The 110,374-nt window shown below is 41.0% G+C and overlaps 9 protein-coding genes, 1 long non-coding RNA gene and 2 other non-coding genes across 23 annotated transcripts; 8 read left to right on the forward strand and 4 right to left on the reverse strand.

Annotated features, from left to right (window-relative positions):
- Positions 1-248: 248 nt before the first annotated feature.
- On the reverse strand, positions 249-16,749 carry gata2a (GATA binding protein 2a). Of its 4 annotated transcripts, XM_034687514.1 has the most exons (7): positions 16,740-16,749; positions 13,371-13,454; positions 8,605-9,018; positions 7,331-7,897; positions 4,682-4,839; positions 2,123-2,248; positions 249-1,443 (listed from the first exon to the last, which is right to left on the reverse strand). In XM_034687514.1, the coding sequence occupies exons 3-7, from the start codon at positions 8,831-8,833 to the stop codon at positions 1,147-1,149; spliced, it is 1,377 nt and encodes a 458-aa protein (XP_034543405.1). In that variant the 5' UTR covers positions 8,834-9,018; positions 13,371-13,454; positions 16,740-16,749; the 3' UTR covers positions 249-1,146. The 4 variants fall into 4 exon arrangements, with proteins under 4 accessions (XP_034543405.1, XP_034543485.1, XP_034543320.1 ...); XM_034687594.1 differs by lacking the exons at positions 13,371-13,454; positions 16,740-16,749 and adding an exon at positions 9,268-9,388 and having other exon boundaries at positions 4,682-4,827; XM_034687429.1 differs by lacking the exons at positions 13,371-13,454; positions 16,740-16,749 and adding an exon at positions 9,268-9,388.
- Positions 16,750-23,487: 6,738 nt separating this feature from the next.
- On the reverse strand, positions 23,488-30,984 carry rpn1 (ribophorin I). 2 transcript variants are annotated; one of them, XM_034683314.1, is made up of 11 exons: positions 30,610-30,984; positions 29,890-29,954; positions 27,770-28,076; positions 27,474-27,683; positions 27,193-27,385; positions 26,170-26,269; positions 25,944-26,082; positions 25,114-25,233; positions 24,723-24,968; positions 24,412-24,643; positions 23,488-24,295 (listed from the first exon to the last, which is right to left on the reverse strand). In XM_034683314.1, the coding sequence occupies exons 1-10, from the start codon at positions 30,859-30,861 to the stop codon at positions 24,461-24,463; spliced, it is 1,815 nt and encodes a 604-aa protein (XP_034539205.1). In that variant the 5' UTR covers positions 30,862-30,984; the 3' UTR covers positions 23,488-24,295; positions 24,412-24,460. The 2 variants fall into 2 exon arrangements, with proteins under 2 accessions (XP_034539205.1, XP_034539194.1); XM_034683303.1 differs by having other exon boundaries at positions 23,488-24,643.
- A 4,609-nt stretch (positions 30,985-35,593) lies between these two features.
- LOC117816334 (ras-related protein rab7) lies at positions 35,594-41,946 on the forward strand. Its single transcript, XM_034688578.1, has 6 exons — positions 35,594-35,943; positions 38,104-38,166; positions 38,258-38,384; positions 39,114-39,332; positions 40,138-40,266; positions 40,361-41,946. The coding sequence occupies exons 2-6, from the start codon at positions 38,114-38,116 to the stop codon at positions 40,454-40,456; spliced, it is 624 nt and encodes a 207-aa protein (XP_034544469.1). The 5' UTR covers positions 35,594-35,943; positions 38,104-38,113; the 3' UTR covers positions 40,457-41,946.
- A 46-nt stretch (positions 41,947-41,992) lies between these two features.
- hmces (5-hydroxymethylcytosine binding, ES cell specific) lies at positions 41,993-44,525 on the reverse strand. 2 transcript variants are annotated; one of them, XM_034688472.1, is made up of 8 exons: positions 44,383-44,525; positions 44,009-44,227; positions 43,486-43,629; positions 43,183-43,365; positions 42,705-42,859; positions 42,427-42,619; positions 42,302-42,315; positions 41,993-42,217 (listed from the first exon to the last, which is right to left on the reverse strand). In XM_034688472.1, the coding sequence occupies exons 2-8, from the start codon at positions 44,195-44,197 to the stop codon at positions 42,154-42,156; spliced, it is 942 nt and encodes a 313-aa protein (XP_034544363.1). In that variant the 5' UTR covers positions 44,198-44,227; positions 44,383-44,525; the 3' UTR covers positions 41,993-42,153. The 2 variants fall into 2 exon arrangements, with proteins under 2 accessions (XP_034544363.1, XP_034544287.1); XM_034688396.1 differs by having other exon boundaries at positions 41,993-42,315; positions 44,383-44,521.
- Positions 44,526-45,537: 1,012 nt separating this feature from the next.
- LOC117816117 (tubulin monoglycylase TTLL3-like) lies at positions 45,538-51,696 on the forward strand. Its single transcript, XM_034688279.1, has 15 exons — positions 45,538-45,669; positions 46,281-46,418; positions 47,253-47,360; positions 47,610-47,698; positions 47,802-47,967; positions 48,064-48,119; positions 48,222-48,350; positions 48,444-48,555; positions 48,656-48,760; positions 48,843-49,035; positions 49,136-49,284; positions 49,355-49,598; positions 50,459-50,718; positions 50,845-51,020; positions 51,121-51,696. The coding sequence occupies exons 2-15, from the start codon at positions 46,331-46,333 to the stop codon at positions 51,502-51,504; spliced, it is 2,259 nt and encodes a 752-aa protein (XP_034544170.1). The 5' UTR covers positions 45,538-45,669; positions 46,281-46,330; the 3' UTR covers positions 51,505-51,696.
- Positions 51,697-52,950: 1,254 nt separating this feature from the next.
- LOC117815897 (cytochrome b-c1 complex subunit 1, mitochondrial) lies at positions 52,951-58,640 on the forward strand. The gene is made up of 13 exons (XM_034687916.1): positions 52,951-53,084; positions 54,549-54,689; positions 54,806-54,892; positions 55,457-55,586; positions 55,834-56,032; positions 56,275-56,354; positions 56,468-56,583; positions 56,766-56,909; positions 57,278-57,438; positions 57,556-57,641; positions 57,729-57,817; positions 57,910-57,985; positions 58,088-58,640. The coding sequence occupies exons 1-13, from the start codon at positions 53,022-53,024 to the stop codon at positions 58,150-58,152; spliced, it is 1,437 nt and encodes a 478-aa protein (XP_034543807.1). The 5' UTR covers positions 52,951-53,021; the 3' UTR covers positions 58,153-58,640.
- Positions 58,641-60,326: 1,686 nt separating this feature from the next.
- LOC117818685 lies at positions 60,327-66,188 on the reverse strand. Of its 2 annotated transcripts, XR_004632384.1 has the most exons (5): positions 66,099-66,188; positions 62,141-62,284; positions 61,954-61,997; positions 61,587-61,705; positions 60,327-61,112 (listed from the first exon to the last, which is right to left on the reverse strand). It is a non-coding gene; the product is annotated as an uncharacterized LOC117818685 (long non-coding RNA). The 2 variants fall into 2 exon arrangements; XR_004632383.1 differs by lacking the exon at positions 61,954-61,997 and having other exon boundaries at positions 62,170-62,284.
- Positions 66,189-66,408: 220 nt separating this feature from the next.
- cidec (cell death inducing DFFA like effector c) lies at positions 66,409-72,085 on the forward strand. The gene is made up of 6 exons (XM_034691650.1): positions 66,409-66,630; positions 68,182-68,250; positions 68,608-68,761; positions 69,035-69,184; positions 69,879-70,069; positions 71,680-72,085. The coding sequence occupies exons 1-6, from the start codon at positions 66,593-66,595 to the stop codon at positions 71,858-71,860; spliced, it is 783 nt and encodes a 260-aa protein (XP_034547541.1). The 5' UTR covers positions 66,409-66,592; the 3' UTR covers positions 71,861-72,085.
- A 229-nt stretch (positions 72,086-72,314) lies between these two features.
- LOC117811070 (G-protein coupled receptor 22-like) lies at positions 72,315-91,792 on the forward strand. 6 transcript variants are annotated; one of them, XM_034681103.1, is made up of 3 exons: positions 72,315-74,203; positions 74,729-74,941; positions 88,092-91,792. In XM_034681103.1, exon 3 carries the CDS (start codon positions 88,203-88,205, stop codon positions 89,739-89,741), a length of 1,539 nt encoding a protein of 512 aa, XP_034536994.1. In that variant the 5' UTR covers positions 72,315-74,203; positions 74,729-74,941; positions 88,092-88,202; the 3' UTR covers positions 89,742-91,792. The 6 variants fall into 6 exon arrangements, with proteins under 6 accessions (XP_034536994.1, XP_034537020.1, XP_034537011.1 ...); XM_034681120.1 differs by lacking the exons at positions 72,315-74,203; positions 74,729-74,941 and adding exons at positions 85,061-85,118; positions 85,795-85,876; XM_034681111.1 differs by lacking the exons at positions 72,315-74,203; positions 74,729-74,941 and adding exons at positions 85,076-85,118; positions 85,877-85,939.
- A 1,029-nt stretch (positions 91,793-92,821) lies between these two features.
- On the forward strand, positions 92,822-100,678 carry LOC117818091. Its single transcript, XM_034690962.1, has 12 exons — positions 92,822-93,160; positions 93,909-94,052; positions 94,232-94,312; positions 94,431-94,586; positions 94,723-94,800; positions 94,882-95,178; positions 95,277-95,755; positions 95,849-95,948; positions 96,350-96,577; positions 96,990-97,791; positions 98,225-98,434; positions 98,553-100,678. The coding sequence occupies exons 2-12, from the start codon at positions 93,909-93,911 to the stop codon at positions 100,676-100,678; spliced, it is 4,701 nt and encodes a 1,566-aa protein (XP_034546853.1). The 5' UTR covers positions 92,822-93,160.
- A 1,930-nt stretch (positions 100,679-102,608) lies between these two features.
- Positions 102,609-102,681, forward strand: trnaf-gaa. Its single transcript has one exon. It is a non-coding gene; the product is annotated as a tRNA-Phe (tRNA).
- Positions 102,682-103,138: 457 nt separating this feature from the next.
- trnaf-gaa lies at positions 103,139-103,211 on the forward strand. The gene has a single exon. It is a non-coding gene; the product is annotated as a tRNA-Phe (tRNA).
- Positions 103,212-110,374: the final 7,163 nt, after the last annotated feature.

Here is a 110,374-nt window from a genome sequence, read left to right on the forward strand (position 1 = left end):
TGGGGCCTCAGCTCCACAAAGGGGCCTTCTCTTAACAAGGCACCATCACAGATAGAGGAGGAGCCTGACCAAAGCATTATCACGCTTAAGGGATCACAGAGCTTCCCTTGATACATCTGATATCACTTATGATTTTAATAATCCAGCACTCTTCATTAAAAGAAAAGTTTAGTCTAATGCTTAATGTTTGTGTGAGAAATGTAGGAGTGATAATAAGAGACAGACTTAACTTACAAGGCGGTGACAGATTTGACTTTAGTATTAAACTTTATTTCCTTTACTTTTGTGAGATGGAAAAATGATAAAAACATACAGCTCAGGGACTTTTCATCTAAGATAGGTCAGTGTTTTCTTTACGTAATAACCATGAAATTCAAATCATAACAGTTTCCATGTGTCTTTGACAAAAGCTTAAAGAGTGAAAATAAATTATTGTAGCAATAATTATAACATCAAATATAACAATAATAAAAGCAATTAAGCATTTATAAACACTCTATGCACTGTGTCTTTTTTCCATAAAAGTCCATTATTAAAAACAGGTGAGCATTGTGGTGGCGTACAATCCAGCATGTGAGGAGAGCACTGGTTTGTGGGTACTGTGTTCCACTGGTTCATAACAGCGGTGTAGGGCTGGAGTTGTGAGCCAGTCTTGAGACTTCCAGCACTGAAGAGTTTGTCCGTCTGGACAACAGACAGGAGATGGACAGGGTGCATGTATCTCAGTATATGAAGAGATGGTCATCAGGTGAAACAGCAGTTCTTTTTAAGACCTCTCTTGAGTCTCCTGTTACAGGGCCAAGGAGAGGTGGGTACCAAAGTGACTTAGTAAAAATAAGCAAAAAGAATGACAAGCGTCTCCATTCACTCCATTCCTGCATGCCTCAGTCACCCAAGGGCTAACAAACCCCTCGTCACATTAGCTCTTCACAGAGTCTGCTTAAGTCCTGCTCTGCAGCAGCCCATCAGTGAGGTCAGGCATGACGCGACCCTCAGTCATTCAGTCCAACTGAAGGTCTCTCCCCTCCGACCACTGTACATGATGCAACAAGTCTGCTCTGCTTCTGACGGGATGTGGAGGCCATGTAGTGTTCATAGTGATCTTGCTGCTCCTTTGGGCAGAGGAGTCCTGGTTCTGAAAGGACCTCAGTGAGGCTCAGCCCAGACCGGCGAGCGATTGGAGTGGTGGGGGTGACCAAATGAAGGGTGAATGGGCGTGGGAGTTGGTAGCATGTGTCCCGAGTGGCTGAAGGGGGGCAGATGACCCATGTGGGCCATGTGACTGAGGCCGGGTGCTCCGCCAAAGGTTGAGGCCTTGTCCTGCATGCACTTGGATAGCTCATCGAAGCCGTCCCCTGATCGTTTGTTCCTCTTGGACTTGCTTGACATCTTGCGGTTGCGTGTCTGGATGCCTTCTTTCTTCATGGTCAGGGGTCTGTTGACCTGTGGAGAGCAGCACATTAGCTCAAGGCAACCAGGACAAAAGTTTCACTGACAGTGTGAATAGGTTTTTTTTCTGTTAGCTCCAGCCTGTTTACCAGCTCATAACTTCAAATGTCATCAATCACATGACATATAATGATTTCAATTAATATATACATGCGTTACTTTCATAGTAGGCCAGTATCATGAATGTTTGCAGTATGATATAAATGCTATAAATAATGAGCAGCTGTTTTGCATATGTAGCTCCATTTACAGAGGAGTCAGGGGCGTTTGGAGCCTTTTGTTTAATTCAAAACCAAACAGAACTCAGTGTCGATATGAATACATGGGGATGAGGGCTGGATGGGTCTGAAAGGAGCAGCCTCAGACGAATCCTCATCAGTGTAACCGACGCCGTTACACTGAATGACAGTCCCACCCTGCAGCCTCTCCTGGGAGTAACGCCCCCCATTGAAACAACGATGGATTAATAAAATAAGAAAGGACAGGACGACTGGTGGGATCTGCTCCACAGGGTGAGCAGGCTTTGCTTCTACACCCTCACAGTTTCTCTGCCCCTAAATCGATACAAGCTGTCCGCCCACTTAACCAGTTTACGTTACGACCCCCCCCCCCTTTAGAAAATAAAGAAATAAATAAACGTCTTGAGCGGAGCATTTTTTTTCAAGCTACTTACATTGTGCAGTTTAAAGTAAAGGCCGCAGGCGTTACACACCGGGTCTCCATTCCCGTTGCGCCTCCACAGGGTGGTGGTGGTGGTCTGGCAGTTTGCACAGCAGGTGCCTGCACGTCTAGCAGCGGACTGGAGGGAGAAAGAAAATACATCATGCATAATGAGCCTTTCACACGTTGAGGAGGTCAGCGCGGACATAGGGTAGCACAAAAACACGCTATGCTAAAAAAAATTACGCTCCTTTAGACACACATGAGGCTCATCTTTTCACCGTGCTGTCATTCAAAGCCCATCAGTAATATTTCATAGACAGACTGTGAAGTCTGCCTCAGCATAAAATCAACAGGAGACAGACAGTGATCCTATAATTAAACGGCGGCACGTGAATTTTCGTGAGGTTTCTACTTTGACCACTGAACCACGTGCAGAAAAGCATCAAAAGAAAAAACCCTCCGACTGGAAAAATTACTTTACTTAGTCACTGAATCAATTGAATGTATGAAGAGCGGTACAGCCATGATCAGATTGAATCAGTAGAATCAGTATTGCAACAAGATACGTGCTCTGGAGAATACCCGATTCTCTACATCCCTGTCGTTTATAATCTTATTTATTACACTAAAGAATAAATGCCAGTATTAACATGTTATAATAGCTATAAATCTTGTGTACTTTTTCTTATCCTGATCCGGGTAAGACCCGGTGCCATGCCTGACAACGTGCTCGTGCACCCATTGCAGATCAATTCTTCACACATAATACGAAACATTAGTTTTACATGCAGAAACCCTGCGGCTCTGAGCTCTGCAGGCAGCATCCAGGTTTTTCCTTTGATTAACTCCAGGTGCACTTCTTGCTATTAACGTCGACAGCAACAATAACTGCGGACATATTTACGGTAATATTAGAAGAGGTAAACCTGTTTAAATATTGAAAAAGCTGCGCGTAAGTTCTGAACCACTGGCAAGTAAGAGTGACAAACAAGACGAGAACATAAATCCATTTATTTTCCAATTCCCGCCCCTCGCGCCCCGTCTCTTCACACATAAGCGGCTCCTCCAGTGTTGTGATAATCTCTTTGCAGTATATGTCAGGCCGGCCACAGAGAATGCAGCGCGCGGGTTGAAGGCGGAAACAGCCGGGAGCCTGACTTCCTTATCTGGGCCGGGCAGATATCCGGATAGGAAACAACTGGATGCCCCTTTGAACACAACTCTGAAAAACACTTGAGCTGAAAATGCAAAAGCTACAGGCGCACGGGCCGAGCCAGTGGAAAATCTAATGGACTTTTCATGAGGAGGAACGACGTGGAGGTGGCCAAGGAGACCCACGAAAAAATATATATCAGCAAAAATATTCAAGTAAAAACAGAGTTTGGAGTTTTTTAAAACCTCCAAAACATTTGAGTCATCTCATCACGTTACCTTTCCTCATCCAGGTGTCAACGACTTAGAATCGCATTTAATGAGTATAAAGGGGAGCACAGCCCAATACTTACTGAGCAAAGCATTCTATCACTTTTAAATGACAAATAAAGTTACACAAGCTGTATTGTATTTCTGATGTTAAATCCCCTAATAAATTCCTAACAAACCTACTGAAGCCTTAATTTCTTTTCTTTTCACTGTATTATACATTAATGCACTGTATTTATTAAATCACGTACAGATTATAAACTCAAGAAATGCTGCTTTTAACGATTATCTTTGGTGCCATTAAATTTTTTTAATAGTTGACAATTCTCTGAGAGAACTGCTTTAATTCACATTGTGTGTTTTTCTGAGTCTATTAATTTTGAAAGTGTCAACTGACAAGGCAATTATTTTAGTACAAAAAATTACAATAAGAGCATTATTTCTATTGGACAGTAAAGGACTATTCAGGACCTATATATATGTGTGTGTGTGTATGTGTGTATAAGTCATAACAAAGCTATGGCCAGATTAAAATAACTATTTTGTAGATGAACTAATAGATAGATAGATAGATAGATAGATAGATAGATAGATAGATAGATAGATAGATAGATAGATAGATAGATAGATAGATAGATAGATTGATTGATTGATTGATTGATTGATTGATTGATTGATTGATTGTAATTTGATGTCTATATCGTATTCAATAAATAAATTACTGAAGGCTTTTAAACCCCTTGTATAAATAAATGACTGCAAATAGAAACGTGTACAGCCTCTGCAGGGTTAATGTTAGTACTGGCTTTGCAGCTCGGCAGCAGTGATAGATCCAGGATGAGAATGTTACGTGTCCACGCTGCTTTTCATTTACTCGAGGATGGTGTTAACTAAAGCAGCATGGGCATTGGTATCAGTAACAGTATCAGAAGTACCAGCAATAATGATAGTGGGAACAATGGCAATAGTAGCAGTATTGTAACAGGCCATGGAGGTGGATCATCGGGGGGTGAGAGGGACAAACAATTCCAGGAAGATCATAGGGAAAATATAACTTTCCTGGAATTGTGCGGCCGGCATCTGCTTTGTGCTCATATTTGGGTGCTTTCTCTCAGGGTGAAGGGATAGAGTGAGAAGGGGGACTCACCAGTCTGCGTTTGGGTTTGATGAGCGGTCGGTTCTGGCCGTTCATCTTGTGGTACAGTCCGCAGGCGTTGCACAGGTAGTGACCGGTACCGTCCCGTCGCCACAGGGGGGTGGAGGTGGCACCACAGTTTACACATTCACGGCCCTCTGCATAGAGTTCAAGAGAAGACAAGAAGAAATTTTATATAATTAAAAGTTCACATGCTTTCAGAGGCAACACATAACAGCTGTCCAGTCTCATTTGGAGGCTATACGGTGCTGGGAGACCCTAGACGGCCCTGTAATATGAAGTGGAAATCTGTCTCATGATGGAGACAATGTCTACATCAGTTTGCAGGTGTGCAGGGCTGTCACGGACACAGACACCTCCATGTAAACTGATCTAGAGTTTAGAGAGCAGAGACAGCCAGAACATGTCCAGAGGTGTCCAACAAGAAGAATGAGACACACCATCAAATTAGGACTACATTATTCATCAACGTGGGCACCCATGAGAGGAAACAAAAGTGTTGCTGTGGTATTAAGTGTTGCAGTCTTTATTGAAAATCTTGCATGCCAGTTGGATGCAATTAATAATATAAATATGGTGTTAAATGCAACATCACTCAGATGAATGTTTATACCATTGTAGTATAGCAACTACCCCTCTTAGTAAATACCTGCTCTTTTAGTTTTTCCTGCATGCCTGACTCTCCATTCAGGTTTGACTGACTTCAAACAGCCTGTTGCTAAACCGACCATTTCATTTAATTCAAGTCTCCCTCTCCCTAGAGCATCATCTCATTATTCCTCTTATAATACCAGCGACACCCTGAGTCCCACCCTCACCCTACAAAGGAATCTGACCTGAGCAAAAGGCTATGTGCCTTTGGAAATGCATCTTGCTTCTCTCTGTACCTCCCCACCTTCCTCTTAATTGTTTCGCAAGTCTTGAAACCACATAAGGTGGTTCATTACCACCTCAAATATTCACCAGCAATGACTTGTGCTTATTTTGTCTCATGCAATATTTAGTGTTGAAGTAAGAATAAAAGAAAAGGCTTCATGTGAAAAGATAGAAAAAGAGAGGACAAGGTGTGTGGTTTGATGCTTCTTCTACAGAAAGCTACACCACTGTAAGGTACATGTGCTGACAGCTGAAATGTCATTGTGGCATTTTGTAGAACAGTCAATCACCATTACTGGCACTGGACACGGAATTTGATAGATAAGAGGCTTTTTAATGCTGTAGCTGATATGTTTGTGTTGCTGATTGAGACACGGTCCGGCCAGATTCTTTTAAATGTCACAGTATAACATTTCTCTGCCACAGCAGCTCACATTCACTCAGATGATCAGCCAGCGAGCTACCCCTGATGTGTTCAAAAGCATGAGGACAAATGATGACAATAATGGCAATTACACAACTACATTTGGTGCCACTTAACAATCTAGGTGTCTGTTGTTTTCATATTGTGTCCATCAAAGTACAACAGCTTAATCATTGTAAGGAAATTATGGTTATCAACATTGCCAGACAAAATTGTTTGACACATTAATGTCAGACATAAAGCCTAAATAATTATTCCAATAAAACTAATTTAAGGAACCAGGGGCCTGTCCAGACAATCACATAACAGAGTGTCTTAAAGCAAAAAGTATATAATTTTAATCACTTCACTTAATTCACTTCTTTTTAACAGTGGTCATGATGCACTCAGTCCAATTTCTATTAAATAGACTCACATAAACATGTCCATTGTGGACCTGGTTGCCTGAACTTCGTGTCAGCGCACTGGGCCAAGGCCATGCTTAAAAACACAAACAGCAGGGCTCTGTCGCCTGGGCTTTGTTAGTACTGGGAGAGCTGAGGGAGTGGTGGAGGTCGTGATTTGTTCACTTGGAGGTATACAGGATATGGCAGGAGCCAGGGCGTCGTGACTCTTTCATTTTTAAGTGCAATAAAGGCCACATAAAAAATAAATAAATAACAATCCACACCGCACGAAGAAGAAACCACTTTGTGAAAGTAGGCTACATCTTCTACAAGTCGATGTTAAATTGTTGTCAAGTTTTTTGAAAAGCCTGAGTGTCATTGCTGGTCCAACTTTATTTTTCTAATCACAAACATCGTGATCAGGAGTCATCAATACATTTACATGTAGTCCTGCTCTACTTTAAGTCACAAACGAGAACGTTTGATCATGTGCACAAAGGCCCTGCTGGCCAACGATGTAACAGTTGACCCCGATGTGTCTGATGAGTTTCATCTCAGGTTAAATCCTCTCTTTGGTGAACCCGGTTAAGTGGAGGGGCTCACAAGAATCGAGGAGAGCGATGGGGCAAAGATTAAACTTGTCTGAACAGGTTTGAGAGGAGAAATGTGTGCGTTATTAAAAAGAATGTGAGATCCACTGGAGCAACAAGTTGTGCTCTGAAAAGTTGCATCAAAAGGTATTGTTTGATATTTTAAAGGGGTGACGGTTAAATCTGAAACTTAATACAAATTTTTCTAAACGAAAAGTGTAAAAAGAACTGGCTGTGAATATTTTTGTCAAAAGAAAGAATCATCTGCTGCGGACTGGTTGACAAGCCGTAACTTTTTCATGTTACGGTATCACTTAAATCTATAAACTGACATGACAAAAACGCGAACACGCGTGGGACTCACCTGAGCCTGACCGGGATTTGCTTTTGCACTTGGGCGTGAAGCTGGAGGAAGACCCTCCGAGCAGGCTGCCGGGGTGGAAGAGGCTGCCGCCGTACTCGTGGGGAGGCAGTGAGTAGGCCGGGTATGTTGGAATGGGGTGATGCGTGGCCTGGCTGTTCATCGAGGCCAGGCCGCTGCGGAGCGGACTACAGCTCTCCATTTTCATGCCGTCCGTCAGGGGCACCTGGTACTTGATCGAATCTTTCTCGTCCATCCTGGTGGACGTGGAGGTCGGGGAGGTAGGGCCAGGGTCCGGGGACACGTCCTTTGGAGGGGTAGGGGGGAAACTGTAGAGGTGCGGGCTAGAGTGGGACGCCGGAGTGAGCGAGGCCACTGGAGCCGTACCAGTGCCGCTGCTGCAAGGGTAGCCGGAGCCGGTGGTGTGCAGACCGGGTTTGCTGAAGTGGCTGACCGCCCATGCGTTATGGTGGTGGGCAGCGGACAGGGCTGCTTTCCCGGGGTCCAGCCAAGAAATACCGGGGCTGTGAATGAGGTGTGGTCGGCAAACCTGGTTCCCAGTGAGGCGAGCTGAAACCAATAATAATGAATTTAAAATACGTTATTTTACTCTCTACATACACACACACACACACGTTATTGCTTTTAAGTTTACACTACAAAAACAATTTCTTACCTGTTAAATTCCTCAAATCCGACATTTAGTAGATGTGGTGTAAAAACTGGAGGCTACAATGACCTGATTGTTTTTCACATAATTTACTCAACAATATATATGCTCGAAAAACTTGAAACAAAGATTAGGTGGACAACAGAAAACACACTAAGTATCCGCTCGTCAGGACAGTATCTTTTCATCGGCTGCAGCCTTCGGACTAAAGATTGTTATTAGTAAATTTGCGGTTTTTATTTTATATCCGGGAAGTGCCTCTCTCTCTCTCTCTCCCTGCAAAAATCCCTGCCCCAACACAGAGGGGTTAAATGACATACTTCCCTTTCCCCTCGCTGTCATTTGCTAGAAAATCCTTTTATGTTGCTGATGTGGCCCAGAAAAGTCAAGGCAGACTTTTTACGCATTTGTTGCATGCTGCATGCATTGTCATAGTCTGATAATAAATATTATATATAATTCAAAGCCTTACAATATTTTACATTTATTTTAATAGACACAATAGGCTTATGTGTAATTTTAATCAACATCATTTTAATATTTCTAACGTGAGTTCCTCTCTACGTTATCAGATCAAAGTGTCACTGTAAATAAGAGCGCATCTCACCGTGTGCTTGGCTGTACGTGACCCTGGCCCGGGAGTTGGTGTAGTAGGGGTTTCCTTGAGAGTCCAAGTGGTTCAGAAACATGTCAACCTCGTCCTGGGGCAGTAACGGTGCCATGGGCTCCATGTAGTTGTGGCTCAGAGTGTGATGGTGAGAGTCCGGGTGCTGGCCGTTCAGCACTGCGTGATGGTGCGCCATCCACCGAGACTGATCCGCCGCTGCGACCTCCATGTCTGAGCTCGTCTCCACTGAACACGACTCTGTACGCTGGACTACTCTTGGACTTTATTTGCCTCCAAATTAGCGTTTAAGTGTCTTTAAATTCCTCAGCCTTGGAAGTCTTGACTTTGTTTATTTACTTCAGAAATAGAATCCTCAAACAGCCCGGTCTCCTCCCTTCTCCTCAGTTCTTATACCTGCAATAAGACGAAAACAATTATTGTTTTATAACAGTTATTGCACAAGCCATCCTCTTATTAAATCGCAGCATCCTTTGTTTTTAATCTTATCATATCGGTCGACACGTGATATATACTTTGCACACGTTAGACTCCTGATGTGGAAAGATCGTAACAAAGTATCCCGGGTACAATCCTGTCTCTATCGAAGCAATGCACTACGGCTCCACACGAAAAACATAAAGCACAAATGTTTCCTTTGGATACCTGTTGCAAGTTCGATCAGCTGACGGCAAACAAGGCTGTGATGTGTAAACCTCCTGATCCATGCAGTGCTCAGAGTCATTAATGAGATGTGGCGCAGACTGATGCGGCTGGCGCCAGTAGATTCCCATATCAAGCCACATTGGGCGGGGCCTCATTTTCAGCCAATCACACTCAGCTCTGCCACAATTGGCTCGCTGCATCCCTGCTCTCCGTCTTTCAATTTCCATTTCCCTGCTCCGAAAAACTAAAAGACTTATCAATCAGCGGCGTAATTTCTCGGGGGTCTTTCTCTCGTATGGAGCTCACACTGAATGAGCAATCGGCCCGTGATAATCTGCTTTTTTTAGCAGCAGTTTAAAGCCTAAAGACAGACATCTAACACGGAGGGGAAAATCACGCCGTACAATACGTGGCTTAGAATTAAGTTTATAATACCTTTTATGGAGTAATCTATTGTAAGTCGCCCTCACCTGTGTGACACCATTTTAAAAAAGAAGGATTAAATATATTTATACCGCCAATTTAAAAATTAAAGACGACATGCAAACTGTTTTTTTCTCTTATCAATTTGAGTTGTTGATTTAGCGTTATAACACTGACTATAATTGTAAGTGTTGTTTTTAGCAGACTGCTGTTATGTAAATAAACAGCGTCTTCAGCACCTCTAAAATCAACAGAGGAGGAGTCGATTTATGACCCCGAAATTGCCCCCATTGTTAGGAGCGCCTAATTGTCTTTAATTAGTAGCAGGGCATTCCTCTTGTGAAAACAGAGGTTTTGTCTCGAGGACAGAGCCATCAAACACAGTTTGCATACTAATGGCGCCTCTTTCTCACTTGGTGGTACCAGGGATGGGCGCGAGGCCTCACCTATGAAAACCAGTTGTTTGCAAAGTGTCTATTGACGCCCTCATTCAAAAACCACTATCTAAATTATGGTAGAGATTTACACCGTTTGTATAAGCGTTTCTATATTTATAACTCTTATACATTATCAAATGCTGCCCCAGTGGGTAAAAGCGTGTTTCTGTGAATGTGGACGAACAAGGGATTTATATGATAAGCTCTAAGCCAAAAATAAAACAAAACTATAACAACTATTCTATTCTATTCTATTCTATTCTATTCTATTCTATTCTATTCTATTCCATTCTAAATTGAGGATAAGATGCAGTGCGCGCGTAAAATGATTAGTCCTTGCGCTCAATTTGCGCCATGCCTGGGCACATAGAGACACAGGCCTATGGCGTGTGTGTGTGTATGTGTGCGTGTGTGTGTTTGTGTGACTGACAGGGAATAATTGGAGGGTCCCGGAGCCTAGACTGGTCGCCTCGCTGACGCCTGGACCTGACGTCACAGAATCACGGGGGATTAAGAAGTTGGCGGTGTGTCACGTGAAGCTCCTGATACCTGGACAACTCACGCTTATAACAGTGATGACACGGTATGCACGATACAAGACATTATAGCGCCAATCCTGCTTTGATCCAATGTTAGATCTACCGTGTGTGTGTGTGTGTGTGTGTGTGTGTGTGTGTGTGTGTGTGTGTGTGTGTGTGTGTGTGTGTGTGTGTGTGTGTGTGTGTGTGTGTGTGTGGTCAGTCATCAGTCATTAAATCACTGGCATGTTGCCAGGAGCAGTGAGTTGATGAGCTCAGCCCTTTGAGCTTGTCAACCTCTAAAATCAACAAATTAGTGCATGTGGAGCAGCAGAGGGCTACCTGAATAACTGACATTCCAGTGAAAAGAAGCAGCACAGTCTGCAGGTAGAGTAAATGATATCAAATGATCACTCCTTATTCTCCTAGAAACATATGTTTTAGCACACAATGAATCAATCATCAGTATTGCACTAATTATGTGTCTAAGATATTTCACGCTGCAGAATAATTGCTGTCACACACACTTGAACCTGAACCAACAAGGACTCCCTCTGTTCCAGCATGAATGGATGGACAGTGGTGCTCTGGTTATTGATGCTAGCCCTGAAAGGATTTTTTTTTCCTCCACAGCAACAGTACAGCCTGCGGTGGTCAGCCTGTGTCTGTGCTTCATGTGCTCTGGCTGTGCTCACCATCAGGGCCTGTGAGAGCGGGTCAGGCTCAGGCTGTAGCTGCTGCAGCAAGCCCATTGTTGTTTGCATGTTTGCCAAATGGATTACTCAGCAGGATTTAGCCCTCTGTAATTTATACCTTCATTAATCCCATTTGTATCTGTGCTGGAACAAAAGATGGGAGAGGGTGACAGAGGGTTAGTGAGGAGTGTGTGTGTGTGGTTGTTGGGGGTGTATCTCCTGCTCTCTGTCTTTCTCAAGGACACAGCAGTATTGTTTCAGTAAGGGATGCTACCCTTGACTGGAGAATAGTATCCCTCTCACAACACCTCCTGCACTGGATGAGAACTGAGTGCAACAACTGTAAGACTGTGCAGCCAAAGCGGCTAATGAACAACAAGATTATCATTCCGATCCATGCCGTTATTAAAAGGGATTGGCTTTATCTACCTGTTTGTTCCCATTGGGCATGGTCATCCATCATTATCCAGAGTGGAGGTGTGTGACTCTGTGCATTTGTGTGTGTGCCTGACTCTGTGAATGTCTGTGTATTTTTTTTTTTTGGGGGGGGGGGGGGAAGGTCTGTGTGTATTTTTTTTGGGGGGGTGGGGGTGGGGGGGGGGGGGGGGGGTTGGGGGGGGGGTGGGGGGGGGGGGGGGGGGGGGGGGGGGGGGGGGGGGGGGGGGGGGGGGGGGGGGGGGGGTGAAGAGCCACAGTGGGGCTTGTGAAGATAAGCAGAGCCAGAGAGAGGAGAATGACACAAACCAGCTGATGCATTATTGTCCCCTTTACTCACGGCTAATTAGATCGAGCCAGGGCACTGGGGGCTTTACAGTCACAAGCATCCACACACAAGACCCTCTAACTGCTGGAAGAGGGGCCTGACAGTGGCACTCTCTCTCCCATTTATGAAGTCTGAGCACAAAATAATAACATTTCAGATAAGGCAGTACATTACACATCATGTGTACAAGAGGAGAAGGGAGTACATGATTTATAGGTTTACAGCCTTAAACCCCTTATTAAAGCTCTGGAGGGATTTTAGAAAAAGTTCTGTATGGCACAACGGCATTACACACAAACAGATATAGTGACCGACAGAAACATCTCATTTAGCATCTCCTCATTCATTCATCCATCTTCACATTCATTAATTAACTTTTTTTCACCTACTACAAATCTAGGTGATGCTTACACACTCTGTTCTCATTCACACGGGGCTACACTCCGTTGCTTCACATTATTTGAATCAAAACATCATGCACAGGTAAGAGAGAGAAAGGTTAGTGTATGGACTCCAGCTGCTGCATGCCTGTGCACACTCTGCTCCTCCATTGTGCTGATGTGATTGCTCTCTCTGCTGATAGAAGATTTCTGCCCTGGTCCTTTATGCTTTTTTAAGCGTGACAGTTGAAAGGGCTACTTTTGTCGACACTAATATCATGCTGATGGTATAATACATTTCGTCATCAAGGAATTATTTCCAGGGATAGTCCCCTTGCCAGCGGCAACATACAGAGGGCTAAAATACAATTTAATGGCTTATTGATAGTAATGACATGACCGCATGAGTTCCTCGAAATTTAGAAATGACATTTGGCTGATCATTTGAATATAGACCCTTTCTTAAATTAAGATGTATTATTGATGCAAGCTATAGACAGCTATTATTGAAAACAGCAGAAAGTGAAACTCCACAATATCTGTACAATTTACGTGACTGTTTACTGACATGAGCTCAGTCTTGTGCGGCTAGTTATTATGAAGATAAATAGCCTACAGTGAATAACCGAATGACCTCACACACGAAGGCTTCCAATATATGAAACACAAGATACAGTCTTAAAAAAACATTAAGCCTACAAGTATTAATTCAATAATAGCCTATTCAGAAAATAGTGTTTACCACTATAACGTTTAATTGGATCGATGAGAAAAAAACAATTGTTATCCCTATATTAAGCTTTGGATCATTTGTATTATTTACAATTATACAAAATATTTCCCATTGCATATTTATAATGGTTCAAAACTATCAATAACTCACTGACCTGCTGTTGTATATGAGCGAAGTGACTGCGCTGTCCAAGCCACGCCAGAGAAAGAGGCTGCATCGGATTCAGCTCCTCACTGCGCTTCTCTCCGGAATAACACCGAAAAACAAAAGACCGGTGGAGACAGACGAAACATGCGTGTTTAAGATGCTCTCCAGACAAAAAGGGAAGTACAGTTGATGTCTGTCTCAATACCCTTCAGAGAAAATACAATTTGTCTGAGCTCAGTGCCTCCCCTCTCTTACTCTCTCTTTCTCTGTTTTTCTCTCTCTTGCTCTCTCTCTCTCTCTCTCTCTCTCTCTCTCTCTCTCTCTCTCTCTCTCTCTCTCTCTCTCTCTCTCTCTCTCTCTCTCTCTCTCTCTCTCTCTCTCTGTCCAAACCTGTCTGAAATGAGCAAAACTTGAGCTGCTGTTAGTGAGGCTGCAGCAGCACAGCAACGTAACGGCGCGTCAGCCTGCAGCCTGTTTCCGGGTCCCGTTAAATGGACACAAACTTGCAGCAGCAGTTCTAACAGTAGCCCCCTAACTAGACCCTCACACTGGTTTGTCAGCATTTTATCTTTTTTAGAGAAAGAATCCAGCTCACCTGCAATACCACTCTCATAGATTTTAGATGCTTGGTATTTGTAGGCTAATGAAGAATTGAGTTTTCATTTGTGACGTTGCAGGGCATTTTTATTGTATAACTTTTCCCTTTTTAGTGAAATAATAAATTAATATAAACAAATGCGCCAAGACAAGGACTCCCTAAGGTATTTCAGCGGCAAATGAATGTCATATTATTTAGGCTTGCCATTTTTAATAGGCTATGTCGTAATTATTTGTGTTCGGGTTTAAAAATGAAATAAAATAGTGCTACTCTGACTGCTCCGCTCCTAATTGACTTCCAGAGATTTTACTTCATGACTCCCCCCCCCCCCCCCCCCCCCCCCCCCCGCTCCGCTGCTGCCCCCTGTGTTAACTGTGCTAGAGAAGAAAAATAAGACCCCCCCCCCCCCTCCCTCCCTCTTTCTGCCTTTCTGCTTTATATCCCACACAGCAACAACAACTTTGTAAAACATGCAAAGCCCCTAAAATCTCCTGCACGCGACCTGCGCTCGTGCGCGGCGCCGGAGCCAGGCAGGTGCAAGGGGCGCGAGGACCTCTGCAACTCGGGGCTCGTGCTCCCCAGAGTGAGAACGGACAAAAAGGAGAGAAAGAAAAGAAGAGGAAAAAAAGATATGTGAAGTCTGACTGAATTAATAGCATTTGTTTCAATGTCTAAAATCAGTCAAGCAAAGATGGAAAATGTCGATATTTGACACCTATTGACGTACACAAATATAACTTTGCTCAGAATAAAGAACAACCATAACCTCTTAGTGCATTACCGTATTTCAATAACCTGTATTTTGACTCTATTAAATCAGATAGCTAGCATTTAAGCTTTTAGAAACAAGGGCATTTTATTGTAAAGTTTTGCTGTTTTGATTGTCGGGGAAAAATTGTTTTTCTGGAAAGCAGCGTCAAACTTAAGTTTTGTCTATGGTGTATTACTCCGAGGTAACATATAGGTTTATAACATATTGACTAGGAGTTTCTCAATTACCCTATATTTGTAAGGTATAATTTGTATTTGTAAACATAATAATTGTTGTTTTATTTAATAAAAGGGTAAGAATGTGGTTGACTGAGAATTTATGACACATGGGGTATTTGTCTTTCAGTCAGGTCAAAAGAAGACAGCCCTGTAACTAACTAAAACTTTAAACGTTACATGAACTGTTTTCTTTGAATCCCTGACAGGATGTGATCAGTGAAGCACTTGTACTTGCAGTCCCTATAAATTATGGCATAATAGACTAACTAATATTGGTATGATATTACGTTGAAAATAGAGCGACTATCTCCATCTTTAAACCAAACTCACAACACATAGTGCATGTTTGATTTGTGTGTATTTGAACTTGTTTTGTTAATCAATGTTCTGCATGTTCTGCACGAGACTGCGTATGCGTGTGATTGCGCGTGTGTGGACGCCATTCTCTGCACACCGCATTAGATGCCGGGGCCCTTCTCCCTCTGATTATTACCGGGGGTAATATTTCATCGGCACCACGCAATCTTTGTTCTCTGTGAAGATAATAAATGGCCTAATCGTTATCAGCAAACTGCTGGGGGTGTCAGCACCGACCGAGGCTGGGAGCGGGGTCCAAAGTGCTGCTGAATAAATTGGTGTTCCTTATCTCTCACTCCCAGATTATCGCCGCCTTTTCAAACTTGCACAACAAATACATTCAATGCATCTAATGCATCATTTGTGGAGGGGGGATCCCGCAGGTTGATAGAGACGGATAGGCGGAGGGAATGAGAAATATTTACACGTTTTATACGCTGCTGCTGTGCTGCCAGTGTATGTGCTGTGTTTGCCATTAAAGGGCTTTATTGGCCAGACTTTTGGTACACACACTTTACATATCAATACAAGCTATATTAGACATACATCACTGTCATATGATGCTTATCTGTCTGATTAGTCCCATTACAGCTCCAGGATTTAGACCTTTCTTTTAAGGTAGAAAATTCACATCGCCTTTAAACTGTGAGTTTATTGTTTATTGTGTTTTTTAATGTCGTTATAAGTCTTTTCTTTGTCCATGTAAAGCACGTTAAATTGCCTTTGTGTTCTTAATATGCTTTAGATTCCCTAAAAGTGCCTCACCTTGCCTACAGGAGTGATGACAATAAGTAGTGTTTTTTGCTTACTTATTAAAGTATCATTTCTAAAATTCGAACCAAGTGAAGGCTGGTGAACAGGATAACAGAATAAAATGCAGCAAATGCGATAAGCTCAATTAGCATCTATAACTTCACTCGTGAAAATGAAACGCATCGAAACGTGATCGCATTATCTTCAGTTTCACAACAGACTCAGCACGCACCGTTAGTTTTCTCTGATTTGGTTCCGTCCCGTCAGTGAAGGCCTCCTTCCACCCAGAGCACGCGGGCCTCACTTAGGCCTGTGTTATCTTTTACATCAACTGCTGTGGCATTTGGTTCACAGCAGATTCTGACTTAAACGTAGAACATATAATACGTCTATACTTTATAACTGCAGTCCTGCGCGTGTAGTTTAATTCAACCATTAACAGGCTGCTTGCCTCACACATTTATTGAAATGATCGTGGCTTGAAAATTAAAGATTTCATTCCAGCATAAAAATACTGCTGTCCAAACATGGTGGACTGAATGTTTGTACGGCCATAATGCGGTATTTTTTAGTGACACTTCCAACTAAAAAATTCAACATATAACCACGCAAACACACACACAAACACACTCACGCACGCACGCATGCACAAAAAACACACTCTCCCTCTTTTAATACCGTGGCATCTCCACCGGCCCCGGTGCTCTGATGGTCTCCTAGACAACCGAGATAACGGTGCAGCAGTTTTCCATATCGGTCCCGGAGTCTATTATAGCTCAGGATTAGCTCTCTTTCTGAAAAGGTCAAACACAAAGTCACCAAACCTGCGTCTTTTCCACCTCGCATGGCCCCCGCACGGAGGCACACTTATAAACATGCATGTGCCATTTCGTTTGATGCCATTAAACTAATGGAGCTGCGCTTAAAAAAAAACAGTAATATTTATGTGAGTCTCCTGAGGAGGTACAAGAGCTTTGAATCCGCAGCACTGAAGAGGACAGTCTTACACTGCAGGGGAGAGGCAGAGGAGACAATGTGCTGTTATGTAGCGCCCCCTGGCGAGCCTGTAGCCCTACATCTCTAGCCATTGTGTTTGTGAGTGCTTCGAATGTTTGCATGACAGATCACAGGGATGAGACAAGTGAGACATTTTATTAATCATAAGCCCAGAGAGGGAGCAGGGCTGCTGCACAGCTGGAATGTTCTAGCTGGGATTCCTGGTGGCCGGACAGGAAGTTGGAGGACCTCTGGCAGGAAGTGTGTTCTCAGGGAGGGCCAGCATTGGGTAGAGAGAGAGAGGGTGATGTTTCCTGTTAGTTCTGTCCACATGTTTAGAGGCCTTGCTTAGCCTGTATGCTCCTCTCTCTCTAGGTTTACTTGACCCCCATCATGAGTGCAAACCAGCATGTAAAAGCATTGAGCAGCATGTACCTATCTCACAGCGTTCAATTTTAGGACTGCTATTAGAGGACAGTGGTAAGCCAAGACAGTAGATCATATGTAGAGGACAGGGTTGTGTCACAGGATGCAGATGTCACCACATGAAGTGAGACTTCCTGCCCATCAAAGCAGTTAGTGCCTGTTTAATGGACTCATATTCAGCAACCCACAACAGAAAGCGAGTGCATGTTCATGGAAATAAAGACAGAAAATGCAAGAGGGAGAGATGGTGGTGCAGAGGAGGAGAGAGAGCAAGTGGGGAGGGAGATTGGAGGTATAGATGTGATGGAGCGATATGTGGATTGCAAGAGGAAAAATCTCTTTGTCTCTCCTGAGCTCAGTGGACAATCAAAGTTTCCTATCAGCTCTGGAGTAGGGGAAATTGGCTGCCCTGGGAAGGAGAGGGCCACTCTCACAGCCAATGGGAAGTGCCCCTGTCACTCTCATCAGGTTCAGTGGAGAAAGTAGGAAATGTGTGTGCCTGTGTGTGCGTGTGTGTGCACACACACTCAGAAGAGTGCTTTTTAAACAGAGAACAGCTTTGTTTCACTTGCCTTCATGTGATCAAAGATGATACAAAGTCTAAAGTAGCGTTAGACCTTCATCTGCTGCTTATCCTCTGCACTGAGGGACGTATACAAGGCACGAGGGTGCGTTTTTTGGCAAAACTAGCCTTGAGAGGCATGACCATCAGTGCTTTGATGGAGCGCCATGTGGCAGAGATCAGCGGGTCTTAGTGGGAGCTGTGGACAGTTGCACACAAGGGCAGCAAGGGAAGAGGATTACTGTCTTATTGATATAAATCCATATAGCGAGGGAGGTTGACATCAATATGCACAAAGATATAGACCCAGCCCAGAGGCTTTGAATTAAAAAGTGTGTGATGTAAACATCTGCATGATAGAAGTCAAACATGGACTTTGATGCTAACCTTTTTGGTGCCATCCATCTTTCTTGCTTTCCCTCCTGTGTGCCAGACAAGAATGCATCTCTCCGCACCCAGGGCCCAATCCCCTGTTTGAAGTCTCATCTCCATCTCCGCACTCTCTACCCTGTCCTCTTCTTCCTCTGTCTTTCCGTCCGTTGGACCGTCGTATCTGTCAGCCTTGTCGTCCCCGCCTCCTGCAGCTGCAATGAGGGCCACAGGCGCCCTCATTGTGCTCCGTTTCCTTGGCCTCACGCGTCTGCACCCGGCCTGATCACACCTGCCACCTGCACAGGACGCAAGGCCCCGGGTTTTAGACGGGGGGCTTTCATCCACCTCCTCACCTTGCCTTTCAGAGCCTCTCATCCCGGCACCCTGTCACTGAGGAATGGCCAGTGCAGAGGGCACAGCAGGACACAGAGTGGCTGTTGTGAGGTGAGATGTGTGTTTTAAGCAGAGCCAGAGGAAATCAACACAGGTGAGCTGAGTCTGAGTTTAGATTCGAGTCATATTTCTTCTTGTTGATGACATACTTTTATTTCTGGGCTGCAGGACTGACAGCAGTGAATGAATGTATGTGACATCCGTGGACCTGTGTGTGTGTGTGTGTGTGTGTGTGTGTGTGTGTGTGTGTGTGTGTGTGTGTGTGTGTGTGTGTGTTTGTGCGCGCGTGCATAATAACATGCTGACAGTGAGGGTGGTGGCTCTGTCTCAGTGATTTATGAGAGTGTGCTGTGAAGGGTCTTCTGAGCAGGATATTGTTCCCTGACTGGTGACTTCTGTCTCTCTCTTTGTGTGTGCATGTGTGAGTGTGTGTTTGTGTGTTTTAGAGTGAGAAAGATTAAGAGGGAGAGCACTGCAGGTGAGCCCTCAATGTAATCAATCACTACAACGTCTCAGGACCCTGGACTTGTGGATTACCGCTTCAGCTGATACCTACTTTGACTCAATGTTTTTGCATACTCATTATTTTTGTGAAAGATAAAGAAAGAACACACTGTGCATCATTACTGCTCCTCAGGAAAGGAAGATAATAATCACCTTCATGCCTGAGGGGGGACCATGACAGCTCAACCACATGGCCCAACCAGTCCAACACGCTGCACAGACCCCCTCATCCACCTCAAACACACTCACACACACACAGTTTGCCACATCAGGATACAGTGCTACACATGAATTCCGGTTTTAACAGTATTCTGCTTGAGCTAGGCCAACAGATAAACCGCAGCTCTTCTGCAACCGGTAATGACATCCTGGGCCAGAGCGCAGGGCTGGAACTGGAAAGACTAAAAGGCCAATACACCATACCACACAAGAGGAGAACCTGTCAAGGCTATAACAGTCAAACTGAGGGGAAAATGCATTAATACGAAGATGTATTTCGACAAAGAGCCCTCAGATACAATATTTATCAGTAAAGCAGGTGACAGAGCCTGTGTGTGCTTAAAAATGTGCTTTATTTTAGGTTTAGACTTCCCTTTTTTAGACAGCACACAGTAAGTATTTATCTAGCCTTTATACTGAAGAATACCTAGAAAAGAAAAGCAATGATTTAAAAGTTCTCCTAAGGAGAAGAATAGGCACAATTATCAAATGACCTACTCCAGCATACAGATGATGATCACATGGTAAATCAGAATACGATCAGACCTCTGAAAACAAAGAGTCAACAAGACTGCCTATAGTCAACTATACCAGAAAGTGGGAAGGCAGTGAGATTATATGAAGGTAAAGTTAAGGCCATAATGAGTCTTTACGATATTTGTTGTGTCAAAAGAAAGTTTCTCTGCCACCAGGGTGTGAAATGATAGAAGAAAAAGAAGCCCTCAAAAACGGATTCAAAAACTGCAGTGACGTTGCTTAAGCTTGAGAGGACTGGTTGGTGTGAAAGCTTTAGTTACAACTAATTTAGCAGTTACCCTTAACTGCATAATCAGTTTTGATTTTGCTCTTTAATGCCCAAACACACTGTGCACAATAACTGAACAGCCTTTTTTGTAAAGACTAAACGGCTAAAAAAGGATATAAAACCAAATTTCTGCTGGGGTGCCATTGGCCCCATACACAGAGGCTGTGCTCCCTGTTGCAGTGGTCACTGTTTTTACTCCTGGCCTTGACCATTTGCTGCATGTCTTCCCTCACTCTTCACTCCCCTCATTTCCTGTCTCCCTTTAGCTGTCCTATTAATAAAGGCAAAACTGCCCCAAAATACACAAAAATATTAACTCTCTACAACCCCATGCCCTGATACAGAGGTGGGCAAAGACCCTGATAACTGCTCCATTGTTTCTGTATAAATCAGTTGATCTATTTTTTGTTGCTTTCACACCAAAGTACAGCAAGAGTAATCCATGACACTTAAAATATAGAGGTATACACTGTTGTATTTCTTTCTGTAGTTCTGTGATGTCTTCTTTTGTAAAGCACAATTATTATTTTAATATGAGTGGTTAATAATATATTATGTTTTGTTTAATATCTCCAGGGGCCGTTACTTCAAGAACTGTATTTTTTTTAAAGGATGATATATGAAATAAAAAAGGAAATGACTTCATATGAATTTATCTGGATGGAAAGCTGGGTGAAAGCTCCTGGTAGAGGCGGAAACCGAAATTCAAGGAAAATCAAGGAAAATCACAATAACATGACAAAATCACTGCCAGCTGTACTCTGTTCTCCTGGCCTGCCTGTATATTAGACATACTACTTTAGATATCTTCATATTGGTTATCATGACTTACATATTGTGCAGTCAATCAGAAATATGCCTCAAAACTGCGTGCTCAACTTTGTCCCTGGCTCGTAGCTGTCTAGAAACTACTCTATACTCAAAGCACATTCTTAGATAATTCAAGTGAGGGGTTTTGGAAAATAGTTCTACATACTAAATGTTTAAGGAGCAAGAAAAGTATTGTTCAAGGTTTGTTTACCTAATAGTCTCTTCTTTGCTGTGGCGTGCTGGGGTGGAGGTATCAAGACGGGTGAGGCCAGCAAGCTCAACAAGCTGGTAAAGAAGGCCTGCTCTGTGGTTGGCCTAGAACTGGACAGTCTGGAGTCAGTGGCTGAGAGGAGGTTGATGGACAAACTGCGAGCCATCCTGGACAACCCCTCTCACCCTCTCCATGATGAGCTGTGGCTGATGGGGAGCTCGTTCAGTCAGCGCATCATTCCACCACGGTGCAAGACTGAACGCTTCAGGCGCTCCTTTGTGCCCACTGCCATCAGACTGTTGAACAGATCCATAACATCCCTGCTCTGTCTGTCACACTCCATCATCCCATCCTGAACTCTCTCTTGACTGCTGCTGGCATTATAATGTATAATATACTGTATTATATAATTATCTTGCTATATTATATTTTGTTAAATTACATTACTATTCTAACTACAACCCATGGTCATATTACATACAAATATTCTTCTATTTATTGCTTAATTTGTCATTACCAACCATAATCACACCATGTCAACCTGTCACTACTGAAACATTTTTTAATACTGCCTTTAATTACTGCTATTTAATTTAAATTCCATTTGTAACATTGTATATATCTAAATTGTATTCTAGCTTTATTTATCTATTTTATTTTACTTATTTTTATTTTATTTTATTTTTTTATTTATTTTATGTTATTTTGTTTTATTTTTTGTTTTATTTTTGATTTTGATTTTTGTACTTATTTTAATTTTTTTTATCTTATTTTGTACTTATTGAAACTTCTTTCTTGACTGTACTTGTCTGGGTTGCTGTAACAACTGAATTTCCCCCCCGGGGGATCAATAAAGTAATATCTTATCTTATCTTATCTTAGTCTGACAGTCCCAGCAAATCATTCCTTTTTAAACTCAGGTTGGATAATTTTGAAATCTTCAATTCAGTGTTGGTTCTCTGATAAAGGGCCTGAACATGTCCGTTTGTGCTGTGTCTTGAGTCCAGTCTCAAAACTAATTTCTAAAGACTTGCCTTTTTAGCAGATACATAACATTATTACAGGTGTGCACATGTTAACTCTATTTTTACTCTTTATGCTGTTAACATATTGTGGTTGTTCCTTTATTTCTTATCTTTTGTATTTTTCTTGATTGTGTGTTCTTACTTGATTTTGGTAAGCACTTTACATATAAAAAACAATAATAATAAAAACTCTAAAGAAACATTCATTCATTCTATAACTCCGTCAAACTCTCAACTTTGAAACAACTTTTTCCTCCCTGATGGAATCTTTTAATCACATCAGTCTCAGCCTGTCAGTGACCTGATAGCATCATTTCTGAGTGGAAAGCAGACATGAGCTCACTGGTCTGTTCCACACTAGTGTCGAGGTGAGCGTGTGTGAGCAGCAGCAGTTGGTTTGCTGTGCTCCAGCTGTGAGAAAGAGGCTCTCCAAACTCTCACTGCTCTGAATCTCTTAAGTACAAACATACTAACAAAACTGCCATTGTGTGGCCTTTCAGCAGCACTGAGCATCAGTGCTAACAGACATTGTCTTTGCTTTCCCACTGCTGTGAGTTTTCAGAATGATTATTGTATGGAACATACAATATGTTAACATTATCATTGTGAGGGGAGTGGAGCCTGTTGTTATGGAGCAGGAAATGACCTGCTGCGACCCCTGCTGACCTCAGAGGGAAAGTAGTGACCTCAGACTGACCCTGATGTTTGTCCTGGGCTCGGACTATGATGGAGGCACAACGGCTGTTCTGCCGACTGAGGAGAGGGCGCTAGGCGGAGTTATTCCTAGAAAAGAAATGAAACAATGCACTGGAAATTCCCTCCAAGGTGCCAGTGTTAAAAGTGGCACCAGTGAGGGAGCAGATGAGGATGACATATTTTTTTATCTCTACGTCCCCAGAGTTTCTGTTGGCATTGAATGAGTCTTCATGCAGTCAAGATCATGGCAAGTCGTGGTTCTTGGCACAAGTGCACCCTCTTGTGGTGAACTAAGGGTACTGCGTCTTTCAGATAAACCAGTTCTAATCTGAACAAACATTAAAACTCTGTTACATGTTTTTTTTATCCAGCAGATATGTTTATGTTTTTAAAAAAAGAGTAATCAATCAGTTTCTCAAAACTTTATTCCAAATTTGACAGCTTTTCATATCATTGCCCATTTCACAAACATCTATGTCCTGTCTCCCATGTCTTTCCTCACATACAACCTAATCTCTTAATGTATTCAGTAATCTCATGGTAAAAAAAAAATGACACTTACGAAACAAACAAAAATAATCATAAAAAATGTAGAAAATATGTGATTAACATCAACAAAGAACGTTTGGGATGACACAGAATCACAGCTTCAAATTTGTTCAAATAAAAACAATCAGGGCCGAGTAGAAAACAGTAAGTGCAAAGGGATAAGATTGAGAGACTTTCATCCTTGTGAACTAAAGATGATTGAATCATAGAATACGGCATATGTGAGCAAAGACATGAGTGAAAAAACTTGGGCCCCTCAGCTAATATTTAAAATTAAAAAGAAATTCCCATAACCGTACAAACTGAGGAAGATGGAAAAGAAAAAGTAGAAAATGTCACGTCTGAGCAAGGTATGACAAAGATGTAAGTGTAGCTCAACAAACTGAAAAACAAAACGCCAGAAGCTGTGATGTAGCTGCTGTAGAGCCGGGCACGCAGTGACCTCGAGTTTATCACAAGGCACAAAGGCACAAGTGTTTGGATAAACCCATCACTGACATTAAGAGATGTTAACAGTCCATGTCTGGGTTCATTGTTGATAAAAAAAAAAGTAATAATAATGTGTAAGCATGAGTCACATTGAATTTATTCTCACACGAACAAGTAGCCAGCTATATTTTGTAGCAGGGTGGTGTGTGTGTGTGTGTGTGTGTGTGTGTGTGTGTGTGTGTGTGTGTGTGTGTGTGTGTGTGTGTGTGTGTGTGTGTGTGTGTGTGTGTGTGTGTGTGTGTGTGTGTGTGTGTGTGTGTGTGTGTGTGGGTGTGTGTGTGTGGGTGTGTGTGGGTGTGGGTGTGGGTGTGTGTGTGTGCACTAAGCAGTGGCAGATGTAGTTTAGAGGGCGTCCAGCAAACTGTCGATACGGCTCACGAGCTCCTGTCTCTTGCTGGTCAGAGTTTTCTCACTCTCGATGTAAGCATCCTTCTTCACCTTCCCAGCCACCAGCCGCTCTGCCTCCTGGCAGGAGCGACACACCAGCTCCTTCACCTGGCCATCCAACTTCTGCACTTCACCAACCTGACAGCACGAAGAGGAAGGGAGTTAAGAATTTAATCGATGTCAGTTCTCTCTGTGCTCTCAAAACACTGTAACTCACCTTTTCAGCCAGGTCAGAGCCCTCAGCTTTGAGGCGTGCTTGCAGTGAGCTAATCTCATTGGTTAGAGTGCGGTGGTCGGCTTCCAGAGTCTTCCGCCCGCTGTTTAGAGCCCCCGTGTCCCGCGACTGCTTGTAGCGGTTGACCACCTCATCCATGTGTCGGTACAGCCCCAGGCGCTTGTTGACCAGAGTCAGCACCTGTTCCGTGATGGAGGCCACCTTCATGCGTACCTCAGCGGCAGGATCCTGAACAGAAAAGAAAAATGTAGAAACACATTTAAAACTTGTTTGAATACAAATAAAAAGTACAAGAACTGATTAAGACAGAAACTTGCAGAATGAAGTGGAGCGATCAGAAATCAGGCTGTTTTATGCATACAAGTTGTCGTACCTTGGTGATGGCGAAGTCGAGGCGTACATAGATGATGACAGTAAAGAAAAGGATGTAGAAGGCTCCTACAACCAAGAGAGGCTCCTGCAGCATCAGGATCTTGTTGAAGTTATAATGGACCTGGGAATCACAAAAGAGAATTAATTATTATATATCTGAACAAAGCTTCAACATTTATCAAATCTACTAATCTGCTGACTAACAAATTTCCCTCCCATCACAGGACATAAATATGTGTAACTGTAGTGAAAACTGGATTCTGGTTGGTGAATTGCAGTGCTCTAAGGTCTGATATTTCTCTTTAGCAGACTGCTAATGGAAAGCCAAATGATTATTCTTAACGTGTCCACGCAAGTAAAAACATCATTGATTTAAGTCCATGGTGAAATTTACAATGCAAAGCTTGTTTACCAGTTTATCACAATGAACCAGTATCTCCTTAAACCTAGCATAGGGACTGATGTAAGAACCCTTGTTCTTCTCTTCACTCAAAACACTCTTTTTGAAATTTGTTCTTCTCCCTGAGGATGACTCTCCTGATCCCACTTGAGGCTCTGAACATCAAAGCTCATACTTCTTCTGATACCAGGAAGGGAAATGGGCTTGTTGTCAAAAACAGTGTGTGTATTACTGCTGTAATTTCAGTGGTGATTTTTTTTAAACATTTGATAAGGCTAAAAAAAACCTTACTTGGCTCACTCACATAATAAAAACTCAGTAAAAGTTACATTTCATGGTGTTAAAAGCAATCGTCTGCTAATCTGCTGCTTCATTATGCAGACATGTTCATTAAATAGCATGCCAAAATGTTCCCTCTTTTCACTGCTTACCACAACATCCTGAATGTGATGTTCCACCAGGTTGTTCTTGCTGGCCACCAGCACTGGTCGACCAAAGGTATCCAGATATGTGTAATGCAGCTGGTTTGGCATACGGTCAATTTTGTAAGGTGTGTCCATGTGGATGTTTCTGTTCAGACATGATGGGAAAATGATGAGTGAGGATCAAATCATTCTTCTGCTAAAACTATATTTAGATTTTCTTGCCAACACTGACCTGGCTCCCTCTGGCATGATGATTTTCACAGTCAGGGAGTCGATGACCTGATCATCATACACGTGATCAACTAGTCTCATCTTCAGTGCATACTGGTCACCTAAAGGATATAATGATGACATACATTTAAAACACATCCATGGATTCAGTGAGTGAGAAAGGAGTTTAGTCTCAATTATCTGCCAGTGTTAATTTTGTTAACGAAATTGTGACGATAAATGTTCGTCAACGACTCATTTTTTTATGACGAAAACAAGACTATGACGAGCTAAAGTGCTTCACTGATAATAAAAACTATGACGAAAAAATGTTTTGATTTTGTTGACGAGACGAAAACTTTAGTAGCCGACCGTCAGACATTCAAATCCATTTTTCCCCTGCTGTGCGTCTAATCTTTAAAAGATAAAAGTGATGCGTTCCTGTGACAGGCTGAGTTATTATCTGAGGGGCTCAGTGTTAGCTTGGTCTCTACATGCAGCAGGTGTGCTTTATGAACCAGCTCTCCCCACGTCCATGCACCTGTCTCATCTTCATTGAGGATCAGTGTGCGTTAGTGACAAAGACACAACCGGGGGACGTCTGTTTAATATTTGATGTTTGTTGCTATAACCGTGAGAAGCTCCCGTCTACAGCTTGATTTAATCCAGTTTGGTGATACATCAGACACATTTGGTAAGTTTTGATCAACTCAGAGTAATCAAAGATGCAGATGCATTTCAGAGTGCCGTGAACTGACTGTCTGTCCAGCGCGCCTTTTACTGCAAGTGCAATCAAGGACCGTCGTTAATGTGCAATACAGCCCTTTCAGACTTTTGGTCAACTAAAACTAGACTAAAACTATAAAGGGCTGAAAAGACTAAAATGTGACTAAAACCAACAGGCGTTGTCGTCTTAAGAATAATACTAAATCTAAAATAGCCACCAAAATTAACACTGTTATCTGCCTGTGTTTGTGTTTCAGAGGAAACAAGAATCTGTTTTCAAATAACTGCAGTTAGTTAAAAATACTAGAAATTAACTGACCCAGGGTGTAGAGGTACTCGTAGCTGGGCAGATTGTAGCCAATGATGTAGTGGGTCTTCCAGCCTCCAAACAAGGGGAAGCGAGGCCTGACCTCCACCTCCACTGAGTCATCCAGAACCTGCAGATGGGAGGTGGAGATGTTGCCGATCTCATCTCTGTAGTAGACATCCTGGGCCGAGGCAGGAAGAATAGTCTGTTGAGGGGGAAAGCAAACTTTGTCATAATCATTTTCAAAGCAGTAAAATCAATCAGAAAACAGCTGTTCGTGTATAAAACAACACCTTGAAGGATTTGACAGATGAGATGCCACTGTCTGACTGACGCTGATAATCATAGCGTGAAAAAGGCCCCTTCAGGACAGCTCCGGTGTGCCTCAGGTCAATGGTTTCTTCCACTGCAATGTTTCCCCAGTGAGACACCTCAATGGTCCGAGTGATGCTGCTGATGGTAAGGAAGGGTGTGTTGTTTTCATAATGGATCCTCATTGAATCCTGGACGGTGGAGAACAAACAAAACACAGATTGTTAAATGGAATCTCTTGAAGCATCACTTAATGCTCGTCAGAACTGCGCTGTACCTCGCTGAACGCGGCCACATCCCGGAAGGGTCCGTACTCGATAAACTCATCGTTCTTGCTGGGGTTACCCAGCTTGGTGTAGCTCTCGATGGTCTTGGAGGCCAGGCGAACACGTGTGGTCTGGCTGCGGGTGGGGTATGGGGAGTACATGTAGTGGTTCCCCTGAAAGACCACCAGCTGGCGCTCAGCCTGGGTGATGTGCGAGGGGAAGGGCTTCAGGACATGACTGTAAGTCATCTCCACTTTAGCTTTCAGCTGAGCACCTGGTGCCAGGCTGGAGGGCAGCTGGACTTTGTAGAACTCCCCACTAAACAAGAGCAGGTGAGAGGTGTCAGAGGGAAACAATGGTAAGATACATTTGCACGATAGTGTGAATACTTCTGCATTATATCAGCTTCTACGAGGAGATAAAGTCAATCTTTATTTATCCTATGATAGGGTATTTTCTGTTTACAGCAACAAATAAAAAACAAATTGTGATGCACAAATGAATTAATGAACAGACCATTAATAAAGCGTTACACTTAAACAGAAAAAAATTAAATGTCCACCGTCACAAAAAGATTGCCTCCTTGTTTCAGCACTATTCACCACATGTTTCTGATGTATTGTTCAGATGTTTTTAAAGTACAAGTCAACTTGAATTTTGTCTCCAACATAGTTGTGCTGTATATGTTGATGTTTTCCTGTTGTTATTCTGAGCAACAAAAGCTGAACATTATCTGGCTGTACAGTTATTTCAGCTCAGTCTTCCTCTTCAACAGCTTACTCAGCCTATTTGACCATCTTAACATGCCTTTGTTGGTAATACGCTTACTATTGACATAGGCTGTGTCATTGCGCAATTTAAAACAAAACAAAACAGTAAGAGCCGAAAGCTAACTTCCACGTGTAACAATTTCCACGTGGTTCTTTTGGTTTTCAGATGTAACTACTGAGACTGGAGGAAAGCTCATAAACACTGGCGTTCAGTACAGCAGGGAACTCTGGATGTGAGCTATGCAGAATGCTGCAGGTTCTGAAGTACCTTTGTAAAAAAGTCCCTCTCATGACAGCAGTAGCTCTACGGGTTCATGGGCCTGGGTTCACAGTTTGCACCCCTGTACCACAAGGTAACTCAAAACCTTTCCTGCCATCCTGTTACCAGAGAGGCCCCTGCCCCTCTCTGTGTTTCAACCTGTTGAGTCTCATCCTTCCTTTATGTATGCTTGTGTCCACAGTAAACAGCATGTCACTGTGGCTGTCAAAATCGCTCATTCTTTTTTATGTTGGTTCTACTTTGTGTCAAAGACTGCATACCCTAACAGCTGATTAGCACACTACAGGCGAAGAAACGTGTTGTTTCTGGTGAATAGTGCTAAAACAAAGTGGCTTTCTGAAAAATTGAGGTACCCCTTTAAAGACAGAATGGTTTCGTCCATTTCAACTGTTCATGGAAATTGCTGCCAAAATGACTCAAATACTCATCAATAAGTATTTGCTGTCAACACACGAGTTTTAAAATCTGCCTCATAATGTAACCCATTTGTCTTCATAACAAAAGTCACTAACAGAAATCCCTCTAACAGGATACACACCTTTTAAAAGTTAAACACATTTGAAGCACAGGTGTCACAGCTTAAACACAACCACTCAAAACTGATTACATTTGTGGCTAATGATGCGAGGAAACCAAAATAAGCCAGGATCCTGCACGCCAGGATCCTGCACGCCAGGGTCGATACTGTATGCACTTCAGTTTGATTTTGTGGATTACACTGTAATGTGCTTCTCATTTATATTTGTGTTTACTTTATTTTGACTGTATACAGGAGCTACATTCATTTAACCTACTGTCAACAATAAACATTACTTGTACAGCTTCATGTCCTGAGCATTGTGTTTTCAGTTTTTTGATGTAGTGTGTAATGACTGCTCAGTATTGTTTTTAATTTTGATTGACTCGGGGTATGATCTGACAACATTGTTTGGTTTTGCAGGAAGAGTCAGAGGTTTGGTGAACTTAGTTCGAAAATTTGGTTTTGTGCTTCTAGTGTTGAGAAAAGCGTGGTGGATATCAAGAAATGTGTTTTAGCAATTGAGAAATACTGTAATGACAATGTATGAATCAGATCTCTTACCTCTGGTCCTGAATTGTTGTCTGCTGGAGCTCAAGTGTGCCATCCTCCTCTTCGTCACCCTTCACCTGTGGCAAACAACAGAATGCAAAATTAGTGAGGTATCCAATGTAACGAATACCAGTTTCTTAAAGCAGAAAGTAGTCTTTTTGTTAGGGCTAAACTGAAAGCATTGTTGCCGCAGCATGTTTGGAAGGGGCAGGCCTGCGCAGTCACACACGGAAGTGAACTGTCCAGCGCATACGTGTCATTCAGCCACTGACAGAGCGTGCAGCGCTGCGGAAGTCAATGCTAGTAACCTACACCCGTGGTAATCCAAAATGAATGAATCTTGGTTGAACTATTCTAGCCAACTCTGCTCGGGGCATTCATGTCTGCACCTTGTATCATTCAGTATACCTCTTAAAATAGTAGCAATGCGTGGCTGCAGGGCTGGCTGCCCGTAGGACCACACTGAATCACATCACATAAACCAAGCTAGTGACTGGGGGTTTAAGCATTCAAGTACAGTAATGCAGGGACCTCCTGCTTCAGTATACTATTATTCCATGCAAGAATGCTGCTGTCACTGAAACACTGAACATGGCAGCATTTGAGAGCAGCACGTTTAGGTGCATCAAAGAAACGTGAATCATTCATTGAAGTTGCTAACAGGCTCAAGCTAGCTGACCGGGTTACAGGCAGTGGCGTCGGCTTTGTTTCAGTCACTCGTATTTTACTTACCGAAGCTCCGATGTGTGCCAGGTGCGGGGCCAGGTCAGCCTCCACCGCTAATATGAAGCTATTTACAGCAGAGTGTCCCTGGTTAGACAGCACGATCTCCGCAGTGATCTTAGCCAGATGAGTGCTCAGGTCTACGGTCCTCTTCACCTCCTCGTTCACTAAACCCTCAGCTGAAACTGTGGAGCTGAGAGCAACCAAGAGGAGCACACATGCGGCGAGAAGTGGTGAGTGTCGAGACATGTTGGAGTACATTTAAGAGCTAACACAACAGGATAGAAGTGGAGAGATAGAGAAAATGTAGAGCAGCAGAGAAAGGCCGCCGTGCCGCTCTACATCGGCTAGGATGACGCTTCATTCAACCCGGCGTGATGACGTCACCGCGCGCTCTTTACAACGTGCTATGCGTGAGATGATAGTGGCGTGTAATCTGATACTTTGGATGGTTTTGAGATAATGACAGTTTTTGTCTCAGACTTTGAAAACTCTGAAATGTAAAAACTTAGTGATTATTTTAAATTATATAACATAACATGGAACTTTGTTGGACTGACTGAATTTCCCCGTTGTGGGACGAGTAAAGGACTATCTTAATCAAAATGACTCAGGTGGTGATATCCTGTGGCCTGCTTGTGGCACTGTGTATGATAATGCAGATGAAGAATCATACTCTTCCTTTTTCTCTCCTACTCTGCGCTGTTATTTATCCACTTGTTAATACTTTTGGACAATTGATTGTATTGTCTTGTCCATTTTGTCTCTTGTGGTGTGATTGAATGAGTTGTTTAAGTTGGGTAGTTGTTTATTGTTGTGCATCTAAAATGTCCTTTTCCTTTTTCTGTACCCACCTCATAAATGGAAAAATTCAATAAAAATATTTGACAAAAAAAACAACAAGCTATCACGAATAATTGCCAACCACCCTGTAAAAAACGCAGAAATTAGGGACATAGATGCTCAACAATGCCCACTGTTGGCTGACAGTCCTGATGTGTGTTAACCAAGCAGCAGCCTCTGGTTATTAGAAATGAATCTAATGTGAAAGTGCAAAAGAACTGCAGTTCAGTGTCCCCTTGAGGCTGGATGCAAAAGCTGAGGAATCCTCATTATGTCCCATTTTCAGCAGTAATAAGCATGTTTACAGCCTGGTTAAAAAATAATAATAATAATAATTTAATACATTTCATTGGTAAGAGCTCGCAATTTGCAACTGTAATAAGATCTAAAGGTCTATGCTTTGATCCAGGTTTTCAGCAGTTATGTGTTTCTTAACTTTGTGTTGATTGACTTTGTGGAGGAGACCAGGATCGTTTGTGACACTTTTTACTCTCAAGTGAATTAATCATGATGAAAACATCTTAGAGTGGTCATTCCTAGATTAGACAGAAACTTGATGTCTTTTGTTTTTTAATTAAACAGCAAATTATTAACCACCAAAGACCCTCTGACACACTGTGACAACCAATGGGGTTGGTTGTCATAGTATACAGGGTTTGTTGTCCCTATTTATCAATATTTTACCATAAACAAGTTTAAGAGACAGAAACTTAATTAGTCTCAAAATTAATAAATTCTCTAAACTCTCCTCACTGTCCTTTGCATTTGTTTTCTGTTTGATAAATACCGTTTTAATCAAGTATAATTAAGATATTTAGTGTTGAAAATAAGTGAAGGTTGCAAAATTAAGGATTTATATGTGATTAAACTATTTATTTTGTTGGAGGGTGTGTGAGAGAGAGAATATGTGTGTCTGTATGTTTTATTAAAAGCATTTGAGACCATGTGGACTGTAACATGTTGTTTGCTATGCTGACTGTCTTCCTGAACTAATTGAACTAAAAATAAAGAAATAAGCAAACAAAATACCAGGAGTAACCTGGGTTACTAAGACAGCATTAAAAGTAGCATTCAAGTTTAACTTGCGCAAGTGTGTGACAACCAGCCCCCAGGGTATTGAGATCACCACCATCTCCACCTGAACTCTTGGAAAATATTTTATGCTAGCTACCACATGGCTTTAGCTACTTAGCTGAATTTAGGCTGAAATCAAAGCTATTAGTTTCCACTTTTTAATAACTGTTTGAATGTAAAATGACTGATTACCTTGAAATCTCCCTGAAATTTACTTTCAACCCTAAATATCACAACATGTCTTTTCACCTCAATTTTTAGATAAATAAATAGAAACTGGAGACAGCTAACACCAGTTTCCCCTATTTAGTGCACTGAGCAGTCCCAAGGTTTTTAAGGTCAACTGAACTGAGGGCTGTTCTGCTCTGATATTGTTTAAGGGTCAGCCACAGTGTATATAAACCCCTAAGTATTTGTCATTTAAAAACTAATCGTACTTTTTGAGGACCTGTGCCACTTTAATAGCAATAGTGCATGCTTTACTCCATGCTTATATTTACACAGGAGTCAAAAATATATTGACTGCTAAATATAGAAACAGTAGATGGATAGGACTGCATCTTAAGAGTAGCTAAGGTTTTTAAATTTTTTCAAAAAGCTTGTTCCTCCAGCGATCACAAATGATTAAGAGATCCCATTATTTTTCATTTTTTATAAACATGACTCGGCCATTAGTTATAAAGACTATTTTCATTGAACTAGGATTAATTCTCATTTCACATCATTACAATGAGCCTAAGGTATTTATTGGAATTTTGAAATATACAGATATGTACAAAATAATGTTTTTATGATAATTCAAACACCCTACTATTTTTATCACTTTCAATACAATGATTTTGAATTTATTATTTTTATTTGATCTTAAATGTGTTACTTTTTGGAAATTAATCTATATTTTTATTAACATTCATGATGCAAACCAATTACAAAAACATGTGAAAACTTTATTCAGGCCAAGGGTAGTCCTTTAATTTTTAATTCCTATCAAAATTTAAATAAAAGTAATTTATTTTAACATACTGGAGGTATTTGCAGCTTTTTGGTTCTTTGCATGTTAAAGTAAGGCACTATAATATTTTCAGTGAACACTGAATCAATAAAAAACAGGTTCAGAGGCAGTCCAATTTTATTGTGCACATAGAATTTATCAAGAATCATCAGGAGTGGAATACACAGTGGTGGACAGTAACAAAGTAAAATTTACTTGAGTACGGTACATGAGTACATTTTTTGAGTATCTGTAATTTACTTGAGTATTATTTTTTTGGGGAACTCCCCTTACTTTTACTCTACTACATTCAGAAGACAATTATTGTACTTTTTACTCCACTACATTTCTACCAGTGCTTTGAAGTCAGCTCATGAATTTTCTTCTCTTTTCTGAAATCTGATCCCTAAGACAGTAAACTGTGTTTGTGTAGTTCTGTTTGTCTCAGTTGTTTAGCCATACCTGTATATCATGTGTCACCATAATTTAATGTGGGGAAACACAGAGCAGATTTTACTCAGATCAGGCAGTTCATTTAGAGGTGGTAATGATGGATATAATTCTGCACCTGAGCACCCATGGCCATATCTTCAGTTAGAGGTTTTTGAAAATTAAGAATGATATGTATCGTTTGAAATTTTCACCCTGTTTCACACTCTGCCAAAACATACAAAAATTCACAGTCCAACCTGAAAATGTGTGTTGAGCTACGAAACATTTGTTTCATTCCAGATGAACATTTCAAACTAAGTTGTTGTCGTGTATTTTTTTCTTTATTTTCATTTAAACCTCTCCTCTCACTCTCCTCTAAGTCTCCTCTCACACCCACAGTAATGTGAGTGGCACATCACATCTGCAGATCTGTCTGATCTTGGGTAAGCATTGGGGAGGCCAAACGTGGCCATTGGAAGATAAAGGGATGTAAATCTCCCCATGCACCTGCACAGAGCCACAAATTGTGACTGGGGAAGCACTTGTACCTCCTCACATCTCCAATGGTACATTGGAAAGTCCTTGTCAGCAGTTTTGTAAGGGCAACCTATCTCCCTACCAAGATGCAGAGAGATGGGTCCAATGACTCAGTCACAGTTGTTTTCAATTGGGGTTCATGACTCGGTCACGGTTGTTTTTGATTCAGACTCACCAACATTCGGCACCTATATCTCCCAGTGAGTAGGATGATGTGCCTGTCACGTTGTTGCCCGCGCCATAGGAAGAATTATGGTCATGATGTCCAATGAAAATGTTGTAAAATGAAGATAAGGCATGTCTTTGAGACATTTTGTGCCAAACATTCCCATTACTCTTTCCTATGAAAATCACTGTAACGTCTTTGTTCTTCAGTTGGTCTGCGGCAGAGGATCAACTCATTTTGTTCAGATGCCTGGGTGAATAAAGTTTTTCTTGGATTTAACTTCAGCTGGACTCCTGGAGTGATTTGAACTTAACATTTTTTCTTCAAAGACTCAACACTTAGAACATTTTTGTAGAAGGAGGACTTAGATTGGGACCAGGCAAAGTGTTTTAGAAATTATCCCACATCAGTGTCTGTGCTTGGAGTAACTTAGTTGCAGTTTTTATTCCATAATATAGTTTTAACAGATTTCAGGAAATGTTTACCATATGAACAGGATGTAACTGAATGTACTCCTATATATTCTTGACTGCACTAATGCTTTGTGAAAATACATTTTGAGATTTTTAAAGAAGTACTTTGAATACTTCAGTATTTTTAAAAGGAAGTACTCCAGTACTCTAACTCAAGTCATAATCTGACTGAACAACTTTCACTGTTACTAGTGTAATATTTGACCAGGAGTATCTATACTTTGACTTAAGTAATGAAGCTGAGTGCTTTGTCCACCACTGGTAATACATATTTTTTCACTTGCCTACATAAAAATGTAACATGAAATCAAAAACATGAATTGGTTGATTTATTCAGAAATGCCCACTTATATGGTCTTTATTTTGTATTTTATTTGAACTTCACAGTGAAAAAATAAAGACATATATACTGTTTATTTCTACAGTCAATGATTGTGACTGATCAGTAAACAGGGCGTGTCCAGCGCGTGACGTCAGCCGTCCCCTCTCTCGCTTGTTTTGGAGGAAGCGGACACGGCTCGGCTAGCAGCTAGCACGTTAGCTTGACAGGAAAAGCGAGCGTCAACGGGAACGGGACGAAACTGACCATTGTACTAAATCGTTTATTTATCAGGACAGGAGGAATATATTTGCAGTGGCAGTGTTTATTTTGATAAGCAGAGTTAGCTGCGGAGCTACCTGTGAGCTGTCGACGCGCTGAACGTGTTGTTTTCTTGCGACATTTACAGGTTAGCCTGTTAGCTAGTCTGCGCGTTAGCTAACGCTTCCAAACCGAGGCAGAGGAAAAGTCAACTTTTGATATTTCTCCCCTCAGGATCATCGCCCAGGTTGGTTTATGTCCCCTCTAGTCACTTGTTTTACTTGCCTTATAAGTTAACGATCCAGCTGTCGTTCACCTACTTTGGTAGATTTTAATAAACCTTTCTCAGCTGACTGAATGTTAGCCTACAGAAATGTCACTTTCATGGTAATCTTTGGTAGACCAAGAACCTAAACTATCCAGCTTCAGTTGTTTGAGGATGCTTTATATTTAACTTACTGTTCCCCAATCCTTTTCACGGCTGTTGTTGACCTGACTTTGTGTAATTTGATCATAAATGTGATGGTTGTTCTGCCTTGCTAACCCTTTGAAACTGTGCTTGATGTATCTGTGGCATTGAGTAAAATAGACAGATAGGACTCGCTGTCACTGTTTATTCAGTGAAAATGGGTTTCAACCAAATCGGCCTGCAGGTTGATCATAAGTATGGATTACCCCGGTATGTGTATTGAATCCAACTACACCATTTGCTGCGCTAATCATGCTTGCCAAGTCATGGTTCCGTTAGTCCTGTGTTTTAAAACCATGTGATCAGTCCCTGACACAGTGTCATGGGGTGCAGATTATGAGAGCCGCACCGATAGCTCTTTGCTAGTTTGGCTTCATAAAAGTCCCGATATAAGGTCGATCAGTGGGTTTCAACACTGTGCTTTCACCGTCCGGCGATGTGTGGATAAAACCTGTGATTAATCGTTTTTTCAAAATGCTTTGAACAAGGTCTAACCTGAAGAGAATTATGATTTAGAGCCCATCGGTAACACTGTGTGGACTTTGGTCAGTGCAACTGTATGAGTTGGTTTATTATTACAAAGCACAGTTGGCTAATGGCAGAAATGCTTGGTGATGGTTGAGCAATCTCAGAGATGGTAATGGTTGATTTGGTGAGTTTAGTATAAAATTATCACAATCTAGATAATTGATTTCTCAAATTTACGAGTTCAATTAAGAGAAATTCAGCAATAAATATGTGAGTATGACACACACACACACACACACACACACACACACACACACACACACACACACATATATATATATATAATCTTTTTATTTTAACATTTCAAAAAGCAGGTAGAAATCACAGTGTAATTTCATACAATGGTTTTTGTTTTTTCTAAACATACATGAACAAGAACATCCCTCCCTCCCCCTCTCGCAAACCTGTTGTACAGTGAGACGGACAAGTAGAAACATACATAATATATATATACATAATAACCACAGTGACAGCAACTACAGAAAAAACAAAAACAAACAGTAAAGACCAACAGGTTTAAAATAATAATCATAATAATAATAATAATAATATGAAATAGATAAATTACAATCAGAAATAAATTACGATAACTTAGGTATACATTTTTAAAAAAGTGCAAATAGTAATATTCTGTGCAGAATAGTTGTGCAAACACAAAGAGTTGCTATATATGGCATAAACTACCACCTAAACAGTGGGAGTTGATTGCTCTCGCCTTGGTTGACGGCATGCTTGAATTAGGTTCATGTTGGACAAATTTGCCGGCAGTATGATACATATTTGTGTAAAATTAGGTGAAAGCATCATAGAAATATGTTTTGTGTGTGGGGGAGCATTGGTTGACTGTTAATGTTGAATTCTTACAATGAGTTTGTACAATGAGTGCATGTATATCTCGTATTTAACAATTAATGAAAAAGTATGGAGTTTTAAAGAAAATACAGTGAATAAAATGAATGTGCGACACCCATTTGTGTTCAGTTTTTGATTCGATGTAAAACAAAGCTGGGGAAGACGGTGTATTTTATAAATGATTATTCAACAACATACATATCATAACCAGCTGTCTACAGTGTACTAAAAGACACCAGTTGTTGTGATTTGCTGGTTTTGAGATTTAGATTTCAGGACTTAGGGTAGAATGTGCTTCATGATGATATGCCTTTACTTCTTTTGTTTGTGAAGTGACAGGCAGATGTTATTGCTGTCATTGGTACCACTTGCTCATTTGTCTGGATTGTGTTTAAAGATGCACTCAGACATTCACATCTTCTAGTGGTCTGGTTGGCCCATTTCAAAAGGATTATCAGAAGTGCATGGCGGTATTCCTCTTGTGCAGCAATTCTGGCACCATTGTGCTTTTTATAAGCGTTCTTTCCTCCCCTGTAATCTAATTGTTTGTCTTTACAGCTGTGGCACAATGACGTCAAGGAAGAAAGTACTACTCAAAGTCATCATTCTGGGAGACTCTGGGTGAGTGATTTAGAATGACTGAAGGGGATACCAGAATGTCTTTTTCTGATCATTTGTTCTGAATATTGTCCTGTTGTTTTGTTTTTCTTAGAGTTGGAAAGACCTCATTGATGAACCAGTATGTGAATAAGAAGTTCAGTAACCAGTACAAAGCCACAATAGGTGCTGATTTTCTGACAAAAGAAGTCATGGTGGATGACAGACTTGTCACAATGCAGGTACAGACTACATACCACGCACATATAACACACTATCACGGTCTCTCATAGAAACACTGTCATCATATCTGATACAATCAGCTACTGCATTACAAAAAATCATTGAAGAAAGAAATGCTCATTTTTGTCACTAAAATTGATAAAGTTGATCTGCTGTGGGCTGTAGATGAATTCAAGTATAAAACATTTTTTTACACTCTTGTCCCATTTTTACTCAAAAGTTATACTGTGTTCACTTAAGTGTCATTATCCCGTTGTGTCATCTGTCCATTAAGAAAACATTTGATGCTCTAACTTGAAAAGTAGAAAGCTTTTTCAACATTATTGTCACCTTATACGCTCATTCAATTAATTTCTGAAAACCAGTGAAAAGCTCAGTCACATAACTGTATGTAGTGGTGAGTTGTTTTATTTTGTAAGTTGCAGACTCTTGAAAACGTAAAGGGCTTACAAGTTTTTAATGCTTTTATTGTCACAATGATAATGGTTGACAAAGTGTCCTTCGAGTATGGTACCTTACATATCCAAGATGTTTCTTACATCAACTATCAAACAAACTGTGTCAACGCAGTTAATCAGTGAGATCTGGTTAATGTTAACCATATAAACACTGCAGTTAAGGAATTAGCTTAATCTCTTTATTTACACTAATCTCATTATTTTGTGCCTGTAACCACAGGATGTTGTCTTTTATACTTTCTTCCCCCTCCCCCCTGCTCTGTCACTCAGATTTGGGACACAGCAGGTCAGGAGAGATTCCAGTCCTTAGGCGTTGCGTTCTACCGTGGAGCAGACTGCTGCGTCTTGGTGTTTGATGTGACAGCACCCAACACTTTCAAGACTCTAGACAGCTGGAGGGACGAGTTCTTGATCCAGGCCAGCCCACGAGACCCAGAGAACTTCCCTTTTGTGGTGCTGGGCAACAAGATTGACTTGGAGAACAGGCAGGTGGGTGCAGAGAGTCACTTTTTTTTTTTTTTTTTTTTACCAAGGGTACAAGTATGTGTAGTATTTCTTTAATTTAAAGAACTGTACAGTTGTGGCCTTTTTGGATAGAGCAGGAAACTGAGAGTGGGGAGTGTGGGGCAAAGGGGCTGCAGGTTGGACCATAGCCTCTGTACATGGGGCGCACTCAAGCGGCAACCTCCGGTCTAAAAATATGAGTCCAATGCGAAAGTGCTAAAAACTGCAGTTCATCGAGGATCCGCTTGAGGCTGGCTCCTAAAGTATTGGAAACCACATACACACCAATTCAAAAAAGCTGATCTTTACAGCAGAAATAAACATGTTTACAGCCTGGTACAAATGACGTGTAGTCTGGATAGCTCATTTCTCGATCGGCTCACACTGTAGGGAGGGTACTTTTTTTTTCCAACACGGCAGTTTCAAAAATATTGAGATTACGAGTTTTCCAATGAGAGGCACAGCTGACTTGATTGAGAGGCGGGAACACTGTAGCTGTTGGCTAGGAGGCTCAAAGCCCGCCTCTTTACGTCACAATCGCTCGACAGCAGCAATATTGCTCCCACCGACGATTGGCCTCAAAACAGCTCTTCAGAAGCAGATGGGTGACGTCACGGATACTACGTCCATATTTTGTACAGTCTAAGGGCGCACTACTTAATCACAAGGCAAAACTGGCGACCTATTGATTTTTTGAAGCGTTACAGTAATAGAACAGTTTTTAAAAATAGCTTGGCTTAAGCTGTCAATTTATACTTTCTAAGTATAACCTCAGTTCCTTTTGTTTCAGGTAACAACCAAGCGAGCACAGGCTTGGTGTCAGAGCAAGAACAACATCCCATATTTTGAAACCAGCGCCAAGGAGGCTATCAATGTGGAGCAGGCCTTCCAGACTATTGCACGCAATGCCCTCAAACAGGTAACTGACACCAACATGTGATTCTGGCCGCCAGTCCGACCCCCTTATGGCCTCAGAAATAACATTATAATTCAACTCAATTATCTTGTTTTAGGAGACTGAGGTGGAGTTGTACAACGAGTTCCCTGAGCCGATTAAGTTGGACAGGAACGAGCGAGCCAAGCCGTCAGCGGAGACCTGCAGCTGCTGAGGACTATGAAGATCTTCTGGGGTCATCACTGCCCTCACTACCCTGTCTTGCCTTGTCTATAAATCCCCTTTTCCCATGGCCCACTGTGTTTAATCCCCAATGCCCAACATACAAGCAGCCTCCCACTCATGAGAGTATACTACTACACACACAAACATGCTGCACTCACCTCCCTATGTATACAAAACACACATTTTCTATAAAAGATGAGTCTCTTAGCCCAAAGAACACCTTCAAGGAAACATTAAGGAAATACTTGTACGATGCTCACTACTTCCCAGTGTTTCTCCATGTAAGCTTTCATGGTGGTGGTGGTTTGGGCTAATCTCATTTTCAGTTCCATGTGTATCGCTGCTCCCATATCCAGTTTTGGTTCTAACTGCTTTTACTTGGATACTTTAAGTGGTAAATTGAAACATTATCTCTATACATGTATGTGTTGAGTACAATTTTAAATATTTTTTCTTTTTTTGTTTGAATCAAAGTTTCTTAAGCAATGGTGGTGGTTTTCTTACTTTCACAGCCCACCACTGCTGCATGAATAGAGGAATTACTGCTCCGCCCATTTTACTCATTTGTGTTGTGGCTTAAATTTGGTTTGGTTTCACTCTTACTTGTACAACCTAAAAAAAACTCTGATGCCTGAGAAGGGAGTCAGAGCTGAAGTAGTGAAGGATCAAAATAAGTGAAGGTGCATGCGTGGATCGCATTAATTCGCTGCCTGCTGATTCATGTTGATTGGCACCGAATAGAAAATCAAGATCCATGACAAGTCCATCAGACCAATGTGTAATGATCTCTTTTTTTTGAGCACCTGGCTGTAAATGACAATAACTATAGACATCTCATTTTAGAGCCACAATAAATGCAGCTGTAGCTCAGGTTGGGGGCATCGCTAGGATCCAGACTCAGCTCCCTCATGCTAGTGCTGTTCCTCTTTTTGGGATACCAAGGTTTGTCTTGTAATCAGTTTTTCTTGGTACCACATATGAAATGGGAAGGAACCAAATCAAGACAGCATGTCATTCTACCTGATAGTCCTGGAGGGAGACATTTTTCTCAAGTATAAATATCATTCATAACTGCGTACTATTAGCTAGTACATTTCTTTTTACCGTCAACTATTGCAAGACTTTGTATATTTGCAAACCCCTCAATCATTGTGTGGGAAAGCAAAATGTTCTGTTGTAAATCTCCATATCTGACTATGCCAGTTGTTCGTGTTGGCAAACAATTTAAGTGCTTGACATTTCTTTTAACTGATCAGATCTTTAACTGTCTGTTCATATTATGTTAAAACTTTGAAATGCATTATAGATTACAAGATAGCAAACATACTGTAACTTTGAAAAAAAGAAAAAAATGTGTGGGGGGGAAGTATTTGCATTCATCATTATTATAATATTAATATGATAAATGCATAGCATCTACATTGTTTCGAAATGTCTTTGCGTTTCAAGTAATGAGGGTAATAAAAATCTTGAATAAAGCATCCTGTGTTGATTTCTTACATTTATTGATATTTTTAATGAAATATAATTTGTGTAGCATACTTTATTCATTGGCAATGGTTACTACAACAACAACAACAACAAAATCTTCAACCTTTTTATTATACTTTTAAAACTAGTGGGTGCAAATATTAAGACCTAAATATTTTTTTTAAATACTGCAGTTTGAAATCCAGATTTGTATCTTTAAGTGGTTCTTGACTTCTTGGAGGCTCTCTGAAGCCCTCCTTCAGATTTGCTTTTCTTCTCTTCTTTACTCTCACTCGTGTCAGCCTCCTTCCTCTTCGTAGGTGCACTGCTCTTCAGCCAGCTCGCCATCATCTTACTGCTGGCTGTAGGCTTGGGCTCCTGGGGGTCAAGGATCAGTTTTGTCAGCATTAAACTTCACTAATAAAACCAAAAACTGTGATGCTAAATTTTCCAATCAAAGTGAGTATAATGTAACATTAAATCTGGTACCTTTTTGCTGTTGAGATCCACAGGCTGGAGGCACTCTGGAGAATTGTTGCGTGAGTTGTTGACAAGGGAAGACACGGGATGAAAAGTCAAATTGTTCTTAGACTCCAGCAGTTTCAAGGCATCCACTGCTTTCACCTCGCCAAAATCAAGCCATCTTCTCACTTCTTCATCTCCATTCAGGATTGCTGGCATCCTAAAACCCAACCACACAGTAATTTAGAATTCTAAATAAACTCCAATGGAAAGAAAAAGCATGTTATCCTGTTTATTTATTTTACCTATGGTGAATACTTTGCAGGTTTGGAGAAGCATTCACAGTGATCACACTGTATGTGTAAAGAGGTTCTACTCCACCTGGAGGTGTCCAGCAGTCAAACACTCCAGCCATAGTCAGCAACTTCCATCCTGTCCACTCACCTGATGCATCTTCCTTCTGTACAACATGCAGCACAGGGCAGAGGCAAAATCAAATGACTGATGTATGAGAAATGTCATAGATTTTCTAAAGATGGTTGACATCTTCTACACTCTTAAGCCGGGCACTGACATCAAACAAAATCAAGTTTGCATACTGCATGACTTTTGAATGCTATCGACACACTTGGTGAACACCTGCATATTTCTGTTTTGGGTCCTCTCCCCACAAGGGATATTCTCAGCTTTGGTAATTTCCGCCACAGCTGCATTCTTTCTACTTCTGTTCTAGATGAAAGCACATGCTCATGATGCCTGTGCTACTGAAAACCCAATACAAACCTCTGTCAACTCAGGGGAGGCCTCCTCTGGAGAGCACGAGGCCTGTGATTTGTCATCCTGCTTGGTTTTCTCCTCAGTCTGGGGGAAGTATATGAAGAAAGGCTGCTTGGCCTTTTCTTGCTTCTTCCACTCGTAGAAACCATCAGCCAGGATGACACAACGCTGTCCTTTATTCATTGGGTCCTTCAGGTACACAACAGTGGCACTGGTTAGACACACTTGTTATCACACACCCAACAAAGACACTGATATATAAAACGGAATAAATATAACATAGCTTAGCAGTGCCATAAACGTTGTCACCTTGTAAGTTTTCTTTTGTAAGATGTTCTCACTGCGGCAGTTGTTGGTGCTGTACTGCATCTTGCTTGGGTCTTTCTCTCTGAACCAGGAAGGTACCAGACCCCAACGCATGGCCGCCAGCACACATTCATCCTCAGGAGCTTCCTAAAAACACAAAACGATTCAACATGACAGGAGCATTTACACTTACTATCCTTGCTATCTATCACTGTTGCCTTGCAGTGTCATTACTTTTGAGGATAACACTGGCCCAGATGGTGTTGACTGTGACAGAGGAGTACATTATTTGTGCCTGTGGTTATAGTTTAGGTTCTAGAACGTGACATTGTGGCATTCATTTTTCTGTATTTGTTATGTCCAAAACGTCATTCCACAAATAGAAAGAAATCCCTATTTAAACTCTTGTGTCATCAAAATGTGTTTATAACAATAACCTAACCTTCACACTACATCTGTTTGGCGCCCTTAACTTGGAACAGATTACGAACCTCACTGAGGTACAGAGAGGTGCACCTATTTTTACCTTATCAAAGTGCCTCCGGGACAGCAGGACGGGACTCGTGGACTGGGGGCTCTTGTTGTAAGATGGTCGGTATTTGTCCGCATCTCCATCCTTCCAGCGGGGCTGCCTCCGCCGCCCTCCACGGTTTCTGTAGGAGGAGGCTCGGCTCACCTCGTCAGGAGCAAGGGTGCACGCAGTTCTTCCACACATTTCACAGTCTCAAACCAAGTGTTCTGACAGCTGATAAACAAGTAGAACATGGGTTTAGCTCAGTACTTTCATCGACGACACTTCTGCAGTATTATTAGCAAGTTAGCTTAAGTTGTCTAAGGAAATAAAATATTTCATTTTCTCAGCAGTTATGGCACTGACAGAATAAATCATGACAGACTGACCTGTAGAGAGTGTTTTAGTCGATGTTTATCCGGTCGTGGGTCTGTGTTTCGCTGTGTTTGGGTCTGCAGTTCAGGGTGCAGGGATCTGCCTGGGCACAATCTGAGGAGCTAGCCTTTACGTAAGACGCTGACGTGCAAACGCAGCCAATCACAGCATAGGGCGGGGAAAATAACAACAGCCTCCTCCTCCCCGAGGCAAGATCTTTACAGTCTATGGGCAAGATGGTAACGGAGCAGAGGGAAACATTTAAGATTACAACAACACGTTCAGTGAAAATGAATGGCTTTTTACAAGTCAAATTATTTAGATAGACTACAGCACAATATTCAAAGTTTATCTTATTCAGAATGCATCGGGAAATCGCGTATTCGATGTTAAAATAACTTCAAGGGAATGTCCAGTGTTAAGACCTATGGTTAAGACCCTTCTGGATAGTGTTCAAGAGAATATGAAAAAGTATTTAATATTGACCTGCCCCTTTACTGCACTGTTTTTAAGAGATGTAGATTTTCAGACGAGGCCTGTTTATAAATTCCTGTTCACCGTTTTGAGTTGTGTTTGTAAAAAAAGCCATTACGAGGCGCTGGTTATTGCTTCCTGAACCTCCCACAATACAGGAGTGGATTGATATAGTAAATTATATTTATGTTATGGAAAGGATTACTTTCTGTTTACGACGTCAGACGGATTAAACTCTGGACCAAGTGGATTAAGTATGTAAAACCCCTACAGACAGAATTTGTTGATGATACCATTCAAGGATCCGATGCTGTCTTGTCTTAGCTAATTACATGGGTTTTTTTTGTTTTCTGTTTTTTTTTTTATGTGATTATCTGTCACTTATCTCTCCCTGAAATGTTTCTGACTCACTCTATTGTAAACATGTCTCCCCCAGGTTGTATTTAGTTCTAATAATCTTTAAAAACGGAGGACTGCAGATGAAATGAACATTATTCTCTCTTTTATGTCAATGCTCTGTATAACAAACTGAAAAAATAATAATAATTCCAAAAAACAAAAAACTTCAGGCATAAACCCCAATAGGCCGTCTCACGTTCCAAGTGAATGAGAAACAGACACTGATGATTAAAAAAAGTACTTAAAAATCATTCATATAAATCAACCGTACATGGATAGTTTTATAAAACAGTCACATGTCAGCTCATGTTAGCGTCAGGAGGTTGCCGTGGTAACAATAAACAGGTCGAAAGCGTCGAAAGCGCACACTGCATTCTTCAATGAATCACAAGCAGCACCGGACTTCACACACCTGTGGACCACTGCAGGTAAGATGTAGTTCTACAAACACCTCACAATGATGTGGCAACTGTAAGGTGGGAAAATGTTACTGATTATTATGACGGTAGAAGAGACACTGTTGGTGGTTTTACATAAAGCAACGTTTATTGTGTGTTTTTAAGACTATTGCAATTAGATAACCACGGTCTGTTGAGAAAGAGACGTGCAACCTGTCATTCAATGTGCTAATCTGTTCATATTGTATGTATGTGCCAAAGGCTCTTGATCTCCATGGAATAACCTATAGGATAATTAGCCTTTGTGGATTTCTGTAATGTGATGTAGTTAATCTTAATATGTATCCACTTTTTGGCTTCTGTTGTACAGGTAACTGAAGGAAATACACCTGAGTATCACTACCTGCTTGGGGTGTTAGCCACAAACTTGACAGGTGTAGCCTAGCTGTCTCCTGCACAGCAATTTGACCCAATTTACAGTCCACTGTGCTTTGAGAGTCATATCCTTTAGATCAGTTAACCAAAGTCAGAGATGCATTACCACTGCAGATGTCTACAGAGTCACAGTCATTTTGTATGAATATTTTTTGTGCAACATATTTGGACTGCAATTAAAGCTGCCACTCTGTCCTCTGCTATAGTTTGTGTCTGACTGAACCATGAAGCTGAGCAGAGGAGAGGTGATGTTAGTATGAAAGCCACCAGATCCAGACAGCCTGTCCAGATGGGCCAGGAGAGACATCATACTGATAGACACAGCACATCATGCCCAGACAGAGGTGAGAGACAGAAATCAGCTGAGGAAACACTGTCACTGTCTCAACACCCCGAGGACCAGATAAGAATAGAAGTCCCTAAGTTGTATTTTCTTCAAAAGTGGTTCCATCCTTTTATTTTGCAGCACAAGAACAACCAGTACCCCCAAATATTTTGACATTTCATAAATCATTAAGAAAAAAAATGCAAATTTTCCAACTTTGTTACTTTATGCTTACATCATGTTTTGGGGCTTTTTTCAGGGAAAAGTCTTAATTCTCCCCTTGTTACTTTCTGCTGTGGGACTGGTTTCAAATTTGGAACAAAAGAATGGTCATTGCTGACTTTGACTTCACACTTCAAGGACTGTGCTGATGGAGTAGATATATAGAAAATACTGAATTAAACATGAGGTCATGTCCAGGACAGGTGGCTAACTGTTTGAACCAGAGGCCTTGTATTAAAGTTTCATGACTTTGCTCCTTTTGGCATCAACTGAAGATGTCAAGCCTTAAGCTTCAGCCACACTGTCTTTTGCCAAGTCATCACCATGATGTAGCTGTATATTTATCACATCTGTGTGCTGTCCAGGTATATTTTCTCAATTTTCTATGTGCATATTCATGAGCAGCTGTGTGGATATCTTTAAAACAGATAACAGATGCAAATGCTGTTTCACATGTTGCACAACACAATCAGGCATTTATGCAAATTCCTCTTCTCTCTTTTCGTATGAAGGGAACTGCGAACTGTTATCATGATATCCCACTGAACAAGGCTGGGCTGAATTTATCATGCACGATTTACAGGTGGGCATCTGGCTGAGTCATTATACTGAAATACTCTTTGTCCTACAGAAGCAGCTAATGTGAAAGCAGGGGAAACTAGAGGCTCATTCAAGGACCAGAAGGTCTCAGCTGTGGTCCTGCAATGCAACCAAGATAAAAGCAAAAACACGCAAACAAGTAGGTAAACAACAAGCTGACAACAAGAATGCTGAATAATATCAGTCTTTCATGTAGTGATCCTTGTACTGCACAAAATATATGATCTCACATGAGATTTACAGGCAACTAACAGTGTAATTTTCCTTCTAAAACATTGTTAACAAATGTTTGTGTGTGTGTGTGTGTGTGTGTGTGTGTGTGTGTGTGTGTGTGTGTGTGCGTGTGTGTGTGTGTGTGTGTGTGTGTGTGTGTGTGTGTGTGTGTCAGCTAAATCTCCTGAGAGCAACCTACCTGCCAACCTACCTGTTCTTAACGCAGAGAGACTGCAGACAGCCAAAGCCCATGCAGACAAAGCTGTGAGGATGGGTTAACCAGATAAATGCAAAACCTATGTATCAAAAGATGAACATGTCAGACCATTAGTCCATTACTGACACTCTTCTCTTTAATTTCTCTCAGATGCATAAAGTATTCTCTGTCCAGGGTCCTTACCCTGTCATCAGGGCAGCACTGAGGGCCAGAGGCTGGGTTGAGCAGCGTGCACACCACCCAAGGCAACATGCTCGCCGGCGACTCAGGGATGAGGGCCGAGCCAGTTCTAATGACACTGGGGAGGATGATGAAGGTGAGAGAGATTCAGGTGTGATTGTTGTAGAGGGCACTTTTCTTTTAGATTTTTGTTCGTGTCTAAACATTGCTTACTTCTGTTTCTCCAACCAAGACAACTCAGACGATGTCGAAGGAGAGCAGAATTCAGATGCACTATACGATCTCATGGTAACAAAAATAGAACTCTCTTTTAGTCTAACTGAATATAAAGCAGGTCTGGTGCGGAAGTTTATAAGATTTAGCTCTCACTCTTTCCCCTGTCTCATCCAGTCTCGACTGGTGCGGAATGAAATGGTCCATTTCTATTGGACCAACCGCAGAGATGCCATCAACTCCAACAGTTTGCAAAAGGAACAGATAATAAATCACTTTGCCAAGGCTGGCAGTTTCAGCACCAAGGTACATTAATAACCCAATATCAGTAGTCCCACCTCATTCCTCCTCAGTGTTCCAGTGTTTGACCAAACCTCAAATTTGTCTTGTGTCTGTCAGGTGGGGTTGTGTGTGAACCTGAGAAACCTGCACTGGTTTGATGCAGACCCAGATACCTTCTTCCCCCGCTGTTACAGACTAGGAGCACAGGATGAGAAGCATGATTTTATTGGTCTCATATAATTTAATAACTTAAAAGCCTTCTGCAGATTTGCTCATATTTTTCCAGCATCCTCATTCCTTTTGTTAAGCCATTCTGTCTCTTTGAGTAGAGGACTACAGGAGGACAGCCTGCACCAGTCTGATAAAGTACATTGTGGAGAAAGCCCAGGGCCAACAGGGACAGACAAAGAACCACGACATTCGGGCTGTTCAGGGTATCACCTTCTCTCACATGACAGCATATTTTCTCAGTGTAACTAAAGAAAGAGAAACCTTACTTTCCTACTTTGTCATCAGGTCAGCGGAAACGAAGCAGGCGGCAGTCTAAACAAGTGGTCCTCTCCCAAATGATTGACTTTGCGGTCAAAGTTTGCCAGGAGTTCCTGGAGAGTCTGGAGCATAGCGACATAGACAAGAAATTGGACACACTACATCTGATTTCAAAAGAGGAGTGGACAGAGTTCATTGACAGTTACTGCCTGGTTGTCCAGTGAGTACAGTGAGAGAGAAAAAATAGCAAGAAAATGGAAAGTTCATATACACTTCAATATCTCATGATGTACCTTCCCTCTGTCTGTTCTTATATTCAGAGGAGGGGCAGAGGTCCAGATCACTGATGAGTTTGTAGTCACCTGCAAAGCAATGCTTCAGAGGCTGGTGGAGGTCAGTCCACAGTTGGACATACAGGGCATACACAACGTATGGATCATCAAACCTGGGGCCAAGTCGAGAGGCAGAGGTGAAAACGTAGACTATCGCACAGACCACATTGTGATAGCTTTGACTGACCTGTTACACCTTCCCTTCAGGCATCAAATGCTCCAAGCGTTTGGATCAGATCCTCAAGCTGGTGGACAGGGATCCAACCTTGATTAAGGAAAGCAAGTGGGTGGTGCAGAAGTACCTGGAGCGCCCCTTTCTGGTCCATGGCACCAAATTTGATGTGCGACAATGGTTCCTGGTCACAGACTGGAACCCTTTGACTGTGTGGCTTTATAAAAAATGCTACTTGCGTTTTTCTACGCAGCCTTACTCACTAGATACACTTGACAGGTAAGATACTGATAGCAGGCACGGGGTAACATTGGACTAAGGGGTTGATATCACTTATTGTTTCCAAAGAGTCACTCAGAGGTTTAGATTATTTACAAACCTAAAATCGATACTTGATAAAAAAAAGAGGTTTAAATATAAAAAATTAAAGAAGGAAGCAGAAGTGAAACAATTGAACATTCGTTTAAAAGGGAAAGTGAAAGAAATCTGGAGTGATAAATGGCAGGAAATACTCCTTTACTTCAGCAAGATTTTGTGGTGGAAATCTGGAAATGATAGACTCAAACAACAACGGTTTGTCTTTGTGAGCTTTATTCCGGCCTTCAGTAAGCTTTGCAAAGCGGTCAGATGGCAGAGTGATCTAACAACCGAGACAAGGTCTGCACAACTGACCCAGAGTGAAGATACAACACGTTACTTATTCTCTTCAGAGAATAATATTAACACATCATTAAGCATCTTCAAAGAACTGTAAGACAAACAAGAGAGTTTCTTATCATCTCTTGCTTCCTAGTCACCTTCCTGACTTCTCACCTTATGGTCTGCTCCTCAACCATGGGAACAGATAACAATATGCAAATCACAGGAGGTTTGGTATGTGTGAATGTTTCTAGCTTCTGATCAAAGCAAGAACAACATACTATCATGTCTATATTTTTCCCACCACAATTTAAACCTCAAACTGCAGTTTGAACGCCTGCCTACCTACAGGATATACAAGAGTACCTCTGCCTGTTCCATAGTTGAGCTCTAACTTCTTAACATTGATTTTCTGTAACCTGGTTGCAGCACCATCTTGTCATTATCCTCATCATACTACTCTCATTTGCTTTCCAATCTTGTTTTATCTACTCTCTCAGCTCCGTACACCTGTGTAACAACTCAATCCAGAAGCACCTGAGGCCCTCCCAGCAACGGCATCAAGGCATCCCGGCAGACAACATGTGGTCAGACGACCAGTTCAAAACATATCTGTCCAGCCAGGGCCAGGGAGCCCAGTGGCAAGCTGTAGTAGTCCCAGGGATGAAGAATGCTGTTATCCAAGCATTACAGACAACGCAGGACCTGATAGATTCACGCAAAAACACCTTTGAGCTCTATGGTGCTGACTTCATGTTGGGTAAGATAAGATCAAGAATAAAAGACATGCTGTATTGTGTTCCCGTATAAATTATACAGCAGGTTTCAGCTAGCATCACATCATAATTACTTTAGTAAATTATCTAACATGACTTTTTTTTTCAAGGCTGTGACCTGCGTCCATGGCTGATAGAAATCAATGTCAGTCCCACGATGGCCCCTTCCACCCCTGTGACAGCCCGACTCTGTGCCTCTGTGCAGGAAGACACACTGCGCGTCGTTCTGGATCGAAGAACAGATCGCACTGCAAACACTGGAGACTTTCAGCTTATATATAGACAGGTAAGGAAGAGTTTAACCCTTCCTATTGAGAGGCTCAATCTAAGTTGCCCAAATTTAAAGGTGAAATATATGACCTTTTTGTGTCCCTTTTGGTCTCTAGGCGGCTGTAGACGTGCCACAGTATGTAGGAGTCAACCTACTTGTTGAGGGCTCAAAGATCAAATGCCCATGCAGACTTCCTCCTCTGAGGTCCTTAAACCATTCAGCACTGAAACACCGGGGCCCTGCCAAGGAGAAGGAACAAGCAGCGGATAAAGTGAAGCCTTCACCTAAGAGGCCATTTAAGAGTGCTGAGCTCAGCACTGGGGTTATTCAGCCACCACCTCCTTTTACACTTAAGCCAGTTGTGCCTGTCTCTGTTGAAATGCTCCACCTCCCCATGACTGTGAACAAATCCATCCAACTGCCAATCAGTGCTCCGGCTGACACTGTATTTTTTTCCAAACTGAGACCAGAGTTTTCAAAAGTTTGCTCAGAGAAATAAAAATCCTGAAGTCTTCCTTTGCCCCTGGAGATTAATGTTGCAAAAGACTCCACAAGCAGCCAGCAATGACTTTGTTGCTGAAAAAACTTTAAGAACAAAAACGGCTTGAGCCAATCAAATGCACTCTTGCTTTGATATTTGTCTATGCAGGTTTTTTATGGTCTACCTCACATTAAAATAATGATCAAATGATTTCCCATGTCTTGATTTCACTCATCCTTTTTTCAATTAAAAATATTTCATAATTGATTGAACTCTACAGTACTAAAATGTGTACATTTGAATTTATAAAACTTATTTTCAATGATCAATACAGCAAAATTATAATGGTGGGAAGTAATTCAAAGGTCATCCGAAAAAGGCAACTGGACTTAGTAGACTTCCAGTTGCCTTTTTGGATCAGGCTTTGTATTACCATGACCTGGATTACTGAGAACCTTCACAGACTTGACATGGTAGCAGAAAACTATGGATTTTTTTGTATCGATGTCATTTTTTTTAATAATCTTACATTTCTGAAATTATTATTATTATTATTATTTTTTTTTTTAAACGACCAAAGTTTTTAAATTATTTTTCACATGTTTACAACATCATAACACAATAACTGACAGAACACATTATCCACACAGGACAATAAACAATGACAATAAAGAAACCGATCTGACAAAGACAAATCCATCAAAAGAATACAATTACAAATAGACAAGTGAATATGTGTATAAATCAAAACAATAACACTTATAGAATAAATAAATGAAAAATAATAACAAAATATAACTTAAAGAAAGGTAAACTGACTTTAGCATCAAATGTGTTGTCTACTATTTACAGACTGTAGTATAAACATCAAACTACAGCGGGCTGTAAATCTACACCACCAAACCAAAATTAGACAAGCTTGTTATATTTAGATGTCTGCAGGATGTGTTTTTTTTTTCTTTTTTTTTTTAAAGTTTATTCCTTTGAGCATCCAAATGTTATTTTAAGTAAGTCGTACTGTGATGGAGCCACAAATTCCACCATCAGATGTAAGTAATGTGATTTGTTTTAATATTAAGGTATCAACCACACTGGTCAAACAACCAGCTGCGTGTTCAACTCTGAATTTTCAAATTTGAAAATTCAACATAAAAAGCTCCTTTGCTGGTAACAGAGGAAAGAAAATAGTATTGAGAATGCATTATTTGATACTGTGACATGAGCAACATCCAACATGTTTGCTGAGACGCTGTGTAAGGAAAAATAGCGAGGGACTGCAAATATTGGCACAGAGAGAATGAGATAAGAGTAAGCGTGATTTGTGTCTCTGAATGTTTCTTTTACTAAAACTAAAATGTAGTGGGAATAGACCATAGACTGTATAATAAAGGAACACACTCCTGCACTCAGATGAGCACTAGGTGGCGGTAGCGTGCTGATGAGCACACAATGCAATGTAAAGACGAAGAAGACACTCCACGGGAGAACCTATGGGGAGAACAGCTGACTCCTATCTTCTGTAACAGGACTTAGAAATGGCGGCGTCCGTGTGCAGAGTCGGGAGCACCGTGGGTCGAACCCTCGCAAAAAACCGCAGTGTGAGTGATTATTGTGAGGCTGTGTATTTTCAATATGTCTACGCAGGAACGCTTAAACATATTTTGGTTTCTCGTTAGGTTTTGTGGGAAACTTAAAGCAATCGAAGAAGATTCACTGCCTGCTAGCTTAGCAGAGAGTCTCAGAGTGCTTAGCTACCAGGTTAGCATTAGTTAGCCAGAAGGGAATGCAAGGTCACTTGTCAGATGTGGCAATACGTCTTGTATCATCTATCTGGTGTGTTGTATTCACATGTAATATGTGCTACAAGCATCAGTTGCCGATCGTTTCAGTCGTAGTAGGACATTGACAAGGTGACCGTCCTTAGTGTTTGTCTCTTGTCCTTACTTGCCCTCACACTGCGGCTGAGTTCCGGGGCTAGAAGAGTTAGCATGGTGACTTTGGAACCTGACACTGACAAGTCAGCACTTCAAAACTATAATCATTAGATTGTTTCCTATGTTGCTGAATCTCAAGTCGATTACTGAGTTGAATACCGCATAGTCAGTGGTGCTGAATTAATGTGACGTGTGTAACAGTGTTGTGCAATGTCCACCGTAGCATTAGCTTAGGCGGATTCCATATATAGAAACAGAGCAAATACCGGATCAATGCTGTCATTCATGAATGTTTTGATACTAATACAATATTAGTTAAACACAATATTTATCCACTATTGCTCCAGAATATCAGCCTGTCATTTCACAATGCTTTGTGGTGGATTTACTAAACCACTGGACTCTTTTATATGTTTTGACATGTGACAAGAACTTTGTGGGGAAATGCCCCTTCAATGTCAAACAGAGTCTAATCTAAATCTGCTTAGAGTGCCATATTATCTCTAAGTGAAATCCTGTTTTTGTTAGTGCCAGTGATGACAAAATTGTTGGGAAAGAGTGAGGATTGGTGGATAATTTGTGTCAATAATCAGTCATGGACCCTGTGGAGGTGGTTGCTGACAGGAGAATTATGGCCAATCTGTCATCTTTGATGAACATTTCTTTTCTATATATATTCTTGCTGAAACTCTTGTACTGTACACCTTTTTGTTTGCTGCCGTAACTCCATGAATTTCCCCATTGTGGGACAAATAAAGGAGGATCTTATCTTATCTTAAAACCTGCCATCCTTATGTTTACGTGTTGTCCTTGCCCACTCTTGATGGGGCATGTTTTACAACGTGGCACAAGATGTCAAAACAGTTCAAAACAGGACCTGAAACATACTTTGTTTGGAACGAAAACGAAAAACAGTCTTACCAGTAAGCCAGTTGTAGCTGTATAAAAGGTCTTATTTGTAATTTGCAAACTATGTCTCACATCTCTCAAGCTTTCACATCCAAGATAATGAGAGTTTAGTTGATTCCCAGTATTAAAAGTGGCCAGATGTTCCTGTAAATCTAACTTTTTTTTGTATTTCTTGTTTTAGAAATGTTAAACTGACTTTTTGCCTCTTGTTGTCTCTAGCCCATCCTGCTATCTCTGAGGCGTGGACAGGCTTCAGTCAGCTATGCCCAGAGCCTGCTTGGAGCCCCAGAAACTCGCCTCACTGCTCTGGACAATGGTTTGAGGGTCGCATCTGAGGAGACTGGACATGCCACCTGCACTGTAAGAAAGCAGGAAAAGGAATATATTACAATGTACAGGGTTATGATGGCCTTTTATAGACTCACCATTTCACTGTAATTAATTAGTGTGTGATACATGTGCCATCACTGTCATAGGTTGGACTATGGATCGGTGCTGGCAGTCGCTATGAGAGTGAGAGGAACAACGGAGCAGGCTTCTTCATGGAGCACATGGCTTTTAAGGTATGATTCAGAAGAGCTCAAGACCACATGAGCCAGCTGTTGAGTTTTCTTGTAAAGGAAAACATTTTCTCTGAGATGAAGAGTTACATGCAATAAGAAACTTTCTATCCATAAACAGCCCATGCAGAGATGTAAATATACAAGTGCAGCTCAAATTAGAACATTGTGAAAAGTTTTTTTTTGCTATAAATTGCTTTGTTAAGATAACCATTCATATTTTTTACATACATAACACAAAAAGTTAAGTATTTCAAGTCATTCTTTGTTTAAATTTTGATGATTATACCTCATTAGAGTTCAGTATATCAACATTATTAGAATATTCACAAAGATCTACCAAAAAGGATTTAAAATACAGAAATGTTCAACTTCTGAAGAGTGTGTTCATTTATACTCTTAACAGTTAGTTTGTACTCTTTTACCAAAAATCTCTTTTTGAGTAGCTGATGGGAAATATGCAGCTTATTCATGATATTCTAATTAGTTGAGATGCACCTCTATCTACCTGTCAATCAATTGAATTACACTGTTCCTCCTGGTCACATTACCTCTTTTGATTTCCAGGGAACCAAGAATCATCCTCAGACAGCCCTGGAGCAGCAGGTGGAGTCTATGGGTGCTCACCTCAGCGCCTACACCTCCAGGGAGCACACAGCATACTACATGAAAACGCTGGCCAAAGACCTGCCAAAAGGTGAGATGACTTTCATATAAGCAGTGAAACATTTTTTATCATGCTTTATATAAATTGAGGGACATTGCTGTGAAGATGTGAAAGCATCATAAATAAACTGACAAGCAAAACGTCTGATGAATGAGCCCAATAACTTCAGCTTTTATTTTAGTGTGTATTAGCTCATGCGTTTATGTTATCACAGCACAAAATGCATGCGTATCTCCTTTAAGTTGTGAACAGTGATTGTTTTCCTCCGTTTTGTCAGCTGTGGAGCTGCTGTCAGAGGTGGTGCAGAGCTGCTCTCTGAGTGAGGCTGAGATTGAGCAGCAGAGAGCTGTGGTGCTGCGCGAGTTAGAGGAAGTCGAGAGTAACCTGCAGGAGGTTTGCCTGGACCTGCTGCATGCCACGGCCTTCCAGGGCACTCCTCTGGGACAAAGTGTGCTGGGACCCTCCAACAATGCCAGGCAAGAGGAACTGCCTACGCAAACACACTTCTAAATATTAGTGACAATTTTGGTATCACTTTCATTAAAGGCCCATTATTGTCACAAGCAGAGAGTGTTGTAACAATGATTATTATTGCTTCAGAAGTAAGACAACATTAATCAAACAACAGCCTTAGTTCATCATAATGTAATAAAGTAACAGCCCTGATAATAAACACTCTGTGTAAGTTACCAGCACTTATAGTTTCAACTTTTCCCAGGACTCTGACCCGCCAGGACCTAGTGGATTATGCCAACAGCCACTACAAAGCCCCGCGCATGGTGCTGTCTGCTGCTGGAGGTAAGTCCTCCTCCCTTTGACATGCTGCCTGACGAAGCATGTCAAAGGCATCATATTACTTTTTACCTTTAACCAGAATGAGGTGGTATTTATCAGATGCATTCACTTGACAGGTGTGTGCCACGATGAGCTGGTCGGCTTGGCCAAGACTCACTTCAGTGGAGTGTCTTTTGAGTATGAAGGAGATGCTGTCCCTGTGGTGTCACCATGCAGATTCACGGGCAGTGAGGTGTGATGATTTGTCAGTGTTTCTGCTTTGTTGTTGTTGTTTTTTTAATGCATCTATAACAGAGCTACGCAGCTGTTTAAAGTTTGCTGTATGAGATTTGATTCAGTGCTGTGACAGAGCATAAGTAGAGATTTTCTTCACTGTCATGGTAAATTGTTTGTGTGTTGCTTACCTCTCACCAGATCCGTATGCGTGATGATGGTTTGCCTCTGGCACACGTTGCTATTGCGGTTGAGGGGGCCAGTGCTGCCAGCCCAGACATTGTGCCACTCATGGTGGCCAACTCCATCGTCGGAAGCTTTGACCTCACCTATGGTGGTGGAAGGGTAAAAAAATGTTTTATTGTACAAACTTTTTTTAGTTGGAACTAAGATAAAATCATCTCTTATGTCCCCTGTAAGCTTTGCCCACTTGAGGCTTAAAATGTCTTTAGTGGCCATTATTAAGGGGTAGACTGTAATCCTCTCTAAACCTGGGTCAGGGTTCTCAATCCTGTCTCTGGACCTGTCGAGAGGAACATCAAAATAAAAAAAATTCTCTGCTGTGTTTCATTATATCTATAACTTAGAGCAATGTTGCTGTAAAACTTCAACACTTTACTGCTGCACTATAAAATACTCAGAACAAGGAGTGATAATCAAACTTTGAATTTAAGCATCAATAAATGAACATACTTTTCTTTCTTTCTCTGTAGCATCTGAGCAGTCGTCTGGCTCGTCTGGCAGTCGAGGAGAAACTGTGTCACAGCTTCCAGGCCTTCCACTCATCCTACAGCGATACTGGCCTGCTGGGTATTCACTTTGTGACTGATAAGAACTACATTGAAGACATGATGCACTGGTCCCAGAACGCCTGGTCAGTATGAACTCCAGGACAGAGACATGTACACAGCCACATAGAAAGCTACACTTGTATCATGTATTCTTGTAACTGTAAACGACATGCACATATTTCTTCTGACTTGCTCCGCAGGATAAACCTGTGTACAACTGTGACAGAGAGTGATGTAGCTAGAGGCAAGATTGCTCTGAAGGCCAGCCTGGTCGGACAGCTGAATGGTGCGTAATGTATCTGTCATACTTTCACATTGAACACACAGATCCACTCCTCAGAATCCCCAAGTTACAATTCTGTTATTCTTTTAGGAACAACACCAATCTGTGATGACATTGGCAGACACATCCTGAATTACGGACGGCGTATTCCTCTCGCAGAGTGGGACGCTCGCATAGATGTGAGTTAACAATCAAACAAAAACTGCTCTTAAGTCTAATTGTCTGCGTTCAGGATAAGACTTCTCATGTGTTTTTTCATCTCTTCCTTTAGGCTGTGACCCCCAGGTTGGTGCGTGATGTCTGTTCCAAATACATCTATGATAAGTGTCCTGCTGTGGCAGCTGTTGGTGAGTTCCTGATGCTTTATGTCCTGTTTTTTCCACAGTGAAGTCGGGTCTATGCTGTAATACATTTCTCTAATCTGTCCTTCTGCCTCTTTCCACTCACAGGCCCTGTTGAGCAGCTGCCCGACTACAACAGAATGCGCAGTGCCATGTATTGGCTCAGGTTTTAAGATAAATGGTTGTGTTGCTTTTAGTGTCCTAAGTTTTCTCTACATCCTCCTCACAACCTTACCCCGCTTTCTTCCCACCGCCACTGCAAGATTGAATCCTCCTGAGGATCGTCCACATGATGTCTTGACAGCAGGAACGGCCTCCCATCCTTTCTCTTCTCCCCGCCTCCCTCTCTTATCCTGCCGAGTGGTCACTCATAGTTAGCCATGAGGGAGGAGCCAGTCTGCTCATTGTTGGATTTGAATTCACACATCAGTTATCTGTTGATAACTGATGTGGTCATTATTGCCTGGTACTGACATGGAGTGGAGAGAGGATGGACTTGATTATCAAATAATCATCTGCAGGACTAGACACAGACAGCCATAAGTACAGATAGTTTGGAGAAGGAGAATATTTATGATTTCTGTAACATTTGTTTCTGTCCTCTATTGTACATAACAGAAGCTCTCATTCCAACAAGATAAAAAAGTACTGTAAAACACTGGCCCATTGTGGTTTTGTCTCATTCACATGTCAATGTTGCAAGTACTCAAAACTGTTTTCATTACAGTTGCATGCAGAGTGTTTAGCTCACCATTTTAAAAGTCTTGGTTGAAATGTAATAATTAATTCCTCAATTTGGGAAAGCATGTCTCAAAATGCTGGTGCACTTTACAAAGGCTGCAAAAACAACTGAAATTCAAATGCAGCACAATGATGACCTTTTTATGCTCAGTGTGTCATCTTCCCTGTTCTTTTTCTTGCATTTGTGTGTTTGACAGGACTAAAAGCCATGCACAGCTACATCACCTTTTTTTTTCTTTCATGAATTCAATTCACACAACTACCTTAAGTTCTCTGGGGCAAATGATCTGGAGCAGCTTAGGCATAAAGGGAAAATAAGCAAAGCAACATACTAAAAACAATGAATACATAAGAGCTGAATACATGTTTAAAATAATTTAAAGGGTACTGATAGTAGAAGGGCTCAATACATAAACTAAACATTAAATGATGAATTTTTGAATAGACAAATGCATTGAGACAACAATATAGTTGCAGAAAGAATGAAAGATTTTGAATATCTGTTTTAAAAGGAAGTAAAACAAAGATGTCCTGATAGCAGAGAGGATTCACTTAGAAGACCATATCCACAAGACGCTTAAAGCTCCTGTGATGAGTTTTCAGATGGTTACCAAATTGACTGCAGTCAATTATCTCTCTTTGTAACCAACATAAGCAAACAGGACTGTCATCATGAAGATATACTCTCCGTAAAGAGTGGCTTATAATATCAAACTGCTGTGGTGGGCTAGGTGCCATAAGATGTGATTAGCAGAATGCTTCCAAAAGAGATGTTGCACATTTGCATGTCAGATTCTTTATGATTGATTCACTTGGCTGTTAGAATAAAACAGGTTGCAATTTTTCCTTAAAAAAATATATAAAACAAAAATCAGCAAAAATGTTTGTCCGCGGAGAGGGCCGAAATCCACACACACTAAAAGTCCTCCGGAGGAGTCTTTTTCTTACAACTGTGAGTCGAAAGGGTTGCAGTGATACTGGGAAAATGAATCAGGTAAAGCCTTACCATGGTCTGACTCTGGATCTTGCATTTTTCTGTTAAAGGATGCAGCTGCTCAATTTCAGATGCAAATAACATTCCCAAAGAAGAGCCTTGCATGAGCTCACAGCTTTTCTAAATGTTAATATAATGTATCAATTAATCAATCAATTTCCATTTATAAAAAGACCCAACATTAAACACGTAGCAGTGGCACAGAAAAACTTTCTTTTGACAAGCAGAAACCTCAAGCAGAACCAAACTCATGTTGAGCTTCCATCTGCTGCATCTGTGTTGGGCTTGGAGAGAGGGATAGTGGTAGAAACAGAAAGGAAGATGGATGAAAAAAAAACTAAGCATAACCACTGAGATCACATAATATGGAAAATGGTTGGTGGGTAAATTGCAGTATCCCCCAACAATCGGGGATGAAGCTTTTCAAAGGTTTTCACATTTGCTGATGTAAGTGTAACTGGTCTGAAATCATTTACAGTAGATGTTAAGGATTAGTCATCTTTGGAACAGGGACCACTATGGAAAATTTCCAGTAAGCAGGTATGATGTTGTAGTCCAGTGAAAACTGGACACTGCTGAGCTTGTCAGCACAACATTTGAGTGTGCGCCGACAACATGTATTGGACTAAGATCCTTTCTAATTGTACTATGTTAAAGATTATCTACACCTTCCTCAGTGATGATGATTTCCAATCAGAAGGGAGCATATCTTTAAGGACGTACATATTTTCCAAACTGTACTCACAACCAAATGCTGTGACAGTTATTTTGTTTGCATCTTTAGACTTGGTTTCTATTTCCATTTGAACATGCAGAACTATCAGACTGATGTCACTAATCAATGTAATTGTGATGAGATGCTCATGTATGTATAGTGCTCATGTTGAATTTATAACATCCAGGACCTACGTCAGTAGGCTGCTTGAATAATAACCACAACCTGCTGTGACATGTACACTGTGTTGTATCTTGCATCACGGAGATGATTTCATCTTACATGCATGTGTAGGCCTGCATCATGCTGTATCAGTGACACTAACCATCAAAGTTATTTACGACCCAAGTCAGGACAGCTGTATTTGAAGCTGGATGACCTTTGTGTGACCTGGGTTTGTTTATTTTTAGGGTAACTAAGACAATTCTTAATCGTGAGGGCCCCTGAGGGCCTAACTCTCATAATAAGGCTGTAACTTTCACATTCATGTATCATTAGTGAGATGAGGAAAAGTCCCTTGATGGGCTGGAATGGAAGTGAGTCAGAGGACGAGGTAAGCTTCGTCTTTTTCAGCCCTTCCTCCTGAGCCTGACAGTCTCTTCCTCCTCCTTCTTGTGAGGACTTTCTCGATAATTCCTCCCCCCTCTTACCTCCTAGCACCTCTTCCTTTGCTCCTCTGTGTTCTGTAAATAGAAAGATTTGTGCACTGATACATAATGTTCCCTGTAAGTGAAAACAAAGATACTCGCAGTGATTTACCTATTTTTCTTTCCACTTTCAAACATTGCAAAACTCCAAATTAATACCCACATGCACATGCAGTATCTGCAATCAATTTGAACAGAGTACAGGCTGTTTGATCTTCAACATTTTGATACAATGAGCAAAGTAGCTAATGCTTTTATGTAACATCATTAATTACAAAAGACATGATCTCATTTTAAAACTTTCACTCTCTTTCTAACACAATTTAATGACCCGCTGCTCCCACTTAACGCTCCCTGTATTATTCAGTCACCGTCACAGTGAAGTGGTAGATGTAGGCCTGCTCTCTCATGCAGAACAGCTTTTTTTGTATTTTCTGATATCATCAGTGCTGATTAATATTAGACATTGGCTCTCTACCAATGTTAACAAGACATACAATAACGTCATACCTTTTGGGAAGAACACTCCTTCAAGTAGAGTTCAGAGACCTGGAGAGTCTTTGTTGAGGGGCACTGAAGTCTGCAGGCGTACCAGCAGAGTCAGGATTACCCTAAAACAGCAGGAATACCTGGTAGTTGCAGAAACAGGGTGTTAGCTTTGGTTCTTATGTGTTGTTACGCTGTGTTTATAAAGGACATTCCATTTCCATACCTATAAGTCTAACAGTAACCTATGACAATATCAATAAGTATCAGTGATTCTGTTCATTACAGACAGTTCTAACATATATCTAAATGTTAACCTATATCCATTATTTTAACCCTCATGATAGGAGGATGAATCAGTTTTATATTTTGATGCACCCTGATACTTAACTTTTGAATGGAGATGCTGGATTTCAGTTGTGTTTTTACTGCAGACTGGGGCAACCATCCGATTCATTAAAGAAAAACTATTGTGATTACCATTGTGTTATTTTTAGAAAGAGAAAGACTGCAATGAGTGTGGAGGAAATGAGATGAAATGAGGGGAGGGTGATAGGGTGTTGAGATGTAAAAGATACAACAGAGAGGGGAAGGGGCTGTGTCACACCGAAGACAGACGTAGATAAATACGAGTTTGAGGACGAGCAGGCAAGAGTCCAGTTGAACATCTTGGCTGTGTGCCACACAGGTCGATCCACCACTAGAACAAGGAGAACAAGAAGCTGGGAGACAGAGAACACAGGAAAACAGGATTTCAGAGACAAGACATCATAGCCAGAGCCCTGCGGTAGACAAGAGGGAGAAGTGCCTTTTGTCAAGTTTCCAACTCTCCACAGTGGTGACATTGAGTAAGTATTGATTTGAATTATACATTTGAACACATTTATCAATTTTTACAGTTAACATAATTTATCAGAGTTAACCAGATAATTTGTACCTTAAAGGAAGACTGGATGATGTTTATGCTCTGCAGAAAACTAAGCAACTCTTTCAGTGTTTCTCCTTGCCTTATTGTCTTTTTTTTTTTAACACAAGCTACTGGTTTGAAAATCATTTATCATTTAGACATACTTAAAACACTTAAATTGTTATGTAAATGTATGATGCATTTCAAGTTAGGTGAGACTCTCATCCAAGCCCTCATGTTTTTTTTTTGTATTCCTCTTGTGCATCTTTGTTATAATTGTTAAAGTTTCTTTGTTTTTCATTTCTTTTTTGGCACAAAAATATCTGAAATCAGCGGCCCAGTTGAGGGATGCTTTCATTCATTGATTCATTTGTAAATTGGTAGAGACAGCTAAAAGGTCTATTTCACCTGAATATTCCTTGTGATATTAATTTCCATGTAAAAAATAATAGGAAATATCACGTTTTGTTGCTTTAAATCCGTTCTCTTTGGCCACAGTGCAGAGGATCATTGCAGTGTCACAGTTGTGTAACTTTGAGCCTCTGGCTGAATTGTTCTTCTTGTCTCCCTACAGACAAACCCCTGACCATGAGAAGTGTGCGTGTGTGTTTCTGTCTGGCTCTGCTGCTGCCTTGGTGTGTGAGGGGCAGTCCTGCGCTTGCCAAACTTGATGAAGACACACAGAGGGATGTGCTGGCTGTCGAAATCCTGAACCGCAGTGATGTTTTGAACTCTTTGCTCCGCTCTGAGCATAACGCTATGCACCGACGGGTACGAGCATCGCGTCCAGTCCTCCTGGTACCAAAGAAGGCCCAGCAGGGGTCCCGCTTCGCCCTGTCCCTTGATGTTCCCACGAGCATCCTCAGTGTCCTGATAGACCTGGCAAAGAACCAGGACATGAGGACCAAGGCAGCCGCCAATGCAGAACTCATGGCACGAATAGGCAAGAGGAAATAATATCAGAAGAGCCTTCAGCAGCTTGATGGACAAAATCTTACCTTATAACTTCCCACACTGGCTCCTGATCAGAAACAGAGTCAGTTCAGATGAAAACAGTCACTGCGGTCAGTATCTGTCTTTTAGAGCTTAGATCTGTTTTACTTTTATACAACTATACATGGACTGACTCCTGACACAGAAATACAAATAAAGAATATTTGAAAAATGAACACCATTGCAAAGAATATTTAACAAGTAAGATAAAGCTGGTCTTTTGTCTCAAACATTAAAAACCGCTCTAAGATAGAAACTGTGATTGGGTTATGAAGGCTCTCTCTTGTGTTTGCATGTGTTCACAGAAAAGGTTGTGCAATTAAATCCAATATTATAATCCTATTTTTTCTCAAGTCATTTCATTCTGCATTGATATCAGGCGTGCTTAGTATAATTACAAGCATCAGTAAACCCATAAAGTACAAATGAATGGGCCTGAGCCTCATAAGCCTGCGTCACCAACAGCGCAGTCTGAAATGTGATAACAGGACAAAGGCGTGGGCAGGATATTGACCTCTGAGAGGAGAACAGGCCCTTTCTAAAGACCTTTGTTAACTAATACTTGATGCATTTGCCAAACAATTTGCTTCTATTTTGAGTCTGATTTATTATCAGCTCTTCATTAGTCTCATATCTGTGGCATGATTCATCTGTGCTCCTGCAGTGAGCATGAAAATGTGAAGCAACAGAGTGAAATAAACCGCTCATCTGAATTACATTTGAGTTTATTCTTTATTACACTGGATGTGACTTGAAATTATTTATTTACAAAGACAATACAGTTTAGCAACTCTGTAACTCAAGTATTTTTCAATTCTCGCAAATATAGATAAGCTAACATTATTATTAGAGTGTGTGTAACAATTTTATCAAGGAAAAATGGCCTCGGACTACAGCAAATATCACAGGCACTGAACCACCAAGGAAACTACCATGCCTGCTTACTTTGGAAAGGTACCCATTTGAGAGGGATTAGTCAAGTTATCATTCACCATTAAGATTCAAAGTCTGGGAAACGTATCATCACAAGGCATGTTTATCAAACATTTCACTGGAGGCCACTCTGTTTTATTTAATGAGTGCAGTCCTCTGAGAAATCTTCATCTTTATTTAGCCTTCTTAATTTGGGTTAAAATTTGCTTCACAGATGAGCCTTGACAAGTGTTTTTTCTGCTACAGTTGCTGAAATGACAGAAAATAAACATGGACTTAAGCTGTTCCTAATGCCTCTGTCAAGCATTGTACTCATTAGCTGTTGCATAAGCACAACTTTGGGGTAGCCTACTAATCTCGTGATACATTGTATTTAAGCAATGGCTTAGTATTGAATTGAAATGAACATGAGCACAGCTGTAATTGGATCATCGCTGAAATTCATCACTTCCTCTAGATTGCCTTTGAACAACAGATGCATGAGCCTATAGTTAAAACCAGTGGTGGACAGTAACAGAGTACATTTACTTGAGTACTGTACTTAAGTAAATTTTTTGAGTATCTGTATTTTACTTGAGTATCATTTTTGGGGAAACTTAGTAATTTTACTCCACTGCATTTAGAAGACAATTATTGTACTTTTTACTCCACTACATTTCTATCAATGCTCTAGTTACTCACTACTTTTGCTTTGAAGTCAGCTCATGAGTTTCCTTCTCTTTTCTGAAATCTGATCCCTAAGACAGTAAAACGTGTTTGTGTAGGTCTGTTTGTCTCAGTGGTTTAGTCGTACCTGTATATCAAACACAGCAAATTTCACTCAGATCAGGCAGTTCATTTAGAGGTGGTAATGATGTCTATAATTCTCCACCGGAGCATCCATGTCCATATCTTCAGCCCGTGTTAGAGGTTTTTGAAATGAAGAATGATACGTATGGTTTGAAATGTTCTCCCTGTTTCCCACTCTGCCCAAACATACAAACATTCACTCTCCAACCTGAGAAAGCGTGTTGAGCTATGTAACATTTGTTTAACTCCAGATTAACATTTCAATCTAAGTTGTCTGTGCTTGAAATAACTTAGTGTCTGTTTTTATTCCATGATATAGTTTTTACAGATTTCAAGTAATGGTTTCTAAATAAACTATATAGTCTTGACTGCACTCATGCTTTGTGAAAACACAACGTTTTGAGATTTTTTAAAAAGTACTTTGAATACTCAAGTAAATTTAAAATGAAGTACTTCAGTACTTTAACTCAAGTAATAATTTGACTGAACAACTTTCACTTGTATTGGAGTAATATTTGACCAGGAGTATCTATACTTTGACATAAGTAATGAAGCTGAGTACTTTGTCCACCACTGGTTAAAACTAATACCCAACAACAGATAAACGATTTTTATTTTATTCCATCCTTAATGTCTATCCCTCAGTACAACAAGTCCTTGACCGGAAATGGAAAGCTGCCAAGCAACCCCAACAATTCCCTGCACCCTTACTGCTCAATCACAAAAAGTTTGACTCCACTTATGGGACAGATAGCCTTGGTTTTGGTTATGTTTTTTGTTCGTTTTGTTTTAATCATCGTTTGGCTTTTTTTTTTATTACCAAGCTTTTTAATGTGGGACCCTATCCTTTTATGTGGTATTATGTTCAAATTGAGTATGTGAGCCACTGTCCTGCGCATGAGCGTGTTTCCTACCAGTTTAAGCCTACAGCAGCAGTTCAGTCGTTTGTCCACGTGATGTCCTCGTTGTTTCTCCTTCACACTCTGACTGCACCTGTGATATTAGCTTAACGTTTGGATAAATAAGTCAAATATTCATATCACACGGTCCAAAAACATGCTCACCAGGTTAATTGGTCACTCTAAAATTGCCCGTAGGTGTGAGTGTGTGCGTGAATGGTTGTCTGTCTCTCTATGTTAGCCCTGTGATAGGTTGGCGACCTGTCCAGGGTGTACCCTGCCTTCCGCCCAAAGCCAGCTGGGATAGGCTCCAGCCCCCCGTGACCCCTAATGGGATAAGCGGTCAAGATAATGGATGGATGGATGGATTCATATCACATGACATTTTCGACAGAATGGCTTTACATGGTTTTACCTCTCAAACGCTGGCGATGGTATAGAAGCAAATGAATTAGACGAAATAGAGCAGACTGTCCTAGCTCAACCAGGTGTTTTTAATTAGAGCGCCCATGTGGGGGCTTTTCACAGCAGCAACTCAAAGGGAGAAGTAAGTCCGTGTATTTTACCTTTAACCCTCTCGACTTTGAGTGCTCCACTGTCCTGTTAATAGATTTTATTGTTTATCTTTAAAACGCATTAGAGAAGCCGGGGCAGTTACTTTTGTTGAATGTGTTTGTCTCGTTGTCTTAACAAACACAGATGTCTTTCAATTTAAGATACATTTCCATCCAACTAAATCTTTAAATAATAATGGATCACGTTAGATACTATCTTATCAATATCTGTGTTTAGAATATTTCTAACTGTGTAAACGTATGATCTCAACAACCTTTAGCTTTAGATTTACAACATGATGAAGTGATAACAGAGGAAGGTGTTGTCACTTCTTTTCTATATAAGCTGACAGACCATCATCATTCTCAAGATGTTCAGTTTTCAAGCAATCATACCTCTTAGACAGTGACATGAATCCCACTAACAAAACCAAGAGAACTGCCAAAATGTTCACAAATGTCTCAGAATTTGGCAATCTGAGTAGTTTAGTATTAAACTAACAGTACTTTCTTCCCTGTTGAACAATGAGAACCTAGAGAAGAATATGGTGCCTTGTCTGGTTTGTATATTTCAATTTTGATTGTGGTCAAGACTACATTTTATATAGATACACAGAATAACATGTTGAAATCTGACAAATGTGACAAATTTGCACTCCTCAGGCCATGAAAGCAATACTTTACTAAAGAGTTCACTCATTTGATCATAAACCTTTAAGTTTGTCTTTAAAAAGTATATTTACCCATCTGCCTTTTAGTTATATTGATTGCAATTTCTGCCACCACAGCAACACAGCAGAGTTTATATGAATGGAGCTTGTGCAGCTCAAGGAATTGAAAAAATGTTTTTGTTTTTAACCTCATTCCAAGCTAATCTAGATCATCTACTTATCACACATGGTTTTCTTTGTTCTTATTCCCAGTTGAAAGTATGTCCCATTAAAACTGCCCACATAGACTCATACCATCGAACATTTGTAGGTTAAACCAAAACTATTCTATTTTGCTACATACAACTACACAAGAGTGAGAAAATGAATTTTAGCAGTCTAGGTGACATATCTATTTTGGATGATAATTTAAAAGAACGATTTCTGAATAGAGGAATCTGTAATCCAAGGTTTTCACAGAAGAGGGCCAATGGGAGTGTTCATAAAGAATTACACAACAAAGCTGACGGCTTACAGCTAGCTCAACAGTCACCAGGACAAAGTTCAGTGACCAAGTGGTGCAAGAAAGTGCAACCAGACAAGAGAGTGTGCATTATTAGAGTGGTTTAGTCGTGAAAACAGAGTTCAGAGAGAGCAGCACTTTCAAGTGACCTCTTTCAGGAATATATTCAGGACAACAGCAGGTGAAGCACCAACTTTTTAAAGCTGTAAGGGTATTTCTATTTTTATGTGTCTGTTTTTAAAATGTCATGCTGCTTCATTCTCAAAGCTTTTCTTGCTCTTTTTGTGAAGCCTGTTAATTATGAAGCTCTCTCCTGGAGATGATGCACTGCTCTTTGTCTATTGCTAAACTGATGCTTCTTTCAATCACAGGTGGGCGATCCCTCAGATGGAGTATGCCATGAAATCTCTCAGCCTTCTGACTCCAAATTCCCTCTCCAAGTAAGGGCACTGCTCTATCAGAAGCAATAGTCATGCCCCCTTTTGATGGTCTCAATTTTAATCAAAATATATCAAAAGGTTTATTTTACATTTCATACATTTTTCAAGCTGAGATCTTATTTGTAGAAGACGGATAATCTAGATTTAAGACAAACCTTTTGCTTGATTTAAGTAAATGCATTTTATAGGAGAATCTATCAGAAAACAGCTCCATTGATAAAAGAAAGAAAGAAAGAAAGAAAGTTCTCTCTCTCTCTCTCTCTCTCTCTCTCTCTCTCTCTCTCTCTCTCTCTCTCTCTCTCTCTCTCTCTCTCTCTCTCTCTCTCTCTCTCTGTCTCTCCCCCCCCCCCCCCTTAGGTGTGTGGCTGCAAGTGTCTCAGCCAGTGCCTCCATGACCCAGCAGCTCCTGGCTGGTCGGGGTCCTCGGCCAAAGCCCTTCAGGGTCACTAATGCTGACCGCAGTGTGAAGAAGGGCATCATGGCGGACACACTGGAGGACCTGATGAACAAGGTGAGGAGGTGGTTTAAAGTGTTAAGAGACAGATTATGTGAATTAGTTGTTGGTGAATGATCACATGTTTACTCTAAGAGAACTTGAAGCAAAGAGACTGTATGAGGATTTAATTACCTCAGACAGACTCACTTATGACAGCACCATCTGTTTCATTCTGCACGTTCTGAACTCATGCTGGTAAAAGTTAACACATGTGGGATGGTAATACTCCTCCACCTTTAAGTCCATCTGGCTGACATGAGGTGAGTCATTGTCTGTCTGTTCTCTCAGGCCAGTGATTCGTTCAGCGTGCCGTGTGTTAGTGCTCTGCTGTTGGATGAAGACGGCACAGGTGTGGACACTGAGGAGTTCTTCCAGACCCTGCCTGAAAATGCTGTCCTCATGGTGCTGGAGAAGGGCCAGAAGTGGACCCCAAACCAAGTATGCTAGCACTCAAAACTCTTCATATCTACCACTGGGCGACACTGTTGATCAGCTTCTTGAGCCAAAAATTGCAATGATACAGGGATACTTAGAATATTTTCATCATCTACCTTTACTCAGCCTTTGTTATACCAGTGGCTGATTGATTTTATGACTGAACAGATAGGGATATATCTGTTTCTTTAATGCAGCATCATGAATATGAATGATGTAAGGCTCTGCTGGCTGAAGAAAACCACTGACTGCTAATCGGACAACTCATTTTGTCCTTTTCTTCTGAATGGGGTGAACAATGTCAGTTATTGTGAAAAAGTAGATCACAAGGCAGACACCAGAGATTACTTTCTGCCTCCTTCTTTTTTAGGATTGTAATTCAAGGGCTGAGGTTGAATATTGATGTCACACCTGAAGGTATCATCATGTTTGAATAGTCTTGAGCCAAAAGCAATTAATTTCCACATGAATTGATTCATGCAGTGATTTGTCTCCTCTAAATGTTTACTCTAGTGACCTCACGCTGACCTCACGCCATTGTCACTTGTCTTTCCCATTTGCACTTGCCATTCTCATTTGCAATCTCACTGTCTGATAAAGGTGGTGTCTTTGGTACAGTTTCCTGGTCACAATCAGAACATCTAAAGATGCCTAAACCCTGTTTACCTGACATGTCTCTCTTTCTATCACCCCGCAGAACAGCCCCTTCAAAGATCAGCTTACTGAGTGCAAGCAGCACCACCGGACAGATGTGGCCAAGCTGACCTTAGACCTTTACAAGAACAACCCCAATGATTTCATTGGCTGCTTGAATGTGAAAGCGACCCTGTATGGCGCCTATTCCTTATCCTATGACCTGCGCTGTTATGCTGCCAAAAGAATGCTGAAGTGAGTAAAATAGTCTGCCAAATTTACTTACAAGATTATGTAACCAATGTTTATTTATAGGTATACAACCCTAATTCCATAAGGGCAGAGGCACTATGTAAAATGTTGATGAAAACAGATTTTGATGGTCTGCAAATCTTTCATCCCCTGAATTGGAAAGTCTAAATTCTTCTCTTTATCTGTGTACTCATATGAAGGCTTGGGTATCAAGAAATGGTTCAAAATGTCTGTGATTCATGGATTCAATATGGCATGTAATTTTCGACAACGCTTTTTGGTTCCTCATAGCAACATACATCTGTCAGGATTGAATCTCAGGGGAAATTTGCAGTCTACAGAAATTGTATTTATCTGCCAGGACCTGCTGTGCTGATGAGGCACTTCATATAATGACACGGCAAAGTGCAACATGTGTGGCTAAAAAAATTTGTCCAATATGACAAATCATTTACGCCACCACAGCAGGAATTTGAGAATACACTGTATTCCATGTGCTGCGATGCCTAGCTCACATAAACTGGCCACTGCCAGTGGTAGCAGCTGTAGCAACACCTTGTCGCACTCAAAAAAACTATACAACTAAACACAGTCATGCTCATGTTTGCTTTACACTGAAGTAAATGAATCATGTCTGCAAGCATATATTTTGTTTGATACAAGTTTAGATAGCTCCCATCCAACCCAGATTTCTGTAGAGCAAATATCATTTTTCTTGTTATTGTTTCATTCTAAGAGAGAATGTCAGTTTTCTAAAAGAAGGGAAAAGGAGAAATCCTTGTCACATTAGATGGTTCACATTTCAAAGCCTAACAATCTCAACAATAAAGGCAGACTCATTTTTGTTCTTTTAATATTTTATACCTTTTTGCTCTCCAAAATTAATGGAATTGCTCTCCAGAATTGTTAAGAACCGAAAGGGAAATGAATGGTCTGGGAAGGTTCACAGTCATCCAGGTCATAGTAATTCAAAGCTTGATTTTTAAGGCAACTGGACTTGGTAGGAATTATTTTTCCCCTCTCCTCTGAAAGGCTTCTTCAGATCAAGCTGCAGAACTGAAGAAGACTTTCGGAGGAGAGGTTAAAACGTCTTCAAGAATTTCCACCAAGTCCAGTTGCCTTACGGATCAAGCTTTGAAATGAATAGTATACGGAAATAATAATATTGAAATGGTAACTAACCTTATTCATGGTTGGCAGAGTTAGTTAGAAGTTAGTCGAATAGGTGAAGAACAAAGGCTTCAGAGACTCGTTTTTTAAATGGTTATGTCATTCCTAATGACATCTGTTGGTTTCCTGCTGTGTCACAAAGTTTCAGTCAGGTTTGTTTATTTGAAGTTTGTTTATGATAGTAATTCAATCAAAGCTGATCATCTGAGGTTGTGTATATATCCTTTCAGTCATTTTTTAACCTGGTGTTCATGTCAGTCTAATTTTGTAAGAGGATACCCACGGAATGATGAATCGTTTTTCTCTGATATTATTCTCAAACGTATTCAGATCCAAAGGTATTGAAATTAAGTTTGTTTGTGTCCACTAACTGTCTCTGTTGAAAATAAATTAGTTTTTATGACCACTCACTCTATCTTTCTTTCTCTACACTGTGCATCCAGGGAGGCTCTGCGATGGACCATCTTCTCCATGCAGGCTACGGGCCACATCCTGCTGGGCTCCTCCTGCTACATCGAGCAGCTGCTGGTTGAGGATGAGCAAGCAGAGAAAAGCCTTGCACTGCCACAGGAGAGCAGGATCAGGCAGCTGCAAGGGATGCTGCTAGGAAAGATATCTCACTGATGATGGACGACACTTTTCACTCTAAAATTTAAGACATAATGTAGACAAAACAGCTGTTCTCTGCCTGTTCATGTTACCTTTGCAGGTTGAAGACATTTCAGACTTTTCGGTCACATCTGCTCTGTTACATTTCATTACAACATTTTTACATGGAAGTTTTTCCACAGAAAGCACTTTAACTCACTAACTTTATCCTTTGAAAATGAATAAAACAAATTATTTTTAGTTTCCTCTTCTTATAAATCAACTTATGTGTACAAAGGGTCCACATGTGGTCTTAGATTTCCAGTGGCAGTCCATTAAGGGGTGTGTGTGTGTGTGTGTGTGTGTGTGTGTGTGTGTGTGTGTGTGTGTGTGTGTGTGTGTGTGTGTGTGTGTGTGTGTGTGTGTGTGTGTGTGTGTGTGGTGTGTGTGTGTGTGTGTGTGTGTGTGTGTGTGTGTGTGTGTGTGTGTGTGTGTGTGTGTGTGTGTGTGTGTGTGTGTGTGTGTGTGTGTGTGTGTGTGTGTGTGTGTGTTTCATGGTTATAGTCAGTGTAATTGGCAACAGGTCCAGCTGTCTCTCCCACGCTTCCCTAATTGTCCCTTGGTCTGTACTGTCCTGTCAGCTGCAGCTTGCCTCTGCCTTAGAAAATCAGAGGAGGAGAACGAAGGAAGAGCAGGCAGCTGCAGGAGGCGAGGGGTTGGACACAAACCATTACACTGAGAGCAAAGAGGGATAAAGATGATGGCTTCAGCTGGAAGAAGTGCTACTCTTGCCATCTGATTTTGGAAGGTGGGGAGTAAAAGCGGACACAATTAACCAAATTTGCTGACTAGTATATCGTGAACATAAGTGCTTGGGGCACAGACAGTCAGTGGATCAAGGGTTTTCACCTGTCTTCTGCTAACTATATATATTTTTGGTCCGATCCAATCTATCTCATGAATACATGACCTCTAGTTGCGCACAAACTCGTGCGCATTATATGAAATTGAACACTGGTCGTTGTTTGTCTTTGTGTGCTTTGAAATGAGTCATGAGATGCATGCTGACCATCTCCTGCCTTGGCATACATTTATTGTAGTTCAAGTGAATACGCTTTGTGATGTACTGAATCGTGTCCATACAATTTCAGCTGTTATGTTTGTTTGCATTGCATGCTCTGAGTCCAATGTAAGCCTGATGAACAATTGTGTTTGGCATAAGGTTTCATTTTTTGTTTCTGTCCATTAGAAGTGTGCAGATGCTGCTGGTAGAATCATCCCAGCATGCATTGCAGTGTTCTTGGTTCACCTAAAAGTTTGAGCTCAAAGTAGAAGCTTTACTGTTTCATTTATTTGAAGTCACAACCTTTAAGAAATTCAACAAACTAAACACAAAATTAGAACTTCTTGTAATCCTCAAGGTAATTTACAATGTGTTTGATATACTACTCTTAATAATGGTAAACTTACATTTTACATAATGTTTGGAAGGAATTAAAATTGACGCACTGTAAACAAAGACATTTAATTTTTAATAATTATTTTTACAGTTTTGTCATCACTTGGTGCAATGCATTTTATGGTCTGTTCACACTGGAGTACTGAGTACTGTGCAACAAACTCATGGCCATTTGCTTATTTTGAGGATAAAAGCAGGACTGATGGATATTTTTGTAATGATCTATGATATCTTGCAATGATATTTGTTTGTTATTTGGGCTCTGGCATTTAAAGCGGTGCAAGGACCCTATTGGAATGCAAAGACTCATTTGAAGTTCAGGCCTGGGCTGATCTACATGCTGCTATTCAACCATACTCAGCCCCATCTGCTGGCAATATGACATGCTCTACACTTTTACCCCTCTTAGTAATACGAAAATATACACATTTATCAAATGTGGTCAGACTAGCCTGAAAAAACTTGACGATGCTGTATTCCATAGATAAACAGATCTACAAATCAGGATTCCATTAAAGTCAAATTTTCATCTTCTGGAAAGAGGTAGTTTGACCTACAATGTTCAATCTGCTCAACATTCTTACTTCATGTTTGGTCAGAGTCTTGGCTTGGGCAGATGTACTTATTAAAGTGTGGTCATACCATAGACTATCTTCTAACTGCTGAACTAACACCATTTATTTGTACCAGGTTGTAAACATGCTTGTTTTTACTATAAAGATTGGCTTTTTTGAATTGGTGTGAATTTTGTCTCCGGTACGTCCAGAGCCATCTGCAAGCGGACAATCGAGGAACTGCAGTTTTTAGCACTTACCGCTTGGGTCATGTTCAAGGTGCCACCTATTGGTGAAAGCCAGTACTAACTCCTGTATACAGTGTTTGGATTGTACGATCTGCTCCAAATTTTGCTAGAATTTTGAGTATGTTTGTGACAGTGTAATAACTTTCAATAAAGACAGTTTTTTTACTGGTGCATGATAGCGCAATAATGATCTGGTCATGGAAATTATAGTAGGCTAATGTCACCAGTAGCAGGGATGAGCAAGATCTGGCAAAAAAAAGCCCTTCTAACCCTTTTTGTGCCTAACAATACACACCCTTATTTTCATATTCATACTGGTGGTTGTCAGCCTAGATTTACAGTTTACTCAGGTGACAGTACTTCAGGCAATTGATAAGTTATCAAGCAGCACTAGCCACAAACCGCTTCATACAACTTTTTGTATCTATATAAAAGTATTAGAAGGTACCCCCAAAGCTCCTATAACCAGAATCCCCCACCCCCCTCTTTATTGATGTGAATATTCATATAGACCACAGAAATTGACAGTGACAATACATTTATAACCTGTTATAACTGTTGTAACAGAGAAGTTTGGGGTATATATTTATGTTTTATCTCTGAGACACTGATGGAATATTTTGGCACCTCCCTCCTCCCTCAGTCGGCCACTGAATGCCATCCAGCAGGAGTCTGAGCTCTTGTGGCCAGTATATCCGTTCATCCGTACCTCTGAGCTGTGTTGCTGTCTGTTTGTCGAGCTGCTGCTGCTGCTGCTGAGCATGTGCTTGACTGCTCCTCTGGACAGAAGGGAAGCTTCCCACCAGAACACAGACTGCGGGCATGGACCGCTAAGCGCACGACTTCGACACAAGAGGTAAGAATGCTTCGCTCAAAGATTCACACATAAATTGATGTGTTAGAAGTCTTTTTTTATACTGTCATTACTGTGATAAAAGCTTTTCTCAGTAAATCTGTTAGCCGCTTGGCACGCATTTTGCGCACAGGTAGCCTCCATCAATTCAGTCTCTTAACTTAAATTCAATATAAACAGAATCTTTCCTTTTGCATTAAAATGGTGTGTTTTCATATTTTACGAACTAAAAAAGCCTGTTTAAGTTTTCAAAATGCCCCAGGGGAACTTCTACGCAGCGCATTTTTAATCAGATTCTCTCTTTGTAACGTTTCTTATAGGCTATACGTGAAAGATGGTGATGCTACTTTACATTAGGCTAAATACAACATGAAATGTTATTTTCACACCAGACTGGGTCCTTTCATTCCTTTTGTATGGTGGATAGCGCACATCTTGGTGTGCTGCTAGGCGCACAGAGGTTCAAGGAATATCGATTTAGTGGTAGAATCTGAGTTTTATTAGAAATCATGGGCTGCATGTGGGAGTAGGTGCTTGACACGGTAACCGGCTCTGAGGCTGTGTGTTTCTCCCACGCTCCTCTGGGAGCCCTTGATACAGTCCGCTGGAAACATCACCTCACTGTGCCTTCTGTACATCAAAGCCTGGTTGTCTGTTTGGATGATGTTTCTGTTTGCGATGTTTTTCATTTGAGTTTTGCTGTGTGCGCCAAGAAGCGAGGGGCCAAACAATCCTTAAAATATCCTTTGAATACCTCAAACCTTTCTCCCAATCGTCTTCACAGCCCACCCGGGTAATGGAATAATTATGGCTAACTCCCTTTCCATAAAAAAATCACGAAGAAATAAAAAAAAAAGACACAACTTAAATTAAATTGTTTATTCTTTATGTTCATTTCAAAGGACGTATATAAACATTACCAAACATTTACCAAACTAGTCAACTGACTGTTAATCTTCAAAATTTTTCATACCCATTCAGTGGCTCTTTATTGTTGTTATTGGCTGATTTTCTATCTGTTTTTTTGTGATTGTAATTTAAATCTCTCCTTTAGCTTTGAACAGTTGTTTTGGACCTTATACGCTTTTGAAAAATTGGAATATTTTCTTTTTCCCATTTTTGATCTCATGAGTAGATGAAAAAATAATGCAGACAAAATAAATCATTTTTAGCACAAATTCTGGAGCAGAGTCTTGATTACTGTGAGACAGTCCGATAAATTATTCAATTTTTCATAGTTTAGTCAGAATTGCAAACTGTCCTCACAGAATAAAGTAACTCTGGATCATACACTCTGATACAAACCACGTGTTGTATTCAGCAGACCCAAAAGACCCATTCAAAAGGACGACTCAAGACTGTGAAAGTGAAACTAAATGCAGTTTCACCCAGCAGGCGAGATGGGGAGAGTAACAGTTGAGGGAGGGGTTGGATGAGAGAATGTGGAGGTGGAGGAAAGCAAAGAGTAAAAAGGAGAAGTCTTGATGAAAGCGGTTAAGTCAGAGCTGTGTCTCCTCATTTCTGTGCCTGCGTACTGCTGCGCATGGCTTTGATTGTGAACATGAAGAAGGCAAGGCAAATCCTCCTGGACTGTTGCAGACAAAAAAGGTTTCTGTGTGTGACAATAAATCAGCATCCCCTCTCTGTTTTGCTGGCTCCAGTAAGCTGATATATTTTCTTCTAATTGCCTCTTCCTGCAGTAAAGTAAACTCGTCAATTAACACTAATTGGCTTTTTGTGCAAGATCTGTCATCAGTCAGCTGTAATGCATACCTTTTTTTTTGTCTCTATTTCGTCTTCCCCACCTCTTTTCTTTTCTCCCTCCTCCTCCCAACACTCAGGTTTTCAATAGCTGGCTATTTCACCTCTATATTTTTCTGGGTAATAAATAATTCAGGTAACAGGACATCACAAAAGCCCTCAGTGAGAGCCTAGATGTTTTGCTCAAACCAGAATTGCCTGGAGTTTGAAGATTCTGTTTGAATAATGGATTTGTTTCCCAATACAGAGCGAGTTTTGGTCAATGGCTGAGATGGCAATAGGTGCACTCGCAGTTAACTCTCAGATTTGTCCTTGTGGTCATTTAAAGATATTCATAAATGATGAGCCTCCCGAAAAAGCCAAGTTTTTGCTTTTCACTAATATTTTCCATAAAAGCCCAGTGTGTATGTCTCTATATGTCCTGCTGTCCTCGTCCTCACCTCCATTATGAAATGAGTCAAAATATTTATGACTGGGACAGACATGATAATTGGATTTCTTCAAAGAAGGCATAGAAGCTACTTTAGCAAAGGCCACAATTAAGGGCTATAAACTCCCTGGACAGGGGGTCAATAAACCAATCAGAGATAAGCAGACCCCTGACCCTTACTGTGTTAATGTTGTATCTCAGTGCTGACTATGTGAGCATTTTTGTTTGTGAAGGTCTGTTTGTGATACAAGCGTCCATGTTGTGTTGTCTAGAACTATAAAAGTTACTCTCCATTGAACAAAGTCTTGAATATTTAAGGAGCCTGGACACGTAGATAAGAGAGAGTGCTTCTTGATTCTCTTGTAGTGAATTATGATCTCGATGATAAATCCAGCATAGCCAACTGACAGGATCAATCAATCAATCAATCAATCAATCAATCAATCAATCAATCAATCAATCAATCAATCAATCAATCGATCAATCATCTTTATTTGTAGGAGAACATTATCAACCACAATGTTAAGAGAAGAGAACAAATTCACATAGGTATGGGTCAGAAAGTGAAATCTTGATAGCTGAGCTTCCTGACATCAGCATTCATTCAAAAAATATCTTTAATTTCATTCATGTGAATTTAACTAAAATTTTTGTTTTTATTAATTTTACCGAGTTGATGGTTTGAAGGTTTCAACATCTGATTTTTTACACACACACAGGTCTGCAGTGCCAACAAACACCACAAACAGCACAGCTATGATCACCAGTGTTGGGCAAGTTACTGAAAATTAGTTATTACTTTCAATTACTGATTACTACTATCAGCTGGGCACATTTACATTGATTGTTAATTATTGGCATGACTTTTAATAAACCTTTGGTAAATTAAAAAAATGATTATGGAAACCTTTAACGTTCCTTAAATTCAGTTTTCATTCACGTTCAGTGATGGGTTGGTTGCTAATGACTCAGATCCAAAGCCAGCTTTTATGTGAACAATATGCCTTTAATATGAAGAGCTGTTGGGGAGCAGAAAGAGCCTGCGCTTGCTATGCTGAGCCAAATGATCAGGATCAGGGATGTTTCGGAGCGTCTAATTTCCTAGTGGTTTAATAGAAATCAATATTCTGTAGTCGTCAGCAACTGGGGCTACAGCCCAGACACAACATACTATGTCTCTATTTCAGGCCTACATAACTAAGATGTTAAAAACTCTTTTAACCAACTAGTTGACTAAACACACGCCGCTCTTACATGGAAAAATGGGTTGCAGACAACTCGAGCAGAGCATACAGTCATTGTAGATTTGAAGTAATCCATGGATCATTATGGAAACAATGTGTTTGGATTAAATCTTTTACTGGACTATGTGGCAACCTTATCCATTCCACAGTTGAGCGGATAGACCATTAAACTTTTAACAGGTTTTAATGTTAACAATAGTTTTAACTTCTGCATACTGACCACAACTCGGTACTATTTTCTTGTCTTTTAGCTCAAGGGGGCGACAACAATACTGGTATTTACAAGACAGAAAGTTCACGCCTGGATGATCATGAGTCATCTTTTGTTTACTGCAAAATATATTCTTCCTCAGGAGGCCACTGTGATGACGTAGGCAGATGATTAATCTTATTTAGTTGTTTGATATTTGATGCAAAGTAACAAGTAAGACATTCTTTTAAAGCTCGGGTTGGTAGTCAGATTTAGATACACTTTTTGTTATACTGGTTAAAATTATCTTTCTTTCTCGATGGCAATCAATACATAATGTGTTCTTTAAAAAGAGTGAGAATAAGCTTTTATCTACAGCTGGAGTAAACCTGGGAAAAAAACAACCAATCCCTGCAATCAGGAGCCAAATTATGAAACCAACCAAATCCTGTCCTGCTGTTCTGCCCGCCTCCTGCGCGTACATTTCATGTTTGTTTGTGTTTTTAACTTTCACTGTGATAATGTTTTGGTGTTTTCTTACCGCTGAGTGAGACATAAGTTGACGTAGTGCAAAACACAAACGATGCGCTGAGGAAAGAAGAGGACTTGTGCATGTGACCGCTCACATGCACAAGTCCTTGTGCATCGTTTTGGAGGAGCTCCGAGGGGAGAGGGCAAGGGGTTAGACAGAGTCCTGAGGATATGCTACATTCAAATTCATGCTAGTTTTCCGTGACTACCAACCCTAACTTTAAAGTTCTGAGTTTACTAGATACACCACTTGGTAAAGCAAATAGTAGTGGAGTTACAGTAACAGGTTACATGGTAACACGTTACTTAGAACACTTATAATCACACCTTCAACTTTATACTGTATGCAATGACAGCTAATTATTGACTTTTGAAAGTTGTGCTTTACACAGCTATCTCAAGGCCCACTTGTTGCGCTTTCTCATGCACTTTCACATCACAGGCTCTATGTCACTGGATTGAGCTGATCAAGTACTAATAAACAGACCTTGGTGAGTATTGATAAAACTTGCATCAATGACTATTCTGTCGTTGAATTCACCATGGTCAATAATAACTTAACGTCATATGATCATCACAAAGACGTATAAGGTATCCATTATATATGGTATCTGTTGCATCTGCTGGTGAGGGGTCAGCCCAAATCTTCACAAATGAATCAATCACCTGAAATTAATTTACAGCCTATATTACTAGTCTGTATAAGACATGCAGCACAGGGTTAAGGCCGGGAGTTGGAACAGCGGCTGCTGCAACAAGGACTGTAGCCTCTGTACATGGAGCACATGCTTTAACCTGAGTTAAATCAGCAGCCCAGCCTGTGGCCATTTGAACACATTTGCATTTTTATAACACTTGGAACAACTACACTTGAAAATGGTAAACATAATGCCTATATAGTTGTTCAGTACTTAAAGGTCAAAGTCATGCATAGAGAGTCAGTGTGTTGCAGGCAGACAAACAGCAGGATGTGAGACCCAGTTGGGAATTCTGAATTCAATTTGTTCTCTCTTTACATTTCATCTGCTGGCAGAGCACAATAATCTAACATTTACGACCCTGTAATATGCTCCAGTGCTGCTTAGGATGAGACTTCCCTCGTCCATGTATTCATCTAAGGCCCCAGGACCACTCAGACTCAGCAGGTGTCCTGTTGTACTACTGTGTGTGTGTGTGTGTGTGTGTGTGTGTGTGTGTGTGTGTGTGTGTGTGTGTGTGTGTGTGTTTGTGTGTGCGAGAGAGAGAGAGTGTGCATGCGTAGTGCTATAGAAGTGTGTGTCTTACTCTCTCTGTCTGACTGTGCTGAAGATGAGCAGTGGCCTGCAAGTGTTTTGTTCTGACATGACATTTTGTCTCCATCATGGAGCAGCGACTGGAGAAAGCGCTCACTAACAGCTTGATGTCTCAATAGGGAGTCTATTTACACAAATGCGCACACACACACACACACACACACACACACACACACACACACACACACACACACACACACACACACACACACACACACACACACACAGACACACACACACACAAGCATTCCACATGCTGCTGTGTGACTATGGTATAGAGGGAGTGAACATGCTCCATGTCCTCATGAAGGCTCCAGCCTGCCTCACTATATACACTCACATGCTGAAGTTATTCTCTCTTTGAGCACTGCTTTGTCCACCAAATAATGTATTTTTATCCTAGTGTGGTGAATGCAAAAAAAACCCAAACACTTTCAAGAATTAGATTATTGTTTGCACTACATACCCATAATACAATGTAATTTGATATGAAAACCAAACCCTAACCATGACATTTAACATATTTTCCATCCTGCCACCACAGCGGTCTTTACTTCAACAGCACAACGTGAAATGTCATACTTTCCTCACGATTAGTTGACGGTCTGATTAGATTTCCATACACCTTGCTGCATAACTTTGCATGTTAATGAAGAAAAACTGATTTACTTCAAACTGCTTTAAGCCTCTGATGCTTTTGGAGATCGTGTAAGTGCTGGTGAAATGCTTGCATCTGCAGGATGATTGATATCTTGTTAAAGCTAAATGACACAGCTTAACTAATAATAGAAGTTATTAGTGACTTCTTCTTAACATCCTGCGCTCCTGATGAAAAAACGATAAAAATACTGGGTAATGCTTAGAAGTGTTCACGTGAAAATCCCTCACTAAGTGTCCCCTTTACTATTCATGTACATTTTTCCATTTCAGTCTTCACACTATGTGTCATTTTGACAACCTGTTACATCAGCTTGTCTCACAGGAACAGCAAGATGATCTTCTCTACCATTCATCTTTTAATCTTTGTGCTGCTGCTTCTGGGAAATACTACTGTGACTATAGCTGCTCAATTATACATGCTATATAGTCTCTTGTCATATATTTTCTGGCTTCATGGCCTTGAGGGGAGAGGTTGTGAAGCATGTCTTGGATGTGTGTGGAAAGTGAAAACTCTGGATGAGATGCACCCATGAGAGAGTTAACCCTTAGTTTCTGAGGCTTTGATAAAATGATAATGAGAAAAAATTATTATTATCCCACAATATCTGGTGTTACAGTTTTTTTTGCGGGGGCGGGGGGTTTATTAAGTGTTTTATTAACATTGTTAGGGTACTTTAACCTGCATTGATCCATAATGGTTTTTATATAGAGAAAATTGTTACATTCAAGTCTGTTTTACTAGAAATCCAGTCATGTTAAATACTTTCTGACAAAGGTTTTTCTCTTAAGATAATTTCTTGGATATTGGTGTTAACCAAGCGGCAACCTCCGGTCTAAAAATATGAGTCCAATGTGGAAGTGCTAAAACTGCAGTTCATCAAGGATCCGCTTGAGGCCAGCTCCGGAAGTACCGGTAGTCACATACACATGAATGGGAAAAAGACGATCTTTACAGCAGAAATAAACATGTTTACAGCCTGGTACAAAAGACGAATGTAGTCTGGATAGCTAATTTCTCGATCGGCACACACTGTAGGGGGGGGTGATTTTTTTTCTAACGTGGCAATTTCGAAGATATTGAGATTACGAGTCTTCCTATGAGAGGCACAGCTGACTTGATTGACAGATGGGAACACTGTAGCTGTTGGCTAGGAGGCTCAAAGCCCTCCTCTTTACCTCACAATCGCTCGACAGCAGCATGCTGCCACCACCGATTGGCCCCAAAACAGCTCTTCACAAACAGATCGGTGACGTCACGGATACTACGTCCATATTTTATACAGTCTATGGTGTTAACAGATGGACACAGAATGAAGCTTTTGACCTTTATTTTTTGTTAGTAACTCAATTTCTACTATAAATCAATTTGATCACTGGGAAACAATACTCTTAATTATTCAGAAAAACAGACAGATAGTGGTTTTGTTGTTGCTGGTCAAGAAAGTCCAAATATAAGCCAAGAAAAAGTTCAAGCATGTCAAAAAGGACCACCTCTGTAGGTATACAGTTTTTTCTTAAATTGCCATAAAAATCCTTCCCTTCCCATGTTCAGCCGAATGCATTAGAGGACTTAGTCCTTTGAAGAAACTTCAAAGCACAAGAAAGGAGGGAGAAATAAATGAACCAGCAGTTGGGTTAACACAAGAAAGCCAACAGTGTGTTTGCAGTACCTAAAAAACAACCCAGAATCATGACCCAGCACAGTTAATCCAGCAATGTGTTTACAGAAACAAATCAGCACTTTTTTAAGAGCATGGTTCTCCCCATTTCTTTCTCTCTCTCTCTCTCTCATCCCACTTTCTTAAATAAAGCTTACACTAGAATATGCCTTTCCCAAAAATAACAAACTATTCATTTAACTTCAAAACTTAGGTTATTTTTATGTGCAACAACCGAATTTCCCCCTGGATCAATAAAGTATTATCTTATCTTATCCTGTCATTCCATTCATCTTGATGCCATATTCAGTTTTCTGCATAAATATGTTGTTTGGGTCTAAGTGACATAATTTCCTTGAGCAAGGTTAGGGAAGGTCACTCTCACACTTTGAGAATTCCATGGAGATCATCTTTTCCTCACAGGTGACTTAATTAGGAAGCCGTCTTTAGAGAAGCACCTGTTTTCACACTCGCAGCCTCTGACTTAAAGCTACTACTGGGAAGTGGTTGTGCTGCTTTCTGACAAGTTGTTATCCTGATATAGGGTTGATCTTGCCCTGAGGTCAGTTAGACTCTTCATACTTCAGAGAGAGAGAAATTCTTAATAACCTGCTTGTGGATCACAACAGTGTGAAACACTGACATGGGTTGACATGACACACTCTGGGTCACGGCAGGGTCATATTGATTGATTTTCCACACGTCTGCTTCACGTGGATGTCCCTGTAACTCCACCCTTCATATTACAGAAAGCCAATTGAAGTGAACTGTTTTTTAAGCAGTAACAACTTCTGTTATTAATCCTAATTCTAAATATATATATATCACAAAGTTCCATCCCCCACCTGCTGCTGCATCGTTGAAAAAAAACATTCCCCCTTCTTCCTGTGCTAAGCGTCAAACCTGTGCAGCCATCATGCAGCTTTTCACTCAGGCAATCATGAGTACAGTCTTTTGGGAATGAAGCGGCCCGTTGGGGACCAGAGGCAACTAAGAAACCGAAAGCAGCTCAGGGAAGGCTGATGTAAGACTTGAGAGCGGCAAAAAATCTGCCACCTCTGCTCCATGGGACATCTTGTTTACCAGAGCTGCTGGCTAAGTCCTCTTTTCAACAAGCTTTGTAATCCGTTACTGCTTTCACTGAGCATTCAAACACAGTTGATCAAAAAACCTAGAAAGATTTGCACACCAAGAAGCCCTCATTTAAGGGTTTATTCAGCACAATGTGACGTTCAAAATCAAACTTGCTGCTAGTATTTTTTTTTTATATGCTTGATTGTTTTGAATCCAGCACTCACTGGGGGATATGCGTGTCTATATTTGATGTTTCCTCCAGTTGATGCCCGCGCGCTTTCAACAAGAATCCACTATTTCTATCCATTTCAGTTTCTCTATCCTCCCTCCAAACCCCGCCTCCTCTCTTTTCCTCTCCTTGCACTCCCTCAGTTCCAGCCTCCGGTGGCAATCAGGCAGTCAGCTCACAATCGGACCAGCTGGAAACCTGCAACCTGAGCCAGGCAAAGTAGCCGCAGGGCTGCACTTGAGCACACTTTTAACTCTTCCCCGTTCAATTTTGAGGTTGAGGTCCAGTGTTTTTCTCCATTATCACTTTCCTCTGTCTGTCCTCCATGTCTCCTACATCCTCATGATATATAAGTGACAGCTTTAAATAAACCATAATTCCATACCATAACTGGTATCTCAATTATTTTATTAGTGGAGTAGTGTTTATGTCCATTAGGTCCATTATTTTGCTCATATTACTGAAAATAGAATGAGGAAGAGCGCTGTTTATCTGTGGGAGTTTTCATTTCATCCAGGAAGAGTAGTAACAAAGGAATCACAAAGTACAGAAGACATTATTAGGGGAGGCTCCAAAACAACAAATTAGTACATAATCAAGCTTTATAAGCCTGTAAGAAGAAAAAACTTCAGTTGTATCAGCAGCTTGATGGCACACATCTCTGACTTTTTTTGCGGGCTAAACACTGAGAGCAGTTAAAAAACTTTAGTGTTTTCATTGATTCTGACCTGAATTTTCATGTCGCACGGGAAAGGTGACTCAAATGTTATTTATTTAAAAAGTAGACAATGAAGCGTTAATACTCACTTTTATCTTTGGCAGCTTTTTTTATCTCTCTTCCAGCAGGACATAATCTGCAGAAAACCAGACAGAGAGGCCACATTACTCCAATCTTAAAATCTATACATTTCACATCAAAGAACTAATGATGAGTCTTATCTGTCTGGTTAGGCAAAGCAGGTGTATTTATTAAGCATCATTCAGACAGAGCAACTAAAAGTTCAAAACAAAACATTAATAATATTAATAGCATTAAAGATTCATGATGTAATCCTAATGTTTCGGCTGCAAGAGTGATGGGACATACAATATTAAATAAGTACACGCACAGGTGAGTCTGTGAGTTTCATAATTTAGCTGGTCTGTACAAAATAAGTCAACCTCTGTGAACATGCCATTGTTGTAAATATAAGCTGTCATTAATCTGTTGTAATCACATCAGAGGTCATGTGGAAAAAAGAAACGCAGAAATTACAACATTTGTTAATTGCATGGCATTTTAATTTCAACTACTGTTTTTCTTTGAATTTTCGGAATAATGGATGAAAACACATTTTCCGAATACATGTTTTTTTTGGAAGGCATCTCTTTATCCCAAATCATAATCTCATGACGAGGATCCCAAGCACAACTTTGTAAACCCCTGTCTCAGATCCTCTCACTCAGGTGTGGGGATTGTTCCTGTTGTCAGGGCTAAAAGAAACTATAATTCAGCCTTAGCTATTGCTTCTTAAAACTTTGCAACTGTTTGATTTAAGGACATATTTAAATGGAATCTTGTGCCCCGTTTTGTTAAAAGCTGCACACCTTTGTGTTCAATCAGTCTCAATATTTATTGCTTTTACTTTTCCACCATGAAAGCATTGGTTGTGTCTGTTAGACACACTGTGCTTGCATTTAACACATGAATTGTGTTACATAAATATTTAACCAGTTAAGCATTATTTCATTTCAGTAGGAGTTCTTTAGTTCAGTGCAGTTTGACATTTTGACTCGCTCCTCAACAGACTAAATGCTGGTGAAGCAGCATGGAAATTGTCTCCTCTCTGTTCTCGTGGTGATGTAACGTTCCAGCTCTCTGTTTTGTAGGTAAGAGACTTTCAGCTCATCAACTCGACCGTGTCACTGCCACCAGCATAGTGTTACCAAACAGTAAGGAGTCATACACTTCATCACTATAGCACCTGTGTCCTCATTAATGTAGACCCTTGTTGTGTGGTTGTCGTGGCAACAGAAACTGAGGAAAACTGAGAGAGTCCATCACTCAACTGGAGCTGATGTCAGCGGAGATAACAGTTGAGAACTGATTTGTTGTTGTTTGTTTTCTGTTTTTTTTTTCTTCTTTTACTCTTGATGCCGAGATGTACACCTGATGGTCTATTCAGAGGAAAGGAAGCTGTGGTTTTAATCACTCAATTGATTTCCCGCAGGTGCAATCACTTCCTCATCAACGAGAGCGACTGTTTTACGCTCAGCCTTTAATCTTCTGGGTGTCAATTCAGGCAGAGAGGTGCTCTCTGTGTGCATACCAATAGCAACAGGCTCTGTGTCACTGCTGTAGCAGATAAATATGGAACTAAATAAGAAGACAACACTTGACGGCCTGTTACTATTTACATACTGTAGTTTAGCCTGGGTTTTTAATGGAGTGTTTTTTATCCTGTGTTAAGTTGTTTGTTATGTTTCTGAAACTGATTTAAAAGCACCAAACTTATCTCTATCCCCAATACCAAATACAAATAGATAACTGCATCGCCATTGTCATACTCAGTTTTTTCCAAGTATACCTTTAAAACAAAGATTAACTCTGAAAAACAATAAATATAAATTTAAGTTTTCCACAGCTTTCAAGGGAAGATGTTCTCCTAGAGTTTTTTATGTGAATAACTCTGATCAAGATTTCTTAGTGACTGAAAAACTGTATGATTTATCCTGACAAGACTGTAGGTGCCACACATTCTCTTTAAGAGAGTCTTATTTTTTCTTGGAAAGTGTGCCTATTTTCTTTAAAGGTGACATATCATGCAAAATTGACTTTTTAATGGTTCTTTACCTGAAATATGTGTCCCTGGCATGTCTACAAACTCCCCGAGAATGAAAAAAATCCATTCTGCCCCTGTTTTGATTTCTCCACCTTTCTGTAAAAGTGTGTGAAACGAGCCGTTTCAGACTTCCGTGTTTTTGTTAAGTAACAACAATATCCGGTCTGTCACGGAGTCAGAGCTCGGAGCTTGTTCAGCCCATAGACTGTATAAAATAATACTGAATCCCTCCTCTGTTTTTCATTCCCTGCACAAATGTGTGCTAACAAGGAGCTTAGGAGGGAGGCATGCTATTTGTAGGCTGTCTTAATAAACACAAAGGTCGGTTTTACTCCCCACGTCTGCAGATTTGAAGATCTAGTGGATGATTTTTATTTGTCATGGATAAGTGCTAACGCTAATTATCATAGCCACTTAGCTACATGTTCATAGCTGTAGCTGTAGCTGTAGCTGTAGCTGTAGCTGTAGCTGTAGCTGTAGCTGTAGCTGTAGCTGTGTACCAAGACACACGTCGACATACTGACAAATAAAACAACAAGAAACAATTGTACACAATCATTTGCATGGTTGTACCAAAGTGTTTGCAACTTGTTCAAAGTAATGAGAAACTAATTTTTTGATGTGTACAAGTGTCGCAATGATGTGAAGATTGAACAAGTAGTTTTGAGAATTTCAAGTCGGATCTGAGAAATGTACCAAAGCAACTGAGAAAAAGTAGTCTGCTACACCTGGCAGGGCAGAGATCATAACCAAGCCTTTTTTATTCTCTGAATGTTGTTTTTACTTATCCATCGAGGGGGCTGTTGGTTGCCTGCCCGGCTGATAACTTAGATTCAATTAATTTGCCCGTTCCCGTGAGCTCCCCTTCACATCACTGATGGCCCATTGTGGCGGGCTGCAGCTCTCACAGCTTGTGAGCAGGTTTCAGGCGGCAACTGAGCCAAAATCATAATGAGAGATACTGAAAGGAGACAGATTGAAGGCTGGATCAATGTATAATGCAGCAACTGTTTATTCTGCAGATACTTTGGTAGAAATGTGCACATGTATCCACATTTATAAAGATAGATAGATAGATAGATAGATAGATAGATAGATAGATAGATAGATAGATAGATAGATAGATAGATAGATAGATAGATAGATAGATAGATAGATAGATAGATAGATAGATAGATGCTCATACTTATGTTGATATGTGTAAGCTTGTTTTGAATCTGTCATCGTCAGTTCATTTCTGCATTGTGTTCCTGTCTCCTCAGTGCTGTCACCCCGCTGTTCTTCATCCCTGCATCATGGACGCTCAGCCTGGTGCATCATGGGAGCTCATCAAAAGACTGACAGATACAATATATGAGGGCTAAGAGGTCGTCATGGAGACTGACAGCTACAACACAGGTCCCACCACCACTGGTTGGGATGGGTCGATGGCCGGCCTGGAGGGAGTGGGAGTCCCTCAGGAGCAGGGAGGAGGGGGCTCTTCCAGCAGCACTGCATCCTGGTACATGCCGTACTCTTTGGGTTTTCAGGTCTCCCTCACCGCCTTCCTCATGCTGGAGCTGGTGTTGGGTTTCAGCAGCAACCTGACCGTACTGGTGCTCTACTGCTCTCAATCAAACTTGGTGGACTCTGTGAGCAACATGGTGACGGTGAATCTGCACGTGCTGGATGTGGCGGTGTGTGTGCTGTGTCTGCCCCTCACTCTGGTGGTCGTGCTGCTTCCTCCAGGACCAAACCTGGCCCTGCTCTGCTGCTTCCACGAGGCCTGTGTCACTTTTGCCAGCATAGCCACAGCCATCAACATCCTCGTCATCAGTTTGGATCGGTATGACATTTCAGTGCGGCCCGCTAACAGGCTGCTGACTACACGAAGAGCAACACTGCTCCTGGCTGCTGTTTGGGTCACCTCTGTGGCTGTGTTCTTCATACCTTTCTTGGAGGTGCAGTGGTCCAGTGAAGATGGACCAGGAGAGAAAGAACAGGAGACACTTCAGTCTCTTCATGGCTTCAGTTCCACAGTGGTGCCAGAGTGGCGTAACCGGACTCTGCTGTGTGTTGGCGGACAGGGATACCACACAGGCCTGGGCATGTATTACCATCTCCTCCTACAGGTACCTATTTTCTTTACCACAGTAGCGGTCATGCTATTCACCTATTCAAAAATACTGAGGGCTTTAAACATACGGATTGGCTCCCACATGAAAAAGAACCAGCGGTTCAAAGCCCCCCCCTGCAAGGGCCGCCACAAGAAACAGAAAAAAAAGAAGGCAGAGTTCAGAATGAATGGTGAGGAAGTAGGAGGGGAGCAGTGCACCTTGGATGGTACCAAACAGCTCAGCCATCCACCACTCATCCCCTCACCATCCCCCACCCCCACAGCTACCTCCCCTCCTGCCCTGTCCTCTACCGCCCCACTGGTAACCTCAGACTTAGGGGCTGCCACCCCTTTGCCTGCCAACATAGGCGTCCATGCCTCTGTGTCAGCCATCATTGCCTTGAGGCGGGCAGTGCGCCGGCACAGGGATCGGAGAGAGCGGCAAAGGCGGGTGTTCAGGATGTCCCTCATCATTATCACCACCTTCCTTGGTTGTTGGGCTCCCCTCTCTGCAACAAACGTACTGATCCTGGGCTTAGGCCCCAGTGACACCCTGGTCAGTGTACGACTCTGGTTCTTAGCACTGGCCTATGGCACCACCGTGTCCCACCCTCTGCTCTATGCCTTCACCCGACAGAAGCTGCGTCGTGCCCTTCGTTCAAAGGTTAAGAAGAGGGTGGTCTCCCTGCTGCAGGTGGATCCCTCACCAGGGGCCACAGTCATACACAACTCCTGGGTGGAGAACAGAAAAACCAGCCGGCAGGTGCGACTGGAAGCAAGTGAAGGGACTGACCGCTGCCTGGCAGAGGTCCTGTGAGACTGACACACATGAGCACAGCTAGTATAATTAAAAAGCAGAGTTGAGCCACAGGTGTGTTCCATTATAAAACCCACTGGTGCATGAAGCCAGTGTAAGGAATGTGAACAACACATTTCTACCTCTGGGAGATGTTTTAATAAAACCAGCAGCAAGTTAATGCTAAACAAAGCTAACATACACCTCAGGCAGCAGTTAGGCGGGGAGCTGTTATCACTGTGGTGAGCACAGCCTCTCAATATGAAGACGATTATACAAGAACAAACACACAAGTGTAAATAGTTTGCACTCTGTCATATAGTGGTGTGTTTACATATGGAGTTGTATGGAGAGCATTCTCATAGTGGTGCTTATGTAACAACTCCACAGAACGTGTTTAGTTTGCTGGTGATGTGATCTGCAACAGACTCAAGTGCTCCGAGGAAGCTTTATAGACATTTTGATACACTTATCGTCTTTAGAAACACTTCTTTGAATGTGTTAAATATAGTCTCTGCCTTAATACTGCTTTGAACGCTGTGCTAGATGTCAGTTTGTGTATCCAGAACTTAAACATGAACATGTTGGATCCACCACAGTGAGTACTACATTAAATAAGACGAGATGTAAATGTGTCAGGGTTTAAGAGGCTGTGTCCAAAGAGAGAAGGGGAGGAACAAGTCATAAACAATTATAGGATAAACTGAAATGTTGCTTTGAAGAAGCTCAGATTAAAAAAATTCAATGCCAGTGTCGATACAAAATCTTGCTTAGGTCCTTCAAAGAGAGGCAACCTTTTTGCTCCCTAATCTGTAGAATGATCCCAAATCAAGCTAGTGTTTTGCATCACTACTTTTAAAGAATTAGTTTTACATTTGGCTCATTTACTTTCTCGAAGAAGATTCAATCAGAAGACTAGTATCACTTCCATGTCTCTATTGCAAATAGAATCATGGTTCAATAGCTTAGCTTAGCTTAGCTTAGCTTAGCTTAGAGTAAGACTGAAAACCAGAGGACAACAGCTAACTCAGCTCTGTATAAAACCCCCTACCCTAAACTCCTGTTAAGACACACAGGAGTATAAAAATAGATCAAATATTTCCTTTGACAAAGTTACTCTAATTGTCTCCCTCTGTTTCAACCTTTTATGCTAGGCAAAGTGTTGAGTGGCTCTCTGTTGTAGTGCCTTATTCAGCTTACAGACATGAGAGTGCTATAAAACTTCTGATCTAAATCTTTGAAAGTAAGTAAAAAACGGTCTCTCCCAAAATGTCTGCCTACTTCTTTAAAGCATTAGAAATATGTTGTATGGACAAATAAATGTCAACCAAAGTATGGTACAGTCATCTGAAGTGGTGAGTTTGAAGGATTATTTGAATCGGACACGAGACAGAAGGAATTTCAGGAACACATTTTATTATCATTCATCACCAAAAGACACAATTTCAATATGATCAAGTTTAATCAAAATACTCTCAAAAACTATTGAACCCCCACTGCCTCTTGATAAATGGTATTTATTGCACTGGTCTGTTGTTTTGAAGAAGTCTTTGTGGTTTATTTTGGGGCTTGTGCTGAAAGCATGCTGTTCCACTTTAAAAAATATATCTATATGCTGTAAATGTTGACCAGATGTATATTTACTATATAAAATATCTACTGTTCAAGCCAATTGGTCTGTTATGGTTGGTCCCATGAGTCAACTAAACCTTGGTATCCTGTGAACACACGGAAGAATCTCCAGCTGCTCACTGACAGAAAAGTGGGATTATTTACAGTCTAGTGTTTGTTGTTGACTTTGCTCTACCTGGTTGTAAATTCACTGCTTTCATTATGTACTAAAGTGAGACTCATTTCAGAGGAAATGTAATTTTAATCTCACTTAACCTACACAAACACTCTCACACACACAACTTAAGCATTTTTGAATGTTAACACCTTGAAGAGATACATTATACTGTATCTAATGTCCACTTACATGTTATCTTTTGGATTTACTTCCTGGTGTTGTTTTTTGTGAATGTATCACCATTCAACGTTGATGTATATAAATAAATATGGAAAACTGAGAACAATGTGTGTACATTTCTTTCATGTTTCAGCCTCCAGCTTTTTATGAGTTAGTGGGTGCTGTCAACTCTGCTGAAATACATAGCATATGCTGAAAAAAAAGCCTGAGGCCTAGAATTCCCATGACTCTATGCAGCTAAAAGCATTGGCTCTGGGTGAAGCTGTGATAACTCCTTTTTTTCCCATTAAGAAATTGACTTGGAGGAAACATGCTGGGATGGGAACAGCACAAGGACAATGGACAACTCTGTCTATGCAGCTCACACGATACATCCCTTAAAATCTAAATGGACGCACTGAGTTAAAGAACATAAAGGTCTCCTGAACACAATGATACATCTCTGCAATAAATAAACATACTTGTGTTTAACAATTATTAACTGGTCTATGTTGATCAAAAACTGCACTTTACTCATGGCATTTACTGTTAGTGCTCATACAACAATTACAAAGCAGCAAACAATATGTAATGAGGAGGTGGTGCAATGTGTAAGTGTTAATTTTAGCAATGTCTTTTTTTTTGTTGGCATGGTAAAGCCTAAGTTAAACAGAAAGTTAGCTTTATAGTCCCTGATGAACTTGCTGTTTCATGGCTGCATTCATATTCAGCATGGGTTCTCTCAATGGTCACAGAGCAACTCCATTACCTTCACTGTTCATCCCTACCCAGTGAGCTATGCTGCACGCACTAGGTGAAGTCTATCAGCATGATTTTTGAAAACTTGCGTGGGCTTTGAGTTGCGTGGGAGTGAGGCGCTCCAGACCTCTGCAGAATGGGAGAAGAAGGTCATCTATGTGGGATGAAGCCTGCAGGGTAAAGCAAAAGCGAGAACAATCAGTCCAGTACTTACATTTCCATGATTGTTTTGCATTTTCATGTAATTGTCTTTAGTATCAAATGGGACTAAAGTCTTATTTATCATTTTTGTTGTTGTAGCTATAATTCATACAATAACCACTGGATCGTATCCCTCACTGGGGCCCTCTAGCGATATTATCCGACATTGCACCTCGGTAATTATACGGCCGAAATCGCGGTACCCGACGACCGCTCGTCCGTATCCCTGACTCCTATCACAGCGCCAGCTCCATCTTTCGTCTGCCAATCATATGAGCAAGTCTATCTTTCGTAATTCAATCAAATGCCCGTATCCATCTTTCGCCGAACAATCACGGAGCGAAGATCATCTTTCGACGAGCCGGCCAATCAGGGCTCGCTCTCGATCTTTTGGTGAGCCGCCAATCAGGGCTCACTCTCCATCTTTCGATGAGCCGGCTACTCGGGAGCAAAGCTGGGGCCGGGAGCTAGATGTCAAAGAAGAGGTACGCTCCGAAAGAACGGCGAAAAATACCGGCGAAAAGAGTTCAAGGTACAGTATGTCTCAACGAATTTCTATACTTTTATCTATGTATTGGTAGAAATGTCCAAGCTATGTTCTCATTGTGTTGTTTCACAGTGAGGGTTAATACCTTGTTGCGAAAAACGGTCGTGTAAGTAAACAAGCGGTCATACGACGTAAACAAGTACATTGACACTTGTAAAGCTGTCGACGGCAGAAAAAACACAAGATAGATCTAAAATAGTCAGAAAGCTTAATGTAGGTATGTATTACATACATGTGTACACGTACGGCACACTGTTTAGTTACAAATTGTTCATTCATTCATTCATTCATTCAAAACGCCGGTAAAGCTTGTGTTACTAAGTGTCTCGCTAGCTTGTTACATAATGGCGGAATGGTGGAGGAATGTAAATAAGTACATTCATTTTATTAAGCGCGGACAATAAGGCGCTAAGACGCAGTTCGTGCAGAGATCGTGATATAATGCTAATGGTTATGGTATGTTATTTGTTCAGTGGGGGTATAAAGCTACCCAGGTACATTTGACTCAGTTATACTTGAGTTGGGATAGTGTATGTTTTTATTGTATTTTTTACTATATTTCATTTTCAGACAGTGTTATTCTTCAGTGTAACGTGTATCTCTAAGTGGGTTGAGAAAAATCTCCCACTTCTTAAACCAAATTGGAAAAGGTTTCTTTTATCATTCTATAGTGCCAGTAATAGTATCTGTGTTTTGAGTGTATATTTTTCAACCGTTCAAATTTTTATTTTAGATGTCTGGAAAGTCACATAAGGCCATGGATGATGCCCACTGGCACAAACGCCTGCAAAAGTTTGCAGACACCGGTGTTTGGTCTTCCGGTGAGGGCAACAGACCCGCACCCCGCCAGAAAAAGTGGCACAGCTACTATCAAATGGTAAACTTTTACAAGTACACACACATCATACGGAAATCCACTTAACTGTCATTTCTAATACATAACTGGCATAGTAAATGGTGGTAAGTTAAGATTTCATACTGTTTCAGTGCTTTTGTTAGTTTACAGTTAAATTGTGCAGTTCTTGCAGCTGATATTGCTTTACCTTGTGGTTACAGATAGAGAAGTGCCCTCTCCAGTTGAGAGGACAGGCTACCCTTGTTCAAGGACCTCAGAGCTGTTCTTGTGGCTTTCACAAGGTAACCTTAATTAAATTCAACATACAACTACAAAGGGTTAAAGTGATTCCTCTGAATGTTGACTGCTTATCTTATTATGTACACTAACAAACTTATTACTGTTGTTTTATTTTTTTAGGCAAGGGAGCATGCTAGGGCTTTATCATCTGGGGGTGTGCAACCTCAATCCAGTCAGTCCACAGCAGGACTGACCGGATCCACAGCCACTGCATGCACAGCTGGTCCATCAACGGGAGCAAGTCCTGTAAAAAAGACCAAACTGGTTTTGTCCATGGTAAACGTAACCTTCTTTATAAAGCTACAATACAGTTATTATCAGATTGTTACACAAGCCTCTGAAATATGTATTTTTTGTGACATAGAAATAGACATTTTAATTATTGGTTATATTTTTCTGTTGCTTTATTCAGTTTGAAAGATCGAGGTTTGGCTCCCACGTTCACACGCCAAAACCAAACCTCAATGTCCAGAGAAAAAACGTTCCTCGGGTAAGTTTTAAGGACTATGACTTAAGGTTCACAAAAACCTGTTGTGCTGCTTTGTATTTCTGATAACAACTGTCTACACAGACACAAAGTAACCCTGGCTCTGCTGCTGCCACCACTTCCCAATCTCCATCTTCATACAACCCTCCATCTCCTCACCATTCCCCATCACCTCGCCATTCCCCATCTCCTCACCATTCCCCATCTCCTCACCATTCCCCATCTCCTCACCATTCCCCATCTCCTCACCATCCCCCATCTCCTCGCCCTCGTACCCCTGTGTGCCCATCCCCATCTGACTTTTTCCTAGCTCCACCACCAGCTGTGAAAAGACCAGCCCCAGTTCTCCCCGTGCCAGTGCATGTGGCTGAGATGGACCCTGTAAGTTGCTTTTTAAATCTTTAACATAACACATACTATTTTATCCATTACTGTTTAATGTTGCTTCTCTTCATAACTATGCTCCTATTTTATCACAGCAGGACCCCCTTCAGCCACAGTCTTCTGGGGCACTCCCACTCTTGTGGCCAGAGACCCTCCCTGTGCAAGATCACAAGTGGGTGTCTGCAGCTCTTTTTAAGGTTGGAGCAAGTGGAAAGCTGGAGCTGCGTGACTCCCTACAGCTTTGGTACAATCCTCCACCACCAGCCCTGTTGTACCACCAGGCTCCCACCCCTGACCGTTTCTTCTCCCACCGTCTCTTCCTGTGGATGCCATATAGGCTGTGGAAGGTGCGGTTTGTTTGTACCAACCCTAGCTGTACAAGACATCCACTAGCTGGGGGTGGCTTGCACAGGAGAGTCAGGAAGGTGCTAGACATAGACTGCTTCTATGTCCTTGCTACAGAGACACTGATCTGCAGCAAGTGCAGAAGCAGCTATGTCTCTACTGGTCAAAACATCCTCCAGCAACTTGACCTGGCCCACCGATCCGAGTTCAGGGTCATCCTTACACGCAAGTAAGTAATACAATACACTGAATTGTTAACTTTTTTTTCTACAAGGTTTTTTTTTTTTTTTTTTGAGTAATTTATTTGAACACTCTTTCTAAGGTACGCCTGTGACATACGTGTCATTCGCCTCATGCGTGAACGAACACTTGGAAATGGGCCTGCACGAATCGTCAGACAGCTGAAGGAAAACCACAGTGAGGTAAATTGTAAAATTCACAACAGCATTATGAACCAAGGACTATGATGCCACATAAAACACACACCCACACCCACAGACTTCTTTCTCCACAGTGGCTAATTCACATGAGACAATCACCTCTGCCTGTCAATTTTTGCTCTTCTAGACTGATTAATATACCTCACCATACTTGTTCATTTATTCTTCATTCTAGATAAACTCCAGCAAAATGTAAAATATTATCATCTATCCCATCCATTATGTAAATACCATTACTCAATTATGTTTTGGTCATCTATACTTTTTTCAAAGACCTACTGACTCTGCTGCTTTTAATAAAGCCACCGTCACTTAAAAAGCACCAGTGTTTTTTGTTTGGGTATTAGTAAAGATGTATCTTCTATAAATTAATGTCATTTTAGGAGTGGCTCCAGCATGTAGGCAGATACACCTCTGAGTGTGTTGCCTTCATGTCCAACCCTAGCCTGCTGCCACACAATTTCCAGGAGCCCCCACAGCCAGAAGTTATCCCCAGCTACAAATGGATCCTGACTGTTTACAGCCACGATATCCTCAACAGGCTCGAGGATATCAATGCTCATATCACCAGCACATACGGATCCATTTTGAAGCTGGACTCAACTAAAAAGGTTTGAATTGATATCTGGATAACTGCATTCTTAATTAAAGTTGGGACTTTGATTCTGAAACAGTAATTTACTTCTAAGGCTCCTTTAGACTAGAGTAACACATTTTTGACACATACGATCCTTGAAATCATTTCACATGTTGAGAAATCGTTTTACTTGGAGATAAATTGTACATTATTATAACCTTTATTAAACCAGGAAATGCTCATTGAGATTAAAAATATCTTTTCCAAGAGAGTCCTGGCCAAGATAGGCAGCAGCACAGTTACACACTTACAGTAGACTTAAACACAAATAGCATACACATACAACAGGTACACAACGAAGACCTCCAGATAAACAGTACATGATTCAGATCATGCTGTACCAACACAAAATTCTAACAACTCTGTGTCTAATTATTTATTTTCAGATCACTAAGAAGCTGACAGGGCCTGCTAAAGGCACGGCACAATGGCTGACGTCAGTGGGAAATGAGGTGGGCCAGGTCCTCATCAGCGTCCTGACGGCAAATGAAGGTCCTGGATTGGACCAGATGGCTGCAGGCTTGATACAGAGGTATCAGAAGGCAGGTGTGGCTCCCCCCATTGCTTTGTATGTGGACTGTGGCTGCTGCAAAGAAGGGGGTGAGACAAAACTGAAGATGCGCTTCAGTGGGTGGCCAGATCTCATTGTTCGCCTTGATATCTGGCACTTTATGCGGCGGCTGGCAGTAGGCTGCACCACAGACGCCCATCAACTGTATCCCACTTTTATGGCCCGCATGTCAGCATGCATTTTTGAGTGGGATGCAGGGGATGTGGCTCTGCTACGAAGGGCCAAGAAGGAGCAGCTGATGCAGCAGAACTGGCCTGCACTTTCTGAGAGGGAGCTGGACCGCCACATAACCAAGGCAGAGCTGGCCTTGCACTGTAGGAGGAGGACCAGAGGAGAGGCAAAAACTATTCTCCTCCTTGATCAGCTTCTGTGGGAGCTCATGAGTGACAAGGGGAAGGATGCACTCGGTGTTCCCCTGTTTAACATCCAGAGGATGCAGCACATCTGGAAAACCCAGAAGCGGCATGTGACATGCATTCAGGATCCCCAAGATGTGTCACTTTACACAGAAACAGGAACTGTGTCGAAGGGAGGTGTCCAACTAAAAAAATACAGATGTGCGAGGGGCTCCACATCCCTGGAATCCTTCCATTGCCACCTCGTACGATTCGTTCCAGGTTTGTGTTCATGATTTATGGTATTAATGACTTAATATTCCTGTCTTTATAAAAACGTATTAGTAATCTTACAGATGCAGCTACAATCTGTATGCACTCAATGATATTTTGTCATATATTTCTATCATTGTGCCACCTTCTGGTCAAAGACCTGAACAACACAATGAATCGATGAAAGATCTCTTAATGCCCTTGGTCATTAAATGCACACACACCAGAATGGCAATATTATAGAAAAAATACTAAATTGAGCTTTGAAAATTTGTTGTTTGTTTTTGCATGATACCACAGTTAACCTTTTCCTCCCATTTAAAAGTTTACTTTGTGACCTCCTGAAATAAGAAAAACAAGCTTTTCAGTAGGGGGGCTGATATGAAACTTTGCTCAACATAATAATCTCATTTTGCAAACTTTTTCTATGTCTTTCTTTTAGGAAACAGCGCCAATGCTTTGAATTTTCAAATTTACCTCCTGGATGGCCTGCACCGCTGGAACCAGAACCGTGCTGCTGAAGCTATTGCAACTGAACCATCTCCGCTGCATAGTTACACAGGAGAGTTGGTTCATTGCTTCAACAGCCAGTACGAGCAAGTGTTTGGCAGGAAACTGGATCCTACCTTTGTGCCACCTGCTAAATACACAGGTGAGGGTTTTGTAATTACTGCATTGAAAACATCTTGTGTTTAGGGTTATATATATATTTACAGTGTCTGTATGTGTGTGTGTGCAGGTCTCATTTTAATTTTCTTATATTTTCTCAGGGGAGCTGATTGGTTTGCAGTATTTGCTGCAGCAAAACAATGAGCCACTGCAAAACATGCAGAGCAGTTGCGTGGAGACCTCCGAGCAGCTGGAGGACCTGGATGTGGAAGAGCAAGGGGAAGATGATGAGGGATTCATTGAGGAAGTGGGCCAAGAAGCCACTGTGGCAGAACTGGTGGTATGCGAGGAGGTTCAGCCACCCAGTACCTCTCCTACCCCCAGCACTTCCTTGACATCCAGCAACTTGTCCCCTAAAGCGCCTCTCCACCCACCAGCAGAGCTCTCTCCTCCAGCTCCTGTTGCTCCTCCAACTCCTGTTGCTCCTCCAACTCTTGTCCCTCCTCCAGCTCCTGTTGCTCCTGCAGCTCCTGTTGCTCCTGCAGCTCCTGTCTCTCCTCCAGCTCTTGTCCCTCCTCCAGCTCCTGTTGCTCCTCCAGCTCCTCCAGCTCCTGTTGCTCCTCCAGCTCCTGATCCACATGCCCCTACCCAAGCTGTGGATGCAAACAGCCTGCCTGGGATGGATAGAGTGGATGCTCTTGCTGAGTACCTGGTGGAGCTCCGCCATCAGACAGGTCTCACTCTGACCAATCAGCAGGCCTACACCATCGTCAGTCTGTGGCAGAATCTCACAGATTTTGATAAGCAGCGGGTGGTGTATGCAGCTCGACACCAAGAGAGGCTGTTGACTGGTCGCTTCAGAACCCCAAAACAGCAGTCGGGTTTTACCCCTGGAGTGGATAGCACAAAGAGGTGTGTCATTGGCTCAAAAGGCTCCCCTGCACAGTGGCCAAGCTGCTGCAGACTCATTGAGACCATCTTTGTCAGGCTTTGTGACATCCATAGAAGCCCCAAAAAGAAGGAGAAGGAAAGCCTGTCAAGATGGTCTCTTATCCTGCAGGACTACAGGAAAATTAGGCAGCTGCTGCTTGGCAACGGAGTGGTGATGGAGCAGACTACTCTTCAACCTGTTGAGGTAAATCAGAACACCGTGATACAGTGGCACAATAAACGGCTGAAAAATCAAGAGGTTGGAGTTCTTTTGAAGGATGTGCAGCTGCCTGAAGCACGGCCACTGGCACCTGTACCTTTACTGCCTGCCAGACTGCAGCCCCTGTTTCCCGTTCAGCATCACCATCCCGATCAGCTGCATAAATATGTGTTGCCAGCTAATACAGCAGGTCAAGCCAGGAGGAAGATCCGGCAGGCTCCAGCCACCTTTGTCCAGCCTCCAGCTGCCTTCATCCAGCCTCCAGCCACCTCCTTTCAGCCTCCAGCTTCCTCCATCCAGCCTCCAGCCACCTCCTTTCAGCCTCATGCTGCTTTCATCCAGCCTCCAGCCACCTCCTTTCAGCCTCATGCTGCTTTCATCCAGCCTCCAGCCACCTCCTTTCAGCCTCATGCTGCTTTCATCCAGCCTCCAGCCACCTCCTTTCAGCCTCTAGCCCCCTGCATCCAGCCTCCAGCCACCTCATTTCAGCATCCAGCTTCCTCCATCCAGCCTCCAGCCACCTCCTTTCAGCCTCTAGCCTCCTGCATCCAGCCTCCAGCCACCTCCTTTCAGCCTCCAGCTTCCTCCACCCAGCCTCCAGCCACCTCCTTTCAGCCTCTTGCCTCCTGCATCCAGCCTCCAGCCACCTCCTTTCAGCCTCCAGCTTCCTCCAGCCAGCCTCCAGCCACCTCCTTTAAGCCTCATGCTGCCTTCATCGAGCCTCCAGCCTCCTGCATCCAGCCTCCTGCATCCACATCCAGCCATCCTCCAGCCACCTCCATCCAGTTAATACCGGGGCCCAGGCCCATTCAACCAAGGCCCATAGCTGCACAGCGGCAGCTGTTTCCCGCAGCTCAACCTGGACCTGCTGTGCCACCGTTGCCCCCCTGCCCTGCCCCTGGGTCATCCACCTCCTTGGCCGACAAACCCCAGCAAACTACAAAAAAAAGGAAATACACACGCACAGCAGTATCCAATGTGTGTAAGAAGTGCGGTTCCTTCCGTACACAAGAAACTGGCCACAGCCAGTACAAGGGTAAAATATACTGCCCCGAAAGAGAAACTTGTACAAGGGAGGAATGGCTAGAGGCCATGCAGAAGGCAGCTTTTGAGCGAAGCCTTAACATAAAGTTTTAAAAAAAAAAAGAGTTAAATGTGTATATATGTATGTATGTATATGTTGCTTGTTTAAAGATTTTTTTTAATGTTAGTTAATACTTTATTAGTGCAGCCCTATTTGTTTGTTTAATTTAGTATTGTAAATCCATTCAATCATTCAAATTTTATTGATATTTTTATTTATTATGTCATTATTTATATTATTACTGATTTTATTATTTATTTTTCTGTTGTGTTTTTTTGGATTGCATTTTTCTTAATTGTTTTGGAGTTTCATTTGTGTGCCTGTTCGTGATCATATTTTGTTTTATTCATTCCTAGTAATTAAAAACTGTTCTAAAAGCTCAAACAAAATCTTACAGTGTTATTTATTACATTTGAGTGTCAGCATATCAATTGTGGTTCTAAAGGCATAAAGTAACACCATTAAAATAAATACAAATTTAGTACACATAAATCCAAAGCCGATAGAACATCTTCTAGTATAACAAGTAAGATCTATAAATACTGCTATACTGCTCAATAATATGAGTAATATATTTCACACAAAACTTGCACTGCAAAGATAATTGATCATTTTGCACAGATTCCAGAACATTTACATGCCTAAACTGATGTGATCAGAAATTAACTGCATTGAAAACACAATCAACAAATTCAGTTTTGCCCATGGCTGGATTCGAACCCGGATCCTTCCTTTTTTTCTGCATTTTTTTCTTCCCTTTTCTCCCCCCTTCTTCCCCTTCTTCCCCCCGCCATACAGACAATTGTTCCCCAGCTTTCGCGGAGTTGGGAGAGCGTTAGACTGAAGATCTAAAGGTCCCTGGTTCGATCCCGGGTTTCGGCAGCTTATTAAGGTTTTGATGTCCACTTTCCTGTTTATCATAACATCTAAACCCCCAATACTCTGAACTAAATTTAAGAGTCCTTGGAAATAATGTCCTGTCTCTCTCTCTCCAAACTGCCGTCCAATTACCTTCCACCACGCTGATCTCCCACCCCCTAATCATTTAGAAATAAGCCAATAAGAGGGCTCTAATAAATGTTCTAGTTCTGAATCTTTTTTTCACTAATTTGTCCCCAGTAGGTGAGTATTATGCGCAAAACACATCTGCCACGTTACTTCTCTAATCTATAAACTTTATGTACAAAAATTATTATAAACATCCATGACAATATTTTAACTTAGTGTACAAGACACCTGATCTAAGAAAAGCAACACACTGTATGCTGACTGTGCTTCTTCTTTTGCTGCATTTGTGTTTCAAAATGAAGGATTTAAGAGTACTGCATACAATTGCATTAGCATCATAATATGAATTTATTTTATGTTATTTCAGAGCATGTTCTACTTCACTGTTGTTAATTTCCCTGATAAAATGAAACATCCTCCTAAATGTAGAAAAGTGTTCTGTAGCAGGTTTAGGATGAGATCAAGGAAGAAGTTGAAGACCCAACTAACCTCTAGCTAGATAACAGCAGTTTGCAGGCCTGTCAGGGCGCGACAGCACGTAGATTTCACGTGATTGATGAAATTATTTGTAACAAGAACAACAACAATAGAACAAAAAAAAGACAAAGAAAGAAAAATAAATGTTCCAATCAATTCTCTTTTGGCAGTGTTTTGAATAAATGCGTTTCTCCCTCTTGGCAGGTAAAAAATGTCCTAATGCAAAAGGGGGATTCAGATCGTATCTGAACTGAGGGTGCATGATGCAGAAACACCTATCAGAGAGGGACACTCCCATGCGTAGAGAGTTCAGGGACTCATGTTAAATATTTTTCAATTGACATGTTAACGTAATATAGTCATAGTATGGAGCTAAAAAAGAAGATACAAAATTAGTCATTATCTGGAATTCTGCTGTTGATGATCCCGATGCGATGTCTAACATTAGACTGTCCCCTAGTGGTACAATACTGAAACTACACATCATATTTACCAACAGCCGAAATAGCTCAGTTGGGAGAGCGTTAGACTGAAGATCTAAAGGTCCCTGGTTCGATCCCGGGTTTCGGCAGGTTTATGTCCCTTTTTCACCTTGTCACAGCATTTGATATAATCGGTCCTCTCAGTCAGTTGATACTAAAAGTTGATACGATCATAAGGTCCACATTTCCTCACGATAAACTCCACATATGGAAGTTCAACGTAACAGCCCAGTTAAGCAGTCTATTAGAAAAGCATGAGATAAACGGCAGAGATCACTCTGCATCAAGAAGCAGAGTATGCCATTCAAAAGTCGTAACTTTATACATTATATATAGATTAATTCAAAAAATGTGTTCGGACGCAAGACGAGTGCATTTATCATTACAGAATAAAGGTATGCATTCAGATAGTGTGTGAAATGTTTTAAATATCTGTTGTAAAAGGTTGAGATAAGCCTTTTCAATAAGCAAAGAGCTTTTAAACATTTGTTCCTGTTCTTGTGGTCACATGGTCAATTTGCGGTGTTTGACCATATTTGGGCATGCGCCGAAATAGCTCAGTTGGGAGAGCGTTAGACTGAAGATCTAAAGGTCCCTGGTTCGATCCCGGGTTTCGGCATTGACTGGTTGTTTTTTAAAAACTGTGGTAACTTGTAACAATGTAGGAAATTATAAACTGGAGGATGACAATGTCCATTTACATACCGATTGTGCTTGAAGTGTTAGATTACAATAGTTACAAAGTTAAGATGAATATAAGGATCAATGTGCACAACTAGGCTGTATTTTTGTATTGGATAATGAAGCCTGAAAAATAAGGGGCATTTGATTTAGATTAGTTTTGAAAAGGATATTGGTATAAAAGACTATCGGGCTAATGATTTTTTGATAAATCTGTTACTGTTGAGGTTTGAACTGGAAAATAATCATTTGCATTTTGCTGTTCTTTTCATAATTGTAAACAGACATAAAGACAGAACATGGGGGACATTAGATATACATATGTAAATAATGTACAGATGATATCCTTGGGATAAGCCTTATTCCTGCCCTAAAGGGGAGTCTTGGAACTTCTGAAGAGCATTAATTAAGAAATAACAGATTTTATGATTTGTTCAGATTTTGATTTGTTTAGAACTTTATCAGAGAGTTGATCAGAGGATGCAATTCAGACATAGACACATTAAACTATATTAACAGAAACAAATTGATGAACTGGTTTTAACTATTGATCAATAAAATATCAAAAGAAACGTCAGGCAAAGAGGTGTGAGTGTTCATCTATAAGATCTGTTTTAAAGCAGCAATACTGAATATACTTATATACATACTGATCAAAATAAAAAAAACTGATAGAAGGGTAGCAACAACTTTAACTTTACAGATATTACCAATGCTATTGTGTCATTTATGTGATGCCTGTGTAAAAGAAAAACAAGGATAAAGGGGACACACATATTTATATACAGACTATAATATCTGTACCTAAGACAAAGAGATGGATTACATTTTCACACACTTCCTGTGTTTCATTTTTAAAGTCAGGCATCAGATCACGCCAGCAGCACCTCAGCAAGACTGCAGCAGATTTACTGGACCTCCAGTGGTACACTTGCAGAGTTCTGTCCCTCTCAGCTGCTCAGGCTTGTCTGCGTGCCAGCTGAGACCTGTATAGGCAAAAGAGCCACGATTCACGAGAGCAGGTCCAGGCCACGGGGCACCCAACAGGTCAGGGATTTGCGTCAAACCCATAGAAACCTGAATGAATAGCTAACCAGCTCTCTGTGGCGATGTGCTAATCAGCAGTGCATTGATAATGAACAGACAGAAAGTGATTCAGAGAACTAACAATGTGGGCGATTGGCAGGAGGGGACAGAAAAGGTGCAAAATGTTCTGGGGTGCTGCAGGGTTTTGGACGAAACATGAGGTCTGCAGGCTGACTTTACTTTAGATTTCAGTCAACAATGACAGGAAGAAAATCTCAATTGGGAGTAGACTGAAACATTTCAATGGAACTAATGAGGCTGCACAGGTCAGACCCAACAGAAACAATATAAAATCTTCATGCAAAACAAGACTCATAAATAACATTTACCTGCCACTCTTTAGCTTCAAGTGAGTTAAAAAAAACAACGGAAATAAGATAAACAAAAATAACATTGGATCAATTTCAATATAATAGAATAGAATATGTAGGGGCCATGATGTTGATTTTCTGTCTTATTCGTTAATCATGATTATTTCCTTTTTTATTGCTTACTTCATTTCCGGTTTTGGGTTCATGGGTGTGGTTAACCTTGGTTAACCAAGTACCTGTTCATTTGGGGGCGGGAGGTAGAAAAGAGGGTGAGTGGGGTTGAGTATTTTTTGTTGACTGCCACAGTCATCATCATTATCATTGTTTATTTTGATCTTTTTTGATATTGATTTATTTTAAGTGTTTTTTAATAAATAGAAAACTTACTTTGAACTTTGATTTTGATTTATGGCAAGACGCGTCACAAGCATGACCCCATTTAGTCAATTCAATTCAATTCAAATCAATTTTATCTTTAGAATGTACTTTATTCATCCCCGAAGGGGGAAATTCGGGTGTCTGGTAGATAAAATTATAAAAATCACTTAAAACATAAAACAATGAAGGAAAGGAGGATATGACTAGTGTTTAAAAGCCACATGTAAAAGCCACATGTAGTGCCCTTCATTCATACAACAGCAACTTGTCTGTTTTGATTCAAATGAAAAATAATACAAATTAAATCCCAAATCCTGACCATGCTGACTCATTACAAGCGTTTCCCTCTCATTTGCTCTCAGATGTGTTAGGAATTTGACATGTCACATTATCCACTTTGCTGGATTTCATTTATTTGCTAAAATACGGTGACTGAGGTGAAGTTTATACCTGTTTGGCTTCTCAAACCTGTAACATTTGCAGAGACATTTTGGGAAAGTAAAGACATTTCAAATAATTGTAAAAGTGGTTTAATTTGCAGAGACTTGTAAAGGTTATTTTTGTTCAAGTGAATTTGTGTTTAGCCAGGTTCAGTTGACACTAAACAAGGTGGCGTTTGAGTTGATGAGCCAAAAACCTTCAAATTCACATCTTAGTTTTCTTTGTTGGATATATTCCAGGAAAATCTGAAGTTCAAATTTTAACTCTAACATAGATTTACTTGTCAGTACACCTGGAGAGGACGACCTTATAATGTTAATCTTTATGTTAATTTTAATGAAGATGGTTGAACTCTTTCTTCTAAAGCCCTCTATGTCATACTGGATATAAGGTTGTTTTTTTAATGCAGGGCAGCAGGTGTTCTTACATGACACAATCTGTAATTATGTTCTTGGGTTGAAGTGGTTGATGTTTTCTTGTAATGTGCATCCCTCCTGTGCTTTAACTAATTCTTAGTTGCTTTAAGCACATACACCAATTACAAACTAACCATGTGTCTCTAGTAGACGTTCTGCTTTCTCATTTGTTGCTATGTAATTTGTTGCTATGTAATATCCTGTGCTTGGTGATTATACAAGATCCCTCTCTCTCTTCCTTTAGATTTCCACTGCTGCGGTTTGGTTTCCTGGCGGCTTTGTTCCACTGCGCTTGGAAAGCCACAATGAATTCCTGAGGATGCCAGTCAAGCTCTGAATCCATTCAATTAAGTGGCCCGAATAAAACCTGCAGGTGGAGAACAGTCCGGCAGCCGGATGGATAGACGGTTGCGAGGAAGAGGATGTTTTGGCTCTAATTAATCAAAACTCTATTCAGCCCAGTTCCACTTCTAAGCAGCTCCCACAGACGCTGCGGTCAACTTGGCATCGCTTGAAGGCTTGCATAACTGGAGAAGAAGTGACTTCTATTCAACAAACTTTACCCAGTTTCTGTCCCAGTTGCATAACAGGTTGAGCTCCAAGTAGAGGGGCTGATGTCTTAATGCCAGGCCATAGGGAGCATTGACTCAACGTAAGTTACTTGTGTTTTTCATTGAGTATAAAGATGGTGCCAGGTTATTATACTAAGGAACAAACAATATTAATGTGTCAATTCGGTTGAATTTTCCACTTTACCAATTTCTTGAATACTTCTATATTTTTTTACTTTATTCTTAAGCTTGTACTAGGTTCAAATCTTGACCCCACTGTAGTGTCTGATAGTAGGAAGGACAGACTATTTGGAACACCTCTTAGTATTCAGTCAAGCTTGACACTAGGTCTGTGATGGAATCCATAAATAAACTGGACACTGGACACAGAAGACTCAGGAGACTGATGACTTCCGTTGAAATAGTTCATGTAGAACTCGACCGAGGAGAAATAACATAACAGTACACAGGCAGGAGAGTGCAGTGCAATGCAAAGTCAGTTCTGTCAGAGAAATCCTCAGGCATGTACCTTTATTCCCCCAAAGACGACACTACAGTTAGATAACCATATTTGGACGATAGGAAACAAAACAATTGGGAAGAAGAGCCGTGCTCTAGTCTGGAGACAGTAAGTTGGTCACAACACAGATAAAGACAGGAACAGGGGGAGAGACCTTGATTACTACACTGACCCTGTCTTGTCTATCCCCCAGTAGCCACAGCTGACATAGGAGAAGTTACTCTGCCCCTGACACTTAGAGAGGAACAATACAAGAGTTAAACATTCTTACATATATATAAGACTATGAAAATTCCACGACAAGGTCTGTCTTGAGATAAGAGTGCATTTCCCAATACATTAAGTGATATAGGGAATGTTAAATAAGCCTTTATAACAGTGTCCGTCTAATTTTAACCATATCATATTAATTAAGCAGGAGCTGACAGAGCTGTTGTATTGAATTCATTTGATTGTTTCACTTTATTTTAAGAAGTGGCCACTGTATTTTTATCTGTTTTTAAAGTGATGATTGATTTGCCCTCCTATGCATCATTCTAGACATTTTGAGAAGCTACTCGAAAAGAAGAGTTGGTTTAGCTCAGCAGTTAAATTGTGCACCACATGTCCAGAGGCTCATGGAAGTGGGTGGTCTGTTTTCAATTCTGACCCACAATTAACAAAAAATAAATAAATAATTAGAGAAGAAAAATAATCAAACGTAAAAAAAACAAAATCATTGTTTTTAGAAAAATATATTTTTAAGTAATTAAGCACTCAATTAATAGCTAAAGATAAATAATAATTAATGAAGCAAGGTATATGCCTTGTTCTTTATTCACTGCAAAGTTTCCCAAGAGTCCTAGAACTGGTGCCTGCATGTCCTATATATTTTCTGGAGTTGGTTTTCTTACAGAACACATTCCTCAGTTTATTGACTTCCACATTAAAATTTGGGTAATTGAATGGCATTCATAAGTTTATGTTCCTGTTAAGACACTTTTCATTGCCTGAGAAAATTAAGGTCTGTGGGTGAGATCAGGGATTCACATCTTTTGTGTATTATGAGCTCAAAATGATATGATAGTCTGTTTTCAGGCACATAGTTATGATGCACGGCTTCTGCCTGCATGCTCTTCTGATTTATGTAAAGCGGACAGTCTTATAGATAATGGTTCCCACAACAACTTTAAAAAAAAAATTATAAACCACATTTTCACCTCTCTCCCTGTTCATAAAAGATGCTGTTAGGAAACCCTGGCATAGTTCGTTGGCCAAGAATTTGATTAAAAAAAAAACCCAATAAGATAATGCTGAGTCGTCTCCTGCTGGTTAGAGATTTTTAATTATACCGGTCATGGTGGTTGCACGTTAAGATTCATAGGGATTGAATCCATTGGGCTGCTACCAGGGGGAGGGGAAAGTGATAAGAAACTCCTTCAGAGAGATGCATATTGGATTCATTATATACAAACATAGTCTCAGAGGCTGAACTGAGAAGCTTTCTTTGTCCAGTTTCTTATGTTCTTTATTATTAAGATCTGTATTTTGTTGGTGCAGGACTTTTTTCAGGTTGGTGTTAATTTTTGTGGTAATCATGTGTTTTGGATACTGAATATGTCCACCTGTGATAATAGAGACGAAGGGAGAATTGATTCTGTGGCTATATTACTTCTCTAAAAAAAATAATGTTGCAAGGTTTTTTATGTCTTGTGTTGCTATCTATATTTAGCATTTTCTTTGTTTCTGTTTTTAGTCAACTGTATTTTAGTTTGATCTACTCTTTATTCATGTTTCTTATCTGCTTTAATGCAGCACACATCCAGGGCTTTTGTTGTCATCAACTAGTAGCCAAAGCTCTTATGAACAAGTTCAGGGGTTTACACGAGAGACAATACATTAAACGCCTCATGCAGTCCCCAAATGAATGGGACTCAACATGTTTCTGTTATCACAGAAAACTACAACTACTACTCATCTGTTGTTGCATAACTCAGAGTGTGTTTCTAAACTGGAGAAATCTAGCTGACAGAGGAGAAGTACGCCAGAGTTTTTCTAAGATGCTCTTGTTGTGGAGCTCTTGTGACATAACCCACCATGATGCAGGCAGTCCAAATGTGACAAGGAAAGGTTGTCTAAGGGAACAGAGTATGGCCTCGCTTTTGTCCTTGTAGAAAAAAAGGAGACATTGTCTCTCCAGTCTGTCTGAGAAGAAAATGAGGAACCCACACAGTGTTCCTTGAACAAGCTCCAAGGACAGTGGGGAGCCTTGTTTCTTTGTGCAGTTTGTGTAGGTGTTCTTGTACAGATTGGTGTTGGTCTCTCTGAGTTGTGCTGACCTTTGTAAATGCCTGGGTGCGGTTTTACGTCATCAGACCAAAAAAATTGCTATTGTTGTTCTCTTCATTCAACAAGTGGTGGATGCAATGCTTTGAATAATAACTCCATCTGTTCACATTGTTTTGCTGATGTTGTTGATGTTGATGAAAATCCAAACTCACTCATCCCTCATCACACAAGTTAGATATGTGGACAACTTATTCCATCTGACATGAATTTGGTTTGGTATCTTTTAAAATAATTATTTCAAATTTAAAACCTTTTCATGTTTTTAATTTCTGCTTATGTTTAGCTTAAACAATGCATAAAATACGGCCTTTATGAACTTTGATGCATTATATAATTTTACTTAGATTAAAAAAAAAGAAAAAGTTCTATGTGGTAGTACTGTGAAGGCAACAAAGTAAGTAATAACAGTATTGAAAATATGTATTTTTTCCTCATTTCAATGGACTGATAGAATTGACCTGGTCTAACACACCTTTTTTAAATTTAGGGAATAAATAATAATTAATTCCCTTTTATGTAGGCAACAGATCTGGAGCATTACATACAAGCACCAGCATGTATTGGGTATACAGTAAGTTTACTAACCTACTGCAATGCTTACACTACTGGACATAAAAGATCTACTGACAATCATGGACTGTGCACTGACACTAACAGGTGCACCACAATGTGGGTGCAGTGGGTCAGTTTGAAAACTCATCATATCCACCATCACAAGACTTTCTTAGACTACATTTCACATCCTTTCCCCTTGACTCACAGAGGTCTCAGGGGTTAATGAGTGTGAGATTATCACAGTTATGCAATGCACCCAGCCAACAGAAAAGCAGTCACTTCTTCACAACACTGTTATCATGTTCCTTGTCATGGTTCAGTCCATCTAGTGTGAATATGTGCATCACTGTCAGGGTTTGCTTGAGGACAGGCCTAGTAAGGAAGGGAATCAAGAATAGAGGCTGACTAATGCTGGGAAAACTTAGTTATCACTGAGGTCTTGGAACCAGGAAGCAAACACTTTCAGGCAGAGAAGGACTCCTCCTGTTCTTCCTCTCAGGCTGTCCCTCTCACAC

This window comes from Notolabrus celidotus, chromosome 1 (genome assembly GCF_009762535.1).
Source record: "Notolabrus celidotus isolate fNotCel1 chromosome 1, fNotCel1.pri, whole genome shotgun sequence".
Classification (NCBI taxonomy): Eukaryota; Metazoa; Chordata; class Actinopteri; order Labriformes; family Labridae; genus Notolabrus; species Notolabrus celidotus.

Bases quoted from the DNA above. Each gene is read 5' to 3' on its own strand.
- hmces (XM_034688396.1), bottom strand. From the start codon at position 44,197: ATGTGTGGAAGAACTGCGTGCACCCTTGCTCCTGACGAGGTGAGCCGA. The intron at 43,366-43,485 runs GTGACAACGTTT...GTGTACCTGAAG, and splicing joins TACAAAAGAAAACTTACAAG to GACCCAATGAATAAAGGACA. The intron at 42,316-42,426 runs GTACCAGATTTA...CTTGACCCCCAG, and splicing joins TGGATCTCAACAGCAAAAAG to GAGCCCAAGCCTACAGCCAG.
- gata2a (XM_034687514.1), bottom strand. From the start codon at position 8,833: ATGGAGGTCGCAGCGGCGGATCAGTCTCGGTGGATGGCGCACCATCAC. The intron at 2,249-4,681 runs GTGAGTCCCCCT...TTCTCCCTCCAG, and splicing joins TCAAACCCAAACGCAGACTG to TCCGCTGCTAGACGTGCAGG. The intron at 1,444-2,122 runs GTAAGTAGCTTG...TGCTCTCCACAG, and splicing joins TTTACTTTAAACTGCACAAT to GTCAACAGACCCCTGACCAT.
- LOC117811070 (XM_034681103.1), top strand. From the start codon at position 88,203: ATGGAGACTGACAGCTACAACACAGGTCCCACCACCACTGGTTGGGAT.
- LOC117816334 (XM_034688578.1), top strand. From the start codon at position 38,114: ATGACGTCAAGGAAGAAAGTACTACTCAAAGTCATCATTCTGGGAGAC. The intron at 39,333-40,137 runs GTGGGTGCAGAG...CTTTTGTTTCAG, and splicing joins TTGACTTGGAGAACAGGCAG to GTAACAACCAAGCGAGCACA. The intron at 40,267-40,360 runs GTAACTGACACC...ATCTTGTTTTAG, and splicing joins CACGCAATGCCCTCAAACAG to GAGACTGAGGTGGAGTTGTA.
- cidec (XM_034691650.1), top strand. From the start codon at position 66,593: ATGTGGGGGCTTTTCACAGCAGCAACTCAAAGGGAGAA. The intron at 69,185-69,878 runs GTATGCTAGCAC...ATCACCCCGCAG, and splicing joins AGAAGTGGACCCCAAACCAA to AACAGCCCCTTCAAAGATCA. The intron at 70,070-71,679 runs GTGAGTAAAATA...CTGTGCATCCAG, and splicing joins GCTGCCAAAAGAATGCTGAA to GGAGGCTCTGCGATGGACCA.
- LOC117815897 (XM_034687916.1), top strand. From the start codon at position 53,022: ATGGCGGCGTCCGTGTGCAGAGTCGGGAGCACCGTGGGTCGAACCCTC. The intron at 55,587-55,833 runs GTGAGATGACTT...CCGTTTTGTCAG, and splicing joins GGCCAAAGACCTGCCAAAAG to CTGTGGAGCTGCTGTCAGAG. The intron at 56,033-56,274 runs GCAAGAGGAACT...AACTTTTCCCAG, and splicing joins GGACCCTCCAACAATGCCAG to GACTCTGACCCGCCAGGACC.
- LOC117816117 (XM_034688279.1), top strand. From the start codon at position 46,331: ATGAAAGCCACCAGATCCAGACAGCCTGTCCAGATGGGCCAGGAGAGA. The intron at 49,599-50,458 runs GTAAGATACTGA...CTACTCTCTCAG, and splicing joins TCACTAGATACACTTGACAG to CTCCGTACACCTGTGTAACA. The intron at 51,021-51,120 runs GTAAGGAAGAGT...TTTGGTCTCTAG, and splicing joins TTCAGCTTATATATAGACAG to GCGGCTGTAGACGTGCCACA.
- rpn1 (XM_034683314.1), bottom strand. From the start codon at position 30,861: ATGTACTCCAACATGTCTCGACACTCACCACTTCTCGCCGCATGTGTG. The intron at 24,969-25,113 runs GTACGACAACTT...TTTTCTGTTCAG, and splicing joins TCGACTTCGCCATCACCAAG to GATCCTGCCGCTGAGGTACG. The intron at 24,644-24,722 runs GTGAGTTACAGT...TCGTGCTGTCAG, and splicing joins GCTCTGACCTGGCTGAAAAG to GTTGGTGAAGTGCAGAAGTT.
- LOC117818091 (XM_034690962.1), top strand. From the start codon at position 93,909: ATGTCTGGAAAGTCACATAAGGCCATGGATGATGCCCACTGGCACAAA. The intron at 94,053-94,231 runs GTAAACTTTTAC...TTGTGGTTACAG, and splicing joins GGCACAGCTACTATCAAATG to ATAGAGAAGTGCCCTCTCCA. The intron at 96,578-96,989 runs GTTTGAATTGAT...ATTTATTTTCAG, and splicing joins AGCTGGACTCAACTAAAAAG to ATCACTAAGAAGCTGACAGG.